The sequence below is a fragment of the Mercenaria mercenaria genome, chromosome 14 (genome assembly GCF_021730395.1).
Source record: "Mercenaria mercenaria strain notata chromosome 14, MADL_Memer_1, whole genome shotgun sequence".
NCBI classification, from domain to species: Eukaryota; Metazoa; Mollusca; class Bivalvia; order Venerida; family Veneridae; genus Mercenaria; species Mercenaria mercenaria.
Window position 1 is genome coordinate 57076891 of NC_069374.1, and position 119143 is coordinate 57196033.

General features: G+C 35.5%; 3 protein-coding genes across 8 annotated transcripts; 2 read left to right on the forward strand and 1 right to left on the reverse strand.

Moving 5' to 3' along the window:
• Positions 1 to 2717: 2717 nt before the first annotated feature.
• Positions 2718 to 25587, reverse strand: LOC123527887 (uncharacterized). Its single transcript, XM_045307604.2, has 4 exons — positions 25045 to 25587; positions 9279 to 9428; positions 8367 to 8419; positions 2718 to 6341 (listed from the first exon to the last, which is right to left on the reverse strand). Exons 1-4 carry the CDS (start codon positions 25132 to 25134, stop codon positions 3035 to 3037), a joined length of 3600 nt encoding a protein of 1199 aa, XP_045163539.2. The 5' UTR covers positions 25135 to 25587; the 3' UTR covers positions 2718 to 3034.
• A 3467-nt stretch (positions 25588 to 29054) lies between these two features.
• Positions 29055 to 87922, forward strand: LOC123527031 (CAD protein-like). Of its 6 annotated transcripts, none has more exons than XM_053523582.1 (44): positions 29056 to 29186; positions 29289 to 29442; positions 33229 to 33498; positions 34711 to 34853; positions 35415 to 35556; positions 36466 to 36637; positions 37096 to 37281; positions 38211 to 38312; positions 40205 to 40355; positions 45304 to 45435; positions 46196 to 46429; positions 47255 to 47476; positions 48746 to 48934; positions 49620 to 49853; positions 50428 to 50565; positions 51428 to 51595; positions 53408 to 53490; positions 55832 to 56078; positions 57135 to 57233; positions 57891 to 57992; positions 59159 to 59281; positions 59747 to 59929; positions 60294 to 60512; positions 62160 to 62327; positions 63106 to 63288; positions 63870 to 63974; positions 64959 to 65201; positions 65593 to 65674; positions 66416 to 66579; positions 68582 to 68749; positions 69960 to 70091; positions 70359 to 70560; positions 71914 to 72029; positions 72630 to 72845; positions 73130 to 73340; positions 77704 to 77754; positions 81825 to 81878; positions 83926 to 84080; positions 84447 to 84524; positions 84960 to 85101; positions 85284 to 85480; positions 86213 to 86470; positions 86691 to 86785; positions 87569 to 87922. In XM_053523582.1, exons 2-44 carry the CDS (start codon positions 29355 to 29357, stop codon positions 87669 to 87671), a joined length of 6750 nt encoding a protein of 2249 aa, XP_053379557.1. In that variant the 5' UTR covers positions 29056 to 29186; positions 29289 to 29354; the 3' UTR covers positions 87672 to 87922. The 6 variants fall into 6 exon arrangements, with proteins under 6 accessions (XP_053379562.1, XP_053379557.1, XP_053379560.1 ...); XM_053523583.1 differs by having other exon boundaries at positions 29104 to 29186; positions 29269 to 29442; XM_053523585.1 differs by lacking the exon at positions 81825 to 81878.
• An 8777-nt stretch (positions 87923 to 96699) lies between these two features.
• LOC123526225 (ganglioside GM2 activator-like) lies at positions 96700 to 99154 on the forward strand. The gene is made up of 4 exons (XM_045305279.2): positions 96700 to 96888; positions 97469 to 97673; positions 98223 to 98430; positions 98879 to 99154. The coding sequence occupies exons 1-4, from the start codon at positions 96813 to 96815 to the stop codon at positions 98996 to 98998; spliced, it is 609 nt and encodes a 202-aa protein (XP_045161214.2). The 5' UTR covers positions 96700 to 96812; the 3' UTR covers positions 98999 to 99154.
• The last annotated feature ends 19989 nt before the right edge of the window (positions 99155 to 119143 follow it).

The window sequence follows — 119143 nt, forward strand, 5'->3', positions numbered from 1 at the left end:
TATCGCTCGGCACCTTATCTCGAGCGGATGACTTCTTATCTCGAGCGACAACATCTTATCTCAAGCACAATCAGTTATAACATCTTATTTCGAATGCTTGATTATAATTATCCCGAGCACCCGACATTCTTATTTCGAGTGCATGATTTCATATTTCGATTGCACTGCAAGTTATTTCGAGCGCACAACTTCTTATCTCGAGCAGATGAGTATTTATTTCGAGAAGCCGATTATTTATAGCGGTCATATTTTCTATGTAGAAATAAAAAAGGACTTGTGCACATTAAATTTAAATTATCTGTAACACAACATAGAACTCCTCTCACTAACAAAAGAGTCTGGATGATAAGCGCGCGTTTAATATGACGTCAAGGAACTTCAGTTCTTCTTTAGCCTACCACTTTGTCCTGCATTATACGCACGTGCTTGTTTAGAATGATAATGTATCATCATATAGGAGGGTTGATTCAAAAGTAATGTCACTAGAGCCATAAAATATGTTTAATGGAAAGAAAAAAAACAACAACAAAAATTCCCTCCCAAGTACCTTGATCTATTTGCAATACTTTTTGAAAATATCATAAAAATCTAGTACCTACTTATCGCGACATCTACATGCATATAAAGCATGATAATGATGATCTCCGCACACATCACTGACGTTGTGACATTAGAAATTGATATTTTGTCACTTAGCAATAACGAGCCTTAGCACTTCATAGTGAACTTTAGCGGCTGAAAGGATGCCAATATAATTGTCATGGTTGATTTTTGAAAGACGTAACTTCACATCATTGTGATATCATACTGACAGGTGCGTTATTTTGACGTTAACTGTCGATAGCTTTGTTAGGTTGCAATTCCCGTTTATGAAAGAAACCCTATTTTCGCACGTGGCGAAATGTCGTCTGGAGTGTACTTTGAAATTCTTTGTTTTTAAAACGACTTAACCCAAGAAAATAGTATTCACCCGTGTAATCATGATTAAAATAACTTTTATCTTGGTATAATTGTTAAAATTAAATGATGATGAGTAAACGCGGACGCAGCGACATTACTTCTGAATCACCCCTCCTACGTTCAATACTTTCTTCCTGATTTGTTTGACAATTTTATTTTGTCAAATAAATTTTAATTTTTCAAAAAAATCTAATTAAATGTTTTAAAATGAAAACACGCACACAGAATTGATTATGCGTTGAAGCTAAAGCTTTATCCCAAATCAACGTAATGGATAACGCGACAGTGACGTCAATGCATGGGTGTCTATGTTAAACACAATAATGTTTTTGCAATATTTCGTATTTTATCTAATAAATGAATACCGATTACACGTGATTAACTAAATAGCCTTACTCGTAACGTAATTATCACTTTGACATTTCTTTTTAGTCTGATATTAAGGGCCGCCAGGGGACGTAACTAAAGTCACAGATTGGGAAATACTACCAAAACAAAGTGATGTAATTGTCTGTAAAGGGAGCAACGACGACCACCTCTAACTCGTTCACTTGACTCCAAGAGTCATCATGTAAAACGTTTTTATCTTTTATTTTTATTTTATGTAATGGCGGCTGATAAACGCATTGAGTCAGAACTACTGGAACAAACTTCAGATACAAGGATGCTACTGAAGAAGTTTGGTGAAGCAATGTTCACATGAGATGAACTCAATAAAAAAGGATTTATTTGAAACCCTGTCAGTCCCTAAGTTCTACCTGCTACCTGTTTACATTTAGCTGTAATATCCCCCAAGTGCAGTCCTGCTGTTCTGTTTGAGAATGGTCTTTATAGTTCTGACAGTCCCTTATCACAGTCAAACAGAACCATTTCCGTAATTTAAGTAAGCCGAACTTCGAAGTACACCCCAGGCCCCAATTTCACGCAAAAACTTAAGTAATTGCTTAGCTAAGTCTGTTTTGTTTTTTTTCAAATGCTTATTTTTACTCTTTATGCGTCTTCTACTAGTATGTTGATTTTTTCATCAATATCAGAACTGTATATGACAACTTCATTGATCAAAACACAACAGTTCAGAATTTTACAGAAAACGAAGTAAAGAAAAAAGAAACACACTAAGTGGTTATATCGTACTTAAATAAAAATGTCATTTTTATGTGACTGAAATAAGTACTGCAGACAAATACTACTAACCATAGTGAAAACACTACCTAAAGTATAAATACATTATTATAGAAAAAAAAATCAACATTAAATAGCAATAACTTGACCAATAGCACGATTTTAGAATAAAAGACTTAACTAAATAACTATTTTTTTCAAGAAATTGGGGGTCTGATGCTTCTTATAAAGTTGATGAAACGGAAGAGAGAAGTCGTTGACAAAGGTTTATTTTTATTTTCAGATTTGGCGGGTCACGCGTTTAGTCAAGCAGAGCCATTTGAAAAGAAACGTGTTGGGAAAGGTTCATTTAAGGAAGTTTCTAACCAAGGTTACTACAATCGACTTCTACCATTTTAGCCAAAGTTTAGGCTATGATGTCCAAATAATGCAGTCAAGCGGAACAATTTAAACAAATTCAGTCATAGAACTTTATTCAAGTAAATTTAATTACTGCTATCAAGTGAATCAAGGGCAGAAATCATTTTCAGGACTGAAAAGAATGCGAACAACGACGAACGCCTTATGTCCCAGCTTAACTATTAGCTCACCATCAACTTGTGGCTCAGGAGAACTTACAGTAAACTAACACAAAATTAAAAACATAGCTTTATTTGAGTCTAATGCTTTTATATTAAATTATGTTTGTATCAAAACATTTACATGGCAGTACATATTTCAATAACTCAAATTTTAAGATTTCCACATTAAATATGAAAATACAAGCGAGATTATTCAAACTTCTTAAAAGTTCTGTCTTTCCTTATTATCATAATATATGTCTGTTTGTTTTTGTTCATGCCTCAGTCAAAAGTTTTCATCCGAAAAAGGAATATTGCAACCTAGAGACATTTAAAAATCCATCTTTTGCATTCCCTTGACTAACTCCGTATTATCTCCCTTTATACATACTTTATTCACTCTCCGACTTGGAGACACTGGGAGATTTAGTCGCTCTTTTGTATTTGTAGGGAACATCCGGGTGTTTGCGCATGTGCCAATTCATGGCACTACGCTGGCGACATCTGTAGTCACAATGGTCGCACTTCATTGGTTTCTCATCACGGTGAATCAAAAGATGGATTTTTAAATGTCTCTGGGCTGCAAACTCCTTCAGGCACCCTGGCCACGGACATTGGAACGCCTTAATATTGTAATGCTTGACCCTAATATGCTCTTGAAGGTGAAAGTTTTTCAGAAATTTCTTGGTACATCCTTCATATACACAATGAAAATATTCCTTCTTTTCTGGATGTTTAGAGTCAAAGTGAAGTTCCATTTCCTTTCTGCTGCGGAATTTCATGTCGCATGCTTTGTCTAAACATGGTACTTTGCGTTCTCTATGGGTCCGCCGATGAAACTGTAGTGCATGATAGTACTGATACACTTTTCCACAAAAATCGCATTCAAAACCCCCCTGAGCAGTTTGGTCATTCTTATGGCCAGTTTTATGCTCATAAAATTCCGGTAACGACTTGAATGTTTCAGGACATTCGTCACATGCAATAGTTGTGTCGTTGCAATCTAAAGAGTTCTCGAGTTTAGTAAGGGTTTCATTACAATTGGGACATTTTGGAAATTCATCTACGCTCAACTGACTTTCATTATATCCTTGTCCACATTTTTGACAATGAAAGTTTTTGTTCATATGTTCCAGACTATGTGCTTCCATGTCGTCCACAGAAATAATTTTGTTACAAACTTTGCAATTAAATAGTTCTTGAAACAAATCGCTTGAGTTTGTGTCATTCCCTTCATTTGCATTAGTCGTTTGGTCATTTCCGTTGATAGCGGCGATGTCAGCGGCGTCATTGACAATTCTGCTTCCATAAAATTTGGCTTTTCTCTTTTGAGATCCTTTTAACATGTATCTTTTGACTGCTGGGTTTTCCGTTTTAACTAAAGTATCTTCGTTTGATGCATTTGTCTCTTGTTTACTATTTTTGTACGCTATTTCTTTCACCTTTTCATAGAGTTCATCTGGATCAATTTCTTGTTTGATCTGAATATTCGCAAAGTCGATGTCACACAATTCACTATTATTGTTTTCCCCAAAATGACTGCTATCATTTTGGGGACGTATCAAGTTTTTTGGATCAGAGAATTCCATTTCATCTTCAACGTACTCTTCCTTAACTCCTTTAGCAGCTAGTCTTTCTTTTTGCGCCTGTGCCTGAGCAACAAGTCGGGGTCGTATTCTGAACGATGTGCATAAGAAATTTTGATCACCAGATTTTGATTTGAGCATTTGAATTGCGGTCTGTCTGCGTCTCTTCTTCACATCGACCAATGATTTTGAGGATAGAATCATTTCTTGGTATATCGCACCAGAGCCAGTGTTTGAAATGCTCGTTGTGCTCATTGTGCTGATCGTGTTCGATCCTTCCAGCTTCATAACATGCGTGGAGGCGCCTTGGCTCATGTTGACGGTGCCCGAGGAATCGCTAACTGTACTGGAATCGGATGTCTGTGGAGTCTCTTCCGTAGCGCTTGGCGTGACGTCATTAACTGTTGCTGGCATTGATACAGGGGGCGGTACAGGAAGCGGAAGTGCGCCTGCTGGAATAAACATAGGTTGGAAAGCATACTGATAATTAACCTGAGGGACTGTATCCGTTTTGGGTGGGCTTTCTGACTGGACTTCTTTTGCATCATTTTTGGAAACATTTTGATCTTGGTCGTCTGCTGCAGGCTGTTGCTGACCTGGACCCTCTGAGGTAGCAGCTGGAACAGTCTGTAAAAGCTGACCCGGAAATGGAAGTGCCTGAGCTGGAAATTGTCCGAGAAACTGAATGGGGCCGCCTGTCAGCTGCGACAAAGGTATTTGTCCTATAAGTTGAGCTTGTGCCATATTTGGCATAACTGGTGTTGGCATCGGTTGCTCGTCTGTGCTAGGGGACGATGTTGGTGCCTGCTGGAGTGGCATACCGCCAAAAGCTGTCATAATCTGACCACCTGCGTTGTAAACGACCATTCCACCATTTGCCTGTACTTGTTGTGTGATCTGCGCTTGCATATCTTCTGACTGTTTTTCTTGTTTACTTTTCTTCCCTCCTTGTTGGTTCTGTAGTAACTTTGCTAACATAGGAAGTTTAGGAGGCCGTCCACGTTTTCTCACAGGTTTTCCATACGCAGATGTTCCACCACTTGGATATACCATCATCACAGATTCGGAACACTCGGGCGTTTTGGCGACAGGATTCTGGTCTGAGCTCGTGTTGCCTGGGGAGACCTGTGATGGATTCCAGTCTGGAATCTGACTTCCGGTTTTACCCTGCTCCAGCATGAACTGGGGTATAAGAGTATCCTCAAGTTTGACCTTGTGTTTTGGCTTTTTAGTCCTTGTTCTTCGGCTCCATGGCAATTTCATAACACTTGTATATACACCGGCCGTCGTGTTTTCAGAAATCACTTTCATTTCTGAGGATTTCTTACACTCTTTCTTGCCACCTTTGCCCGGTGGCGAGGAACCAGTTAAATGTCGAGGTTTTTGACCAGACTGGAAGTGCTGACCTTGATTTTCGGACATTCTGTAACTTATCTCGCCAGGTTCCTGTTTAATATTAGTAGGTTCTTGTTTAATATTCGTGGGCGACAATTTCGGAAGAGGTGAAGCCGGGGAGGTTTGTCTCTGTACAACTGGGGTTGTGAAATCCCTGTAACGGGTTTGTGCGCCTGCGTAGAGGTTATCAGGTATATCAGACGAACTGACAAACTGTGCCCTTGACAATGAATCTGGTGACACGAGTTTTCCGGGTAAAAGCAGTTCAGGAACAGGAGAGATATTTTGAGCTTGGCCATCAGCTTCAATGTCGTCATTTGACATCACACCCGAGGTGGGAGGATAAAGTCCAGGGTAAACGTAAACATAATTGAACTCATTGTTAACACTGGAAATATCTAACTGAGACGAGGACGGACTTTCTCGACTTAAAGAGTCTTTCGTGGTAGGTGTTTTTGTGCAAGAGAGATCTAATGGTTGTTCAAATGGCTCACTGTTCAATGATTTTGTATCAAATAACTGTGAGCTGATTTTTCGCGTTCCCACTGAAAGATCCAAGCCTTGATATTGATCATCGTCTGTATCCACGCGCGCGGTTGCCAAGGAGACGTCTTTTGCAATTGAGGTTGTGGCTGGTAAATTTTGGTTGCCGTGGATATCATTTTCAACATGTTCTTCACTTTGTCCTTGTAGGGGCTTGTCACCAACAGTTGAAATGCTGAAATAAGAAATTAAGTAAAATGTGTGTAACTGTATATCAACAATGTATATGAACAAAATACACTGACACAATTAAACATTTTTTTTCTCACATTAGTGACAGTTTGATCAGAACTTTGAATACAGTCTACATCGATGCTGGGTAACTTTAGTTGTAATTTATCACGTTTTTGCTTTGCACAGATTTTGTTATAGATAATCTTACAAAACATTGGAAACAAATTCATCTTTTGTTAAGGGGAATCCACTGCGTAGATTTTAATTTCAACAGGTTGAGAAGTTATCTCCCATGTCACACAAAAATATTGAAATCGGTAGAATATGAAGAAAAAGTTCCCTAAAAAAGCGAGAGTCTGTAAACTATGAAAAATAGCCCCCGAATGTATGGTTATCCATTTGAGTCATCGCCTCCTCTCTGATAAAGGCCATGCAAAATGCGCGACGTCGCGACAGCAGCCCGCGAGATTACGATCGCGGAGCTGAGATCACAATGATGAACGATGATGAAGTACGAGATCACTATTGGCAAACCGCGAAATTATTTCGCAGCATCATCATCGTGATCTCGTGCTAAGCCATCGTGATAACGTGCTTCGAGTTAAATTCGCGCTTTGTCATCTTTCTCGTGTGTTTAGCATGTCGCCTGTGCATGATAGCGATGTGTGAAATCAGGATTGCGAATCGCGAGATCACTTTAGTTCCACAATTTCACGCTTAACCATCATGGATCTCGCACTTTACCATCGTGATTTCGAGCTTCGCCATCGTGATCTTGGACATTGCGAATCAAGTTCTGATGATGTCGAAATGAAAAGCGCGAAATCACGATGGTGAAGCACGAGATCACGATTGTGGTGCGCAAAATTATTAAAATTTCGCCATTTCGCACTTCGCAATCATGATTTCACACTTTGTCATCGTGATTTCGCATTTCGCATTCGTGATTTTGCGCTTTACGTTTCGTCATCATCCGAGAACGATGTGCGAAGTGCGAAATCATGATGGACAAGCTCGAAAAAAACCGAAAATTTTGCTATTTCGTGCTTCACCATCATGACCTCAACCTCCGCGTATCGCTAAAGTAAGCGATGCACGAAGCGCAAAGCTCTAGATTGCGAAGCTGCAAACTAATTTTGCTCTTCACCGTTGTGATCTCGCGCTTCTTCATCGTAATTTCACACCGCCATCGTGATTTTGTCCTTTGCACACGACTACTTTATGATCCTAACGGAATACCTTACGAAGGTAATAGTCAGAAAATATGAAGAAAAGCTCCCTGTATGCAACAGTCAGTAAAATATGAATGCGATAGGCACACAATCCTAGTAAGTGAAGCCGTTGATAATAGAAGAAATCATACCTAATATCTATGCATTAAAGATCCCACTTAAACATGAGCTAATCGGTGTTCATTGGCATTCATCGTATTTCTGATCTTATCAATTTTATTGTCAATTTGAAGGTAGAAAAAAAAAGGTTAGAAATTGTCACACTTGATTCCCAGGCTGATATTTTAGCTGTATTTTGTATCAACCTCCTAAAAACTATTTTCGGAAGTTGATAAGCGCTGCATTGTTATGACGGCGCTATATAGCGCTCATATGACGTGTGCTCAAATTTAGAAATATTGTACATATATTAAAGCTTTCCTTTCAACAGGTCTGATTTGTGTTGCTAAAGTTTACATTTCTCAATAATATTCAAAATATACTAAACGCATAACTTTTGATGTTTCAGCAGGAAAAGCCATCATGTGATAAAAAGAATATTATATTTGTGACTTTTCACATTGAATTTATAAAACTCGGCAGAGCCTCGCATTTTATTATTTTATTCAACTCGTTTAATACCCGGTAAATTCAATATGAAAAGATACTTATGTAATATCCTCTATCTGGTTTTGTTACTTTAAAGAAGTGGACCCGTAAAGACAATTGGAAATTTCGGTAAGAGTATCAAATGACTGGCTGGATTCGTTTAACGACTGCAGATAACGAAGTAGAACACGGAGATTATGTTTTACCTTTGATAATCCTTGAGAAGACGTCTCATCAAGTTGGTGGCATCAAGTTTAGTCTGCAAATAAAAAAAAATGTATTAAATTTTTGCAAACACACTGTAGCAACGTATGTAAGTGTAACATATATGAGTGCTGGCTGGAGGACTAGGGAAGCTTCATGAACTGGCTTTCGCACTCTCCTCTAAAACCTGCCGGAAGGGTCGCCAATATGGGTTACAGGTAGCGGCTTTCCATAAAGTTAGACACACCTTAACATGGGAGGAGTACCGATTATCAGAAAGTTGAAAGGAAAAGTTTTAAATGAAATACTATATTATGTTATTATTGTCCGACAATCCAACATTCATCGTCGCGGGATAAACCCGTTTACTTAATCATTCCATTTCAATCTACTATTAAAAGATAATAATTGTAAATTCAAGAAAACAAAATCGATTATTAACATTTAGCCTGCTGAATTTCGGATAAGTGGACTGGTCCATCTTCCAATTTTGACAGTTACATTTATAATTTAAAGGGGTGTTTACTGAAAATTAACTGATTGAATAGCGAACAGTGCAGACCATGATCAACATGCATGGATGTGCAGGTTGATCTTGGTCTGCACTGGACGCAAAGGCAAAATTACTTGCCGCCAGCAGTCTAAAGGTTAAAAATATTATATGGGGCGAAGAAAGGTCGCCATATGCAGACCAAAGTATTAAAATACAACTAAGTTCTGATGCTACCTGCTGTTTAGAAACCCGATGACCATCACCTAAGTCAATAACGCATAAAGACTAAAACTTTGACATTGAAAGCAACTATTTAATTTGTTATAACGTTTAACAGCAATTTTTATTGACAATAATTTGTAGTTTTCGGAAGTGGAACGTTCATTAATATACAGGTCCAAATACGGCACATTTTGCTCACCTGGGATCTGATTGCCTCAAAGTCCTTGAACAGATCCGACGGCAGGACAATCTGTTGGCCGTCCTCGTCGTCCGTTTCGACAGTAACAGATGTATTTCCATGGTTACCACTATGGTCACGTGACTGTGTCGAATCGATCAAATCACTGTCCTGAAATACAAACAGATAACGGAATAATTAGAAACAACAGTAATAATTATGATAATAAGCGGAATGATATTATATAGAAACACTCATCAGATGGACTATATGATCCCTGAAAATATAACGAAAATATAACAACAGCTCCATTGCTTGTATAGCATGAAGTTAAATGACAACAGCCGAGGGTTGAAAAGGTCTGTTCACGATAGGTTAAGCGCTGCACCCAGCCCCACCCCACCCCTATCCCCACCCGACACACAACCCTATATTAGCAGTTTAAAAATCGATGGCATGTGAGTAGTTCTATTAAGACTGCACATTTAACAAAAAAAGTCGAACATTTTAACTAGTAAGTAAACACTTCTTTGTACCAAAAGCACATAGAGAGATACATTTTAGTAAGGGGCAGTAAGGCTTACCATGCCCCAAACCCCTTCTCCAAGCACCACGGAATAAATTATTTGGGAGTACCACTTGAAAATAAAATTTATGCTTCCACACAAACAAAAACAAATCTTTTAAACCAATACGATTTTCATGTTTCTGTGGAAACTGTTCATTTATCATACCTTACTCTGTTTTGGTGGTGAAAGAATATTACGGTAACGAAATGGAACTGATGTACTGGCCATTATTTTAAGTAATAAAAGTAATTTGCATACTCATGAATATTAAAGAGAATAAAAAAAACTGTTAGAAATATTATTTTCTATGTTGTAAACCAACTTCCTGGTCTCAAAGTCACCCCCTCCCCGTATTTTTTTCAAATGGTATGTTGTTATTCTGAAGGTAAAAATAATAATAGTTTACTCAAAGTAATGTTTATTTAGCTTATATACATAAAATAAACCAAAGCTACAACCAACATCTCATAAAAGAAAGTATTATCAAAATTACTTTTGAATAAAAGGATAAAATAAATTGTCAGCTATACTCAATTTTCAATACGTGTCTAAATTAATTAGTTATAAAATATGTTTTCTTAGCGTACAGTTATGGCTTAAAGGTCCATTACTAAGGGAAAGTGAGTTGGCAATTTTTTTCATAGCCAGTGCATAGACTTCTGCAAGACACTAAATAATGAAGATTGGCAGGTCAAAATTTACAGAAGGTCTTTGGAACTCAAAGAAATGTATGTGTATTATGTTGAAATTTCAATGAATCGACAGAATGACCCCCCAGGTCTTTTTAACTTTCTTCATACTTCATAGAAAAATAATTGTACATATACTGCGATTTATTTCGAATTTCTACATACCAACTTTCATTTTCCAATAAAATGAAACAGTTTCTCTGCTTTTTAAAAGAAATTAAAACGTTCACTTTCCTTAGTATTGGACCTTTAATCTAAAGATACAGGTAATTTAGCACCAGAATAATATACATTATCTGCATTGGTTTCTTTTTTTTTTCTTTGATTCAGTCAAAGTAGCATGAATATATATCATTAAGTGAATGAATCAAGTAAATGCACCTTCTCTGAAAGGGCAAAGGGACATAAATTCGTATTACAAAATATTAATAGCTATTATAGTTACCTCCCATGTTACAGACGTCCGGAAACAGGTTATTTTATGATACACTGTATAATTATTTGTATAATGTATTGTTTCTGAAGATAATATTAAGATGTGTAATCGTCCAAGTATGAACTAAGTTTCTTTGTTTAATATTGCAGCTTTCCAGTTGCTTTCAGAAGGCTCTATTTCGTTATCCTTCAAGCTGATTATTAATATAAATATAATCCTATTGAAAAAAAAAAGAAAAAAAAAGAAATACGCATATAAAATGAATCAATGATTTTCTTTGCATGTTTGCTATTTAGGCACAGACCTCCAGAATTGGATTAAAATAATATTTCTTTCAAACTGAAGTTTGGTCATATTATGAACATTAGAATAAGAGTTTTTTTTCTAAAATATTTAATAAAATTCCAAATCAAGAAAAAATATGACCGCGTCGGGAATCGAACCCCGGACCGCCATGGCGCTAGACATTTTCTCGTTCGCTATAGAATTAGTGAATTATGACATTTTTAATCGAGACAGCTACCTGGAGTAAAGCATAACAAACGATTTTCGATTTTCATTTTCATTGTAAAAAGTAGTAAAAACAGCAAATTCTCATGTGTTTCCGTAACATATAGTTTGTCGGTTATTAAATTTTAAAGCCTTCGTAAGAAATATAGCATCTATTTCCAGATATCTATATAAAATGTTAACGAAAGATCTGGAGGTCAGGCCCTTTAAAGTTTTTCGTGGTATATACCAAGAAACTTCAACCAGTGAAAATGTAAGAAAATGTTGCTTCATTGTATGACTGATAATTAAGCTACTAGTATTTCTCATTCAGATCCTTGATTTGAACGAAAATTCTCAGCATTGTTTTTTTCTTCTTCAATTTTCTGACATGTAATCATACAGAAATTAGACATTTGCTCATGATTACAGACAACGCAAAATCTGAGTTGATGTTATGATATTATTTCAAAAGAAAACGCTTTTGTTATTAGATAAAAAGGAGTGGTACGTTGTTATTCCAAGAGTAGTCATTTATGCGAATGATGCTTACGTTTCCGAAAACCGTCTAGGATATCCGGATATCACGTTTTCTGAATAATTTAAAAGGAGTAGATGTATCTTATATTGTTACTAACGATTCCCACGAAAGAGAAACTGTTGATGCTTGAGCTCCTTAGTGACGGTCGCAGTCAGTCAAAACTGGAACGATCATCCTTCAATGTTGCTCAAATTTGCGAAAATTGTATATGTCTTATACTATAACTTGCAGGTAATATGAGACACATGTCTCATAATTTGGGTAATCTGGACCATTTTCGGCACCGACACCGATTTTATCTCGGTTTGCATCATATATATAAACGACTGATTTCGTATACTGAAAATGCCATACGATGATGTGTCATGTATATGTATAAGTAATACATTTAATTTACTGAGTAGAACAGCTACTCACTTCTTACCTTTCTGAAACTTGTATTTTTATGAGGCCAAGATATTTGGTTTTCAATGTTTAAAGGTGATGGCAGTGTTTTTTATATAGCAACAGAATAGAATTTCAGGTTAAATGTCAATGTGAAAGATTCAGACTCACACCAGTTGCTGTGGCAGTAGTAGCAATATAAAATTATATTTTTATCAAGAATATATTTCACGTTTTACTGCATATATAATCACATCACTAATCTGACAGTAACTTGAACATTACAGTAGCTGAATTAATCAATACTCATAACTTTCTTATTATATATGAAAACAGCAAAAAAAAATGTAAATTTGTTTTTAGTTTCGGACTACATAAAGAAAAACGTTACAGTCTTAGCATTCTTTTTCTAATACGCGTGAAGTTAGCACTTCTTTTTATGGTAATATAATTACATTTGTTTGGTCTGTATATGCAAAGAAAAAGTGTGCCGCTATCCCGTATTGACTAGTACCATTACTGATTTCATCATTTGATATTTCATATTTTACACCTATAATTTAGATCTATTTTTTTTTTGAGGAGTGGTGGGGAAAAGTGGGGGGGGGGGGGGGGGGTCAATTTACTGCGGAACTATACTACCTTAATGCAAGTAAGAAAATAATAATTATAAACACCATTATCTTCTTCGTAACAAATTCATTATCTTAAAGTTTCTTCAGTGTTTAAAGTAATTTCGCATCTAAAGCAACACGAAAACAAATATTAATACTTTTGCAGCCTTAAGAAATTCCGCTCGCGACGGTTTTCTATACTTCGTTACAGGTAATTCGGCCTTCTTATAAAGCTACCATTTTCTGTTTAACCTGATTTAAGCTGGAAAACACGCGCGCGCGCTGAGAAGTGCATGCAGACGAATTCTTTACTCATGAACCATTTACGTCTTGTTTTATCAAGAAAGTATACACTTTACTTAAAACCGCGTTGCTAGGCAACAGAAATAATTCCCAGATGGTTTACTTGTTTAGGCCGCTACACAGCGTCTTTATACACTAGGTCATATGTAGGGCATGCGATGTTTTTGTAGAAAACGCTTATAAGTAGCGTGATAAGTTTTTCTTTTGTTTCCACATCTTCTGATAAACACGTTTTTTTTCTTAACTGCGTTCTTTAATTATAAAGCCCAACAACATATACTAGCATCCGTACTCTGTAATGATTATTGTCGAAAATAATGTTTATAAATTATTGTAAAATATTCATCTGTATCAAAATAATTTATAATTTATAAAATGCTTCAACAAATTTAAAGCTAACTACTAAACTAAACACTACGTATATTTTCGCAAAGGTAATGATAATGATGATGATGATGATGATGACGTGATGTTTACATTCTGAAATTAAAATGTTGTTGGTATCCGGTCGGGATTTTTTTTTTCAAAATTCCAAACGATATAAATTTACGGCACTGAAATAATCAGCGTTTCATCCATAATTTTGTTCAAAATAGAGTAATAAATGTTTATGCCAATTTTATCAGTCAGACAAAATGGAAAAGAGTCTTTTATATGTTCGATTACTTTGCGGTTTCAAAATTTCAATATTTAGATTCTATAGTTAAAGTTCAACTGATCTGGAATCAAATAAACGTAATCAAATGTAACCATTAACAAGTGAGCAAGCATAATCCTTACTTGCTCACCCGAGTACCAATGCTCTTTGTGACAAGATGAAGGCCTTCTTCTTAAAATTAAACTTAGCGCAGCATGCTAAAAATAACATAGTCAAAAAGAGTGACTGTATCAAAAGTCATCCATTGTAACTTTTTTTCCTAACAAAGTCTGTTTTTCATATATCAAAACTGAATAGAATTATTCCAGACTAGCAGACGACTCAGCTCTGAGCAATTTTAATGTATATAAGATATATGGTACACAGGCAAACATTTTGACAAACGTTCAGGTAGATTTGGTAAAACATGTTACCTCTTGTGTAATGTAACGCTAGGTTCTGTATTTTAATTTGGATATTTCTTTCAGAGATTTAAGATTTTAAAAATCATACAAAACTTTACATTTCATGAATTATAAAAGTCAGACAATATTGTCAAATCTTCAGTAGCTTACGGGCACGAACACGTACACATAAGTGAATTCTTTTCTACATATCCTTATTAGAGGACAGAAAGTTAGATAATGTGTCTGCTGTGTTTTCCCGTATTGTCCAATATAAACTCAAATGTATACTGTGATCAGGAGAGCAGCCCATGTGACGGGCTAGGGAACAGCCCATGTGACGGGCTAGGGACTTGGTCCAGCTCCCAGGAACTGTAACTCAATTAGCATTGTTAAAAGCTAGGCTGAAGTACATTTATGATTAAGAAATTGTGTTTACAGAGTTGTAAACAGAACTGTTTTAAAAGGCTAGCTGAACATTGCTTAAATTATATCTTTGAAATTCCACTGAACATTTGTAAGAAACTGTGCATTTCTCCTCGTAGAAAATAAAAATGTTAGAACTGTCAAAATGGTGTTAGTTTAAACATATTTTATTGCAAACGAATCAATACATGTTTATAACACAATTAAACACATGCGTTATTTTATCATAAATTAATGAGAATTAGAAAAGCATGTTAAGTAAGTTATAGATACATTAAAATCACAAGCAAAAGGGTCTGACCGCAAATTTTCATAACATTAGCGACGACCCTTCCCCACAAAATGGTGTTGTGTTTTAAGAAAGCTTCAGTTGCAGGCCACTATACTACGTTACACTTGAGTGTTGACAAGGTTTTTCTATTATTTGACCTAGTGACCTAGTTTCTTTTTTTATTTCAGACGTCGGGCATTTCCGAGAAAAACATCAAACATCAGATAAAAATGACAGATATTTCGTATCTTCGGCAACATTCAACCAAATGGTAGATTCCATTTTTTTTTAATAAACTTTACTTTATTATTTTCAACCAGAACGAAAGAAATTATCATGGTTTTAATCTAAAACTCAAAAATCTATAGTGATTTATCTTATACAAATTAGACCGTGTGTTTATAATTAATTAAATTGACCGCCTGTCTTAAATATGACCTATTTTCTAATAAACTGTCACACTGCCTTATCATCTACAATATGAGATGACGAAAACTTTCGTTTAAAACGAGTTTTATTTTCTCTGAACAGAAAAAAAAGAAACATAAATATATAAACATTGTTTGATTTTTAGTTTTAGTAACAATTCACAGGCAAACTTGCTCGACTTACTCGCCCATTCTAGGGCGAAACTCTACCAATGTGGGCTTCGAGTTATTTGATTGGTTAACAAACTCACGCAACTTGTTATAATTATGTTTATTTTCCGTTTAAATTGTTCCACGATTTTATACGTAGTACAGAAATTGCTGACCCATATTTGCAATAAAATTTAAACAAAGACAATAGGAAACGTTTCGATCAAAATAAAATAATGAATATTCATGTTGTTAAGTAATAAAACAATCTATAATCATTTTATGTTGAAATGACCTTGGGTGCTGTCGTATTGGCTATCCTCGGCCAAGTCACAAGACGCGTATGAACTCACTAGACCTGAGTGAGGGTCAATAAGCCAATAACAATGACAGTACGGAAACAAGAGCCAAATGGATCAGAGTGCAGTATAACAAGTCTTTTTAGACTCCTCAGTCCATTAAAAATACCATATGACAACATGTACCTAGCCTGGCTCCCTGGCTGCATGGTTATTTTTTTATATAAATACTGCAAGCAAAATAAGAAAATCTTTAGCCTCTAAAATAGCACATTTAATCTGATGGCTGAACCTATGTTCGGAGCCAGGGGCAATAAAAAAAGTCAATGTAGAAACAACCTCGTGGAGTTACTTCCCTCTTAATGAATAAACATATATATGTAGAACAAACATAGGGACGGGAGCCAGTCTAACATGTACCCAGTATTTGTCCTGGGTTAAAAAAAACAAGACTATTATATAAACATAATCTGAAATATACTTTATTATCTAAAAGAATTCTAGACCTTGTCTTTATCAAGTTTTTAAAATACAAACATGTGTTCACGGTGTAAAAGAAAACAAGAGCCAGTCTATATCAAGTTTTTGAAACATCAGCAAATAATATTTTCAGGCGCTACAATAATTCTAGAGCCAGTCTATATCAAGTTTTTGAAACTCAGGAAATACTTTTTTCAGGCGCTACAAAATTCTAGTGCCAGTCTATATCAAGTTTTTGAAACATCAACAACAATAATATTTTCAGGCGCTACAAAAAATTCTAGTGCCAGTCTATATCAAGTTTTTGAAACATCAGGAATAATATTTCAGGCGCTACAAAAATTCTAGTGCCAGTCTATATCAAGTTTTTGAAACATCAGGAAATACTTTTTTCAGGCGCTACAAGAATTCTAGAGCCAGTCTATATCAAGTTTTTGAAACATCAGCAAATAATATTTTCAGGCGCTACAAAAATTCTAGTGCCAGTCTATATCAAGTTTTTGAAACATCAACAAATAATATTTTCAGGCGCTACAAAAATTCTAGAGCCAGTCTATATCAAGTTTTTGAAACATCAGCAAATAATATTTTCAGGCGCTACAAAAATTCTAGAGCCAGTCTATATCAAGTTTTTGAAACATCAACAAATAATAATATTTTCAGGCGCTACAACAATTCTAGTGCCAGTCTATATCAAGTTTTGAAACATCAGAAATAATTTTTCAGGCGTACAATAATTCAGAGCCAGTCTATATCAAGTTTTTGAAACATCAGCAAATAATATTTTCAGGCGCTACAAAAATTCTAGTGCCAGTCTATATCAAGTTTTTGAAACATCAACAAATAATAATATTTTCAGGCGCTACAAAAATTCTAGAGCCAGTCTATATCAAGTTTTTGAAACATCAACAAATAATATTTTCAGGCGCTACAAAAATTCTAGTGCCAGTCTATATCAAGTTTTTGAAACATCAACAAATAATATTTTCAGGCGCTACAAAAATTCTAGTGCCAGTCTATATCAAGTTTTTGAAACATCAGCAAATAATATTTTCAGGCGCTACAAAAATTCTAGTGCCAGTCTATATCAAGTTTTTGAAACATCAGCAAATAATATTTTCAGGCGCTACAATAATTCTAGAGCCAGTCTATATCAAGTTTTTGAAACATCAACAAATAATATTTTCAGGCGCTACAAAAATTCTAGAGCCAGTCTATATCAAGTTTTTGAAACATCAACAAATAATATTTTCAGGCGCTACAATAATTCTAGAGCCAGTCTATATCAAGTTTTTGAAACATCAACAAATAATATTTTCAGGCGCTACAATAATTCTAGAGCCAGTCTATATCAAGTTTTTGAAACATCAGCAAATAATATTTTCAGGCGCTACAAGAATTCTAGAGCCAGTCTATATCAAGTTTTTGAAACATCAGCAAATAATATTTTCAGGCGCTACAAGAATTCTAGTGCCAGTCTATATCAAGTTTTTGAAACATCAGCAAATAATATTTTCAGGCGCTACAAGAATTCTAGAGCCAGTCTATATCAAGTTTTTGAAACATCAGCAAATAATATTTTCAGGCGCTACAAAAATTCTAGGCCAGTCTATATCAAGTTTTTGAAACATCACAAATAATATTTTCAGGCGCTACAAGAATTCTAGTGCCAGTCTATATCAAGTTTTTGAAACATCAACAATAATATTTTCAGGCGCTACAAAAATTCTAGTGCCAGTCTATATCAAGTTTTTGAAACATCAACAAATATATTTTCAGGCGCTACAAGAATTCTAGAGCCAGTCTATATCAAGTTTTTGAAACATCAACAAATAATATTTTCAGGCGCTACAAGAATTCTAGAGCCAGTCTATATCAAGTTTTTGAAACATCAGCAAATAATATTTTCAGGCGCTACAAGAATTCTAGTGCCAGTCTATATCAAGTTTTAGAAACATCAGGAAATAATTTTTTCAGGCGCTACAATAATTCTAGAGCCAGTCTATATCAAGTTTTTGAAACATCAGGAAATACTTTTTTCAGGCGCTACAAGAATTCTAGTGCCAGTCTATATCAAGTTTTTGAAACATCAGCAAATAATATTTTCAGGCGCTACAAGAATTCTAGAGCCAGTCTATATCAAGTTTTTGAAACATCAGCAAATAATATTTTCAGGCGCTACAAGAATTCTAGTGCCAGTCTATATCAAGTTTTAGAAACATCAGAAATAATTTTTCAGGCGCTACAAAATTCTAGATGCCAGTCTATATCAAGTTTTTGAAACATCAGAAATACTTTTTCAGGCGCTACAAGAATTCTAGTGCCAGTCTATATCAAGTTTTTGAAACATCAGCAAATAATATTTTCAGGCGCTACAAGAATTCTAGAGCCAGTCTATATCAAGTTTTTGAAACATCAACAAATAATATTTTCAGGCGCTACAAGAATTCTAGAGCCAGTCTATATCAAGTTTTTGAAACATCAGCAAATAATATTTTCAGGCGCTACAAGAATTCTAGAGCCAGTCTATATCAAGTTTTTGAAACATCACAAATAATATTTTCAGGCGCTACAAAAATTCTAGAGCCAGTCTATATCAAGTTTTAGAAACATAGGAAATAATTTTTTCAGGCGCTACAAAATTCTAGAGCCAGTCTATATCAAGTTTTGAAACATCAACAAATATATTTTCAGGCGCTACAAAATTCTAGAGCCAGTCTATATCAAGTTTTTGAAACATCAGCAAATAATATTTCAGGCGCTACAAAATTCTAGTGCCAGTCTATATCAAGTTTTTGAAACATCACAAATAATATTTTCAGGCGCTACAAAAATTCTAGTGCCAGTCTATATCAAGTTTTTGAAACATCAGGAAATAACTTTTTTCAGGCGCTACAAAAATTCTAGTGCCAGTCTATATCAAGTTTTTGAAACATCAGCAAATAATATTTTCACGCGCTACAAGAATTCTAGTGCCAGTCTATATCAAGTTTTTGAAACATCAACAAATAATATTTTCAGGCGCTACAAAATTCTAGTGCCAGTCTATATCAAGTTTTTGAAACATCAACAAATAATATTTTCACGCGCTACAAGAATTCTATGACCAGTCTATATCAAGTTTTTGAAACATCAACAAATAATATTTTCAGGCGCTACAAAATTCTAGAGCCAGTCTATATCAAGTTTTTGAAACATCACAAATAATATTTTCACGCGCTACAAAATTCTAGTGCCAGTCTATATCAAGTTTTTGAAACATCAAAATAATTTTTTCAGGCGCTACAAAAATTCTAGAGCCAGTCTATATCAAGTTTTTGAAACATCAACAAATAATATTTTCAGGCGCTACAAAAATTCTAGTGCCAGTCTATATCAAGTTTTTGAAACATCAACAAATAATTTTTTCAGGCGCTACAAGAATTCTAGTGCCAGTCTATATCAAGTTTTTGAAACATCAGCAAATAATATTTTCAGGCGCTACAAAAATTCTAGTGCCAGTCTATATCAAGTTTTTGAAACATCAACAAATAATATTTTCAGGCGCTACAAAAATTCTAGAGCCAGTCTATATCAAGTTTTTGAAACATCAGCAAATAATATTTTCAGGCGCTACAATAATTCTAGAGCCAGTCTATATCAAGTTTTTGAAACATCAGGAAATACTTTTTTCAGGCGCTACAAGAATTCTAGTGCCAGTCTATATCAAGTTTTTGAAACATCAACAAATAATATTTTCAGGCGCTACAACAATTCTAGAGCCAGTCTATATCAAGTTTTTGAAACATCAACAATATAATATTTTCAGGCGCTACAAAAATTCTAGAGCCAGTCTATATCAAGTTTTTGAAACATCAGCAAATAATATTTTCAGGCGCTACAAAAATTCTAGAGCCAGTCTATATCAAGTTTTTGAAACATCAGCAAATAATATTTTCAGGCGCTACAAAAATTCTAGTGCCAGTCTATATCAAGTTTTTGAAACATCAACAAATAATATTTTCAGGCGCTACAAAAATTCTAGAGCCAGTCTATATCAAGTTTTTGAAACATCAACAAATATATTTTTCAGGCGCTACAAAAATTCTAGTGCCAGTCTATATCAAGTTTTTGAAACATCAACAAATAATATTTTCAGGCGCTACAAGAATTCTAGAGCCAGTCTATATCAAGTTTTTGAAACATCAACAAATAATATTTTCAGGCGCTACAAAAATTCTAGTGCCAGTCTATATCAAGTTTTTGAAACATCAACAAATAATATTTTCAGGCGCTACAAAAATTCTAGAGCCAGTCTATATCAAGTTTTTGAAACATCAGACAATAATTTTTCAGGCGCTACAAAATTCTAGTGCCAGTCTATATCAAGTTTTTGAAACATCAGGAAATAATATTTTCAGGCGCTACAAAAATTCTAGAGCCAGTCTATATCAAGTTTTTGAAACATCAACAAATAATATTTTCAGGCGCTACAAAAATTCTAGAGCCAGTCTATATCAAGTTTTTGAAACATCAGCAAATAATATTTTCAGGCGCTACAATAATTCTAGAGCCAGTCTATATCAAGTTTTTGAAACATCAGCAAATAATATTTTCAGGCGCTACAAAATTCTAGGCCAGTCTATATCAAGTTTTTGAAACATCACAAATAATATTTTCAGGCGCTACAAAATTCTAGAGCCAGTCTATATCAAGTTTTTGAAACATCAACAAATAATATTTTCAGGCGCTACAAAAATTCTAGAGCCAGTCTATATCAAGTTTTTGAAACATCAACAAATAATATTTTCAGGCGCTACAAGAATTCTAGAGCCAGTCTATATCAAGTTTTTGAAACATCAACAAATAATATTTTCAGGCGCTACAAGAATTCTAGAGCCAGTCTATATCAAGTTTTTGAAACATCAACAAATAATATTTTCAGGCGCTACAAGAATTCTAGGACCAGTCTATATCAAGTTTTTGAAACATCAGAAAATTTTTTCAGGCGCTACAAAATTCTAGAGCCAGTCTATATCAAGTTTTTGAAACATCAGCAAATAATATTTTCAGGCGCTACAAAAATTCTAGTGCCAGTCTATATCAAGTTTTTGAAACATCAACAAATAATATTTTCAGGCGCTACAAAAATTCTAGAGCCAGTCTATATCAAGTTTTTGAAACATCAGCAAATAATATTTTCAGGCGCTACAAAATTCTAGTGCCAGTCTATATCAAGTTTTTGAAACATCAGAAATACATTATTTTCAGGCGCTACAAGAATTCTAGAGCCAGTCTATATCAAGTTTTTGAAACATCAGCAAATAATATTTTCAGGCGCTACAAGAATTCTAGTGCCAGTCTATATCAAGTTTTGAAACATCAAAAAATTTTTTCAGGCGCTACAAAATTCTAGAGCCAGTCTATATCAAGTTTTTGAAACATCAGCAAATAATATTTTCAGGCGCTACAAAATTCTAGTGCCAGTCTATATCAAGTTTTTGAAACATCAAGCAAATAATATTTTCAGGCGCTACACAAATTCTAGAGCCAGTCTATATCAAGTTTTTGAAACATCAACAAATAATATTTTCAGGCGCTACAAGAAATTCTAGTGCCAGTCTATATCAAGTTTTGAAACATCAGAAATATATTTTCAGGCGCTACAAAATTCTAGTGCCAGTCTATATCAAGTTTTTGAAACATCAGCAAATATATTTTTCAGGCGCTACAAAAATTCTAGGCCAGTCTATATCAAGTTTTTGAAACATCAGCAAATAATATTTTCAGGCGCTACAAAAATTCTAGAGCCAGTCTATATCAAGTTTTTGAAACATCAGCAAATAATATTTTCAGGCGCTACAAGAATTCTAGTGCCAGTCTATATCAAGTTTTTGAAACATCACGAAATATTTTTCAGCGCTACAAGAATTCTAGTGCCAGTCTATATCAAGTTTTTGAAACATCAGCAAATAATATTTTCAGGCGCTACAAAATTCTAGAGCCAGTCTATATCAAGTTTTAGAAACATCAACAAATAATATTTTCAGGCGCTACAAAATTCTAGAGCCAGTCTATATCAAGTTTTGAAACATCACAAATAATATTTTCAGGCGCTACAAAAATTCTAGTGCCAGTCTATATCAAGTTTTGAAACATCAGCAAATAATATTTTCAGGCGCTACAAAAATTCTAGAGCCAGTCTATATCAAGTTTTTGAAACATCAACAAATAATATTTTCAGGCGCTACAAAAATTCTAGAGCCAGTCTATATCAAGTTTTTGAAACATCAACAAATAATATTTTCAGGCGCTACAAAAAATTCTAGTAGCAGTCTATATCAAGTTTTTGAAACATCACAAATAATATTTTCAGCGCGCTACAAAAATTCTAGAGCCAGTCTATATCAAGTTTTTGAAACATCAACAAATAATATTTTCAGGCGCTACAAAAATTCTAGAGCCAGTCTATATCAAGTTTTTGAAACATCACAAATAATATTTTCAGGCGCTACAAAAATTCTAGTGCCAGTCTATATCAAGTTTTTGAAACATCAACAAATAATTTTTCAGGCGCTACAAAAATTCTAGTGCCAGTCTATATCAAGTTTTTGAAACATCAGCAAATAATATTTTCAGGCGCTACAAAATTCTAGTGCCAGTCTATATCAAGTTTTTGAAACATCAACAAATAATATTTTCAGGCGCTACAAAAATTCTAGTGCCAGTCTATATCAAGTTTTTGAAACATCAGCAAAAATATTTTCAGCGCTACAAAAATTCTAGAGCCAGTCTATATCAAGTTTTTGAAACATCAGCAAATAATATTTTCAGGCGCTACAAGAATTCTAGAGCCAGTCTATATCAAGTTTTTGAAACATACAAATAATATTTTCAGGCGCTACAAAATTCTAGAGCCAGTCTATATCAAGTTTTTGAAACATCACAAATAATATTTTCAGGCGCTACAAAAATTCTAGAGCCAGTCTATATCAAGTTTTTGAAACATCAGCAAATAATATTTTCAGCGCTACAAAAATTCTAGAGCCAGTCTATATCAAGTTTTTGAAACATCAACAAATAATATTTTCAGGCGCTACAAAAATTCTAGTGCCAGTCTATATCAAGTTTTTGAAACATCAGCAAATAATATTTTCACGCGCTACAAAAATTCTAGAGCCAGTCTATATCAAGTTTTTGAAACATCAGCAAATAATATTTTCAGGCGCTACAAAAATTCTAGTGCCAGTCTATATCAAGTTTTAGAAACATCAGGAAATAATAATATTTTCAGGCGCTACAAAAATTCTAGAGCCAGTCTATATCAAGTTTTTGAAACATCAACAAATAATATTTTCAGGCGCTACAAAAATTCTAGTGCCAGTCTATATCAAGTTTTTGAAACATCAGCAAATAATATTTTCACGCGCTACAAAAATTCTAGAGCCAGTCTATATCAAGTTTTTGAAACATCAGCAAATAATATTTTCACGCGCTACAAGAATTCTAGTGCCAGTCTATATCAAGTTTTTGAGAACATCAGGCAAATATTTTTCAGGCGCTACAATATTCTAGAGCCAGTCTATATCAAGTTTTTGAAACATCAGCAAATAATATTTTCAGGCGCTACAATAATTCTAGAGCCAGTCTATACAAGTTTTGAAACATCAACAAATAATTTTTTCAGGCGCTACAATAATTCTAGAGCCAGTCTATATCAAGTTTTGAAACATCAACAAATAATATTTTCAGGCGCTACAAAAATTCTAGGCCAGTCTATATCAAGTTTTTGAAACATCAGCAAATAATATTTTCAGCGCTACAAAATTCTAGAGCCAGTCTATATCAAGTTTTTGAAACATCAGCAAATAATATTTTCAGCGCTACAAGAATTCTAGTGCCAGTCATATCAAGTTTTAGAAACATCAGGAAATAATTTTTTCAGGCGCTACAATAATTCTAGAGCCAGTCTATATCAAGTTTTTGAAACATCAGCAAATAATATTTTCAGGCGCTACAAAAATTCTAGTGCCAGTCTATATCAAGTTTTTGAAACATCAGCAAATAATATTTTCAGGCGCTACAATAATTCTAGAGCCAGTCTATATCAAGTTTTTGAAACATCAGCAAATAATAATATTTTCACGCTCTACAAGAATTCTAGAGCCAGTCTATAATCAAGATGTCTTCTTTGATTAGCAGCACATGTGCCGCACATGTGTTTATCATGCGTTATCTATGGGTCAGCGCAGCTTCAACACTTTGTTTGGAAACAGTAGCAAATTGCATAACATCATCCTTTTGTGCCCTACAGACATAGTACTGACATCTTGGACAAAGCAAGAAAAATGTAACAAAACGAAAACAACAACAACAACAAGCACTAATAACCTCATATTTAGCGGCTGAATATAAGTATTTTGTTAATGCCTGTGAATTATGAATACATGTATTATATTGCCATGTAGATGCGATATGAAAGTTTGCGCGTATATTCTTACAGTAAACGGTGTGAATGAGAGAAGAACAGATAAATGACAGAATGAAGTACGGACGATTAAGACAGAAAGAAAAACATAAGTCGAAATAATTCATTAAGCTGATAAATAGATAAGATATAACACAAATAAATAAATAAAATAAATAAATATATACTATATAGTGATTTGATAAAAAAGAAATTCTTACATCATCATCGTCGTTCACATCTTGTATGGTTAATTCCAAATTCCTGCGAGTTTTACACACAGGGTGAGAACTTTTCCGCCTATGCGCCATTGTTCAAAAGTTAAAAAATTAACAATCACATTACTTTTTTATGTTTTTGTTTTCTCAGGTTTAACTCAAGGTACCATTATCATTTGATATTTTCAGAAACATTTTCTTTGTAAACTATACACTCGATTAAAAAAAAATTGTAAACTATTTTAGCTTTGTCCATCCGTTCATTTAAATCATTAAAGACACAATTGTTCTAAACTGCTTCTAGTCATAAGCAAACATTGGCATAAAAGTAACAAAAGAAAATCACGAGTTCCTAAAACTCTTTTCATTTTGGTATGTGAACCCCACATCTGGTGAATTTTGCCAAAAACCAGCCTGTGAGTGGCTTATAATGCGCACATGCCATATAGGGAAGGCCTTAATATTTCGGAGGATATCAACTTTCGCGCAGTAGGATACCTCTGCAAGCTTGATTCGCTGCGAGTATTTTACCTCAAAGACGTACAGTACTTTAATGCAGCTTGTGCTGATAAGCCCGCTAGGCTTTTCAATAATTCTCTCATTACCATGTTACTGCGAAATATTTAACGAGTTATAAATAAACCGAGGCTAATATGAATATATCAGTTGCAAAATGAATGACAGTGCATCGGCACATGTGTTTTTGTCTGTTTACGAGGTTTACGAAAAACGTGAAAGTATAAAAAAAAAAGCTGGAAAGGCGTTTTACGGCCTGACGTTTGATTTGTAACATTGCTTTTAAAATGAATTGGTAAAATTTGAGGCACTAAATAGAATATAAATCACTCTTATACTATATTTGAAGAAGGTCGGCAACGGGGTGGGGAAGCGGTAAGGTAAAGCCCCACCCGCTAAGTGACACTAGTCTCACGCCATCATAATTGATCAAATGCAAAATCTGTGAAGTGAGCAGTAGAAATTACACTTTCACTTTTACGACGTAGTGGGATGGGGATCGGGGAGGGGGCAGGGAGGGACAGTGTATGTTTGAGAAAAGCAAATGTACTCGTATGATAAAATTGTATTACTGCATGTGTGCGACGTGATAAGTACATTTGTAGCCGAAATAGACATTTCCGTAATATTGTAATGGGCGTACGGGTGACAAGAAGCGGATATTTTTTATATTAGCCTTAAACAATCCTTTCAAAATGACAGTTCTTACATTTGAATTAAACGCACTGAAGATTGTATTCATGTTACACTTAAAACTCACTTTGATCTTTCAAGAAACATAATATGGGTTTGTAAATAGGATAATTTCATATTATTTCAAGCGTCTCATGAGAATAAAAAAACACACTCATATTTCTTAATCATTTGTGATTTCAAAGCCTAACGGCTTATGAGTCAGCGCGACCGCTTTTTTACGATTTTGGCACAATAAACATATTTATGCCGTCTACACTTCTTAAGTACATTAAAGCTAGCGAGCGCGCGGAAGTTTTGCTTATGATAGTAAAGATAAATAATGTTTAGCATTGCCATGGCATCAGGATCGTGTAAATAGCAAAATTTAGTACTCAGGGGAAGATTGGTTGGTATTATGTATGATCCCCCAAATATGGAATATGTTCCTGGCAGTAAGCCGAACTGGCGTCTCCTCGATTCGCTAGGAACTGAGGCAGAATCGCAAATACTGCTAAAAAGAAATTTGTTTACCTGGTGATTGAATACAAGGCTAGGATTGAAAAACATGATTTAAAAGCGGATGGAATATAAATATCAATTTGAGGAACATATGAAATAATTGTTAGGTTTTCGTGCACTGGTCTTAGGATTTTTGATTAATGAGGACAGAACGATTAAAACGTGTAGCTTGAAAACGGCCACGAGATTTTACGGGGATACAGACAAAATCCTCCCGCCCCATCCCCATTCTCAATTTGCGCCAGGCGCTCCTGCCTTTAATTTTTTTCATTGAAATCCAACTTTTCGCATCATTCCCTTTAGGATCCTAAAAATGTTCATCTTCATTTAATTTTTAAAAATCAAGGAGGCTAGGATGGGCGGGATATTGTCCACCTTGGTCAAATTGAGCAGGGGTGGTGGTGGTAGGGCGGGGATGGAGTGGGGGTGGGGGTCCGGGGGATTTTGTCCTATATTCGATTTATGTCATAGTAAAAATAATATACCTTAAAATTAAAGCATAAAACTTTTTTCAAAAGCTCTGAAAAGAAATATAAATAATTTATCTAGTCAGTTCATTTTGAATAACACAACTGTAATTAAATTTCAGATTCGTACTTGCTGTCTTTTTTTCATTCGCCTTAATTTAAAGTCACAGCCAGTCCACAGACTGAAAATCGAACAATCAAATAATTTCTTTGAACTCTTGTATTATTATTATTATTACGCCACAGAACATCTTGTTCGGTTACCTTACTAAACTCACGTCTTCTCAGGTATTGGTATAAACAGAAAATGTGTGTAATACGTAATAAGTTGTTACACTCACTTTAACTTGTATTTTATATACCTGGAAATACAGCCAAAACTGCCTCGTTTTCAAGACAGATATATTAGAAAAAAATATGAAATCCATTTTTTCTTAATATAATTTCTTAAAAGTTGTTAGTACCTGGGATTATTGTGGTCCGTGGGCACGCTTCCTCGAAAACGAAAATGTCTGAAGTTAAATATTTGACACTATATCATCGCTTAAATGTGTAAAACTTCTCAGAAACATCAGTTTGACCAGAACAATTAAACTTAAATAACTGAATGATGTCTAAGTTTAGGATATAAAATGTATGCTCGTCAAATTTTAGAAGTGGGGGGTTGTGCCACTCCCTTGGACCCACCCTTCAGTGCAATGGTTGCTACTTCAATTTTTGCACGTGTACGCGTAGAAAATCCTTATACGTGTTAAAAAATTTAAAAGACCAGTTTAAATAAAAATGTTTTACCCAGAGGAAATCGGTACCTCTCTAAAATATTTACCACGCGAGCCCTGGCATGTACGAGATATATAGGATGATATTTATTAAAACTATGAAACCATAATTATCAATTTACATACCCACCACTATGTACCTGAGAGTAACTCGACAAACCCCGAGTTTGTTCTTATTTTGCATGTGTGCTGGTTGCGTTCGGCGCTAGTTTGTATGACACCCTGCTGCGTCCAATGATCCGGAAGTATTCTTTTATTACATAATCTTTAGATAAGTTTTGTATCTGGTGCTGCACGTGGTGCACGTGTATATAGCCAGGTCTGTTCTCTTGGTACTTCCATCGAACATTCCATTGGATATTCCAGGACGATTTAAACAAAGAAGTCTGAAAAGGAGCTACGCTACTTTCATGATCTGGGATCCGGTAATGCTCTCCAACTCGCGGCTAGTGAAAGAACTTGCAATGTTTAAAATTTCATTGACTTAAATAATGAAATTATACGTCCCTGTATTGGTATTGTAAAGTTACTTTTCTTATTACCGGTAAGAGCCGAGAGTTCTGGTTACTTTGGAGTATGTGTTCATTAAGTCTATTTGTTTTTTCTTTTACCGTTCCACAAGGAGGATTTTCTTTTATATGCACATGGTGCTATCCCAACTATTTATTATAAGTATCGTTAGTTAGTTTTATTTTACAAGTAATGCTTGCGGCATGATTTTTTTTTATTTCATTCTTATGTAGATCTACAAATTTAACTTTGTCACAGATAAGAGTAGTTTATTCTAAGTTTATTCCTTTTTCGCTACTTTATAATTGTTAGTCAGTTTTATATATATTTTGTCGAAAAATAGCTCATGAGTTTAATAGGCCTATATTGTGTCCGACCAAAGAAGTATGAAATACAGGTCTTCAAAATGATCCGACGTAAAATAAAGCTTCTTGGCAATCTTGTATTGAACATTACACTGTAACAGTACCTTGAGTTTTTTTATTTGTTTGCACGTAGTTATTATGCGTAGCGAAAAAATACTGACTTAATTAAGCCCAACAAAACATTTTCTATGTTGGCCTTGGGACATCTATACCAAGATAAGACCGCACAAGTTGCCCCCCTTTCAGACATGGCGGCGATGCCAAACTGAGAGCATCGTGTCTTGTATAATTCGACGATTTTACTTTGAAAAGAGGTAAACTTTTACTTGAAAAAATCCAAATTAATATTGGTATTTCATTTTTATTGAAATTATATACATATCTTATTAAAATCAGTTTCATATTGTTCTTTTCAGTAAGTTTGATAGACAAATTTTATTCACACGTGAACCGATCCCAGGCCCGGTCAGTTGGTGCAAAAAATGACGAAGACCTCGCTTATTTTAGAAGATGGGACAGTCTATGAGGGCAGCTGCTTTGGAGCTGAAGACAGCGTGCCTGGTGAAGTTGGTAAGAAAAAGATAAAATTTTGAAATGGCCACTGGCACTGCACATGTGAATTTTGTCAACATCGAAAGGTCAAGGTCGATTTACATTTATAGGCTGAACACCACTAAATCCGGCTGTTCCTTATTTCATATAAAATCCGGTTTTCAACATTTTCTAGAATATCAGATTTTCATAGACTTACATTCCTTGAATTATATCACTACTTTAGAAAAACAAAAAGAAATGGGGGTGTTAACTTTTATATAAGACCGGGTTTTTTTTTCCTTATATGAGCGGTACTGATAAACGTTACCGTTCACAATGCCAAAAAGTATCCATTTTTCCCAGTCGTCGGTAAAAAATTCCCAATGACAATCCAAAAACTAAAATTGAAAGTAAATCGGCCATGACGACATGCACCGCATTGTGTTTTTTTACAACTGCGTAAATTTTATAGGTGCCGAATACTCTCCATCTGTGTTCACATTTAGACGTTTCGTAAGTACCGATGTAAATGAATGTGGGATTGAGGACAAAACAGATTATTAGTAGGTTATTGGAGGTACAATTGTTACTTAGGTTATTGGATGTACGATTGTTACTTGCATCAATTCCCGTTTTACTGATAAAGTGTCAAACAACAGCAAATTGCTACCGAAAAAAGATAAAGGAAATGAAGAAAGAAATCGATGAAATGCTTTCAAACTACAGAATGTTCAAGAAGAAGAGGGTGCATCGCCAAGCAATTAAGGGGAAAGAGAGATCTGTCACTGTTGGTCTGGCTAACTGCCATTTCCCACGAGTGAATCTACACATTCATCCTCACAATGTCATGAGATGTTATAGAAAAGACCAAGACTGCTAAAAACAGAGATATTGCTCTGTAAAATGATATTTGAATGACTGTATTAATGATGAAACAGAGTTTAGAGCCTTTCAGTTGTTACATTGAATTAATTACTATAAAATGTGCTTTATGGAAATCTCCCAATTTGACAAAAAGCGACGCGATTTTTCCCAATTGCACGGGTACTGGTACCCTTCCCAAAATACTGAAAAAAGACCCTGTAAGAAAACTACAGGTTGTTAAATACAACCAGCTGAATTTACTCCGTTTCGCTTCTTTCAATTTCTCTTTTTGAGACATTAAATTCTTACGCCGCCTTTTTTTACCTAGCATGCGATAAGAACGTGCTGATTTCGATAGAATACTAGGTGATACCTACTGAACTGCAATAAAGTATAAGAAAACACAATGCTGTTGAGAAAGGGCACTAGGAAACGGCAACGGACGAAAATGTCAAAACATTAGCATACAAAACTCTTGTCCGTCTGCAGTTGGAATATGCATGTACCATCCACGATATCGCGAGAATGTCGCGTAAAAATGACAAATGTCTCACTAAAATTGGTATAGAAGTGACAATTGTTGGGTTACGAAAATTTTGGGGATGAATGCGCGTATGGGACGACCGGAACTGAGTACGAATCATTCATTTCTCTTCCGCACCCAAATAGAAGAGTTTCCTGCAAAAACGTCATTTTGATCAACAACGAAACAATTTTAAGCTACATTTCTTATCTGCAGACAAGATAAACATTCAGTCTAATGCGTCTAATGATTAATGGCCTAGTTCTTCATGTGACCTCTTAAAAAGTCCCTTAGACCAAACAAACCACGATGTTGTCAACCGTTCTCCACTCACTGTCTCGGCATGTGAAATTGAAAGTGAGTCTGTTGCTAACGGCGTTGGCTGCTCAAAATCTGTTGACCATTGTGCACTGAATTGTCTTCAAAACTGAAAATGCATCACAAAATCAGACCACAGAGGGTGCAGAAAATTAATATTAAGAGAAATGTGACTCCAAATTCCATGAGAGTTTATTAGAGGGTGTCAGTGGTTGGACTACAAAAAGACTTCAATTGTAGTAATGTTACTGATTCATAAATTTCAATGACATATGGTCAAAATTTGTTGTCACCAAGATTTTGAAAAAAATCCCCACATTTTTCATACCAAGGGGACATTTGTCCCCACCATTTTTTATCCTCGGCAGAACACTGACCATCTGGCACCCATACACACAAGCATTGAACACACACAAAATAGAAATGGTTCAGCGTCATGCACTTCGATGGGTCACAGGTGATTTCTCACCTCTCTCCAGTGTTACAGAAATGCAAGGAAGACTGGGTTGGTGCTCTCTTGAACATAGAAGATTGGATTCCTGCCTTGTAATGTTTTATAAAATCTACCATCATCTTGTTGCCATCAATCTCCCGAGTTACATTCAAATACCATCTGGCTTTTCTAGAGAGATGCACCCGTATAGTTTCAGATAAGTACAGGTCACCTCTGATTACCAAATTTTCATTCTTTCCGCACTCAGTAAGTCTGTTGTATTGTGGAATAATCTCCCTAGCCATATAGTTACCATCCCTGACCTTGATGCTTTCGAGGTGGCTGTGGTAACCACCCAGTACTAGACCAGAGAGCAATGTTTTTATCTTTTAATGCTTGTTCTTGCTAATCACACCAATCGAGCTGTATTGGTTTCTGAAATAAATGAGCCGCACCATGAGAAAACCAACATAGTGCATTTGCGAAAAGCATGGATCCAGACAAGCCTGCGCGGATCCATGCTGTTCGCTTTCAAAGCCTATTGCAATTACAGAAACTGTTAGCGAACAGCATGGATCCTGACCAGACTGCGTGGATGCGCAGGCTGGTCTGGCTCCATGCTGGTCGCAAATGCAATATGTTAGTTTTCTCATGGCATGGCTCAAATATGCTTCTATCAGGCTAAGTAGGCATCCAAGAAAGGGAAAGGTAGAATTTATTTACCATTGCTTTTTGAAACAACAAATATAAGCTCTTTAGAGCTACCCAATTTTAAGAACAGTTAAAACCAATTATATCTTACCCAAGTGCTTACCCATTTACAGCTGGGTTGACTTATGATCAGGCAATCAAAGTAAAATTTGTTACCCAAGGACATACATGATTGGAGTGGCCAGAAATCAATCTAACCTGGGGCCTTTACCTACATAGGAAAGCATCTTAGCCCTCTTAACCAATGTGGCCACAGTCCACAGGAAGTTAAGAAACATGTGCAGTCAGGATTTAAGTTATACCTATATAGATGAATTTTAATTCACAATACACTGTTGGCAGTGTTGTTGTTTTCTCATCTAACACAGTTATCTAAATTAGCATGCCAGTTACTTACAAGTACTTGTAACAAACGTACATTCAGGTTCATATATATATATATATATGAAACAAGTAACAATTTCTAAGAATTTTGACTTTCATGACTGATACAAATCATCCAATGATTTTAAGTATTGCTGCAATGCAAAAACACATAGATGAGTAAATATTGCCAAACAAGCTGTGATTTTGTGTCAATTTTCTCTCGCCAGCCAGTTATATTATAGCTATTTTGATAGAAAAATTCATATAATTTTCACAAAGCAACGAAAGTAAAGAATTCAGCTTAAATTGGCATCCAAAGTGCACTGCATTATCAGTTACAGAAAATACAAAATAATGCTAATACCCATGCAAGGTTGCAGAATCTGTTCAGAATGTCATGCAAAAAGAAATCTAAAGAGGCCCTGAAGGGGTACTTGTGATAATCGTAATGCAGACACTGGCATTGCTAGTACTTTCTGTCTTGATTTTGTGAATGAAAAATTTAATTTACTTCACCATCAGACTAGCTTAATTATTACTAACAAGGTTACAGTATGACTTTTTACAGGAGAATATATTGTATTGGAGATACTTCTTTCCATTTCAGTATTTCAGACAGGCATGGTTGGTTATGCAGAGTCACTTACAGATCCATCATACAGAAAACAAATTCTCGTGCTTACATATCCACTGATAGGGAATTATGGGATACCAGAGGAAGAGGTTGATGATTTTGGTCTCATTAAATGGTTTGAATCAGATCAGATACATGTGGCAGCACTGGTTGTTGGTGATGTTACAGAGGAATACAGTCACTGGAGTGCTGCAAAGTCTTTGTCTAAATGGTTGGAAGATCACAATATCCCTGGCATTTATGGTAAGGCCTAAAAAAAAAAAATTTGTTTCCGGTAACATGCTCCAAAAAATTGGGGTAGGTAGGTCGGAAAAAAATTTTTTTTGGATTTTTTTTTATTAAGGGAGACTTTTCGGAAATTATTTTTGTGTCAAAAAATGAATACAAATAAGGGGGTTATGCCTTTAGAGCATCAGTAAGTTGATTTCTAACATCACAGGCCATGTTTAAAGCATAAAAAGTGCAGTTTTGCCACTTTTTGTTAAAAAGTTGAAAAAATATTCTCCAAGGCCAGAAAAACATTTAGGGTCGGGCCAAAAATTTAGGGTAGGTTGGGATACCGGAAACAAACAATTTTTTTTTTACGCCTAAGACAATATAAAAAAAAACAACTTGCCATTACTGAGTGACACAAGGTTTTCAAAGATCCTTACTGTTTCTACAGGCATGTTTATTCTGATAACCATCACCCTGCTAAATTGCTAAAAACTTGTACGTCTGTCATTTTGGACAGTACCATTAAGTGTTAAAAGGGGTGCTTAAGTCTACTTTATTCTCAAGAAGAGACTTATCGGCCATCTTAATACAAATCAAATTGACTAGGTTTATCCAGATTTGCCATTTACCATTAAAGTCCCTTAATTCTTCAAATATTCTGTTGAAAACAGATAAAACAGGTGGCTCAGTAGAGAATAAATGCATAATAGTATGGTTAGAAAAGCTTTAAATAATTTGCGCGTATGAGTCATAAAGGTAGGTAATCAAAAATGATGGATTTGATAATACTTCCTAACATTAACCATATACTGAAACCTTTGACAAATATATTTGGTAACAGTTACAGAAAGTAAGATTCAACAAAAAATAAATTTAGTTTGGGTGTGGCAGCCATTAGTCATTATCACTCTAATTGTCGCTCTATAAAACAGAGTTGAAGAAATTCTGTTGCAATAATAGACTCTTTGTTTACTATAAATTACTTTTAGGAAAAGTTGTTGTGAACTGTAGTCGGCAAATTAGATTCATACAGATAGTACAAACTAAACTGGCCAATACGGTTCTAAATACAATATGAAGTGTAGAAACTTATTGTAGGTGTATTGATAGCTTTGTATTTATTCACGGAACTATTTATCATTCAATATGTAAATTTTTATGTTGCCTTCCTATTTTAGATGTTACTTTGTTAAGTCAGTTGTATGTGAAACACATATTTCATGTTGTTTAATTTTACAGGAGTAGATACTCGAAGTTTAACAAAGAAGATTCGACAGACTGGTACAATGCTTGGTAAACTAATTGTTAAAGGGACAGATCCAGATTCTGTTCCGTTTATGGACCCGAATGATCTTCACCTTGTGAAAGAAGTCTCCATAAAGGTATACTGTAGCTTAGTTTATTTGTTAGATAATTTTAATAGGCATTTACTTTCATAATAGGATTTTGGGCCTATGTGGTTAAATGGTTAAGGTAACTACTTTGAATCACTTACCCCTTACCACTGTGAATGCATACTCTGTTTGAGACATCGTGAAGAAGCCATGTATTTATATAGATTATACAAGTGAAATAAAGCCCAGACGGGAACCTGGGGTTGTCTTCCATAATAAGCTGGTAATGTCACCAAATCTTAACGGTGTGACTTAACCTTTACCCTGCTAAATTTCTATAATGAATTTGTCCATCTTCCAATTTGGAAAGTACCATTCACTGTTAAAAGGGGTGCTTACCAAAAAGATGCTGGCTGAATAGGGATCAGTGTAGATCATGATCAGACTGCATTGATATGCAGGCTGATCATGATCTGTACAGGCTGTAAAGGCAGAACCAATCATGTCCAGCATGGTAAGGGTTAAAACTTAGGCATGATAAAATACAAAATGTAAGTATTTTCTACACATATACTAGTACATACACTGGCAAACTCTGAAACATTTCAGGAGCCAATATCATACAACAGTGGAGGAGATGTGAAGATAGTTGCTCTAGATTGTGGTATAAAGTACAACCAGATAAGATGTTTGTGTGAGCGTGGGGCCAGTGTTACTGTCGTGCCTTGGGATAACCCACTCAACTTGAAAGGTTATTTGTGTTTACATTTGACCAATTTACTAACAGTATACTGTAGCTTTCATAGTACTCGTGTTGTATGATTTGAGAAATTTAATAACAGTTAAGGTGTTAAAGATATAACAATAAATCAAACCATCTATATTGATGTTCCCATAATAATCATTGGAATAATTAACACAACTCCCTTGTTTTTTGAGCCCGCTTGTGGTGAGCTTGATATAGTCGCCACTTTTGGTGTATGTGCGTGGGTGCGTCCGTCCGTGTGTGCGTCGTCCGTCTGATTTTGTCCGGACCGTAACTTTGACATGCATGGACCAATCTTGTTTATATTTGGCATGAAAGTTTATCTCAATGAGAAGGCGTGTCCTGTGCAAACCCTATGTTCCTATCTCCAAGGTCAAGGTCTCGGTTGGAGGTCAAAGGTCAAATTGAAGTTTTTCCGGAGCATTTCTTCTTCATGCATGGTGGGATTTTGATGTAACTTGGCATGAATGTTCACCATTATGAGACAGAGTGTCATGCGCAAGAACCATGGGCATACTTGTTTTTACAAGGTTATAGCTCACACAAAATGCACCTTTTGATTTGCAAGACATGCTTAACAATAACTATCGGACACTAAGTTTTTAAAGTCCAAACCAGTCTTTGGAATCATTAAGTGACTTTACAGAACCAGGTTCCATAGGGCTGACTAATATTTTATAAGTTAAAAACACCTAAAGTGGGATTTGAAACACCCAGTACTGAAGTACAAATGATTTTGAAATTTGGGACCTGTACCACTCTGTGACAGAAGCACCTAGAAACCATAAATAAAGATCAGAAGCAGATGTATTAGATTGTTTCTTATTTTAGTTTTACTACTTAAGTACTTTAGAATAACTGTAAATATTTTACTAAGTTTGTCGTACATTTTAGATTTTGATGGTCTGTTTTTGAGCAATGGTCCAGGCAATCCAGAAATGTGCGAGTTGGCCATAGGAAACATTAGAGAGGTTGTGAACTCTGAGAACATGAAGCCTGTGTTTGGTATCTGTCTGGGCCATCAGTTACTGTCGCTAGCCATAGGAGCATCTACACATAAAATGAAGTAAGTTTTTGGAGCATCTAAGTTACCTATGGAAAGATTACAGACAAGTTCAGTGGTTCACTAGTCTAAGATATATATATATATATAAACTTCTATTATTTTATTTTAAAGACAGTTCTATCAAGATTAATGGCAGTAGTTTCGAAATTTAGGAAGTAACCACCATTTATAAGTAGTTGCAAAGAGATTCATTAGCCTGAAACCAGTATCTGTGTATAAAAAACATTTGTATAGTCTACAAAATATGTAGAAAGGCTTTCGTCTTTGTAAGTCATGCAGTGAGAATTTGATGTAAAATAAAACAAATTTAGCTTTACTTGAAATCAGACTAACAAAATAACAGCTGATATAATATCAGTTGAATTTTTCTTAATATTCTAAGAATTTTGATACTGTGATATGTGTCTGCCCCTTTAAATAGGATAGTTGAAGTTGAATTTTTTCTGTCTGATTTACAGATATGGGAACAGAGGACACAACCAACCCTGCACTTATTGTGGATCCATCCGTTGTTACATTACTACACAGAATCATGGCTTTGCAGTGGATGCTTCCACTTTACCTGAGGGGTGGTCAGCATTGTTCACAAATGCCAATGATAAAACAAACGAGGGTGTGGTACACGATAGCAAACCTGTATTCAGGTATGAGACTTGACATGCAGATTTCAAATGACCATGACTTTCATGAATGGCAGGGAAGGCCCTGCTTTCTGACTTTGGGGAATGAAGTTCTTACAGTTATAGGAAAAATATTTGTGCTTTAGAGTCGCTGTAAAAAGAAACTATACTGTAGGTTTAATTTTTCAGCATGTTTGGTTAACTGTTTAAGCCTAACTCCTCCAAATTGTTCAAAGACATGTCTGTGAAAACGGTTACATTTCGACAGTACATGTTTTCAAATTAACTGACAATAGCAGCTTCTCAAATTTACTCATACCAGTACTGTATATGATATAATCTTTAACTGAATTACTTCTTTCAAGACATTAATCTACAGTCGAGCTTCGTTCGCTCGAACTTGATGGGACCGACAAACTTTATTCGAGTTACCGTCAGTTCAGGACATTGAACGATACGCATTATTATGACTATATAGAGGTTTTCCTGGGACCTGATGATGAGTTCTGGGAAAGGGTGATGTTTGAATAATCTGAGTTCAAGCAATCAAAGTTTGACAGTATCGCTGTTTTGATCGGTGACCCTTGAATTATTTGAAGAGAAAAATGTCTGAGATATACCCTAATATCTGATATTTTCTTATGACCAAATTCTTCACAAAATTTAGAAGCTGTCTGATTATGCATTGTGTTATTTTCATGTTAGCATAAAATTTTCGCATTAAAGGTACCGTACCACAAGTGAAATTAAAGTTTTCGCAAGGTTTTTCTTCTTAATGAACTGCTTAATTAGCCTTAATAAATCTCGCTTTAATATTTTTGATTTACAGCAATTGTTTGATTCTATCTTTTATGTAAGCCTTTAGTGTAATTGAAATCTGACCAATTTTTGTGAAACAACCAAAAATACTTAATTATTGAAAATTAATCCCTCTTGAATTTTGTGTTTGAAAGTGTGCAGTTTCATCCAGAACATATGGCAGGGCCTCGTGACTTGGAACATTTGTTTGATGTATTCCTAGATCAAGTGAGGGCTTTTAAACAAATGAGATACAGGTAGGAAGGTCTACTCTTCTTTGTTTAGTATTTGCAGGCCTACTTAGTGAGTGAAGTTTGAAAAAGAATCACTTGACTCTCACTTCAGGGGATTAGAACCCTGCTCTCCTCCATTTAAGAAGCCATCCAGCTGGTTTGCAGAAGGTCTGTGGTTCTACCAAGGTGTGTCTACCTGAAGTAATGACAGTGGGGACACCTGGTTTCTCCATCCACCATTGAAGCTGTTAAGTTGCAATTTAACTGGAAAAGTGTTGGGTATGCTTTAGATATCAACTAACTGCAGTTTCTATTATACGCCCAAAGGGACATACGCTATGGCGCCGGTGTCCGTCTATCCGTCTGTCCGTTAGCAATGCTAAATTTCGTGTCTGCTCTGTAACTTGAACCCCTTGAAGGATTTCAACTTGACACAAATACTAACCACATCGAGATGACATGCAGAGCGCGTGTTTTGGATGGCTCGCTTTAAGGTCAAGGACCACAAAGACCACCTCAGAACAAAGACCACCTCAGAACAAAGACCACCTCAGAACAAAGGCCATCTCAGAACAAAGGCCACTTCAGAATAAAAACCACCTCAGAACAAAGACCACCTCAGAACAAAGGCCATCTCAGAACAAAGGCCATCTCAGAACAAAGGCATCTCAGAACAAAGGCCATCTCAGAACAAAGACCACATCAGAATAAAGATCACATCTATAAAAGCTGCCAGGGTTCGAATTTAGCCTGATTTTCTACTTGCATTTTTTCGCAAGGTGTATTTTTTTAACTTGCTAAATGAAAAACAACTTGCATTTTCCCAGTCTGGGGTGTAACTGTTTAAAGTTATCGCAGTTTATAACCCATTTGAGTTATTGCTTATACTTTCATAACTTGTTTCAGTTATCATAAAATATTATAAAGCCCTCCTGTGCCAATTCCATATTTTGAATGTGACTAATGCTATTATTACCTGAATCCTTGGCGTTTTATCTTTCCAGCTCTGCAGTAAAAAATTTTACGCAAGGCTGATAAAGTTTTATGCAAGAGTTTTAAAGCTATAAAACTCTTAACATCCCATTATGCTTATCAGGTCATGATCAGACTAAAAGAGAATTTGATTAACCACAGTTTGCTACTAATTTTACTATAAAGTTCACTTTGTGAGAAGAGCAAAAAGACTTTTATTGAGTAACTTACCCGAGTTAACAATATTTTATAACTAATACAGGTTATAAAATGCTTGAAAAAGTAACTGAAATAGGTTACATAACTTAAAACAGTTACACCCCTGACTGTTTCCGCGTCATGTTACTTTATTAGAACATTAACACAAACATCCGCGTGACAAGTCCAGCCAATCGTATTTGCGCTATATAAATAGTAACTTATTAATAGATTACCAAAAAACCCACCGGATGTGGTAAACGTCATCAAAATTGGCGCAGGTACTTGTCAGCAGTTGAAAAGACATGCGCACGGGACATGTATCGAGTGTAAATGTCCTTTTATGACGAAAGGTGAAAGAGTGCTCCGAAAGAAAGAACAGTGTAAGATCAAGACGACCATTAGAAATGCACATTATTCGGCCAAAAATTTTCACTCGTAAAAAAATGCTAGTGTCTGAAATCTCACCTTGCAGTTTGAAATTTGCACTCGCATTTCGCGAGTATGCAAGCTTAAATTCGAACCCTGGCTGCAAGTAAAGGCCGCTGTTTTCTTTCTCCATTTAATTATAAACAGGGTTAATTTACCTGTGTTAAGAAACTACCTGTAAGCAAAGATCACTTTTTTCTATTTTCTAAGGGTGGTCTTTACTGACAGGTTTGACAGTATATGTACATATACTGGTATGTAGAACATTCGTTTTAAAAAAGATACATAATTATAATTTGTGTTATTCATTGTTGCAGTCCTACCATCAAGGAAAGGTTACATGGTGTGTTGAGAAGCCCAGTTCCAGTCTCGGAGATTATAACGGAAAGACCGAGAAAAGTTCTCTTGTTGGGCTCTGGTGGACTGTCCATTGGACAGGCAGGAGAATTTGATTACAGTGGGTCACAGGTATGCTGTATTTTAAATGGCAGTTACCGTATTGTTGTAGTCATGCTGTACACATAAATGCAAAGTTTTCAGTTTAGTTTTGCATAAGCATTTCTCACCTATATGTATGAGCCAGTATATTTCTAACAAAATACTGGTATCGGATAACCTTGTTGTTTGTCTCACATCAATTACAGATTTCTTCAATTTATAATGTCTATAGACTGTGTTATCGATGCCATATTTATGGTGATGATCACTAAAGCTGTATCTACACATTGTGGGATATTCATGGTATTTAGAATAGTCTACTGTTTACACTTGATGACATTTTTGATACATGACATCACTGTCAATTCTGGAATATGTTTCCAGTAATGTGTGATTATTGACCCTTAGCCTGCTGGCGGCGATTGGTTTTGCCTTTGTGACCAGTGCAGACCAAGATCAGCCTGCACATCCGTGCAGGCTGATCATGGTCTGCACTGATTGCTATTCAGTTAGTAAATTTTCAGTGAACACCCCTTCGAATAATAAATGGTATTGCCCAAACTGAATGATGGAAAAGTCCATTTTAGAAATTTAGCAGGCTAAGGGTTAAGGAAGTAGTGAGAAATTAAATCTTGCACACCAGTTAAGTTGTTGTAATAAAGAAGTCCTATCCATGGTTTGAGGTATGTCCAAAAACTGTTAAATATATTCACTCCATTAGCATGTCTGTTACATATTGTGGTGAGTTTTCAGATAGATTTTTAGGATTGAGATTGTTCAGGAATGTCTATAGCAAAAAGCTTGTTGTACCCCCCGACAACAAAGTTGTAAGGGGGGGTATACTGGTTTCAGGTTGTCTGTCCGTCTGTCCGTAGACGCAATCTTGTGTGCACCATCTCTCCTTATCCCTTTGACAGAATTTAATGAAACTTCACACAAGTGATCAGTACCAACAGTAGTTGTGCATGGGGCATGTTAGGTTCTTTTAGAATTTTTTTTTTGCAGAGTTACGGGACTTTGTTTTTTTGTTACTATACTATATACATAGACACAATCTTGTGCGCACCATCTCTCCTCATCCCCTTGACACAATTTAATGAAACTTCACACAAGTGATCAGTAACAACAGCAGTTGTGCATGGGGCATGTTAGGTTCTTTCAGAAAAAAAAATTGCAGAGTTATGGGACTTTGTTTTTTTGTTACTATACTATATACATAGACACAATCTTGTGTGCACCATCTCTCCTCATCCCCTTGACACAATTTAATGAAACTTCACACAAGTGATCAGTAACAACAGTAGTTGTGCATGGGGCATGTTAGGTTCTTTCAGAAAAAAAATTTGCAGGGTTATGGGACTTTGTTTTTTTGTTACTATACTATATACATAGACACAATCTTGTGCCCACCATCTCTCCTCATCCCCTTGACACAATTTAATGAAACTTCACACAAGTGATCAGTAACAACAGTAGTTGTGCATGAGGCATGTTAGGTTCTTTCAGTAACAAAAATTGCAGAGTTATGGGACTTTGTTTCTTGTTAACATACTATGTACATACAGTCTGCATATGCAATCTTGTGCGTGCCTAATCTACCAAACCCTTGCACACAATTTAATGAAACTTCACACAAGTGATCAGTACCAACCCTAGTTGTGCATTTTGCATGTTACATTCTTTTAGATAAATATTCTGCATAGTTATGGGACTTTGTTTTTTGTTACTATACTGTATACGTACAGTCTATATACATGCAGTCCACATAATTATGCAATCTTGTGTGCGTCAGATTGCAATGTACTGTGTCAGTGCATGCAGGGGGTACATTCATCACCTTTAGTGATAGCTCTAGTTTACTTAAGGGGTGGGGGTGGAAGGGGTCTTTGTGACCGAGTGGTTAACTTAAAGGTGACTGACTTTGAATCACTTGCCCTTCACCGCTGTGTGTTTGAGCCTCACTTTGGGCATTGAATTCTTCATGTGAGGAAGCCATCCAGCTGCCTTACGGAAGGTCAGTGGTTCTACCCAGGTGCCTGCCCTTGATGAAATAATGCATGGAGGGACACCTGGGGTCTTCCTCCACCATCAAAGCTGGGATGTCGCCATATGACTTATAATGTGTCAGTGCAACGTTAAACCCAACAAAAATAAAAAACCATAATATCGGTGTGCGATTTTGGCGTTCTCCAGTTTTTAGCCCGACTATTCGAAGAATAAGTAGAGTTATCCTACTCACCATGGCGTGCAAGACTTATCCAAATCCACAAATACAGGTACATTGTTTGTCTTATCTATTTTTCTCCCTTGTCAAATCTGTGATTTTTGACTCCTACGTTCCGCATCTGTTCCGTCGATAGTGTGCGTGCTGTCAACAGACAGCTTGTTAGCGAAACATAGAGCATTATTTTTCAATAATTTGAAATTGGTTTAATGGGAAAATACCTGATGAAATTAGCCAGTTTTATGAAAACTTTAATCTACGGTGTCAAAACTAGCTTCACTGTCAATTAAAGAAAAACCTTGTTATTGCTATAGTCGCTGTAGGTTGTTCATTTACATTCTTCATGAATATTGGTCAGAAATAAACCTTGATGAAATCTCCGATTCGATGGTAAACTACCAAAAAAAACTAGGTCACATGAGTTAATCAAAGTAAAACTTGTGTATGGATAAGACTTGGATTTTTCAAATTAAATCAATGAATATTGGTATAGATAAATTTTGATGAATTCAGCCCGATTTAAAAATTAGTCTCTTGGTCAAAAACTATTAGTCACTAGTGCTAAATCAACCAGAAAAAATCCTTAATGTATGTAGGGACTGTTTTTTCCATTGACCTACCCCTGATATTGGTTGAAAATTGCCATTGATCCAAACAGGTCGATTCAAAATGGTAGCCCTTTCTGGCCAAATACAGTCACAGGTAAATTAAGAGAAAAAAACGTTGTGTAGTGCATAAGTATATATATTTCTTTGATCTTTCAGGAGATTTAAGAGAGAAGGTCCAGACATACTGATCAAATCCCAACCATTCAAAAGGTGCATCTACAGGTGGCAAAAACTAGTTTCACCTAACGTCAAATTAAGGAAAAAGTTGTGTATGTCAAATGCTTTATTTTTCATTGAATGCTGTCCATGTAAAGTCCATCAGAAAGAATTTCCCTGAATGAAATCTAGCCGGTTCGAAAATTCATAACTAGTCCAAAAAACGTTATGTCATAGTCAAAATGAAGTCAAAGGAAAAACCTGTGTAGTGAAAGATAAGAGCTAAGTTTAGTCAGATAATCTCATGAGAATTGGTCGAGAAATGGGTAATTGAGTGAAATAGGCAAGTTGTGAAAATGGCATCGGGTTATGAAAAGTCACTAGGTCATAATAAGGAAAAACTTTGTATGAAGAGCGTATTTCTTTTCAACTTGTGACCATTCATGAAATTTACAAGATGATTATCTTGAAAACAACTAGCCGGTTTGTATATGGTTATCATTCCAAAAATGGATGTCAACTAGGACATTATATAAAAAACTTTTGAGTGGAATATGCCATAGATGATGTAGTTTCATGATACTTAAACACATGAAATGATCCAGAGTGATTTGCCTTGATGAATCTAGGTCGAGTTTGAATATGGTTATCTGAGGTCAAAAACTAGGTCACATAGGTTCAAATAAAGAAAAATCTTGTGTATGCGATAGAGACTGTTTTTTTCAATTGATTTTTATGAAATTTGGTCAGGATGATTGCCTTAATGAAATCTTGGTTGAATTTGAATATGGGTCATCCGAGGTCAAAAGCTAGGTCACTTGGTCAAATCAAAGAAAAAACTTGCGTATGTGATAGAGGCTGTATTTTTCAATTGATCTTCATGAATTTTGGTCAGAATGATTGCCTTGATAAAATCTAGGTCGAGTTTGAACATGGGTCATCTAGGGTCAAAAACTAGGTCATATCTAAGAAAATGCTTGTTTTATCGCAAGAGACCAATTTTTTGGTCCAATCTTAATGAAAATTGGTCAGAATATTTGTTTCCATGATCACTAGGTCAAACATGTTTTACACTGTTACGGTGTATTTCTTAGGTGAGCGACCTAGGGCCATCTTGGCCCTCTTGTTCTTCTTTTGTCTGAAAATCTGTGGTAATATTTTGACCCCATACTTCCATCAATTCTTCGAATAGTGGAGCGTGCTGTCAACAGACAGCTCTTGTTACGGAAATCATGATGAGCTACATTTATGGCTAAAGAAGGTTGAAATGGTTAATGGGAACACATACTCGCATGGAAATTGCCAAGTGTCATTATGAATGAACTATCTTAAATCTTACTACCAGAATGTTAGGTCAACCTACCTCTGTTGCTTCAGTGCTTAAAGACATACAACTCCCTACTTTATTTGCCTATAGTCTCTTTAGGTCTGTTACTTTACATTGCTTGCATGTTACAGTTACGGGCTGAAATACCATTTTGTGTGTAGAATACTTCCGTGTGAGGAAACTACCATAAAACCATTTAATTTCTTAGGCACATGATTTAAGTCAAAGTAGCTAATTTGTGGGGATTAGAATTTGTGGATTTCAACTTTCAAATATAAAATGAATGGGAATTTTACTTGTTTGTTAGGATTAAATTTTGTGGATTGACTTCACCACGAAATTCATAAAAATTAGTCTCTTGTGAATAATACTGATTTTGTAGTATCTAGTTGGCTTATGGAAGGTCAGTGGTTTTACCCAGACACCAGTAAATACCTAAAATAATGTATGTAGGGGCACTCAGGTTTTTCCCTTAGACCTACCCATTAATTTGTGTTGGAAAATTGCCATATGATCCAAACAGGTACGATCAAATTTTAGGTACTGGATTAGCCTTTTCTGAGCCATTAGCAGTCAGAAGAATTGTATATTTAACTGGTTAATGGGAAAAAGAAGTTGGTTGTGTCAGGTGATATATATATATATATCTTTGGTATTTTTCAGGCAATTAAAGCATTAAGAGAGGAAGGTGTCCAGACAGTACTGATCAATCCAAACATTGCCACAGTGCAGACATCTAAAGGGATGGCAGAGAAAACATATTTTCTACCTTTAACACTTGAATATGTATCACAGGTAGGTTTCTGAAAAGTTTGTGTATTGTTCAAATGTCTTTTATCTTTTATAGTGGAAATTGTAAGTCCCACCTATTGTAAAGTACACACATTCATGAAGGCAGGTTAATTTTTCCCTGACATGGGTAATGTAATTGTGTTTCTCAAAATTCATAAACATATTCCAAATGAAAGACTGTTTATTTGCAAGTTAGTGAGGAAGATAGTGAGGAAGTTAGTAAGGAAGATAGTAAGGAAGTTAGTGAGGAAGATAATGAGTAAGTTAGTGAGGAAGATAGTGAGGAAGATAGTGAGGAAGTTAGTGAGGAAGATAGTGAGTAAGTTAGTGAGGAAGATAGGAAGTTAGTGAGGAAGATAGTGAGGAAGTTAGTGAGGAAGTATTGGCTTCGATGAAATAATGTGGATAGCATTTGTATGAAAGAGCGACATTTCTCTTTCAGTCCCTTTGTGAGGCACAGTGTACAAAATTGAAGTATTTTTACAAGCACTGATATGATTCTTGGGAAAATGTGGCAACAGCTGGTGTTTTTGTTTTTGTTTTTACCATTCCAGATAAAATGGATGTTTCTAAATATGGGACATTTTTTATATTAAACAACTTTTTGAGGCTGAGCGGAATGATGCCATATGACTTGAATTGTGTTGCTGTAACTTAAAAAACCACCACTAAAGAGTCCAGGTGTATTTTTGTACTGTTCGAATGTCTCATTACTGTTAATCATGACCTGCCTTTATAATGTAGAAATGTGTATCTTTGATAGGTTATCAGAAATGAGAGACCTGATGGTATACTGCTAACATTTGGTGGTCAGACGGCACTGAATTGTGGAGTCCAGCTGACAAATGCCGGGATACTGGACAAGTATAATGTCCGAGTCTTGGGTACGCAAGTCAAGTCTATTGAGTGGACAGAGGACCGGAAGGTGTTTGCGGAAAAAATGGCTGAGATTAATGAGCATGTGGCACCGAGTGAGGCGGCATTCAGTGTTGATCAGGTAAGCTGTTTCTTTGATTTATTTTTTGGTGCAGCCCACCTGGCTAATTATGTCTCCCACCACACAGTGTTGTGGGAGACATATTGATTTACTCCTGTCTGTGTCTCTGTGTGTGTCTGTCACAAATCTTGTCCGCACTCTTAAGTCGAACATTTCTCATCCGATCTTCACCAAACTTGAACAAAATGTGTTTGCCAATAAGTCCTCGTACAAGTTTGATAACTAGCCAGATCGGCCCAGGCACTTCAGAATTATGGCCCTTGAAACTTGTTTTTGATAATCAAAGCACTGAAAGTCTGATAAGGCAGTTGAGGTCTTGGTGCATGGCTGACTCAAATACTACTATTCAGATGATTAGGCAGTTGTGGGAGACATGCGCTTTTCTCAAAAACAGCTCTAGTTCAAGTCAGATAGTTTTGAACTTCCAATGCAGAGGTTGCTTGTTGGAGTTGGATTCCCAGTTGTGGCATATGGGCTTTTAGAAGATTTGAGTGAACTTGCTACATCCAAAGTCATTTGTCTTGCAAATAAATAAAATACATGAACTGTTAGACTCACTGAATGCTATTGTGTAAATGTTCTGTGAACAAATTTTCATGAAAGACCGTTTAAATTCCCAACTTAAATGAAAAAGTAAAAAATGTTTGCTTTAAAACTGATACTAAAAAATATACTAGTCAAGATATAAAGAAGTAGTAGTTAAGGTGAATTTAATCAGCAAAAGTACTCCAGAAGACTTTTGTTCGTTAATATTCCGGTCATCCTTCTCATCCATTTAATAATTTGTCTCTTCGTTGTGTAGCGTGAATAAATTTACTATTACAGGCTGTGAAAGCTGCTGGTAGAATTGGTTACCCTGTGTTGGTGCGGGCAGCATTTGCCCTGGGTGGGCTTGGATCAGGGTTTGCAGAGAACGAGGAAGAACTGATGAACCTTGTGACTGCAGCATTTGCTCACACAAGTCAGGTGTTGATAGATAAATCACTGAAAGGCTGGAAAGAAGTGGAATATGAAGTGATACGAGATGCATATGACAATTGTATTACGGTATTGTATTTTGAACTTACACCAAGGAACTAATTTAGACTAGTATGACTGTTTCAAAGAGTATTGTAGTCTAAGTCCCAAGTCTTCCCTATGGAGAACCATTCAAATGCCAGAATTCCTCTCAACAGAACTCTCTGTGGTCCAGGGATTATTTATTTGTGTGAGTTTCGGGGCCTTCGTGGTTGAGTGGTTAATGTTTTTGACTTAGAATCACTTGCTCCGCACAGCGGCGTTTCGAAACCTCATTAATTTTATGGTGTAGAAATCTTCCATGTGAGAATGCCATGTAGGTGGCTTATGGAAGGTCAGTGGTTCTACCCAGGTACCAGCTGGTGCTTGAAATAATGGTCGGAGAGGCACCTGGGGTCTTCCTCCACCCTGAAAAGCTGGAAAGTTGCCATTTGGCATATAATTGTGTCATCCTGGCACTGATTGCAATAAAAAAAATCAGTGAGTTTCACTGGATTGTGCAAAAAAAATAATACTCATTATTTCAGTTACAGGTATTGAGATGAGACTGTTAAGTTAAAATCTAGAGTTTGGAGACCAGTCTCAGAATGCAGCTTTGTCATTGGTTACTTTGAAGTTAGAGCTCAAAACAACCAGTCAGATGCTGGATTCCCAGACTGGTCTCCAAACTCTGTACAAGGTGCTATTATTTCCATGGTGGATGTATACATGACACATTGTGAGTGAATTTGATGAAGGCTGACAGTCAATTTTGTTTGAGGCAAATTTGATGGAAATTGATCCAAACACTACATAAGACTTGCAGTAAATGCTGACCTTACAATTGATGCCCATGATAATAGATTGACACTAGAAATAACATTTTTATGCCCTCCGAAGGGAGGCATATTAGTTTTCAGCTGTCCGTTCCTTCATTTGTTCGTTCGTCACAACGTTAACTTTTTGCATGAAGGCACTTGACTCGCGAACCACTGCACCCAGGACCTTCAGACTTCACATGCTGATAGTACTTATTGAGTACATGACCCCTACTGACTTTGGGGTTACCAGGTCATAGGTCAAGGTCACCAGGTCAAAGGTCAAGGTGCTGCGGGGGCATTTGTCACCATTAGTGACAGCTCTTGTTCTTAAATTTTATGATTTAGTTTACATGAGGCTGTATTTTAAATGATATAGTTTACATGAGGCTGTAATTTAAATGATATAGTTTACATGAGGCTGTATTTTAAATGATATAGTTTACATGAGGCTGTATTTTAAATGATTTAGTTTACATTATCAAGCTGTATATTTGTGTAGGTATGTAACATGGAGAACGTTGATCCTCTGGGTATCCACACTGGAGAGTCTATTGTTGTGGCCCCTAGTCAGACTCTTACAAACGTAGAGTACAACATCCTCCGGTCCACGGCCATCAAGGTGATCAGGCATCTGAGGATTGTGGGAGAATGTAACATACAGTATGCCCTTAACCCAGAATCTCAGGAGGTGGGTACAGTCATTATTCAACATCTTTAAAATGAGTGTCGGCAGTCAATACATGGTATTTCTTGGTTATTTTCTTACTTTATCATTGTAAAAGTTTTGATTTGATACAGATGGTGTTCTGCAAGTGGGATTTCCATTTACTTTCAGAATTTCAGTGCTTTGGAGAAGGAATTATATTGCATTTGTATCAGATGTTTGTAACTTTACAAGAATGGATGAAACAAAATTTTATACTTGAAAAAACGAAATGCCGTGGGACATACTTGTATCTCAGCTCTGATATTATGATGTTTTTTTATGTTTTAAATATTTTTGTTGTTTGATTCCTGAACTTGAAAATTTCATCAAAATTGAGATTTTCACACAGACTCCCTTTATTAAAATTTTATTGAGGTTATCATTTTTTAGATCAGTCTAGCAAAAAATCAGTCATACAACCCTGTTGTTTTTTATGGATGAAATGTTGTATTTGTTTTAAGTTCTCTGAAAAAAACATAATCAAATTCTATATTGTAGATTTTTTAAATAAACATGCAAAACTATCTTAGTTCAGAGTTTCAAAAACTTAAAGAATTTTGATACACTTAAGCTTTCATTGTGTTTTGGTCTATACACTATTTTCATTAATGTTGAAGTAAAGTGAAAAATGTATAGGTTAAACTTATTCTTTCCATGTTTATTTCAGTATTTCATCATTGAAGTAAATGCCCGTCTATCAAGAAGTTCCGCTCTAGCCAGTAAAGCTACAGGATACCCTCTGGCGTATGTAGCGGCAAAACTGTCACTCAACATTCCTCTGTCAGAATTGAAGAACTCAGTTACAAATTCTACAACTGCTTGCTTTGAACCAAGTCTGGATTATTGTGTAGTAAAAATTCCTAGATGGGATTTGAGGAAGTTTTCCCGGGTTTCATGTAGAGTAAGTAAAAATATTACAAAGCGTCAAAGTCTTAGTATAGCATTCTGTTTAATGTTTCATTGTCACTATATCTAAGTGCAGTCTGGCAGATAGGCAAGAAATATTAAAGAACTGAAAAAGGTTAAATTATCATCATGCATAAATGAAAATAAAAATATAAAGCTTGTCAGTATTCTTTCCTTCATGGCAGGTAGAAATGCCTGTAAAACCTTTTCAAGAAGTCCTAGCTTTTTAACTGTCAAAGTTTTACAGTAGGGAATCTGGTGTTGATGTTTATTTTGATAAAAGGGGAGTATTTTCTGACTGGGTGAATTTATTAACACCGAGATGCTGAGCTTCATAAATGCAAATCATTCTGTGTGAATTGGTCTGGAGATGGCGTCTTTGTGCAGACATTCATGATTTTCAGCTCATTTTACATGTTCGTATTGTTCCGAACTTCCCATAGATCTTTTAATTTTAACTATTAAGTCATTATTACAAATTCGCACAAACAGTGTTTCTCTTTATAGTTGCGTTGAAAGTTAAAATAGTGCTTAACAGAAAGTGAGATAGACTTTTGACTGTTTTTCAGATTGGCAGTTCTATGAAGAGTGTAGGAGAGGTGATGGCTATAGGTCGGAGGTTTGAGGAGGCATTCCAGAAAGCTCTGAGGATGATGGATGAATCACTGCTCGGGTTTGATCCACACAGTATGGAGGCGTCTGACTCCGTAAGTATGGAAATATAACTGGACAAACTACTTTTAGCGGCTTTTTCTCATGGAGATTTAAGAGAATTGCAAGTTTATTGTTACAAATCATTTACAGAGAGATCTTTTGTCTTGTTTATCCTAAGGATGTTTTTTCTCCTTGTTAACTTTGATAATATGCAGCTGACTGTAAATACAGTGAAATCATTTACCAGTAATTTTGTGGGTTTTGTCAAAATAAATTCTTGGTAGGGATATAAATCGGTTGTTTTCAGTGTTGGAAGACTATATGAATTGGAAATTTATTTGCTTCTTGGGGGTAAATTTTATGGATTGAGGCAACCACGAAATCCGCGAAAACGAGTCCCCCATGAATATTAACCCTTACTTTGCTAAATTTCTATAATGATCTTGTCCATCTTTCAATATGGACTGTACCATTAACTGTAAAAAGGGGTGCTTACCAAAAAGATACTGACCAAATGGTGAACAGTGCAGATCATGATCAGACTACACGGACGTGCAGGTTGATCATGATCTACTCTGGTCGCAAAGACAGAATCAATCTTGTCCAGCATGATAAGGGTTAATAGTTTCACAGCATTCTGCTTTCTTTTACACCTTACAGAAAAGCTGTTATACTGTTATATATATGACAGTGTTAGCTGATTGAATATGATGTGAAAACTTTATTTCATTAAATCCTGTTTGAAACAAAAACACTTAATATACTCATTTTGAGAGACATCAATTTTGATTTTGCCAATATTGTGTGTCATTCCTTAAGGAATTATGGCAGAATGTATACTGATTTGACCCTTAGACATTGTAAATTTTAGAATAGATTGCTCTTGTTTAACTGAGAATGGTTTCTTTTGCACAGGAATTGAACGAGCCTACAGATAAAAGGATCTTAGTTCTGGCAGCGGCCCTTCAGGCAGGTTACAGTATCGACAGATTATATGAGCTGACCAAAATAGACAGATGGTTCCTGCACAAGTTTAAAAACATCACAAATATATACAGTAGTCTGCAAGAATACAAAGGAAAGGTAAATACTATATGAGCCGCCCCATGAGAAAACCAATATAGTGGCTCTGTGACCAGCATGGATCCAGACCAGCCTGCGCAGTTGGTCAGGATCCATGCTGTTCGCAAACGGTTTCTCTAATTGCAATAGGCTTTGAAAGCGAACAGCATGGATCCTGACCAGACTGCGCGGATGCGCTGGCTGGTTTGGATCTATGCTGGTCACAAAGCCACTATGTTGGTTTTCTCATGGCGCGGCTCATATACATATTGGTTGAAATTAATAGGAGTAGCGTTAAAGTTATTTGTACTTGACTGAGAAACAAAGATTTTGTAAATCAGTTTTTGGTCTTTGAAAATATGTCAACATGGAAGAAATAAGCAGACAGTGTTGTTTAACTTTTGCTAATGGCACCTCCAAACTACAAACACCCTTCCAAAAAGTCACACGATCTTTTACTATATATCAAAAGCTATTAGTAAATTAACCTCTCGAGAGTGAAAATCTTGATTTATTTGGAAGCTTGTTTATAGTTACCACAGGAAACCCATATGGTCAACTCCTCCAGGAGACTGTTAGTATAATAGTTCAAGGATAGTGCAAGATACAGAAGAGACCAGTGCAATAGCAAAAACTTCTCTGGTTCTTTAGTATGCCAGGTGTGAAGCACTCGTACAAGGGACTGCCATCCCTGAAGTTACTGGGGGAGTGGGGGCTGGAGACGCAGGACCACTTGTTTCATAGTCAGACAGTGTCGCCATTGGACCACTGTGTTCTTTCTTTATTTTCATTGATGATCTCTGTTCAACAAACACTCTTGTGGTCCCAACAGTAGTTGTTTCAGAGAGGTTGAATATTGAGTAAAAATAAAGAGGCCAAAAGATTGAAACTGTACCACTTTTTGATAAATTCTGAAACATGAAAGTAAATTGAAGACCCACAACAAAATAATTGCATTCTTAAGTAAGTATACTCAATTTGGATAAAAAAATGACACATACATGTATCTTCTCTAGTTTTTACAGTTGCAAATTGGCAGTGGTAGGCTGTCATTGAAAAAATATTTGTTTTCCCCTCTGTGATTAAATGCCAAAAAAAATTCCCTACCTACCTACCCACAAAAAAACCCCTTAGGGTTGCGTTACCATAAATTTTTATTTACGACCTGACAGTTAAGAAGCCCAGATGTTGGTATTTTATGTCTAAAGATTTTATTGAAATGATGTAGCAGTATATGAGCCGTGCAATGGGAAAACCAACATAGTGGTTATGCGACCAGCATGGATCTAGACCATCCTGCGCATCCGCGCAGTCTGGTCAGGATCCGTGCTGTTTGCTAACAGTTTCTCTAATTCCAATAGGCTTTAAAAGCGAACAGCATGGAGCCTGACCAGACTGCGCGGATACGCAGGCTGGTCTGGATCCATGCTGGTCGCACACCCACTATGTTGGTTTTCCCATGGCACGGCTCATATTGATTATACACAGTACCTGGTGTTTAGACCATACTTTAATTTCACATGCTGCCCATGCCTGAAACAATGCCAGGAGTGACACTAGGGGTCTTCTTCAGACATCAGATCCTGGAAAAGTTGCGTATGACAAATTTCATTGATTTGACTTTTAACCCAACAAAAAGGAACAAATCTGCTTCAGTGGTTTTCCCCTGTTTAAACAGCAAAGACAGCATGTAAAATAAAGTCATAGGGCTGTTACATAACTGAAATATTACTTACAAATGCTGCTGATCACAAAAGAAACAAAATAAAGTTGTATTAGTGTGACTTATGACAGCCAAATCCTTTGCTATGGATCTTTATGGTTATATTTCAGGCTAACCAGATACCATATGAGATGATGAAAAGTGCCAAACAACTTGGCTTCTGTGATGAACAGATTGCGCGTTCCATTGAAAGGTAGGTAATACCAGACACGTTTCATGTAAATATCACAGAAAAAAGGCAATGATGCTGTATAATAGTAAGATATCAGTGTTTTTTTTGTAACTGAATTTGAGAATGGGGTTGGGGCCTTTACTGTTGGGAAAAATGCCTTGTAAATCTTACCCAGTAATTGGGAATTGTTAAAAAAGTGATATTTCTTGGCCTCTAATTTGCCTGAAAAGAAAACACTATGCAAACTTAAAGCCTTGAAAGATGTTTTCTTAACGTGCACCTTAATGAAGACGTGAAAGTTTTCAAGGAAGGGAAGGTAGCTTAATGAAGGTGAAATTTTACAAGGAAGGGAAAGTAGGTGTTTCACATTGCTCAGGTGAGTTTTTCTGATCGCTCGATGTCCGTCGTCTGTCTGTCGTCTGTCGTCCGTCAACATTTAGCTTGTGTATGCGATAGAGGCTGTATTTTTTAACTGATCTTCATGAAATTTGGTCAGAATGATAACCTTGATGAAATCTAGGCCGAGTTCGAAAATGGGTCATCTTGGGTCAAAAACTAGGTCACTAGGTCAAATCAAGAAAAAACCTTGTGTATGCGATAGGGGCTGTATTTTTCAATTGATCTTCATGAATTATGGTCAGAATGATTACCTTGATGAAATCTAGGCCGAGTTCGAAAATGGGTCATCTCGGGTCAAAAACTGGGTCACTAGGTCAAATCAAGGAAAAACCTTGTGTATGCGATAGGGGCTGTATTTTTCAACTGATCTTCATGAAATTTGATCAGAATGATAACCTTAATGAAATCTAGGACGAGTTCAAAAATGGGTCATCTGGAGTCAAAAACTGGGTCACTAGGTCAAATCAAGGAAAAACCTTGAGTATGCGATAGGGGCTGTATTTTTCAATTAATCTTCATGGATTTTGGTCAGAATGATTACCTTGATGAAATCTAGGCCGAGTTTGAAAATGGGTCATCTGGGATCAAAAACTAGGTCACTATGTCAAATCAAGGAAAAACCTTGTGTATGCGATACAGGCTGTATTTTTCAATTGATCTTCATGAAATTTGGTCAGAATGATAACCTTGATAAAATATAGGCCGAATTTGAAAATGGGTCATCTGGGGTCAAAAACTAGGTCACTAGGTCAAATCAAAGAAAAACCTTGTGTATGCAATAGAGGCTGTATTTTTCAACTGATCTTCATGAAATTTAGCCAGAATGATTACCTTGATAAAATCTAGGCCGAGTTTGAAAATTGGTCATCTGGGGTCAAAAACTAGGTCACAAATCAAAGAAAAACATTGTGTATGCAATAGAGGCTGTATTTTTCAATTGATCTTCATGAAATTTGGTCGGAGTGATTGCCTTGATGAAATCTATGTCGAGTTTGAATATGGGTTATCTGAGGTCAGAAACTATGTCACTAGGTCAAATTAAAGAAAAAACTTGTGTATGCCATAGAGACTGTATTTTTCAATTGATTTTTATTAAATTTGGTCAGAATGATATCCTTGATAAAATCTAGGTCGAGTTTGAACATGGGTTATCTAGGGTCAAAAACTAGGTCACTAGGTCAAATTAAAGAAAAATCTTGTGTATGCGATAGAGACTGTATTTTTCAATTGATTTTTATGAAATTTGGTCAGGATGATTGCCTTAATGAAATCTAGGTCGAGTTTGAATATGGGTCATCTGAGGTCAAAAACTAGGTCACATGGTCAAATCAAAGAAAAAACTTGTGTATGTGAAAGAGGCTGTATTTTTCCATTGATCTTCATGAATTTTGGTCAGAATGATTGCCTTGATAAAATCTAGGCCAAGTTTGAACATGGGTCATCTAGGGTCAAAAACTAGATCACTAGGTCATATCTAAGAAAATGCTTGTTTAATCTCAAGAGACCAATTTTTTGGTCCAATCTTAATGAAAATTGGTCAGAATATTTGTTTCCATGAAATCACTAGGTCAAACATGTTTTACACTGTTATGGTGTGTTTCATAGGTGAGCGACCTAGGGCCATCTTGGCCCTCTTGTTAATATTGTGGTCGGCATTTTGACTTTTTCTAGAATTTCGAATGACAAATTGAGATCTGTGTTTAAAATTCAGCCTGCTTCCGGCAAGTGATTCTGCCTTTGCGACCAGTGCAGACCTAGAGCTGATCATGGTTTCCACTGTTCACTATTCAGACAGTAAATTTTCAGTGAATGCCCCTTTGAATAATAAATGGTACTGCACAAATTGAATGATAGACCCGTCCATTTTAGAAATTTAGCAGGGTAAAGGTTAAACATCTGTTTGCATTATACACAGTTATTTACAGATTATTTAACATTTATGAAAATGTTACTTTTTTTTCAGCACAAACTTTTTAGTGAGACAGATTCGGCGACAAAACGGAATCACGCCATATGTTAAACAGATAGACACAGTAGCTGCGGAGTGGCCTGCCCAGACCAATTATCTCTACCTTACATATAATGCCTCTGACCATGATCTAAGCTTTAATGGTGGGCACATTATGGTGTTGGGAAGTGGTGTGTATAGAATTGGAAGTAGCGTAGAATTTGATTGGTGCGCTGTGAACTGTATCATGGAACTTAGAAAGGTACGAGACTTTTGTGTGATGATTACTCAGGTTAAAGTTTGTTATTAAGAAGGCAGTATTTCAGATCAGCTGTGTTATTCTCAGTAAATATATGAATATGCAAATGAAGTTTTAATCTTGCATGCAAGTTGAGTTCTTGCTTCATGATTTATAAAAAAAAGGAGTACTTTCAGTGTCTGAAATACTGAGTTTCACTTCTGGACACCATTTAGCAGCTACTTTAACTGTTTATATGCAAAAAATATTAATAAAAGTAGTTCTTGCATGTAAAAAGTCTAGAACAATCTGGGATGTAATTCCTTGCTGCAGAGACACTTAGAAAATATTGTAAGTGCAGTTTGTATTAAATGCCAAACAACTGTGTTTTCATTCCATTGAAGAAAAATTTAATTTGTAAACAGCAATGGATAGACACTTTAATCCTGTCTCAAGTTTCTGCTATTAAGTTGGACCTGATTAATAATTTTTTTCAGGAATGAACAAATTCATTTGTAAGTTTCAAAAGTTAGAACTATACTGATATTACAGATAGGGATGAAACTTTAAGTCTGAAGTATACCATTTGTGAAACAAACAAGACTGAAAAATATAGGCAGATGAAGATACTGTAATAATTCAGAAACATAACTAAACAATTATTATTTTCTTTCATCCTGAAATCTTGTTTACCCCCCCCCCCCCCCCAACTTTCCAAGACCATATTTCTCAGTTTACCATCATGCTTCTAAAACTATAGGTAATTACCCCCATATGCAAAAAAGGGGAGCATACCAGTACTATACATACTAATATGCACTTACTGAATGGTTTCCTGGTCAATAGTTAAAACAAGGGCAGAAGTTTTGACTATTGACTGGCAAGCCATTCAATAAGTCACAAGTGTTTTATTACATGACATCAGAAATATATTTTCATAATTTGTTTCGTCATGTTTTGGCATTAGCCATACAAAATTTAGTGTTGAACTATAGACCAGTCAAAAGCACAAACTATAGTCCAGTGATTTATATAGAGAGTCTTGTATTAATTCAGTTCATTGTCTACGTTTGTTAATAGATGGGGTACAAGACAATAATGGTTAACTACAACCCAGAGACAGTGAGTACAGACTATGACATGTGTGATAGACTCTACTTTGATGAAATCTCCTTTGAGGTAAGGTTTAGTTTTATGATTTCCGATTTTATACAATGTTTTATTGCATTTTAAAAGGATTGAATGGCAATTTCACGAAAGAAAAACTAGAGTAAGTTTGTTTGACCAATTGAAAAAAAGTTTTGAGGGGTTCCTACTTCAGATAGGTTCTTCGCAATAGAAGGAACCACTAAAGTTTCAAGTGGGTTCCTCTTTGACCTGGTTTATGTGGCTGCGTGGTTAAGGTCGCTGTCTTCGAATCACTTGTCCCTCACTGCTGTGGGTTTGAGGTCTAGCTTGGGGTGTAGAATTCTGTCTTGTGAGGAAGCCATCCAGCTGGCATAGGGAAGATCTGTGGTTTCCCCCAGGTGCTAGCTCGTGATGAAATAATGCTTTCTCCTCCATAAAAGGCTGGAAAATTGCTATATCACCAATAATTGTGTCCTGTGATATTAAAGCTAAGATAACATAAAATCAGTCTGTATGTAAAATGTTTGGGGGGCCACTCAACCAGCTTTAGATTGTCTGGTACTCAGATGCCAATCTGCGCAAGATGGCAAGTTGTCAAACAAAATTTACGATAGTGTCTGATTTTCATGTGAAAGTTTTGCCAATTTCTAGCTGCCAGTATTTTTACTTGCTATGACTTAAAGTGGTTGTATTATTTTCTATTTTTAGACTGTAATGGACATTTACATGCTTGAGAACCCGGAGGGAATCATTCTCTCTGTCGGTGGACAATTACCCAATAATATAGCAATGCCTTTACAGAGAAATAAGGTAGGTTGTCATACTTTATTGTTTAAATGCATTTTCAAAAGGGAAAGAATACTTAAAAATATGAAAAATACTCCATAATGATCTTACCCATCATCAAACCTGAGCTAAAGCCACATATGAACAAAGACTTCCTGGCTCTAAAGACCACTATTTTGCGTTTCTGATTTAACCCTTACCCTGCTAAATTTCTATAATGAACTTGTCCATCTTTCAGTTTGGACAGTACCATTAACTGTTAAAAGGGGTGCTTACCAAAAGATACTGACTGAATGGCGAACAGTGCAGATGTTGATCAGACTGCATGGACGTGCAGGCTGATCATGATCTACACTGGTCGCAAAGGCAGAATCAATTGTGTCCAAAATGATAAGGGTTAATATTTAGATTTTTAATCTGTGAAAGTAGACTGCTTGTTGGCTCTCCCCAGTGGTATTAATGTACAGGTTTGACTACCTTAGGTCTGTTTAATGTAGTAAAGTAGTAACTATCCTCCTAATGGTCAAACACATGTGATCTTTCTGCGCTGAATGGGTCTGACTTTATAAGCTGTCCTGTAGGAAAATTTGTTCATGTGACCATTTCTTATTATATATGAAAATGCTCAGTAATTCTTTAAATATTGAAAATATAGATTTTCTACTTTTGAACTAATATATTAATACCTTTTTTAAAGTGAACAATGTGTTTTATCTATGAACGCTTTTTCAAAATTACTGAGTTGATTATTTATCCAGCAGATAGTTTTTAGCCACTTAGTCTATAGGTTAATGTGTTGTTTCTGTTTACAAAGAGCGCTTTATGTTATGATCTTTCTGTACTGATGAATAAAAATAGTTACAATTCATGGCATAGATTTTAAGGTTGATACTTCAAACAATTTAGCTGTCACTGTTTTAGGTTGGAAACCCTACTAGGGATTTAAAACGTTTTCATGTGTGCAAGCCATCCAAGTGTTTACAGACGGTTGGTGGTTCCACCCAGGTGCTTGTTTGTGCCTGAAGTGATGCCTGAGCAGATGCATAGGGTCTTCTTACACCATTTAAATTCAGAAAGTTGACATATGATTGAGGATTTTCTTTAGGAGAAAATTTAATACATATTACCCATCCTTTAAAAAAAAATTCAGACTCAGGATGATAAAAATAAAATAAATGATTTCTGATCAGGCTAGAATTCTTGGTACAACACCGGAAATGATTGACAATGCTGAAAACAGATTCAAATTTTCACGTATGTTGGACAACATGGGTATAAGCCAACCAAGATGGAAAGAACTCTCTACAATAGAGGTAAGTTAAACAGAGTCTTTTTGCTGAAGGTAGATAGTGTATAAATACCTTTTTAAATGTGCAATGGAATGAAATGGTATTTATTTTTTTTGTTAAAGACTTTTTGAATATGGGATGGACTTGCAGTTTTCAGGTCATTGCAAAGAATTGATTTTTGTACTTAGGAATGGTATTAAAGCTTTATATACAGCAACTTTTCTCTGTTTTTATTTAATGTCTTTACTGTTGTATCATTATTATTCATAAGGGACTAACTATTTGCGGACTTTATAGTGTTGCGTTGAATTGTGAAATCAGATGTCATTTAAGACATGAAATTAGGAGTAATTTTCCATTCATTCGATATTAAAATCAACCTTATAAAGGTCTTTTTTGTTGAAAGCACAAACATTTAGTCAGTTGAATTTAATTGATCTCCAAATACTATTCATTTTGAGAATTCATTTTCACATTCCCTTATTAAAGAGTGCAAAACAGTTCAGTGATGAGGTTGGATTCCCTTGCCTGGTCCGACCCTCCTATGTGCTGAGTGGAGCTGCCATGAATGTAGCGCATAATCACGCTGACCTGGAGAACTACCTGTCACAAGCCAGCGCTGTCTCTAAGGAACACCCCGTCGTCATCTCCAAGTTTATCCTTGAAGCCAAGGTAACCACTTTACTGAATTATGTAGATGTTATTTGAAGTATTAAAGGAAAAAAATGTATAAAAGAAATTACTGCAGAAAATACTCCTTTCATAGATAGAATCTTGAGAGAACAGACTATAAAACTAAATTTAGACACCAGACTGGAAATTCAGCTGTACTATTGGTCAGTTGTAAAAAGTCTGCTTAAGATTTGAGACTGGTCCGGCAGCTCAAGTTATAAGCACAATTGTTAAACTTTTGACAGGTTAAATGAAAATATTAGAATTCAGTAGACAGAAAAAGAAGAAAAAAATGTGGAAAAGAAAATCTTGAAAAAAAAAAAAGACAATACGATTAACAGTATAAGCATGTTCCTATAAACAGGAGATAGACGTGGATGCTGTAGCGAGTGACGGAGAAGTTGTGTGTATGGCTGTCTCGGAACATGTGGAGAATGCTGGAGTACATTCAGGGGACGCAACTCTTGTCACACCACCACAAGATCTTAACGAGGAAACTCTTGCCAAGATAAGGTTGATTTGTTGTGCTATAGGTCGTGCTCTAGAAGTAACAGGACCATTCAATATACAGCTTATTGCTAAGGTAAATGTGGCTGGGTTTGCAAAGACCTTGGAAAAGTTGTGAATGTAAAAGAAACACAAGAAATTAGTGGAGTAGAGAGATAGATTCTCATATACATATCATCTTGACAATGTTTTGTATAGATTTCTTTATTTGAGTGTCATGAGTATTTCAGCATCATATTGCTTTTATGGACATGTTGGGAAAGTATGGACTTAATAGTTTTTGATATTTGAGTTTGTGGTTTAATGAATTTGTTTTAGTTGTGAATCTCATTTTAGTCCAATTAAGGAATTTTATGACATTGTAAATGTAATGTCAGAATTTTCATAAAAACCTCTGAATTGTCTGGTTTGTTCGATTGTAAATGTAAATATAGTAAAAAAATAGATTTAGTTTGATAACTTTGATGACCAAATTTATTTATGTACTTTTAATATAGTTTGCTGAAGGTTCATTTTTAGCTTGACTATTCGAAGAATAGTCTAGCTATTCTACTCACCCTGGCGTCGGCGTCGGCGTCACACCTTGGTTAAGTTTTTGCATGCAAGTACATACAGCCATCAATTAAAGGCATATAGCTATGAAACTTATTTTTTCTTTTTCTAGGTCAGTTTCCAACCTCTCTGGGTCAAGTCCCATAACTCTGACATGTATTTTGAGCAAATTATGCCCCCTTTTGGACTTAGAAAATTTTGGTTAAAGTTTTACATGCAAGTTACTATCTCCAAAACTAATGCAGATATTGATTTGAAACTTCACATGTGTCTTCGGGGTTATAAAACTAGTTGATAGCAGCAAGTCCCATAACTCTGACTTTCATTTTGGCCAAATTATGCCCCCTTTTGGACTTAGAAAATTCTGGTTAAAGTTTTGCGTGCAAGTACATACAGCTATTTCTAAAAGGCATATAGATTTGAAACTTACTTTTTCTTTTTCTAGATCAATTACCAACCTCACTGGGTCAAGATCCATAACTCTGACATGATTTTTGAGCAAATTATGCCCCCTTTTAGACTTAGAAAATTTTGGTTAAAGTTTTACATGCAAGTTACTATTTCCAAAACTAATGCAGATATTGATTTGAAACTTCACATGTGTCTTCGGGGTTATAAAACTAGTTGATAGCAGCAAGTCCCATAACTCTGACTTTCATTTTGGCCAAATTATGCCCCCTTTTGGACTTAGCAAATTCTGGTTAAAGTTTTGCGTGCAAGTACATACAGCTATTCCTAAAAGGCATATAGATTTGAAACTTATTTTTTCTTTTTCTAGATCAATTACTAACCTCACTGGATCAAGTCCCATAACTCTGGCATGTATTTTGGGCAAATTATGCCCCCTTTTGGACTTTGAAAACTCTGGTTAAAGTTTTACATGCAAGTTTCTATCTCCAAAACTAATGCAGATATTGAATTGAAACTTCACATGTGCCTTCGGGGTTATAAAACTAGTTGATAGCAGCAAGTCCCATAACTGATATGCATTTTGGTCAAATTATTCCCCCTTTTGAACTTAAAACTCTTTTGATATTTAACCTTTTTGGGTAATATTTTCCTGCTTCTGGGACAATATTTCGAATAGTCGAGCTTGGCTGTCTTATGGACAGCTCTTGTTCTATGAACGAGTCTCCTATTGGTTTAAATGTTTCTGTTTTCTTTTCAATAGGATAATCAGCTGAAGGTCATTGAGTGCAATGTAAGAGTGTCAAGGTCATTTCCTTTTGTATCAAAGGCACTTGACCATGATTTCATTGCCATGGCAACCAGGGTGATAATGGGAGAGGTTGTAGATCCTATCAACGTACTTCATGGTGTTGGACGGGTTGCCTGCAAGGTTTGTAGAATTTACAGAGAAATACAGAGTAGATTCGGATGAGCATAAAAGAGGTCATTATTTGCTGGTCGAGGGTTGAGAGCATAACAGTTCTAAGAGCATTTAGAGAAAGAAACCCTTAGAACTGTTTGGTTCTCATACATCCGGGTGATCTTTGTTCACAGGTTAAAGAAGAAAGAAATATTTATTTGTAAATAAAGCAAGGGGATGAGTTAGTTAAAGTAAAATTTCATTGCAGCTATTTATGCTCAGATAAAATGATTTTGGAGAGAGAAAAAAATACAGATCAATTTTCTGCAGAAAAAATTAGCCAAAATAAATAGAAGAAAGAAAAAAATACTGCTGAAAATTTTTAGTCATTTATTAGACTTTTAGAAGGAGGAGGGTTTAACCCAAGTGTCTGCGTATGCTTTGTTCTCTTTATTCACTGGATAAGATTGTCAGTTACCTTATCTGTCAGTGTGACCAACTGTAAAAGGAGGGCTTCTGCTAGCCAAATCGATAGAGCAAACGCTTCAAATCAGAAGGTCAGAGGTTTGAATCCTGGACAAGGCATAATGAAGACACTACATGTAAAGTCATTCTTCCTCCATATCTGATTGATTAGGGGAAGTTGTCTGTTACTTGTGAAGAACATGTAAACAGTGGTAAAGAATTGAGGAACACTAGTTATGTCAAGTGACCGAGGTATTATCTGCAATCAAACCCGACAAAATGGTTATAAATAATTCTAAGTACATATTTAATTGTTCAAGCAGCATATTATGTCTCCCTATAGGTGCCTGTATTTTCATTCTCACGTCTCCAAGGAGCTGATGTATTGCTGGGTGTGGAGATGGCCAGCACTGGGGAGGTGGCATGTTTTGGCGAGAACAGATATGAGGCGTACCTTAAAGCACAGTTAGCAACAGGATTTAAGATTCCAAAACAAAATATTTTGGTGTCCATAGGGAGCTACAAGGTATGTATTATCAACTGAAGTCTTTCTGCTGGAATATTTAGCTCAGTGGTTAGAGCACAAGACTGTTTGCAAGAAGGTAGTAGGTTTGATTCCCCAGCAAGGTTGAATTTCTCCTAGGTACCATTGACTGAAGGGGGCCTCCTTCACAGAGTGGTTAAAATCATTGACATGGAATCCCACACTGATGTGGGTTCAAAACCTGGCTTTAGATTTGGAATTCTTCATGTGAGGAAGTTATCCAGCTGACTTATGAAAAGTAAGTGGTTCTACCCAGGTGCCCTTCCATGACAGAAACACTGGAGGAGCACATGTAAAACCAGAAATTATGTTGACTCATACTTGTAAATTTAGACTTGAAAACAATTCTAGACAATGTTGCATTAGACTCTGTCCCTGTAAAAGTATAGAATTTAAACATTTTAAATTTTTATTAATGGTGTATTTGCGAAAAATGCTGCTAACTTTATGAATAAAAAAATGCTAAAATACGTTTGAAGATTGTAATGCAAATTTAATGTTCCTGATTTTATCTTTGTTATTTTTTTTATTTCGGCACAATCTTTGTTATTTTTCTATTTCAGCACAAAAGTGAGCTTATTCCAACAATGAGGACCTTAGTTGACCTAGGTTATACACTGTATGCCAGTATGGGAACTGCAGACTTCTATAATGAACATGGATTTAAGGTATGTTGTATTCTTCTTGGCTGTTTTATAGTGAGAAGTTTGCAATGATAGCATGATTGTGCTTATAAAGTTGATGACCCCTATTGTTTTGGGGGTTATTAGGTCAAAGGTCAAGGTCATAGTGATTACAGGAAAATGGGATAATCCATCAACGGAGGCATGTTTTAGAAATGTCTCTTGTTACTTTGATATTGTCAAAAACCATTATTAAAAACATCAAAGTGAGTTTCACACCTAGCATGATACATAACTAAAAGGCTTATGTTAACACCATGCTGGACATGATTGATTCTGCCTTTGTAACCAGGGTAGATCATAAACAGCCTGCACATCCGTGTAGTCTGATCATGATTTGCACTGTTGGCCATTCACTCAGTATCTTTCTGGTAAGCACCCCTTTTAACAGTTAATGGTACTGTCCAAATTGAAAGATGGATAAGTTCAGTATAGAAATTTAACAGGGTAAGGGTCAGTGAAAACATGAATAATGATTGCTGTTATACCTCAAACAGTACAAAATTATCGTAAGCAGACATATATGCAGTGGAACCTCCCAAGAGCAGATAACACAGGGTAGACTGAAGTTCTGTTGGTGTGTATCTTACAATATTCTTACCCATGAGAGGCTTACAAAGAAAAGAGCCTCAAATCACTTGCCATTCACTAACGTGCATTCGAAGTCCAGCTTCCGGTATAGAATTCTGCCATCTGCCATTTGCCATCCAGCTGGCTTATGGGATGTCTTTGATTCTACCCAGGCGCCCATTCATACCTGAAATAATGCCCGAAAGTGCACCTAGGATCTCCAGCCACCATGAAAAGCTGGAATGTCACCATATGACCGTTATTTGTGTAAATGTGATGTTCAGTCCATCAATAAAAACCAAAAAATATTAACTAAGAACCTTTTCCAATGGGGAAAGAGAACTTTAGCTATTGCAGGGAGGTAAGCAGTTGACATTATACTGTAGTCTTAATTTCTAGGTGAAGCCTGTTGACTGGCCCTATGACGACTTCAATGCTGATGACAAAATGAACGGGAACCAGCTTACTATTGCAGACTACCTGGCCGAGAACAAGTTTGATCTTGTGATTAATCTCCCTTTACGAAGTGGCAGCCAGAGGGCGTCGTCTTTTGTTACCCAGGGTTACAAGACAAGAAGAATGGCAGTAGATTATTCAGTCCCACTGATCACAGATGTGAAGTGTACTAAACTGATAGTGGAGGTAAATTATAACATTTTTAAACCTGAATACTGGCCATCCCTAGTCATTCAATAAAATATACAAAATGTATGTAATGTTATAACATTGGTACATGCACCAAAGGTTTTATTTATGATGCCAAAATGGTTACCAAGTGTATATTGCTTAATGTCTGCAAGGGATGAAACAGTAGTTTACCTAGGCAAAGGCATGACTTTATAGAAATGGTTTTCAATTTGAAACCATTCATCTACCGTATATTTTTTTCAGGGAAGTACAAAATTTAAATTATTAAACAGAAAAATTTATTGTAAGTCATGTACATGTATGTTTGAACATTAGTGTTTTACTTTTCAACAAATATGTTTTAGTGGTAGTTGCTTCATTCTGTTGGCTGTCATCTATTTAACAGGCTCTGAGAAGGTTGAAGACAGCCCCGCCAATGAAGACTCACATTGATTGCATAGCTTCACAGAGAGTTGTAAAACTGCCAGGTACTGTATTTTTTTCTTATTTCTGTACAACTTCTTGTATCATTTTGGGGGCATCTGTGGCTAAATGGTTCATGTTACTAACTTTGAATCATTTTGCACCACATTGATACCGGTTGGAAATCTCACTAGGGGTGTAGAATTCTTTCATATGAGGAAGCCATCCAGCTGAATGTCTATGATTCTACTCCGGTGTCCGTCTGTGCCTGATATAATGGCTCTTCCTCCACCATAAAAACTGGAAAGTCATCATAGATATGATCTAAATTATTTCAATGTAATGTTAAACCCAACAAAAACAAACATAAAGCCTTTACTCTTTATTGCGGAATTCTTTGATGACTGACTGATTATTTGATAAGATTGATTGCTATTTTTTTCAGAACTATTAACATGATTATGATTATATATTTGAGTTTAGTTAACATACCCAGTGTTGTTGGATTCTGTGTCAGAACTAACTTGTTATCCGCAAGTAGCACACAACTTCCCCACATGTGTCACAGTTAAAAGTCCAGTGATTAAATTTTACAAACAGTGTGCTGCTTGTCAGCTATTGAAATGTTTAAAAATGGAAAATTTACTACTTCAGTAATATATTGTAAATGACTTCGAATTTAAAAAAAGAAAGAAAAGAAAACCCTTTTTCTAGCTGAATTTGATAAATGTTGAAATAAGGTAAATGACTGATTTTAGGAAGTAAAATATGTCTTAAACATAACTGATTCATTTATATTTCTGTAGGACTGATTGATGTGCATGTACATGTTCGGGAACCAGGTGCAACCCATAAGGAAGACTGGAGCTCTTGCACGGCTGCTGCGCTGGCAGGTGGAGTTACCATGATACTTGCCATGCCAAATACCAACCCACCAACAGTTGATGAGGCTGCCTTTGCTTTGACACAGGTAGTTAAGATGTAACATTTATAGTTATGTCTCCCACCACACAGTGGTATGGGAGACATATCGATTTACTCCAGTCTGTGTGTGTGTGTGTCTGTCTGTCACAAAGCTTGTCCGCACTCTAAGTCGAATATTTCTCATCCGATCTTCACCAAACTTGAACAAAATGTGTTTGACCATAAGACCACAGCCAAGTTCGATAACTAGCTAAATCGGCCAAGACACTTCGGAATTATGGCCCTTGTCAATAATTTAAGAATCACCTATATGCATAAAAATGCTGAAGTCTTCATTCTCAAACATGCACCAAAAACATTCATCTTGTCCACACTCTAAGTCGAATATTTCTCATCCGATCTTCACCACACTTGAACAAAATGTGTTTGACCATAAGACCTCAGCCAAGTTCGATAACTAGCTAAATCGGCCAAGACACTTCGGAATTATGGCCCTTGACAATAATTTATGAATCACCTAGATGCATAAAAATGCTGAAGTCTTCATTCTCAGACATGCACCAAAAACCATTCATCTTGTCTGCACTCTTAAGTCAAACATTTCGTGTCCGATCTTCACCAAACTCGAACAAAATGTGTTTGCAAATAAGACCTTGGCCAAGTTCGATAACTAGCCAAATCGGTTAAGACACTTCGGAATTATGGCCCTTGACAATAACTAATGAATCACCTAGACTCATAAAAATGCTGAAGTCTTCATTCTCAGATATGCACCAAAAACCATTCATCTTGTCCGCACTCCAAGTCAAACATTTTTTTATCCGATCTTCACCAAACTTGAACAAAATGTGTTAGCCAATAAGACCTTGGCCAAGTTTGATAACTAGCCAAATCGGCCCAGGGTCTTAGGAATTATGACCCTTAAAATAATAAATGAATCACCTAGACTCATAAAAATGCTGAAGTCTTCATTCTCAAACATGCACCAAAAACCATTCATCTTGTCCGCACTCTAAGTCAAACATTTCACATGCGATCTCCACCAAATTTGAACAAAATGTGTCTCGGCCAAGTTCGATAACTAGCCAAATCGACTCAGGCACTTAGGAATTATGGCCCTTGAATTACCAAAAATCAGCCTTTTTACCTTTGTCTGCACTCTAACTCGAATATTTCTCATCCGATCTTCACGAAACTTAAACAAAATGTGTATGACCATAATTCCTCTCCCAGGTTCGATAACTAGCAAAATTGGCATAGGCACTTCAGAATTATGGCCCTTGAATTACTGAAAATCAGCCATTTTACTCTTCAAAGGTATATTTGTTGTGACTAAACAGTATAATAACACTGACTTAGTGTTTAGATGATTAGGCAGTTGTGGGAGACATGCGCTTTTCTCAAAAGTAGCTCTAGTTTACCATGATTGAGATGAATGTGATCCAGCATACTGTATGTAACAAAACAGAACGATATTGGTTTTTCAAGTGCTGAAATATGTGCTGTCTTTTCTTCATAGATAGAAAAATCTCCAAAGATGTTCTAACTATCAGTTGCGAAAAACCAAGAATTGGTTTAAAAGTAATTTTTGTGAAGTATTTCTTTATGGAAAGGGGAATTTAAGCTACATATTAGAAAAGAATGTTTGTGTTGCGAGTCTCTCTTTAATGTGTGGAAAACTATTTAATTTCCATTTCTGTACCTAATTTTCTCTGTGATTACTCTTCATATAAAAAAAGAGTGCAGTTTTCTGTATGTGTGGGATGAATCTAGCAATAGTTAGTGGACAAAATGTTCAGGTTGCTGACTTTAAATTGTGTCTTTCATTGCTTTGAGTTTGTGAACCTGCTAGACACAGGTGTAGAATTTGTTCATGTGGGGGCGCGGGGCTATCTGGCTAGTTTGCGGAAGGCAATTTCTACCCAGTTTCTTTAATTGCTTAGGTTGTGTATGAAAACCCAACAAAAACAAAAGTTACGAGTGGAGTTGGGGTAAAATGTTTTCATTGTATCAACATCTTTAAGCATTTGTAGCATGTCTGGTTTCAGAAACTGGCAAGATCCGGAGCACGTTGTGACTTTGGTGTGTTCGTAGGCGCAAGTAGAGACAACTATACCAGTCTACCATCTATAGGAAACATGGCCGCTGCCCTAAAGATGTACCTGAACGAAACTTTTACAACACTGAAGCTGGACGATATATCAGTCTGGATGAAGGTATGTGTAATTTTAATAAAATACATGCAAATGTTATGTAGAATAATTATAAATAGGAAATTCCATTCTGCCAATGAAACACTGCAGCTGTGATGATGTACCTGAATTCTAACTTTACAATAACAAATTTTAAAGTAGAAGATACACCAGTCTGAAAAACTGTATATGTAGTGATAATAAAATGGTCAGTTTTAAACACACCGAGTGTGGTCAGATTAATGTCACTTTTTTTAAATTAAAGGAATTTTGATAAAGAATTGCATTTCAGACATAATTGCTCTAACCTTTATCCACTGGTTAAAGTGTCTGCTGGTTAAAATTAAAAAGACTTTCCCAATTCAAGTGGAAGTTGCGCATTTTTTCAAGTAAAGATCCAGCTGAAATAGATGTGTGTATAAAAAGGTGGAGGGAATTATAGCTTTTAACCCAATATAATAAACTATTCCTGTTATTAGTACGAAATAACTTTTCAAATATGACTTTTCTTATTTTGACTGGGACAGTCTTAACTGCACGCAAGAGTTGCTTTCCTTCAGCTTAGAAATCTCTACCTATAGGTTAGGGAGATCACTACGTAAAAGATTGAAAAAAAAGAACTATTATTTTCTTAGTCCGATTTCTTTATTTTTATCGTTAATTTAGAATGCACAGCTACTGAAAATTGCTTTTAAAACACATTCACCAAAAACACACTACATGTATGTTCAGTAATGCCACTTTAAAAAAGATGATTAAAGGTCCAATACTAAGGAAAGTGAACATTTTCATTTCTTTTAAAAAGCACAGAAACTATTTCATTTTATTGGAAAATGAAAGTTGGTATGTAGAAATTCGAAATAAATCGCAGTATATGTACAATTATGTTTCTATGAAGTATGAAGAAAGTTAAAAAGACCTGGGGGGTCATTCTGTTGATTCATTGAAATTTCAACATAATACACACATTTGTTTGAGTTCCAAAGACCTTCTGTAAATTTTGACCTGCCAATCTTCATTATTTAGTGTCTTGCAGAAGTCTTTGCACTGGCTATGAAAAAAATTGCCAACTCACTTTCCCTTAGTAATGGACCTTTAAACAGTATTAGAACTTCTTAATTTCAGGTTTTACAATTTTTGCATTTTTAAGTCTCTAGACATTTCTCATTGCATCACATCGTGTATTTGACCGGAATTTACGGAGTTACTGTAATATTTATATTCTACATTGCAGCATTTTGAACATTGGCCCAAAAATTTGCCTCTTTGCACACATGCTGAGGGGACCCACACGGCAGCTGTTATACTGTTAGCGGAGCTGTACAAGAGACCCGTACACATCTGCCATGTGGCACGCAGGGATGAGGTTTGTTTCTGTTATTGTTTCACAAATCAAAAATAGATCCAAGACCATTTTCATTTTTATTCCAAGGGAGAAATAGCTCTTCATTTTAGCAAAGGGGAATAAAATTCTGATGTAAAATTAAAATATTTCCTGAGAGGAATGCACCTATTAACTTTACATACTATGAAAGGAAGAGAAAGTTTGGGTCCATATCCACATTTGTTTTTGCTAAACTTTAATAATATTATGTCCATGTTGTAAACTTAAAACTTTTATTCCATTTGACAGATATTAGTGATAAGAGCAGCAAAGGAGAGAGGAATACAGGTGACATGTGAGGTGGCTCCACATCATCTCTTCTTGACCTCAGATGACCTTGATAATATAGGTCAGGGTCAGGGACAGGTCAAACCACCACTGGTTACTAAGGAAGATCAGGAGGCATTGTGGGAAAATATGGCAATTATTGATTGTTTTGCTACAGATCATGGTAAGATATATGTCGAGAAGTGTAAAATTTTGTATATATTTTTAAGCTCGACTATTCATAGAATAGTAGAGCTATTGGACTCACCCATGCGTCGGCGTCCGCGTCGGCGTCCGCGTCCGCGTCCCGATTTTGGTTAAGGTTTTGTATGTAAGCTGGTATCTCAGTAACCACTTGTGGGAATGGATTGAAACTTCACACACTTATTCACTGTGACAAACTGACTTACATTGCACAGGTTCCATAACTCTTTTTTGCTTTTTTACAAAATTATGCCCCTTTTTCGACTTAGAAATTTTTGGTTAAGGTTTTGTATGTAAGCTAGTAACTCAGTAACCACTTGTGGGAATAGATTGAAACTTCACACACTTATTCACTGTGATGAACTGACTACATTGACAGGTTCCATAACTTTTGCTTTTTACAAAATTAGCCCCTTCTTTGACTTAGAATTTTTGGTTAAGGTTTTTATGTAAGCTAGTATTCAAGTACTTATAATGGGAATGTGATGAAAAATTCCTAGATGATACACTGTAATGATACATACATGAAAAGAGAAGTTGGGTCCATATCCACATTTTTTTTCTAATTTAATTATGACTTATGTCTGTTGTAACTTAACTTTTCATTTAAATTTTAGTGTAAGATCACCAAAGGAGAGTGGAATAAGTGAATGTGTTTGGGCTCACATCTCTTTCTGTCATGATTGATAATATGGTCAGGTGAAGGTCCAAACCACTGGCATTCTTAAAAATCAGAGCCACTTGGAAATATGCAGTTTTGGTTAGTTTTTGTACGATATGTAAGATGGTATTCAGAATCAAAATTGGTATAAGGGATGAAATTCACACATTGTTTCACAGCATGATAGACATCCCATACCGAGCGGTCAATCCTCTGTTGCATTTTCCAAAATCATAGCCTTTTGACAAACTTTGTATTCAATCGGATGGCAATGGCTGTTGAATAGGTCGAAAGCCTTGTTTTTCTCTGCAGGCTCTTGTTTTTTTTTGCGTTAAACTTAGCTTTATTTGATGATTTTAAATCACATGTTGAATTGTGTTTATAAGAATATGAAACTTGTATATAAATGGTTATAATGTAATGTATAAGGCTAGCATGAACAATTGTTTCATATTTGTTTGTATTATATAGTAATTATGCCTTTTACCTTAAATATAGCTGAAACAAGAATCAAATTAGTTTAGTTTATACATTCACCTTCAAGTCAAACTGTCTAAATTTTTCATATCTTGGTGCCTAACGCAAACATTTCCTTTTAAAAGTATGAACTAGTATATTTACTCTAAATAATTGTTATCCCACCTGTAAACGTTTGGAAACTTTATACAACAGCTCCACATACAAGTGAGGAGAAGAACAGCTCTAAACCGCCACCAGGATTTCCAGGTCTCGAGACAATGTTACCCTTGCTTCTAACAGCTGTCAATGAAGGCAGACTCACAATGGAGGTAACTTCTACCACTTGAATAATAGATGTTAGTTTGGCTAGTTGTGAATTTGTAAATTTTGTTAAATTGAAATGGGGAGACACTATATTTCAGATCTATTGATTAGATTGCAGTAAAGCTGATAGATGTTACAAGGAACTGACAATTTTTTTTTAGTACCTAACGAGGATTGACCAAGAAGTTATGTCACTGCATCCATTGTGCATTTAGTCATCCTTATATCATCAAAGAAATTATATGAGCCGTGCCATGAAAAAACCAACATAGTGGCTTTGCAACCAGCATGGATCAAGACCAGCCTGCGCATCCGCGCAGTCTGGTCAGGATCCATGCTGTTCGCTTTCAGAGCCTATTGGAATTAAAGATACTGTTAGCGAACAGCATGGATCCTGACCAGACTGTGTGGATGCGCAGGCTTGTCTGGATCCATGCTGGTCGCAAAGCCACTATGTTGGTTTTCTCATGGCAAGATAAAAGCAAATTCAGTTATGATTACAGGGGTAAAAATTATTTTCTGTGGTTGTTTCATTTTGATTACATAGAACTTCACAGGTCAAACCCTGACACATAAAATACACATTACACATTTTCTGACCATAGGACTTGATTGAAAGATTGTACACAAATCCGAAGAAGATATTCAACTTACCTGACCAGCCCGATACATATATTGAAGTGGATCTCGATACAACATGGATCATTCCAAAGGCCATGAAGTTCAGTAAGGCACAGTGGACTCCGTTTGCAGGTCGAGGTGTGACAGGAATGGTCCGCAGAGTTGTCCTGCGAGGGGAGGTGGCCTATATTGATGGAGAGGTATAATTGATTTATGTTCTTTTTCTCGCATGCTAAGAAGTTGTGAAGCGGTACTGTAAAAGCAGATTGCTGTGCTTCTTACTATCATAAATTCAAATTTAAAAATTAGAAAAGTTAATGGTCCCATTTAAAAATAAAGGGCTGGTAATAATCATATATGCATAATACTTTGAATCTCCATGTCAAGAACCCCATTCCTGTTTATTTGATATTGTAGACACTTTCTTGTAAATTGTGGGGGAAGAAAAACACGATTTTATGTTACAGCTTTTCTTTTCTTACAGGTGTTAGCCAAGCCAGGCTTTGGTCAGGATGTTCGATGTATGCCAATGAAGCCCACGGCTCCTGTTCAAGACCAGTTGTCCATTGCTATACCAGTTGTGTCACGTCCTCCATCTGAGCCCCCAAGTCCAGTACGAAGACTTTTACCAGACAGATACACTTTCCCATCTGTTCCTAAACCCACCAGGGTGGTGGATATGCACAATTTATATGGTAGGTACTTATTGTAGGTTCAGTGGGACAATTTGAGAAAATCACTGCATCTGCTGTTGTCCACTTTGGAAAACATACTTTGATACATGTGTGTCACTTATTTCTGTGAGTCAGGCTTTTAAGTGGCCCTAAACTTTCTTAAATTTTCTACTTTTGAAAGTTTTTGCTATCTGAAATGGTAATAAGTTATACCTGTTATGTCTGTAGATTTGCTTTTGAAATACTTAAAAATAAGCCCGCCCGCTTAGCTCAATAGGTAAGAGCGTTGGTCTGCGGATCTCGGGGTCGCGAGTTCGATCCTCGGGTGGGGCGTATGTTCTCAGTGACTATTTGATAAACGACATTGTGTCTGATATCATTAGTCCTCCACCTCTCATTCATGTGGGGAAGTTGGCAGTTACTTGTGGAGAACAGGTTTGTACTGGTACAGAATCCAGGAACACTGGTTAGGTTAACTGCCCGCCGTTACATGACTGAAATACTGTTGAAAAACGGCGTTAAACCCAAATCAAACAAACAAAAAAATACTTCACATGTTTTGCTAACAAAATTTTTCCTCTATTATATTTGGGACTTTCACAGGGCAAAAAACTTTTCAAAAAATATTTGATTGACTTTAACACTATCTCTTGGATCCAGCCTTGGGTGAACAAGGCAGATTCGATCCTCTTTCTGTTTTGTAACCACTAAATTTTTCACAAAACATTTTATATGTTGACTGTAAATTCTGTTGTATTTAGCCATAAAAAGAAAATTAGCTGTTACTATTTGGTAGGGACTGCTTGAAAGCCTCTACTCATTGACTGTAGTTGATTTTCAGTTGTTTAGAGCTCATTTAGATTTTCTTTATTGAATTACCTCCCTTTATGTCTCTGACTAGAACAGAAACTGACTTAAACCCGTGCAGCAAAATTTTAGCCTGGTACAATAAGGGGATAATATTGCTCTGACCAGAGCAGGCTTTTTTACCTGTGCACTTTAAATTTTTAAAATGTCATGATAACAATCAAACTTATTATTGAAGACCACTCACTGGTATAATTGGAAGAAAAGGGTGTTTTTTAAATAGGTGGTACTCATTATGATTAAACAATAACTTTAGCCTGCTACCGGCAAGTGATTCTGTCTTTGCGACCAGTGCAGACCATGATTAGAGTGCACATCCGTGCAATCTAATCATGGTCTACCCTGTTCGCTATTCAGTCAGTAAATTTTCATTGAACACCCCTTTGAATGATAAATGGTATTGCCTAAATTGAATGATGGACTAGTGCATTTTAGAAATTTAGCAGTGTAAAGGTTAACATGATGCTATGTCTGTTTTAAAGGTCCATATTAATTTTTTTTTAACTTAAAAACAGATGAAACAGCTTTCCAGATAGATATTTTCTGTACTTATGGTCACATTGGTGAGATAAGCACTATTTTCAGTATTGCACATGAGCTGTTATACATATAGTTAGAGACATAAAGGGAGGTAATTGAAAACAGTAGATTCAGAATCAATAGAACATTGTAGTATATTCAGCAATATTCAAACCTTTGACAGATGTTAATGAAAGTAATTAACAGAAATAGGATTGAACAAGAAATTAATGTATATTATGTTCATAACAACAAAATGTGGTAGCCACATTTTAAACACAACAGCATTATGAGCCTTTAAGCAGCTTCTAGTGATCTTTATTCCGAGATAGTCTTAAGCGTACATTTAACTTTATAGATTTGATTTCATGAAAAAGGCCATGTAGAAAATGTGACTTTCCATATTCTGATGTGAGCTGTTTTAACCTTTAGCCTGCTGACGGCAAGTCATTCTGCCTTTGCGACCAGAGCAGACCAAGATGTGCAGGCTGGTCATGGTCTGCACTGTTGGTCATTCAGTCAGTAAAATTTCAGTGAACACCCCTTTGAATTATAAATGTTTTTTTTCCCAAATTGAAATACGGACCAGTCCATTTTAGAAATTTAGCAGGGTAAAGGTTATATCCAGATGAAACATGCTTCTTTTGATTCTATTGAGTATATTACATGTATATAGAACTTGTGGGATTATCTTGATACTTTCATCCTTGGTCAACATTATTTTTAGGCAGGTTAATAGAAATACATGTTGACTGGCAGGTTAACAGAAATACATGTTGACCACAACAGAAATCTTTACTTGTACACTTGATTCACTGTTTTAATATTTTTCATCCATATTGATACCTTTAATACTAATTTTTGTTGAACGGTTGTATCTGCAATATACAAGGCCATGCAAAAGCAATATAAAAATCAAATTGGTAAAGCTGTGAATTTTTTATTAACTTCCCAGAATTTAGAGAGTTTTACTTTGATTTTTCTTGTGAACTTATAATTCCTGATCATTCTTTTGTTGAGTTTGTACTTACTTAACAAGGTTTTCAACGAAAACCTGAGTTATTAGATTGAGGTATGTCGTTGGTCAGGCGGGCGGGCGGATGGGCGGGGGCGTCAAACTGGTGTTTCCAGTCAATAACTTTTGTTTCGGTAAAGATATTTGAATAAAACTTGGTATGTATGTAGCTTATATCAAGACAAAGGCTGGGATTGATTTTGGGGTTTCTGGGGTCAAGGTCAAGGTCACTGTTACTTAAAATAGAAAAAGGGTTTCCGGTCAATAACTTAACTTAGGAATGAGCTATCATGATGAAACTTGGTGTATAGAAAACTTATATAAAGTTGTAGCTTGGGATTGATTTTGGGGTTTCTGGGATCAAGGTCAAGGTCATTGTTACTAAAAATAGGGTTAGGGTTAGGGTTGGGGTTGTGCTTTAAAGTGGTGCACTGTGATTCAGTATACATTTTTATTCTTACGAAAAGTGTTGAAAACCTGGTTTCGTGGCATTGCCGTGTTTCTTGTTGTTACTGTATTGTAATACTCGAACACTTCAGAAAGAGTGGATGTTTTCTATGATACAGGCATGCATGATTTGCCTGTAGGTAAGATTGTTTTTGTAGGTATAAACCAAGTCTGGTGTGCATGAAATTTGTCAATGGGAAAATAGTGAGAGGAAACTCCCGTGAATGGAAAAGCTGTTTTTGGGATAACATAGAAACTTGGTTTATTGAAAAAATGGGGGAAATGTAATTTTGGAAAAATTGAGAGAAGTAATGTTTGAAACGTTATAAAGAAACTTGGTTTATGGGATTATTGTGCATAACACGTCCAATGATTGGAAAATAAGGGAAGTACTGTTTTAGGGATTATTATAGAGAAACTTGGTTGATGGAAATAATGGGGGGAATACCAGTGATTAGGAAACATTTATGGGATAATTGAGAAACTTGGTTTATGGAAATAATGGGGGATATACCAGTGATTGGAAAATGTTATGGGATAATTGAGAAACTTGGTTTATGGAAATAATGGGGGATATACCAGTGGTTGGAAAATGTTTTTGGGATAATTGAGAAACTTGGTTTATTGGATTAATTTTGGGAAATACCAGTGACGGGAAAATGTTTATTGGATAATTGAGAAACTTGATTTATGGAAATAATGGGGGATATACCAGTGGTTGGAAAATGTTTATGGGATAATTGAGAAACTTGGTTTATGGGATTAATTTGGGGAAATACCAGTGATGGGAAAATGTTTATGGGATAATTGAAAAACTTGGTTTATGGACACAGTGGGGGAAATACCAATGACTAGATCAAAATTAGGGAGGTGTTGTTGATTGGATAATAGAAAAACTTTGTTTAGGGACATACCAGGTATTTTGGGAAATATCAGTGATTAGAAAAATTGAAGGAAGTGCTGTTTATGGGATAACACAGAAAATTGGTTTATAGAAATAGTTTAGGAAATACCAGTGACTGGAAAAAATGAGGGAAGTACTGTTTATGGGGTGATATAGAAATTGTTTTATATGGAGATAGTGGGAGAAACACAAATGATAAGAAATAAGGGCAGTACTGTTTAAATAAAAAGTTTTGGAAGTAGCAATAATTAGAAAATATTGAGGGATGAACTGGTTCTGGGATAATGAAGAATCTGTGGTTCTGGAAAAAAGTTAGCGGAACTCCAGTGATGGAATTTCTGTTAAATAAATGATGATATAATAGAGAAACTCTGTTGATGAAACATCATTGAGTTAAAAAAATCTTGTGGAATGTCATTCTTTGCAGTTACAGGAATAACGATCATTTATTAATGTAAACAAAACTTTAATATGCATATCAAATACAAGTTTGTAGAGTAATAAATTGTAAGTTGAACGACATAGAGCACAACTTTTGAGCTTTTTGTCTTGTTTATTTAACTTTGAAAACTTAAAAGTAAAATCTCCATTAATTATTCTATATTTTGCTCTATTACTCTCTCATGTCGTAGAGAGATCAGATGGGCAACATATTCATGGTACAAGTATGCATGATGTAACAGGTAAGCAGTAGTAGATATAAGGGGTACAAGATGTGAGTGTCACTGTACAAAAAAAACCAGCATTAGGGCTGTTCAGTCAGCAAGGACACAGTCAGTGCACTACCATACTGTTTATTAAACCCACACCCATACGGTTCATCTATCAGTTTAGCATTCAAGTCCATTTTAGCACTTGTATGCAACTGCATGGATGTGCAGACTAACCTGGACCCATACAGGTGGCAAAGCCCTAATGTTGGTTTTCACACAGTGCTGCTCAGTTATGTACAGTATAGCATGACTATTTTGGTGTCATGTAAACGGTATTCATAAGCTTGTAGATATGTGGAATATGGGATTATTTTCATTCAAGTAGTATGTCATGGTCTCATCATTAATGCATGTTTGTATACACTTTTTACTTCAGTGTATGATCACTTTAGGTTGTATTGTATAAGACTTCTATTGAGAAATAGGAATAAATTCTGTAGGAGCACATTACTACTTACACATCTATATTTCTCAATAGAATATTTAATATTTTTGTTACATATGCATTTTTATGATATACCAATAATTTTTTTGTCAGAAATACGGCATGCATTTCACAAATGTATACAAAATCCTGTATTCAACTTGTGTCGATTATGTGAAAATATTCTATGGTTGGACTATTTGCTTTCATTGTGACATCATATTATTATGATGTAATGATTAATGGTTTCTCCACATTTCATGCATCAAAAAGTTTACCGCTACAAACAAGTTTTTAATCTTATTTTTTTAAAAATCATAGTAAGTTTATTTTGGCTGATATAACTCTAGAAATAGTTATATGCATAATAAAAGGGTCATTAAAGCAGTACCTAGATCAGCCATGATGCAAGCAGCTGTTTAGGAATTTCCTATACTGGATCACACTAGGTGCAAGAGGCTACTGTTATATTTAAAGGAGTATGCCTCCAGATTTTTGGCAGCCGATTTGAAAACTAAGAAGTATTTTCATTTGTTAATACAGTAAAACACCGCTCGCTCGAGGTTGCAAGAGGATGAGCAAAATGCTCGAGTTATCCATGGTTTCGAGTGACCCAAACATTGACCAACATACGAAGAAAATTCAGTTTTTTTACCAATTGTCATCGGGAGCATTTGCAGAGTAAACGGTGATTCGTAATAATAACATACTTGTGACATTAAAAAACCAAACGTACATGTATTACAAACACGTTTTTAATCCCCCGCCATGGCGGAGGGATTATAGGAATGGTCTGCGTCCGTCTGTCCTTCTGTCCGTCTTTCCGTCCTTCCGTCCGTCCTTCCATCCTTCCGTCCGTAACAAAATCGGTCCGGTCCATATCTCCTAAACCCCTTGAAGGATTTTCATGAAACTTGGGTCAAATGATCACCTCATCAAGACGATGTGCAGAACTCATGAGTCAGCCTTGTCGGTTCAAGGTCAAGGTCACAACTCAAGGTCAAAGGTTTGAGCCTGCCATTTTGTGTCCGCTCTATATCTCCTAAATCCCTTGAAGGAATTTTATAAAACTTGGGTCAAATGATCACCTCATCAAGACGATGTGCAGAACCCATGAGTCAGCCATGCCGGCTCAAGGTCAAGGTCACAACTCTAGGTCAAAGGTTTGAGCCTTCCATTTTGTGTCCGCTCTATATCTCTTAAACCCCTTGAAGGAATTTCATGAAACTTGGGTCAAATGATCACCTCATCAAGACGATGTGCAGAACTCATGAGTCAGCCTTGTCGGTTCAAGGTCAAGGTCACAACTGAAGGTCAAAGGTTTGAGCCTTCCATTTTGTGTCCGCTCTATATCTCCTAAATCCCTTGAAGGAATTTGATAAAACTTGGGTCAAATGATCACCTCATCAAGACGATGTGCAGAACCCATGAGTCAGCCATGCCGGCTCAAGGTCAAGGTCACAACTCTAGGTCAAAGGTTTGAGCCTTCTATTTTGTGTCCGCTCTATATTTCTTAAACCCCTTGAAGGAATTTCATGAAACTTGGGTCAAATGATCACCTCATCAAGACGATGTGCAGAACTCATGAGTCAGCCTTGTCGGTTCAAGGTCAAGGTCACAACTCAAGGTCAAAGGTTTGAGCCTGCCATTTTGTGTCCGCTCTATATCTCTTAAACGCCTTGAAGGAATTTTATAAAACTTGGGTCAAATGATCACCTCATCAAGACGATGTGCAGAACCCATGAGTCAGTCATGCCGGCTCAAGGTCAAGATCACAACTTAGGGTCAAAGGTTTGAGCCTTCCATTTTGTGTCTGCTCTATATCTCCTAAACCCCTTGAAGGATTTTCATCAAACTTGGGTCAAACGATCACCTCATCAAGGCGATGTGCAGAACTTATGAGTCAGCCATGTCGGCTCAAGGTCAAGGTCACAACTGAAGGTCAAAGGTTTGAGCCTTCCATTTCGTGTCCGCTCTATATCTCCTAAACCCCTTGAAGGAATTTTATAAAACTTGGCTCAAATGATTACCTCATCAGAACGATGTGCAGAAATTATGAGTCAACCATGCCAGCTCAAGGTCAAGGTCACAGCTAAGGGTCGAAGGTTTGAGCCTTCCATTTGGTATCCACTCTGTAGATCTCCTAAACCCCTTGAAGGATTTTCATCAAACTTGGGTCAACTGATCACCACATCAAGAACTCATGAGTCAGCCATGTCAACTCAAGGTCAAGGTCACAACTGAAGGTCAAAGGTTTCAGCTCTGTATCTCCTAAGCCCCTTGAAGGATTTTCATGAAACTTGGGTCAAATGATCACCTCATCAAGACGTTGTGCAGAATTCATGAGTCAGCCATGTCAGTTCAAGGTCAAGGTCACAGCTAAAATGAAAGGTTTACCCTTTCACTATCCATAGCAGTGGCGGGGGATTTAGCTGTCTTTCAGACTGCCTTGTAATATGTAATTTGTAAATGGGACATGTGAAAAAACAACTAAGAATTTTTTTTTAATTTTATTTATCAACAAGTGCATATCAGAATTATCGTCTCAGTTTTATGAAAGACATTATTATTTCCTTCATTTGCATGCAAACAACTGCTGATTAAAATGCTACGATCTCATAACTATCTTCTCGATCCCGAAGAAAAAAATGTTTTAAGCGATCAGTAATTGATCGAAATTTGATCAATAAAACTTTTCTTCGGCCTTTTATCAATAATTAATCTCTTTATAAGATGAAATATACCGACAAACAAACATCTAAGATAGTTAGGGAGTAGACTGCGCAATTCTCACTGTGTGTGAAAATTTTTAACCGGTACATTCTGACCGCCGAAGGTGTGAAAAATTTTGACACCTCTGCTCGAGTTTGCCAAAAGAAATGAAGAATAAATTAATACACAGGGACCAGGTGTCATGCTCGAGTGATCGAGTTATCGATGCTCGACCCAGCCATGGTAATTTCACATAGAAAATAGAAGGAAATCGGCTGGGACCACATGAATTGCTCGAGCGAGCCCGGGTGCTCGAGTCATTGATGCTCGAGCGAGTGGTGTTTCACTGTAGTTACAAATACAAATGTATACAGTAAAAAGGCATGTGGCAGTAAAATTAATGTGTTTATATACAAATAAATGATATAAATTGAGAAGAAGTACAAACAAACTTGATGCCATACCTAATATAAAATAACAACTATACTACCTTGATTTAAGATCTTTGCTTTAAGAATTTTGGTATTGTGATACACTAGCATGTATAAAAAGCTTGGAATTTAGTTTTGTGTCATCTGTGTCAGAACACTTGCCAAATAAAATGTCTGGTTCCATGGTTATGAAACTAAAGTTTGAAGGCGCGTTTCAAATGCTCTCAAAATGCTCTCTTTGGCATTGTTTCAGAATAGACCAATCAGATGATATAGTTTTTAGATCATTCAGCATATACCACATTCGGTTTTATTACCCTGGGCCTTGGTGGAGCTTTAAGGCGTATATTTCACTCATAATTATTGTGAATTGAAACCTAATTCAAAAGAAAGAAAGAATTTTTAGACAGGTTATCAACTTATAAATCTAGGTTTAAGTATTATTTTATTTGAATATTGCTTGCTTTTTGTAGCACCATTACGTCATGGATCAGAATGTTCTGTTTCACCGTCTAAGGACCTGAGAGGTGTTGTATTGTGCATGAACTGTTCCGTATGAAGTTTATTTAAAGTCGTGGACCTGTAATGACACTCGACAATATCTGTGTAAAGTACGATATGCAATTCTGCATTTTTCAGGCGTAAATATAGCTGAACATGCACAAAATTTGCTGTAAAAAAATGGAGAATGCCAAAATTGCATATGGACAACCGATGAAATGTCGAATGTCATTATGGATCTTCTACATAAAATGATCCTAACAGTAAAATTCAACACTAACGCTTGTATATGAAATTAATATCTTTTTATGAAAACATCCTAATTGAAATACCCTTCTTGTAAAATATTGAAATTTTGATGCTTGAAAATGGACATATCTTTATCCTAATCTTCCCCCCACCCACACCCACACCTTGTTCTTGGACTAATGTGGTTTTATCAAGTCTGTGGAACACTGCATGCTGTTTGAAGTAATGGATTTTTTGGAAATACCAAATGATACGATATTTTTTTTTGTACAAAGAAGTATATATATGACTTGGGGGGAAAATGTCACAGAAAGGGTTAAACAACTACAAGATATTACATTACGAACATACGAACATAAAGGGACCTTACGATAAAAAAGTGGTCATAGTGAACCTTATATCCCCTCACCTTCCTAAAATAGGAAAAAAACATACATTTGTACACATGTAATATAAACATATTTATTTTTCTTGACGTCTGAATGTTGAAAAATTGAAATTTAGAGCAGAAAGGGTTGAAAATTAGGTTTTAATGCACATGTTATATATTTTGAGCTATTTTCATTAGATAATGCCATACCAGGGGTATGCCTGTGGTACTTCATCAGAATGATTAAGGGGTATACAAAGTGGGTTTTCTCTGCTGCCTTAACAATTCCAAGATTTAAAAATACTTTCAGGCAATTATTATGTCTCCCACCACACAGTGGTGTGGGAGACATATTGATTTACTCCAGTCTGTGTGTTCCTGTGTCTGTCTGTCTGGCACAAAGCTTGTCCACACTCTTAATCGAACATTTTTCATCCGATTTTCACCAAACTTGAACAAAATGTGTTTGACCATAAGACCCCGGCCAAGTTCGATAACTAGTCAAATTGGTCCAGGCATATTGGAGTTATGGCCCTTGAATTACCAAAAATCGGGCTTTTTACTCTTGTCTGCACTCTAAGTTGAACATTTCTCATCCAATCTTCACCAAACTTGAACAAAATGTGTTTGACTATAAGACCTCGGCAAAGTTGGATAACTAGCCAAATCGGTCCAGGCGTTTTGGAGTTACGGCCCTTGAATTACCGAAAAAATCAGCCTTTTTACTCTTGTCCGCACTCTAAGTCGAACATTCCTCATCCGATCTTCACCAAACTTGAACAAAATGTGTTTCACCATAAGACCTCAGACAAATTCAATAATGAGCCAAATCGGTGCAGGCATTTTGGAGTTCTGGCCCTTGAATTGTAGTGAGTAAACAGTATATAAAGACTGACTTGCTATTTAGATGATTAGGCAGTTGCGGGAGACATTCCCTTCTCTCAAAAGCAGCTCTAGTATTCATTTTTATTTTGTCAGAATTTTGGCAAAAGCTATATGTTCCCCTTTTCATAACATACTGTCACTTTAAAGCAAAAAGTGGTAATAAGTGTTTCCCTAAGTCAGTGCAGTTGACCTCTTTGAGCTCTAGGATGATGATATTACCCTCTGTCATGATAACTGTTCATGTTTGGTTGTAGTAATGCATGCTTTGCATGTTCAGTTCTGTTATGAATACTAACATCTCCTGTTTAATGTTCATACTGATTAAAAATTGCTTTTGCCTTTAAAATTTGTCTTTTGTTCTCTTTTTTTTCTATTCTTTTATAATTATATTTGCAAGAATTTTTTCCACATACAAAAATGTTTTCAGCTGTTTCTTTTTATGAAAACATGCAGATGAGTCACAATCACATTATATTATAAATTCACTAATGTTCTGAATTAGAATTTGTTGTTTAACATTGCCTTGTTTATTTTCTGGTTAATATATGCTTTTGAATTTTATGGAACAGATTCTGCACGTGGGGATGTCGGGGATGGAGCTCGCCGAGACCTGGGTTTCTCACCACAGCATATACCACAGGTGCAGTCAGTAGCTATGCCACATATCACCCCAGGGCTGACAGGCCACCATGTTCTCTCAGTAACTGCATTTAACAGAGATCAGGTAATATTTTGTGAATACATCTAGGTGGTAAATGTTGAATGAGGATTGCTTTTTTGAACCTAAATATATTAGCTTTAAAGACTTCATGTAGAAAACTGGCAGATACAGCTAGGAGTTTATACTTGTTTATCTAGAGAGCACTGTTTAAGTTACATTCAAGTACTGTTAGGTTGGGTTATAGTTTTCCTGAAGGTAACTTGGGCTCAGTAGACTGATTGCCTGTGGTCAGTAGATTTTTGTTTGCAGATGGAGGGATGTGTGTTAAACAGTAGGTCAAAGATCAAGGTCATTGTAATCTGGAGACTGAACATCCTTGATTTCAATTGATGCTATCAGTATTTCACATGCAGGTGTATTATATTTCAGTTACATCAGCTGTTCAACCTGGCTCATCATTTCCGTGCTGCAGTACAGAGAGACAGACCACTAGACTATATCCTTAAGGTATAGTATAAAACTTAATTTTACTGTTCAGTCAATTATCAAAGTCACATGACTTTTTTATTTGTTAAATATAGGAAGAAACTATATGTACATGTGTAGAAATCACAGTCACTCAAATATTTTGTAGGGGCCTCCATGAACCACTTTGCCATCACTGATATGGGTTCAAGCCTCACTCAGGGCATTGTACTCTTCATGTAAAGAAGCCATCCAGCCATATTACCAATAAATGTATCTGTGCGATGTTAAAGTCAGCAAAAACAAAAACAAATATTGAAAGTTAATTTTAATAAAAGAAAGAGAAGTACTGACTTCATTTAAAAAGATGAGTGTCGTTTTATAGTGAACCTAGTTTGTATGGCCACTTTTGAAAAATATGTGTCTGATTTTTAAAGAAAAGTTAGTTTAACACGATAGTGTATACATATATTGTAGGGTCGAGTGATGGCCTCCATGTTCTTTGAAGTAAGTACGAGAACAAGTTGTTCATTCTCAGCTGCCATGCACAGACTCGGAGGCTCTGTCATACATTTTGATGAAGCTTCTTCATCAGTGAAGAAAGGAGAGTCACTGGATGGTATGTGAATGTTTTAATAATTTTTTTAGACTGTTTTCAAAATTGTTCAAATAGCTTTACTATTCTCAGTAAGATTTTCAGGTACAAGTCCTCAGAATTCTCAGTTTAAAAGCCATGATCATAACCTGAAGTATTTGATCCAGCCAGGATCTGATTTTGTGACAGCATTTCTATTATTTCAGACACTGTTCAGACAATGTGTGGATACAGTGACGTACTTGTCATCCGCCACCCAGTACCAGATGCTGTACAGAGCTCCGCCAATAACTGTCTCAAACCCGTCATTAATGCAGGTGATGGTACTGGGGAGCACCCAACCCAGGCATTGCTGGATGTGTTCACGATCAGAGAGGAGATTGGAACTGTCAATGGTTTAACTGTAAGTGATTTTCTTGCCCTTCTCATAAATTATGTGGGTTTGAGCCCAGCTCAGGTCTTTTAGTGAGGAAGCCATCCAACTAGCTAGCAGAAGGTCAGTGGTTCTAAGATGCCTGTTTGTGTACGAAAATTATGCCCAGAGAGGCACCTTGGGTCATATCGCCACCATCAAGTTGCTGTATGACGGTGTGATATATGTCCCAACAACAACAAAAAAAAAACAATTCATGTCTATAACAGCTTAAATTTTGTACAATCACTTAATTTCCATTTGATTAAAATTTTGGGTTTCAGTCAAAATAATAAATACCAGTACGTTATTGGGAATGAATCGATGGTTTCAAGTTTTCACTTTGATACGAATGGAAATTTAAACAGTTCATCAGGTTTTCATAATATGGATTGATGTAGTTTAAAAATGATTTAGTATTACCCCTCAAATTCATATACTAATGATTTTACAATAAAAATATCATGATTGGTAAGATATATTTATATATCTTCCAGAGTTTTGACCCTTGAATAGGTCAAAATTGCCAAAATTGAAAGTTTGCTGTTCAATGATGCAGTATAAAAGGGATTTTTGTGATAGTTTTGCACTCTTGTTTTAATACATATATTTTGAATTTAACAATTATTTAAGCTGTTTGGTATGCAGTTACTGCATTAAGATATGCAGTTCATAATATCTCACCTTTAGACTTAATTGATGAAACTGTTGACCTTATTGTAGATAACGATGGTTGGAGATCTGAAGAATGGACGTACAGTTCACTCCTTGGCTCGACTATTAACCAACTACCGTGTCAACATTCGATATGTCTCACCACCAAGTTTGAAGATGCCTACGGAAGTAGTTAATTATGTCTCCAGCAAAGGTACCCACCAGGAGGAGATGGTTTCTTTGGAAGATGCTCTACTCGATACAGACGTTCTGTACATGACCCGCATACAAAAGGAACGGTTTAAGTCTGAGGAAGAGTACGAAAAGGTATGCAGAATTACTTTTGTCCTTTTGTGGAGTTTTGACACCAGTATCAAAGCCTATTGCAGGTGGTCATCATATACTCCTAATGATAGATATCTGAGACATGGTGGTATGTTTTTGTCATAAATTAACTATTACAGGTTTGCAGGAAGTGCACTGCTAGCAGTTACAAGCAATATTTATGATGTGTGGGTAGTTTATAGTAAATCCATTAAATTTTCAGGTGTGCGGGCAGTTTATTGTAACACCAGAATTGATGACAAAGGCAAAGAAACGTATGGTTGTAATGCATCCATTGCCGAGGAACTTTGAAATCAGGTACATGCAGTTTACATTCTTTAGCAAATACTATTTTACTTCAGTGGTGCAGCCACTTAATATTTTATTTTATGATTTTCAAAGGTTTAAACCAAATTATACCCATTGTACCTGTGTACAAATGTAGTGTCGTGATATCACAGTGTCGTGACATCACAAAACCTTTGTTGAAAAAATGTCAAAAAGTTCTATTGAAATTCCAGATTTATTTTATATTTTATTATGATGGAGCAGATATCTGTAATTTGTGTAGATATTTATATACGGTCAAACTTCATTCGCTCAAATTCTGCCAGAATGGAAAAATTTGTTTTGAGTTATCAGTAGTTTGAGCCATCAAACAATATACATGTTCTCCGTGATTTGATAAAAGACATTGTGTCTGAAATCATTCGTCCTTCACCTAATTGATGTGGGAAAGTTGGCAGTTTTTACTGGTACAGAATCCAGGCAGACTGGTTAGGTTAACTGCCCGCCTTTACATGACTGAAATACTATTGAAAAATGGTGTTAAACCCAAAACAAACAAACAAACGAACATTATACAGGGACTTTGCAAGGACCTGGCGATGAGTTTGAGCAAATGGCGGTGCACGAAATAGAGTTTCTGTGAACAAAGTTTGACTGTACTTCTATATCTTTATTGTGCAAAGAATTTCTGATTATTTATTCTAATAAACAGTGTTTTGGAAGTGTTGAAATTTTGTTGATATCTGTTGTTCTGCCAAATTAAAATGAAATCTATCTATCATGACTTGGTAGTGTTTTATTTCTTTTTTTCAGCCCTACGTTCGATACTGACCCAAGGGCAGCATACTTCAGGCAGGCAGAGAATGGCATGTATGTGAGAATGGCTCTGCTAGCATTGGTCCTTGGGAAGTGCTGAAATGTTGAAAGTATGGATACAAGGTTGTAAAACTCAGTTTGAGGACCAGTCTCAAAATTCAGCTTTGTTATTGGTCATTTTCAAATTGAGCTGAGAATTAACCTATCAAAGGCTTGAAATTTTAGACTGGTTTTAAAACCTTGGTCCCTGAGGTCTTTAAAACAGGAAGTGATCTCAACATGTGGTTAGAGGTCTTACCAAAGACATCTGTTTGTACAAAAAAAGATACATTTCTTTGGAACTGAATATTATGTGTTTATGTGTTATGAAATCCTATTATCCTTGATTCAAGTACTGATTGTAAATATGTTGTTTCAATTTGTTGAACTGTTTCTATACAGCAACAGATGAATTTAAACAAATTCTTAGATGAGAAAGTAACTCATAGATCTGATAAGAATGTGTTCATTTTTCTAGATGTTTACATTTTTTTCTGTCTTGAAAATAAAATGCATTTTTCCTCTTAAAGTATAGAAAAGAGAAAATATATGCCCTACTTTCTAGATTTTATTGTGAATTTCTGGATGCTGAGCCAGAGTTTGACAATTTTAGGTAGAAATGATGGGAACATTGTATAAGTATCATTGACTCATGTTTTATTGCACAAATTAAAGGATTTTCCTGGTACATAATTTTATTCTCTTGCCTAAAGAAACTATATATACTTATTAGTTCAAATTTGTAATTAAATTGCATAATGATAATTGATCAGTATACATAATTAATATTAATGTGTTTATAAAGAAGTATTGTTGATGAAAGAATAATGTATTTTGTATTTAGAAATAATTTTCTATACCATGATTCCTTTTACGAGCAATTTATTATCCTTAAAACTTTGTCAGTTGAAGTAAGATTTGAAGTGTGAAGTGCTGTATGGATGGCTATATTCATTGAATGTTGCATTTCTGTTGGACTTTGAAATGTTACAGAGTATATGTAAGAAAAAATAATTTGACAAAGGTATGGAATTGTTTTAAGATTAGACTGCTCATATAAAAAGAGCAGCTGCTGCACCAGTACTTAATGAAGGGTATTTTCATGTAAAAAAAATGTTGGAAACAAGTCTAGAGGCTCTGATTGGTTGTTCGTGAACACCCTCTTGAAAAAGATCAAGGTTGTAGTTTAAACTGGTTTACAAAACCCAATTTTGACATCTGGAGTCAGGTACCCTGAATGTCAGAACATACATGAGTAGAAATATAAAAATAAGAATTTTGATCAGTCCATGAGCTCTCTGCAAAATATTGTAGCAATTAAAGAGGAAACTTTTCAAATATAGCAGTATCATAATGGTAAATGAAGCTGAATGATCTTTGTAACATGTCAGGGTATATGAAATACTAAATGTTATGAAAAATGTTGTCTTTTGAATCTGTAAACTGGTCCAATTTGATATACATGTACTTTTTTTATTTGAGATTGGAAAATTTATTATAGTGTTCATTTGTGATAAAAACAAGTTTTAATTCAACAGTACCACAAATTTGTTCATTGTACTACATGTAGGTGTTCAAAAATGTACGGGTCATGTTTATATGCTAATGTTTTCAATTTTTGAAGTAAAATAAAGTGATGTTTTATGAAATGCTTTGCATACATATACATGTATTGAAAAGTTTTTATGCATTATCAAGACCTGGTAGGATTTTGTCCAGGAAATGGACTGTTAAGTTGTTTTTTTTGGGTGCCCAAAAATCTGCATGCAACTGAAAGCACAATGGTTTGATTCTACAAGGATTTCAATAGACTTTATTTTCATATATGCATCTTATTTGGATGCTCATAGGTATGTGACCTTATTTCACTGACATTATAAATACAAGTGTTGTTTCTTCATGTATATAATAGATAAAATTGTGAATCAAAGAAAATAATTGTTTGGTTGTATTGATATGAATTACGGAGTTCAGATAAAATAGTTTTCCTGTTTTCAGTGAACTTATTATTTTGCATAAAAGAAAAAAAATCTATATACTGAAATTGAAATTGAATGAACTGGTTGTTTAAATAATGGAGGAATCTCATGTATTTTACATTTCTGTTGTTTATTCATTTCAGTGATTTATTTTTCATTCCCAGTTTATTCATTGTCAAATATATTGTATTAAATTAAAAAGAACAGTATTGACTTTTATGTAATGTTTAACGTGTTCATTGATTTTCTTTGGATTTACAAAGTTTATTGATGAGATTTAATGTGTTCAGTGATTTTCTCTGGATTTACAAAGTTTATTGATGAGATTTAATGTGTTCAGGGATTTTCTCTGGATGTACAAAGTTTATTGATGAAATTTAATGTGTTAAGAGCTAACAAGTGCTATTTTTTCTGATTAGTTGTGTGAAATTTTATTATGTTGGGACCACATTATGTTAGAATCTCAATTGAAAAATCTGTTGCAATAAAATTTCTTTTTTGCTTAATTTAGTTATATTATTATTTATGTACATCTGTCAACAGTCCGACCTTTCTTCCAAGTCACAATTGATTGATTACCTTTTTAACTTGCATGAGCTACCGCCTCGGTAACCTAGTGAAAGAGCGTCCACCGCTCAAGTATGGGAGGTCGTGGGTTCGGTCCCTGGCTGCGTCATACCAAAGACGTAAAAAATGGTGCTAGTAGCGTTCAGCATTAAGAGATAGTGCTACGACTGGTCAGCCCGGTGTCAGTATAATGTGACTGGGTGGGGTATCATGCCACGTGTCTACGGCGTGATATTCCAGTGAGGCAGCACTATAAAGTTGGGCATTGTATTCACTGCTACAAGTAGACACCGTCGTTTATATGACTGAAAAATTGTTGAAACAGATGTTAAACCCTAACACATGCACACACAACACACACACACAACACACACACAACTTGCATGAACAGAAAATGATTTTTTTTTGGTGAGTAGGATTATTGAATAACTGTTATGCTTCTGCTCCTTCAGAATTACTTTGCCCATCTCGTACAACAGAGTCAGTATCAACTAAATTTCACAAGAATGTGTTTTAGGTGCAGTTTTAGATTCCTTTAAGTCCAGGTCATCCATGCTGGCAGAATTCTGCAACCAAACTGAAAAACTTACTTAAAGTATCACAGAAACTACAGGCCGAGTTCCAAAAATAATTATAAAGGAATGTTCTTTGTGTGACCCTCTACCAATTTCCTTCAAATAATTTTAACAGTCTGGGTCATGTCTGAGTGTTTGGCAGTTTTTCCTTATATAACAGTGGAAACTCTGAAATTACTTATAATTACAGAGAAATGTTCTAACAAATTCACATCATTCTGCTATGTTAAAAAGCGTGTCTTGCTAAACGCTGCTAAGACATGCAAAGACATTAATTTGAAAATGTACTGGTATATTAATGTTTAGATAGTGATTTTAAAGTATGTTTATTAAAGAAAAATAATGATAATAAAAACTGAAAAAAATGTACTGAATTTATAATTATTATTACTAAATACAGTTCAGAAACACATCATATTTATATTCAGACAATAGATAAGAAAATTATTTGTTGACTAAAATTACTGTATTTTATGTCTTTCTGTCAAGTAGAGCCCTGATAAAGAAGAAAAATTAACACATTAAGCCTGTCAAAGTTGTCCTCCAACAAATCTTTCAAGAACCTCGGCCTAAGAGTGAAAGACAACAGAAATGTCGGAAAATATCAATCCCGGATCTGCGACATACTTAAAAAAGTTGTGGTTGTCGCAGTCATATTTTTCTTGACAACTGGCGAGCGCTTTCTTGAGTTTGGAAATGTTTCTGCTACACCCATATCTTTATTCATCGCCATGTAAGAATGTAGGATAACGCATGTTCTTCTGTTATAACATTTGCAGAATTTATTTGTGCCTATGCTTGGCAGGGCGAGGGTACCGACGTGTCCCGAGGGATTCTGCTGATGTTAGAACGTGAAACAAACATGAGCTAATGCTATTCTAGCGTATGTGACGTCTAATGTGGCTCTGTTTGATTGCCAGGTATATAAGAAAAGTTTAAGCTCTGTATATTTTGCGATAAACAACGGTTGACATGCGAACCGGTAAGAGAACATTATGACGTCAATTACGACGCCAAAGTGCCGCATGACGCCCAGTTCATTAATGACTACTCAAATGAATGAGACCAATACAAGTTTTATCATGATATTAAACAGATAGTAGAGACAGAAGCTTGCATTGTATTATTTTATTCAACTCGTTTAATAAATTCAGTATTTAAGGGCGCTGTCATATCCAATATAAATTAAAAATGGCGGACTGTACCTTTAATGCATGTATGGCATACGCTAACAACAAGAAAATAAACCAAGGAATGTTATAAAAGCAATAAGGTTAATTTCGATGAAGATCCACCGTTCGGCTTCGTCCGACTACTAACAGCCAATGTAGAACTGGTATGCACCAGGGGAATCCGACTGCCTAATTTAAAAAATAAAAACAAAAACAAAAAAAACAAAAACATTGCTATAGCTGTCACCTGGTATTGACGCAATGCGATTTCTGCCCAGTGCTCTGAATGTCGAAGTAAAGAAATAGGTAGCCAAATGCCTCGTCATCTAATTTCTCAATTTACATATAGAAACTATGAAACGAGAAGTGTGAAATGTAAAATTCACATACCTCACTTCGCATTTCTCAACATTGGTATAGAAATCGTGAAATGGGAAATGTGAAATTCCCATTTCTCACTTCACACTTCTTGATTTTGTTATCGAAATCTCACATTTCACGCTTCTCATTTCACGATTTCGATACCAAAGTTGAGAAGTGTGAAGTCAGAAATGTGAATCACACATTTCAAGATTTGAAGTACGAAGTGAGGAATGTGAATTTCACATTTCACATTTCTCATTTAATAGTTTCTATGTGTTTTATCGTGTAAATTGAGAAATGAGAAATAGGAAATGGGAATACTGAAATATGAAGTCACCATCGGGCTTTCGTAGAAAGTTAAAGTTCTTAGAACAGCACTGGCATTTTCCAAGGACTCATTGAGAAACAGACGGATATTCACAAGCACGCACTAGCAATTGTAACTTTTACCATTTAGAAAGCCTATCGTATTATATGAAAAGAATATATGTATTGTTATAAATGTCATAAGTTTTCGTATTCGTATTTTTAATAAGTTTTAATGTACATAGGCGATGATATTACATGAATGCATTTTCGCAATGAATTTACCAAACGAGTTGAATAAAATAATAAAATGTGCTGCCAAATTTTTCTTTTTCAATTTTATCCAACGAGTTTTAATAAAATCAATGTGAGGAGATACAAGTGTGATATTCTTTTTTATCGCATTTTACCCTTATTTTTTCAAAGAATGTCTTCTGTCTTTGTTAGCGCAGACTAAGTCTGTTCGGCCAAAGCTATGGAATGATTTAATTTCACCGCAACGTCAGAATATTAACCGTCATGAAAACTAATACCAAAGTAGAACTCGCTGTTGTACTAGCACAGAATGCTGCATGTTATATATAGTTGCCATTGATAACCTAATTTTGGCTCTAGTTTTTCGTTTGCTTATAAATGGCAAATTTATATGGCGCATTAAACCACTTATTCACTTACCTTGAATGTATATTAAATATTATAGTATTTTTTTCTTTACACATTCTGTGTCAGTATAATTGCCAACATGAGATTTTAACTAATAAGGTAAAATGTTTGCCAGTGATCAATAATACAAGGTTTCTCTTAAAGTAAAATACAAGTATTGCGGCAATCTTTTAAGTTCCGGCCATATTTGATTTTTGAGTGGGTCTAATGCATTGTTTTTTTTTTCTTAAGTAGTTTGTGTTTACCTATTTTCTGAAGTATTAGGCCTAAAAAAATCTTTGTTTCAGGTAACATGCTAAAAACTAGGGTAGGTAAGTCGGATTTTTATTTTTCATTTTTAGCTCACCTGAGCACGAAGTGCTCAAGGTGAGCTTTTGTGATCGCCCTGTGTCCGTCGTCCGTCCGTCCGTCCGTCCGTCATCAACAATTTGACTTTTAACACTAGAGGTCACAATTTTGACCTAGTCTTAATGAAACTTGGTCAGAATAATACCCTCAATAAAATCTTGAACGAGTTAAATATTGGGTTATCTGGGATCAAAAACTAGGTCACCAGGTCAAATCAAAGGAAAAGCTTGTTAACACTCTAGAGGTCACAATTTTGGCCCAATCTTAATGAAACTTGGTCAGAATGTAACCTTCAATAAAATCTTGTACGAGTTTGATATTGGGTTATCTGGGGTAAAAAACTAGGTCACCAGGTCAAATCAAAGGAAAAGCTTGTTTACACTGTAGATGTCACATTTATGGCTATATCTTCATGAATCTTAGTCAGAATGTTAATCTTGATGATTTCAAGGTCCAGTTTGAATCTGGGTCTTATAGAGTCAAAAACTAGGTCACTAGGTCAAATCAAAGGAAAAGCTAGTTAACACTCTAGAGGCCATATTTATGACCATATCGTAATGAAACTTGGTCAGGATGTTAATCTTGATGATTCATAGGTAAAGTTCAAATCTGGGTTCGGTGGGATCAAATACTAGGTTACCCTTAATAAAATCTTGGACGAGTTTGATATTGGGTTATCTGGGGTCAAAAACTAGGTCACCAGGTCAAATCAAAGGAAAAGCTTGTTAACACTGTAGTGGCCACATTTATGACCATATCTTAATGAAATTTGGTCAAAATGTCAATCTTGATGATCTATAGGTAAAGTTTAAATCTGGGTCAGGTGGGGGTCAAAAATGAGGCCACTAGGTCAAATCAAAGGAAAAGCTTGTTAACACTCTAGAGGCCACATTTATGACTGTATCTTCATGACTCTTTAGGTCAAGTTTGAATCTGGGCCGTGTTAGGTCAGAAACTAGGTCATGGGTTCCAATCAAAGGAAATGCTAGTTAACACTTTAGATGCTACATTTATGACCATATCTTAATGAAACTTGGTCAGAATGTTGATCTTGATGATCTTTAGGTCAATAGGTCAGGTGAGCGATACAGGGCTTCTTGGCCCTCTTGTTGTATTATTATTATTATTATTATTATTTTTTTTTTTTTTGGATTTAACGTCGCACCGACACATGATAGGTCATATGGCGACTTTCCAGCTTTAATGGTGGAGGAAGACACCAGGTGCCCCTCCGTACATTATTTCATCACGAGCGGGCACCTGGGTAGAACCACCGACCTTCCGTAAGCCAGCTGGATGGCTTCCTCACATGAAGAATTCAACGCCCCGAGTGAGGTTCGAACCCACATCGATGAGGGGCAAGTGATTTGAAGTCAGCGACCTTAACCACTCGGTCACGAAGGCCCCCTCCTGTTGTATTAAGTGTGACTTTTCGGAAATTATTTTTGTGTCAAAAATGAATACAAATAAGGGGGTTAAGCCTTTAGAGCATTAGTAAGTTGATTTCTAACATCACTGACCATGTTTAAAGCATAAAATGTGCAGCTTTGCAACATTTTGTTTAAAAGTTAAAAAAAAATACTATCCAAGGCCATAAAAACATTTAGGGTCTGGCGAAAAATTTAGGGTAAGTCGGGATACCGGAAACAAACATTTTTACGCCATTACTCACGAATTTACTGGACTAAACAGGATTAAACTTTTTTTCGCAGATGACGTGCAAAAGATTTTTTTTAGATTGTACCGTGTACCCGAAATCTTCTGTCACCATGCATGCTTTCTAGATATTTTGAGAATAATTAGCCCTGACGAAAGACTCAATGTAAATTAAGGTCGACGTTAGATAACTATCAAAAAGGTAAGTAGCCAAATGTTAAGATAGTGTTTACATACTCGTCCTCACGTTGTTACGTCAGTCATGTAAACAAACCCAAGCATTGATTATTTTTCAAAGCTGATTTTTTTTACTGCATTTACAGTATTTTTATTATACACTTTGACAAAATTTACTACATATTATGTGCATTGATAAAAAGTTTTATCAAACGAATTTCTCCCGCCATGCCAACAATGCAAAGATGGTAGAACTGAGATAATTCTTGAAAAAAATGTGTTTCGATTTATAGAAGGCCGTACACGCCATAATGTTACAATGGGAGTCTATGGGAAACAATTGGTATTCTCTAACCTTTAAGGTAGTTCCGCACGTTTGATTAACCGGAAGTAATGGCGTAGCGTCATTCATGTATCCGGAAAACGCAGATCGGCGGATAAACTTGAAATGCTCGGATCCCTTTAATCATTGGGAAATATCTCAAAAACATACACATGAACCTATACATTTTATTTCACCATATCATAGGCCATATGTTTATTTACTACTTGTCATTAAAACCTTATGTGTAGAAAAAATCTGTTCGCGAAAATGTTATCAAAATTGTGATGTCCCCATAGACTCGCATTGTGAATATTTGTTTAAGGACAACATTTTTTCGAATCAGTCTAGCAAAAATTGAGCTCATGATTATATCTTCTTTATTTGCCGAATTTTCTAAGAACATTCTGAAGTTTTGAAAAATCAGGGTTAAATCAAATTACACTTATAAGAAATTTTTTATCCGAAAGTGCAGAACTACCTTGAGAATTCAAATTGGCCGAAAAGGTGTATTTAAACGTCTGGAATGTATATAATAAGTTAAACACATGTGCAGTAGCAGGCTCGTGCTGAAAAAATATCAGAAGGCTCGCTAAAGCTCGTCTTTCAGTTGTTGCTTTTTTGTAACACTCACCCACTAAGAAATATAACTAGCTACTATACATGGCTGCATTTCTTACGTGTTGTGTTAGATTGTTAAATATACCGATATGTTTCTCCAAAAGAAATACTTATGAATTAATTTACAGTGTTTCAAAACCTATAAATGCAATATGATAAAACACATGATCTCTTATACTCTTAGATTGTTTATTGTTGTAAATGAATCCCATTAAATACAAGTATTATGGTAATGTTATGTTCAGTATATTCACCTTTTTATACACAAGATATGATAATAAAAAAATAGTTCAGTGGAGCATATACTCTGACATAGCACTAGATCTCCTCTCGTTTATTGTTTACGCATTTTTCAGTTACCAAATGTGCTCTTTTGCAGATATTTCCCTCTCGATGTTAGGTCACATTATAAAACAAATTGTTATCGCTAGTCTATAAGAACAGAACGACTAAATGTTTTTTAAAATACAGATATTTATAGTGGCATTGTCTTTTACATCGCCGTCTGCCCTCCAGTTCAGAGACTGTGGTAAGACTTCTTTATTATCGAATTTTATTTTATATCTTTTTCTTTCGTGTTTATTTATCTCCATGTGCGTTTACGGTCTATTTTATAAGTCATCTATTGTTTTAATGTTACAAATTCTGTTGTTAAATACAGACACGCGCCTTCAATTAGCCTGTTATATGTTCAGTCGGTTCAGTTGCAATAATGTTCAGTTACTGTTACCCGGTTGGTTAAAAAATGGTTTGAACTAAACAGCGGAGAGTATTTTCTTTATCTTATTTAAGAAAGCGATTTAAAACAAACATCCCAACAAAATAACGTCGTTGCCTAGTTTTATCGAAAATAACGTTTTCACATTTGCCATTTATTTAAATGAACTGATATTTTTGAACTTTTGACATGAAATTAACAACATACTGTTCTACTTCTTTGTAAAATATCGTAAGTTTTAAGACATTGGCAGATGAACTGCTTCAAAGTTTAATAATTATATGATTAGAGGATCTTCATGTGTAAAGTAGGCTAATGGGGTTTTACTCATAAGTATTTGTCTATGTCATATTGTTTCTAAAAACTATTTTATGAGTATTATGACATTTAGCCACCGACAATAGTACAGCAGCCTTTACTGTTCACCAAATGGTCATTTTTCCGCCGCCATTGTTGTTTCCTGGAGAACTTCGTGCAGCTATCAGTATAACAATTAACCGACAGATCAGTAACCTGTGGCTCGACTTTGTAAAGGAGAAGAACATTCTTGGAATGTGGAACAAATTACCTTGTATTGAAAATACATGGGGATCCTGGTAAGTCTTTCTTACCAGGAGGACAGTGGCGTCTGTTGGTAGTATATCGTTAGGACGTTTCTAGTTGTTTTTCTTTCCAGGTATTAGGAGGAAGTTTACGGTGCCATTTCACAGAAGACGCTAGCGTCTTTTCTCATCTAGTGCCATGAAAGAGCAACCAGATTAAGACTTTCTTCTTTTCAAAGCTGATTCAACTGAGTTTGGAGAATAGCATTGAAATTTTGTTAAATGATTTGAAATTGACAAATTGCAAGGCTACATTCTGAAACTCGGTATACTTGTTTTTAAATGAAACATAGCTCACACTGGCATGAAACGGTTCAACCTTTTATTGTTATCTTGTTCAACTTCGATAGGTGAAAATGAATTTGACTGAAAAAGTGTAGAATACACCTTCCAGTCGCTGAATTTAGGGAGAGAGGAATTAAAAAGTTAATATTACAACCTTTTAGATAAAGTTTCGAAAGAGTCTAAATCTATTATATTGTTTCAATTTGCTTAAAGTAAGAATGAAATACTTCAGTTAAATTATTGTTTGATTATTTGCAGTACAAACATCGATTATTGTGCGGTGCTGGATAAATTTCGAAACAGTCAGTCAGTAAACTCCGGGGATTTCGAGTACCTAATTGAGGAGATAATCTTTACCACTCTGGGATATGACGCACACTGCCCAATCGATCCAAAAACAATCTATGAGAATCATATAAAAATAAGGCTTCAAGGAATTCAAGGTTCTATCTCACAGTTTATGACAGTGAGTGTTCAGTGTTGTTCTTTGTCAACATGTCAGTCTTTCCATTTTAGAATAAAATTACCAACTTTCACGGAATGGCATGTTTTACATAATAGGCCCTTTAAACGTTATTCCGTTGCACATCTAGAACTAGCAACTCCGACAATACCGACACATAAATATGAAAATGGTTCTTTTTATGAATACATTTATCTATTTTCTTATCTGAATTTACTGATAATGTATAATTATTTTTAAACTTGCCTGAACAGAATACTGTTAAAATATTTTTCTAAGACGTGCGGCCAGCCTTGTCCTGATTATGTACATTGTGTTAATAGGTTTATAGTCTGGGAGAATAAAAGAAACAAACACAAGGATTTCGAAATCTTTCACTTAAATATTAAATTCTAGTGGGACTTAGTCACCATATATCTGCTCCTGCTTACACATTTTCTCTATATTAAAGGGCCGCTTCAGAATCCGGATATCATTGAAAGACGATCCGACCAGTCCAGACAACATTGGCTGTGTACAGTTCGAGGTGGAGATTGGTAATAATTACTCAGGAGTTTCAGTGGTCGGCTAATCGGTTTTGACAGTCATTATGTTAAATTGAATGACTATTCCTTTCTACCTGGTGATTGTATAGTGTGGAAATATAAAGAGGAATCCGTATACAAATTTTGTTTTTCCTTGTCAGATGAAATATCCAGATTGATTTAATTAAATTAATTAACTATTGCTTTTTGTTGTACTCTAATCCTCTTTTTTTTAGTAATAAAAATATCATACATTATTTCTATTGCATTTATTACATATGTTCCTCTACGTGGTAGAATAGCTATACATGTATACTGAATTTGGCCAAACTATTCAGCCATGCGAAGATTTATTTGGAACTTGTTTGAGAGCAAATAATCTAAAACCAGCCTAAGATATGAATGTGTACATATGAATAATTGAACAGCATCATTGCCACTACAACTGTAAAACAAAATGGCGACTGAGTAAACCGACGAACGCGCACACCCCCACACCCACAAACACCTACAGCAAACACATGAAAACAAAACAAATGAAGCATAGGAACACAGTGCGGCACTGTCACGGAACGGTCAGTGATAAAAACACTGCTGGGGATCTTAAATTCATTTACAATTCATTTAAACTCATTCTTACCATCCCCATCTCCCATCCCACCATGTTCCAAAATATAGGTCAGAACAACAGGAGTCGGCTGAAGAATTTAGTCAGCTTATATGTATACTGTTTTCAGATAAACTACTAAAATTGGATATGACCTATTGTTTAAATATTGTTTTTTTTTTATGTTGTACTCCACTTCCCCGAAATGGAATTGCTTTAGACACACGCTTTTATGATAAAAAATACTGCATTATACATTTGTTGACTTTAACGTCGTACCAACAGAATCGCAAGTCATATGGCAACGATGGAGGAAGACCCCAGGTGCCTCTCCGTACATTATTTCATCACGAGCGGGCACCAAGGTAGAACCACCGACCTTCCGTATGCCAGCTGGATGGCTTCCTCACGGATGAGGCTCGAACCAACATTGAGGGGCAAGTGATTCGAAGCAGCGACCTTAGCAACTCGGCCCCGGAGGCCCCACTGCATTATATATAGGAAGTATAATAGGGCTATCATAATAGCAGCTAGATCCGGGATGTTGTATCCGGCTCGAACGGATTTTGCCAGGTCGGATCTCACGAGGCGAGCAAGCGCCGAGTGTGATCCGCCCTAAAGGCTTGAAAAATCAACGAGAGCCGAATACGATATCCAATATCTAGCTACTGTTGTAATGACGAATTTGTTATATTAATCCACCTTTTTGTTTTTTGTTTTGTTCTGGAACGAAACCTTAATTAAATGCTTGTCATTAATAGAAACGATTGAAGTTTTTGTGCACGCTATTTATAGAACTATGTCAGATCATGCATATTAATTAAATGAAAGTAGTCCGGCTACATACAATACAAAAGGTACAATACGGTTATCCATGTTCTATGTATTTTTGACAGAATTTATATCCTAAATATATAGTAGGAAAATAATACAGATTTTGGTCATATTCTTAGTCGGAGATTATATTTGATACGCTCTAGGAGTTTGTCTGAGATAATATTATCTATAAACAGGGAATATTTTAAAGCAGTGCAAGAACATACTTTACCAAGTATACTTCTTTTCAATGCGCATCGACAATAAACTTAGTTTTATTAATATGAAACATATATAAAGGAAGTCCTGTATTTATAGACTACAGAAATAGAAGCTATGAATTTCAAGGCTTTGCTTGCTGTTTCATCCATCTTTTACACAAGATATGTCCTTGATTTTTTCATAACTATAAGACAAAACCATTCATTATATACATTTTATACATCAGACTTTAGAACGCAGTGATTAAATACTACAGTCCGGACACCTTCCGGATCATTGCAAACAAAGGCCGGAATTTTTAGCAGAAAAGCGAAAGCAATATAAAAATTTAAAACATAAAAAGAAACGTATTTTTGTAGCGTAGTGTACCTGAAGTTTGTCTTGAAACACAACACGATTATGCCGGTTCCAACATTTATTTTCTACGAAGTGCAATGCACAGTTAATTATAAAATGTTCAGTCTAATTTCACAGATATAATCAAAATTCAATGAGACTTTTAAAACAGTTCTGTTAACAACTCTATAGACATAAGGTCTTAATTATAAGTGTACTTCAGCCTAGCTCTTAACAAAGCTTATTAAGTTTCAGCTCATGAGAGCGGGAACAAGTCCCTTAGCCCGCACCTGGGCACCTCTCTTGTTCACAGAGTAAACTGAGTTTATAAAGGATTATACCGGAAAACACAGCAGAGACATTACCTAATTTCCCGATCACTTAATGATACGTAGAATGTGTACAAGTTCAACAAGCCTTAAGCTACTGAAGATTGTCAAATCTTGTCTGACTTATAATTTATGAAATGTACAGCTTTTTATCTTAAATCTCTGAAAGAAATATTAAAATAGAAAATTATAAACCTAGGTATTACATTACATTTTTCACAAAAAGAAAATGAAAGCTACAGAAGATCTCAAAAGAAAGAAACTATTTTAATGAAAGTTGCCGCTAAGGCATGTTGAGAGATATATTATAATAATATATTGAAACTCAGGAATATTGCATGCCCACTTTAATATCTGGCTCTTGAACCCGTAAATAATTTCAATGTTTCTATACATACAAGTAACAAGTCAAATGGTTTATCGCGGCCAGAAATTTGTACAAACCGGACAGAAGTTGCGAAATTGTCATTTGTGCAGGAATGAAGCGTTTACCATAATGTCCAGTACTGGACAGGTATAGTGACCATGCCCGGACACAGCCAATTTTCTCAGAGGGGGTCCGATCCCCCACCCCCCACCCGCCCTGGAAATTTTGCAATTTGGCACTTCATTTTTTGCATTCTGGGACAGTTTTATGGACTAACCTGTTAAATTTGCGAAAATGATAAAATCAAGCTTTCTTGAAGGTAAAATTCTTAGTTTCTTTTAGATAAATAATATGAATTATGTCGGGGTCGTATGTAGCAGCAGCCGCATATACATTACATGCAGTCCTAATGTTGCCTTTTTCGAAAAACATTTTCTTTCCTTCTTGTCTTCTTTCCTTTTTTAAAGATTTTCCAGAGGGGGTCCGGACCCCCGGTCCCCACCCCCCCATCTGGATCCTTGCATGGTGACATATCATGCTTTCTGTTTATGCAGGTAAACTTGTATTTGGTTAAATTTCAACAGAGCACAATTGTCTGAACAGTGTACAAACTCATTACTGTTTTTTCAGGCAAGGGTGGAAAAAAAGCGGTAGACAATGAAAGCAGTAACATTTTTATTAAAAAAAAATAAACAATGAGACAAACATTTCCAACATCTTTGGACGGTTCAAAAATCCCATGTTAAACATACGATAAAGCCCGAAACGCGTGAAAATGTTCCGAATGTAAATCGGGTGAAGTAAGCGCTCTATGTAGAATATGCGTCTAGATTGATTAAACTGGGCGAGTCTACTTACTTATTACTTGAGGATGAAAAAAAACGTGTTTTTTAAATGTTGCTCTTAAACAAGGGTGGCGGTTGAACTACTAAAAGTACAACAACAGTTGATTCACAACAAATCGTACGGTATGTTTTATAATCAGTAGAAGCTAGTCGTATTTACGCTTATGAGACCTGTTTCACCCATAAGTAAAGAATTGACAGGTCCATCATGAAATATTTTCCCCATCGTGCAAATACTTGTCCTATTCAATATGATCGCGATCAATGATATGAAATATCTCATTGACGAACATCATCCTGTCATTAACTATCACGTGGGTTCTAATGATGTTGAACACTACTTTTGGGTCCACCTTTTCTGTACTTGGGCGTTTCCTTAACTGTTAAAATGTAAGATACCGTTTGTACTAAACATTATCCTAGAAAACATTAAGGAAATGCTAAGACTATCGTTATTTAGTAGGAGTATATCATTTAAAGCGATTTTGATAGAGTATTGTAAATTGTGAATTTCAGCCATTTAAAACAAACAATTTTTCTTGGTTTAGAACTATTAAACGTTAAGATTCTTAGCTAGTACAAAAATATGTTCCTCTAAATATAATGTTTCCTATATTCTCCATACTTTTTACATTTCCCTGTAAAAAAAACTTACAATCTTAAAACGATCCTATTACCCCTCGAAACCTTTAGAATGAAGTATAACATGCAAAATAAATGCCGAATTTCAAGAAATCCCCTGGTTTTCTTGTGAAGCATAAATTTAAAGTATAGTTATTTTCTTAATCAGTTTCAGTTTAATTCTTCACTCTTGATTTAAATACATTGTCAATAGTCAGTTACATTTTGATGAGCATATTACTTTATTTTTATATACTATCAACCCCCTGCACCAGGAAGTTTTCTTTAATTAGTACACTTGTACTGTTTTCATTCGCCGCTTATAACATTTATATGTAGCACTCATAAGGAATGGCTTAGTTACATAAAAATTTCAACTTTATTCAGTTGGTTGGAATTAAACTAAGGCAGTAAAAAGATGTTTGAAGAGAAAAATTCATGTTACATAATGTGACTATAAACCGTAAGTTTTAACTTAATGCGTTTTATTTTGTTTTCAAATGTTATTATCTACTGCTTTGATAAAGGTCTTAGCTGACTACTTGTATGTGCATGTATTACATGATGAAGTAAACAAAAATTCTTCTGACAAGAGGGGTTTGTTTGTCTCCAAAACGCATATTTTTCTGCAGTTTATTTGCAACTTAAGAAATTTAGAGTTGATTTTAGATGCTTTGGTCAAATTATTTATCAGTTAATGTCATGAAAGTAACGTTTCTGGCTTTGTCTAGATCTATCAAACTCTAAAGGTGGTCTTAATTCCGGAGATATATTGATGCGGGGTTCCACAGTATCTAAAAATATCCATGCATTTACTTTGCAAAGCATTAATTCGCTACATGTATATATGGGCCGTTCCGTGAGAAAACCTGTATTAGTGACATGATGTATTTTTTTTTGCATACTAAATACTGTACAATACTAAAAAATCATTGTTTTTTACGTTCATGTAAAGGCCAAATACTAGTATATTGTAATTCAGTTATCTAAGGCAAATGAAATTCTACAACATTTTACAAATAAATGTAATTTGTGTTGTAATGACAACCGAAATTCCAAAGCTCCCATGAACCATGAAAATATAGAAGTGTATGAAAAAGAAGGCCTTGATGAAGCCATAATACACGGTTAATTTTGTTTTCAGTCAAGTCATTTTAAACTGTTTCTAAATATTCAAATGAATGATTTTAAGTTAGTGATATGCATAATTTGTTGCATAAATGACATGAAAAGTACACGTCATGCACGACGACTTCAAACTGCTTTCATGACGTCTCTAAATGCTTTCGATGACTTACTTAAAAAGCATTGTAAGTCTTGAAATAGTGAAGATAATTTGAAAGGTTAAAGAAAGTTCTTCATAAATATTTTGTTATCTCAATTTTTATGTTTGTCACTAATTCAGGTTTTGTTATGTTTTGTTATGTGTGGACGTGTGTGTTTCAGCGGGTGTGAAAGGGTCAAGTTTAATTTCTTGAAATGAAAATGCAAAATGTGACTAATGTGTATTGTCATGTAATTTTGCACATTAGATAATCTACTTGTGTTGAAAGAACACAATAAATTCTTGTGACCTGGAGAAAATAACTGCTGTTTAACCCTAACCCTGCTAAATATCTAAAATGGACTAGTCCATCTTTCAATTTGGACCATACCACTTATTATTCAAAGGGGTGTTCACTGAAAAATTACTGACTGAATAGCGAACAGTGCAGACCATGATCAGACTGCACGGATGTGCAGGCTGATCTTGGTCTACACTGGTCGCAAAGGCAGAATCATCTGCCGCCAGCAGGCTAAGGGTTAAGTAAGTGTCTCTGCACTTTTAGTACAGTAAAATGGTGTAAAAATACTTCAGAAAATGGGAAAAGCATGAAACTTGGTACATAACTACTTTAGGGCAAAATACTAAAAATGAGCATGAGACCCACTCCGAAAAATCCAATATGGCCGAAAAATCCAAGATGGCCGCCATATATATATATTTTTTCAAAAATACATAATATTATATATAAAATTTCTATTGACACTTACAGTCATCAGTATAATAAGTTAAAACCACCTGCCTGAATAAATCCAAACATATTATATTAACAAAAATACCGCTCTTCCAACAAAAATGAAAAAAGTTGTCTCCCTTGGACAAAATGTGCTATTAAGTAGAAGAAAAGTCATAATGCATTTATATGAATCAAAATTAAGTATATAATGGTAACTGGCATATCAAGAATGTTTAAAATGGCAACAGTCCTGTGCAGAACTTTACAACAATTGTAAATTTAATATGAATTAAGGCACCGCCTAGCATTGGGGATTTATCTTTTATATATCCGCTTAGAAAGAAATATTCAAATCTCAAGAAAGTGAAACTTTGCTCTAAACTGTAGTTTACATTTAGTGTCATCATACCTCTTGCAGCGAATATCATACTTTGCAAAATTTACGGAAGCCATGCCGGTGACGTCATTCAGCGTTCTCGCACTAGCTTTTAGAATTTTGTTTTGTTTGTTTGCACTCCACGCAGAAACTTGGCGGTCTTTACACTTCCTTACTGTTTTAAAAGTGTTTTTCAGTTGCATGTACAGTTTTCATTACGAAAAAGAAGTAAAATAATCATGTTAGCGCGGTTTACGAGTTTCTATGACTGATTCGGGGTGCTCGGATGTTCATAAAGACAACCAGTCAGCGGATTTTCCATAAACCGGAACCGGAAAACATCGAAAAAATTGCCTCAGTATATGCAAACAGCAAAGACGAATATCTATATACGGACGTTACCGTCTCGGGGATTTTCATCCCCGGCGCTTCGCGCCGGTGATAAATCCCCTATTAATTATAAATACATTCGAACTTCGGTAACTGGAACCCATCAGGACCGACTAAATTTATTCGAATTATCGGTAGTATGAGTGATCGAAAAATATATTATAAAGGAATTTGTTTGGGACCTGACGATAGATTAATTGAAGAATGGTGTTCGAATTATCAGAGTTTGAGCAAACGAAGTTTTAGTCTGTCATGTGTATTAGTGAATAAATGACATGTGTTTCACTTTGTCATTAGTTTTCGTGACTCAGAATTTGTAAGTGTTGCTGTATTCATTTCAATTTATTTACACTAAGAGAACTAATGACACTTAATAAAACTATATAATTCATTAATTATGTTAGTGTGATAGACCATGTGAACATCCCTGGCCTGTCAGATCATCATGATTTCTTTGGGGAAAAAGTCATTGCCGGTTGATCAGCGTAATCAAATTTACATTTTCATGTCCCTGTAATATTCTGTTTTTGTCAAATTGTAGCACATTGTGCCATAACAATGGTTTATAGTTTAATGTCATAAGCATATAATGTACAGTCACTAATGCCCTGATCACTCTCAGGCAAAGACCATGAAGATCATACTGCTTTCTGAAAATTTCGACGCGGTGGGGACGGGGATCAAACTCGAAAAATGTGCAGTTCTAAAGTTCATACTGCGCGCTTTTAACATCCTTGCCAGGTTCTCACGGCGTCTAACACGTTCACACTAATTTTTTTACCACGCGCTTATTCACGTCCAGTGTGTTCTTACTACATTCTTAGTACGATCAGTCAGATTGCACCTCTCGCTTACCATGTTTTAACCATATGCTTATCACCTTTTCACTGCATTCGTCGGCTACTTATAAATACTAGGCCATGCGCCTCTTTTTTTCCATTCCTTCTGCAAGTTATATTGACATAATTGTGTCCGCATCTACACTCAACAACCATAAATTACAATAAACGACGACCCCCCCACCCCACCCCACCGCCCCAATTTAAGAAAAAAGAGTAGTCTTATAGAGAGATGCGGTGGAATAAGCAAAAGCAGTGTGAAGGATATACGGAGGTCCAAAAGTCCACTACAAGCTGCCAGTGCTGTTGAGTCCATGATTATGTGGCAATTCTGATGATGTTCGATACCCATTGCTGATTGAAAAACGAAGTGATTGGGAATTGGATCCAGTATTCATACTTAATTTTCAGAATCTGAACCAATCATGGCGAGAACCTGCTGCAAACGTGACATAGATGTGTTAAGAATCGAAAGAACATATTAATAACCTTATGCGGTATACTACAATGTGGCATGCACGTAGCATGGTCATAGCACACAAGCGTAGATAAGTTGTAGTAAGAACTCCACTGATGTAGCAAGAACGCAGTGATAACCTAATGACAGCGCAGTGAGCACACCATGCAGCCTTTCCCGTCCGCACCACGCTTGTACTATGTCCTACTAGGTTTTAGTTAATCATTACTACGTCCTTCCTGCTTCCTGATTAGACCGCGTTCTCACTACATTTGTTTTGAACATGTCCAAAATTCGACCGCGTTCTCTACACTCATGGAGACCATAATTATTAATTATCATGTTCTTATCGGAGTCTACTATATTTCTTCTACATTGTACAAGTTCTTACTGCGTCCTGCTAGTTTTTACGACGTAGTGGGAACGTGGCTGAGTGTAACGGGGTTATAAATTAAGAGCAGAATCTATCATTTCTACAAGAAAAATGTGTTCTGATATCTATTTCTGGACATTTTACTGAAATTAAAATTAAATTAAATGTAAGTACCTGAGGATTTTTCTAATGAGCACAGGTACATTCGAAACACAATTTTAATACCGATTTAAATTACTAGTTTTAAGACGACAAATATTATCTATTTACTATTTGTACTTCCAGTTAAGCAGTCCAATGTAAGAATAACACTGTCTTGTCAAACAAAACTAACCAGTACATCTTGCGCTTACCGATGAATCAAACTTTTAAATGCATTTTCTACATCTTCCTACAAGCAAACTGTTCGTATTATATTTCTGGGGTATAAATGGAGGCTTTCGATACTCTTCTTTACAGCAAAACATGTCAAGTAGCTTGATCAACCATCTGTTCACATATAGATTAGGGCTATAATGTGCATTCCTGCATCGTCTGCTACACCTCTTGAACATACTAAAAAAGGTTGCCCATTAGGTCGGGCACATATGGGTGTCGGGTGTTCTATCACTTTCCTAAAATTCCTAGTCAAGATAAATAAGGCTGACCAGAGAGATCTTTGATATATTGGAACCTTTCCAATAGTTTTTGTCTCAAGTACCCGAGTCTCGTACCAATAGCTCCTCAAGTGCATTTGCAACCTCGATAAAGTCTGTCGAGGAAGACGTAATTTGTCAAACGTGCTGAAATGCTCTGCACTGCCTTATGCAAGTTAACTAAAGTTGTCGACAATTTCGTGCTTGTGTGTACTGACAAGAGTATCTGACATGTACCTTATTTCAGATTTCAGCTCACTGTTCAGAGTAATATATTTCACAGAATAGTTACTAAGTGTTGTCCATGAAAGCAACTTTATATTTTCAGCCTTACTCTTCTTTGTTACACAGTTAGCAATTTATTACGCAGACATTGTGACTGCGGGTGCATAATAAGGAAATTGTTTCATTTGATCCTACTACCCGTCGTTATAATCTATTCTTGCTTTCGAAGTCCCAAACTGAAAGGGGTAGTTGTCGTACTTGGTGTCAAAGAAACTACAATTTTATATAGCAACTAAGTTAATTGACCTTCACATTCTCCATATTACTTACCATCTATAACAAGGTTTCATAAAGAAGTCTTTAGAATTTGCAATTTGAAGTTATTGAAGAATCCGCCATTTGCAAATGATGGACCGACATACAGACGGACAAAATGATGTACAAGAGGAGAAAATAAGATAACAAGCATGTTCTCAATTTGTCCCTCTGTCTATGTAAAATTTCTCAAGAAACAATCTCTCCTTGTTTTAAGAAATGCAGGATGACACTTTGTGTCATATTCGTGCACTATTTGTTGCCATAGCAACAACATTTGTTGCCATAGGAACAAATTTAAATGACACTGGCATTCTCTGCATTGCCATCTGTCTATGTACCACGTATCATGAAACATTCTGCTTAGTTTCAAAGTTATTGCAGTATCCCACTCTGCATGGCTGACGTATTGACATGCATACAGGGCAACCCATAAGCCCCCTCTGGCTAAATACTGGTAAGGGAATAACAACAATGTTTCAAAATGCTGCTGTGGAGGGAATTCAAGTGAAATAATATAAATTACATATATTAAAACAAAATATTCTTTAAAATATGAAAACTACACAATGATAATATTAAACTAAGTTTTAAAGTTTTTTTTGCCGTTACCATGGAAACAGAAAGAAACTAACATCATTTGAATTGTTTTTTTTTTGCATTTGATGCAAATTAGGATTTATTTTATTATATACATTTATATTTAGTGCATTTTGGGGGTGAATGTAAATATAATGACCTTTCATTAGAATCTTCTAAGGTAAATATTGAGTTTTGTCGGCCCATTTTGGAAAATGCCGCCATATCGGCCATCTTGACAGATATCAAATGGGTCCCATGAAAAAAATGTTTTTAATGCTTTAATAAATAGCTGTGCCAATTTTGGTGCTTTTCCCATTTTCTGAAGTATTTTGGCATTTTCTGTTTCGAATTGATCGCACTATTTATTAAGACTTTATCATTACATACTAAAATTACAAGGTGCAAAATAATAGAAACATTAAAAGGGATTGGGGTTGGGCTGTTACGAAGGGGTGGGGGTGTATGATGTTTAGACTACCATGTATGATGGACCTTTTAGTGCTTATTGTATCTTCTGTAGTTTAGGAACCCCCTGCACTCGAACCTTAGCCGTGGCATTATCATCGGTTATCGTTAATGACAAGTTTACTTGAATTAGTGCCGGTTATTATTAACTGTAGTTCCGAGAGACATTATATCTGAGCTTATCTTAAACATCTAGTTCACTTGTTTCATTGTCGAAAAATATATAACTCAGTGTATCGTTATTATCTAGTTCGCTTAAATCATTGGCAAGAAATTATAGTATTGATAACCTTTATTTCACGTGAATTATTGCCGAGATTTTTTCAAAATATTTTGATTAAAAGTCATCATTGCTGTTTCTATTTGCAAAACGTGTCATTCTTATTCTATGTTATGTGATTGTATTTGTATAGCGTCGCTGTGCTATTTATATCGCTGGAAATCGCACATACAATAAGAATATCAAGCTTACAAAAACAATAATGAATATACAACAACAATAACGTCTTTTACAATAAGAATATCGAACATACAATAAGAATAACGACATATAGAATAACAATGGTAACACTTAGAATATGAATGACACGACATTGAATAACAATATCAAAGATACAATAAGAATAACGAAATATAGAATAACAAAAATTACTTTTACCATAAGAATATCGAACATACAATAAGAATAACGACATATACAATAACAATGGTAAGACTTAGAATATGAATGACACGACATTGAATAACAATATCAAAGATACAATAACAATAACGAAACATAGAATAACATTAATGACTTTTACCATAAGAATATCGAACATAACATAAGAATAACGACATATACAATAACAATAGCAAATTTTAGAATATGAATGACACGACATTGAATAACAATAACAAACATACAATTATAATAACATACATATATAATTTAGCAACGTTTGACATAAGAATAACGACATATAGAATAACAATGGTAAGACTTAGAATATGAATGACACGACATTGAATAACAATACCAAAGATACAATAAGAATAACGAAATATAGAATAAAAATAATGACTTTTAGAATATGAATGACAAGACATTCTAACATGATACGATTCATTTTCCTATTAAACAAGGAAGGCAGTAAACTGTGAATTATTATACAACAAATCACTGTTTTGACGTCACAATTATTACGTCATGGCGTCAAACGGCATAGCGGCACGCTGGAAAAGAAACCGATTGAAAACGGGCAAATATTTAATGAATGTCGTCAAGTATGTACTTAAAAATCCTTGGTAACGTATTAGAATCGAAATAATATATCTCATTTAGTGATTTGCTCTTGAATAAATCATTGTTTGTCGTTCAGATGCGTATTATTATATCACTCGGGCTGCGCCCTCGTGATATAATTCCTTCGTATCTGAACTCCAAACAATGATTTATTCAACGACAAATCACTGGATGAGATATATTATTTCTTAATTGAATAACAATAACAAACATACAATAATAATAACATACATATATAATTCAGCAACGTTTGACATGCCATACTTTATCACAGATTTGAATGTATTTGATCTGTATCTTACAAATACGTTCTCAAATTTATTTTAATAATTGACATTATACATTCTCAAGGAGGCAAGTGGTAAAGCAATTATTCAAACAATAGGTCTCGGAAGTTTATCCTTTGGATTCATCCTAAAGCCATTCACTGGTACTCACGGCATTCCTTTCCGGGTAAGTGATTTGATGAAATAAATATCTTGAAGAAAAATTAAACTGAATACATTTGATAAAAATTTCCGTAAGTTCCGATACTTCCCTTCAGACAGTGTTTTTAAACAACAGGAAACGTAACAGGTAAGTATTTACATATAAAATGGGTTTCACTTATGCAGGAGAATATTCAAAATTGGGTAGGAGAATGGTTACTCGTTCACCATAGTGTGTACATAATTTTAATGAAGCAAATTATCCTCTGCAAGTACTTAGTAAATTTTTCCTGCCGTCTTGACCAATACACCACAGAGAATAACGTAATTAACGGTCGTTAAATATAAAGTGTTATAATTAAGGCGGTTAACCTACGGTGCCCCGTTACAATTGTTTTTCAATTTTGAATAAAAAAACTAATTCTATTGTGTTTCCATAACTTAGAACCTGTCAGAAAATTTCAAGACCTTCTTAAGAAATATAGCCATAATTTCTGATATCTTTAGAAATATTCTGTGTTTTGTTGTCGTACGAACTGGAGGAAAGCTAAAAATAGAACACTCTTTCAACAACTTCTTAAATCCCATGAACCACTTGGTTAGTAACGACCTTGTATGGGCCTCTGTCATTTTGTATAAATGGTTACGCTTTACCATTTGCGTGGCCACCAGATCTAAAACAAGCTTTTTACCAACTTCTTCTCACAAACTACTTGATTAATCTGCACTCAACTTCATCTGCAGCATTCTTTCCCAAATGTCCTCAAACGGAAACTTTAATGCAACCTTGAAAGATGTCCATTCAAGGTTACTGACAGAGTTTGGTGAGAATACGTGAAACTATTCGACATGTAAAGACGTCTTTAGGATTATTCTCTATTTTTAGTAATGTTGTACAAATATTTTTAGGAGCTTAAAATGATAAAAGAAGCTTTTTAAAATCCATCTAAATTTTTAAGACAATTTAAGGGTTATTCAAACTCTTGAGCCGTAGATAGACAGTTCCTGCAACTGACCTCTACTTGCAATCATTTGTTTTCTATACATGTTGCATCTATACATTTTATACTCGACTCCTTTTTAATTTTTCCTCCAAATCAAATGGAAATTGGTTGGCATTGTCAACCTGAATCATATCAATGGTACTTTCATGTCAGATATGATCCAGTTATACGTTCATTTAAGACTTCATTATACTATTCTATGTCAAATTAGTTTATATACTAAACTCTTCCTCCGATTTCAATCAAATTTAAATAAAACTATATAACTGGGCCGCGCCATGAGAAAACCAACATAGTGGCTTTGCGACCAGTATCCGCGCAGTCTGGTCAGGATCCATGCTGTTCGCTTCAAAGCCTATTGCAATTAGAGAAACCAGTAGCGAACAGCATGGATCTTGACCAGACTGTGCGGATGCACAGGCTGGTCTGGATCCATGCTGGTCGCAAAGCCACTATGTAGGTTTTCCCATGGCACGGCTCATATATTTATGCAGCATCAAGTACACCTGCCAATGTTGAGTTGATTTCCGTCATTTTGTTGAGTCCTTCTTGTACTTAATAATAATAATACATACATACATACATACATACTCATACATACATAAATACTCTAGCAAGCATTTGCAGAGGATATGTGAACATAACTTTTCTTCAGCTGTCCCGACTTACATACATTTTTCTTATTTTCAGTTTAATTGTATGTTTAAAAGTACGTACAATGTTTGTAAAAATGGCTAAACCATATTAATGTACTCAAAACATCTTAAGAGTTAGATTATCATGAGTATTTTCACTAATTCTAATGACAGTCAAATGGCTATGGCCTTATTTATATTACGGCTTCCACGTGTTTTTCTTCTGAATATTATGAATGTTTTTTTCCCTATTTGCGGTAGTTCGGGTATTTCGTACGTATGTTTTTAGCTTTGAATACTTCAGTAACATAGGAGCAATATTACAAGACCCATTCTTATTGCCGGTGTAATGAAGTATTTCGACCCCCATAGAATAATGACCCCCCGGTCAATATTCTATAGAAAAAGTGACCCCCCGGTCATAGTATTATGACCTCCAGATCATAGTACTATGACTCCCCCACGTGAAGTAAACTGAACCTCACGAAGAATATTGACTCCCATAATAAAAACGACCCCCGGTCATTTGGTCATATTTAGTGATAACTCATGTATCTAAGGCCTAATTGCTGCATTTTATGCCCCCACTCGGGGGAGGTGGGGGGGGGGGGCATATAGATTTGCCCTTGTCCGTCCGTCCGTCCTTCCGTTTGACCATTAGCCCCAGATACCATCATTTGACCCAGAAATCAGAGCATTCCGCAACTGGAAAAGGGATTCTATTTCTAGACTCTGTATCTTGGTGTATACATTTTTTTCAGGAAAATAACAATTCACAATACGTTCACAAAACACACCAGTGTCAATAATCCCTGCAAACTTCAGTATGAAGTAATTCTTCAGAAGAAAACTGCACAAGAAACTGCTAGAATAGAACTTAATATTAATAGAAGTTGCAATACTTAGCAGTGGCAGTAAAGTACGGTAGCGGCAACAATAGAAAGTAGTAGTAGTAGTAGTAGTGGCAGTGGTAGTGGCAGTTGCAGTAGCAGCAGCAGCAGCAGCAGCAGCAGCAGCAGCAGAGGAATAAGTGACAGCAACAACAGCAGCAGGTGAAGAAGAGGTAGATGTACAAGACGTATTAGTGGAAGCAGGTATAGTAAATATCAGTAGTAGCAGTTGTAGTAGTAGTAGTAGAAGTAGTAGTAGTAGTAGTAGAAGAAGAAGAAGTACACGTAGTAATAGCAATAGAAGTAGCGGCACCAGTAGTAGTAGTACAGTCAAAATGTTAACTATTGGCAATGAAGGGTATTAGAGTTGTAGATCTAGTAAAATTGTCTGTTAGGGTTGGTGGGGATCAGTTTTTAATAGATATTATCGTCGAAAGTCTTTTTTAGGAGCCGGTGTTTTACACGGAAAGAGTAACTTTTTTAAATAGAATAATGTCCGGGAATCGATATTGTATGAGAGTTCGAATGTAGTAATTTCGGCAGTGAGTATTTTACATGGAAGGAGTCACTTTTTCTATAGTCATCTTTAGGGAGTCAGTATTTTACTTGGAGGGGTCAGTTTTTCTATAGAATAATGACCGGGGGGTCGTTATTCTATAGAGTTTTCAAAGGGAGTCAGGTTTTTATAAGGGGAGTCAATATTTTACAGGAAAGGAGTCACATTTTCTATAGAATAATGACCGGGGGTCGTTATTCTATGGGGGTCGAAATACTTCATTACACCGGTCTTTATTGCTCTACAGTATAAGTTTATGTGCAACATTGAAAGTAACAAAATAATTATTCACATTCTCAACTTGGACAGTTGCTTAATCTGAATCTGATTTAAGCCATATGGAATGTTAAGCGTACGTCCATGTGGGGATTCAGACATAAAAGTTTGCAAAGTACATGTGAGCACGGATTGTAAATAAATGATATCACATTTTTAGCCTATCGGTCGATTTATAACTGTGTTGAAAGGAAAATGGTAAATACCGGAAAATGTTCATCTTCCAAAAGTGTGCTTACAAAGTTAGAGGTTGATACAAACCTAATCTGCCACATTTGTCTTCAGTTTGTGCGTGACATACGTACTTCTACTTTAAGTATTTTACACTTAACTGATCTCCTTGATGAAATGCGGTATTGTATAGAAACCTGTTAAAATGGTGGTCCATTGTTTCGAAAAATATGAAACTGAAACCTTAAACAATTAGCTGAAAGTGTGATACATGTAAACAGCAACAAAAACAACAACAACAACAACAACAAAAAACCCCAAAAAAACCAACAACACAAAAAGCAAACAATAGCAACAAAGAAAGAAAACCCAAAAAACCCCCCAAAACACACAATATAACAAACAAACAACAACAACAACAAAAAATATATATCCATATATGCTGTGTATAATTCAGTTTGATACTAACATCCTCTGTTTCAGTGATAATTCTGTAATCGTGATCTATTACAACAGAAGGTTTATTGCTAGGGTTACTTTATGCACTTTAGCTCATTAAGATATTACATGTACAAGATATTGATAAAGGGAGTGAGTTGTTGTGTCTGGAATATGTACACTGAGATTCCTCAGCCAAATATGCTACAAGTGCATAATAACACATTATGACCAAATTTGATTATAGAAAAATGATTGTATATTTATCAAGCATGGACACCGACTATGTTTCTTCATGCATGTGCATCTGTGTGAGGAAACACGGACATTGATATTCCTCCACTGTCTTCTTTAGCATCTTAAAGCCCTGCTCCGCGGCCATTCAAATTCTATTGTGTATATGCAACCCATGATTACAATTGGTAACAGTTAACGGCCACGCGCCACAATTTAGCACGCAAAACCACATGTATTTTATGATAGAATTTTTATATAAAATGGACTCTTTTTTTGACAGGCGTCACAGGTTAATAGGTAGGACTAGAGCAGGTCTTTAAGTAAATGAAGATGAAACTAGGGAAAGTACCGTAACAAATTTTCAAACTTCCTTTTAACAAGAAGTGTGTATTGTTTAGATAGATGCTACTTAAAAATATAACAAAGCCTCCTTAACTACACAGAGTTAACTACTTAGGATAATTACATTTAAGTGACCAATACCACACAGGCTAATGTGTTTCAAACAGAAAACAATCATTGGTTCTAAGTATTCCGGAATGAACTTTATTTTCTATTGTATTGTGTTATATGTTTATGTACTAGTATATACATATCTTTTGATTAAGGTTCAGGCCGAGCTATAGGTATAAGAGGATGGCCTGGCGTCAGTCGTTCATAGCCCATTTTCAAGCGTCAAAATATTTACTAGAACATTTGCATGATTACATAACAATTACCCTTCAGTATTCTCGCACGCACATCTTATCATTTTGTTCAAATTGTTCCAGTAGTCTCTAGAGCTAAAAATGTAAAATATTTAAACGACTTTTCATGAAATTATAGATGGACTTTCACAAAGTTTGGCATATAGCATCCTTTATCGACATTTGTCATTTTTGTTTATATGGTTTTGATTGGCACCTTTTATGGACTATAAGAGTTAAAACAGAAAAAAAGATATTTAAAGAATTTGCTCTATTCAACCCCTGGATATAGCGTCACCAAACTTGGTACAGGCCGCCAGAGCTTAAAAAACACAAATATTTAAAGACCTTTTTCTAATGACCATAAACATCTTCACCCACTTAGTTTGTAGCCTACTTTTAAAGAACATCTGTTAATGAACAACTGAATATAGCGTCACCAAACATGGTATATAGCATGGTCTAAGAACATTTAAGCAAAAATTTTCTCAGTGAAATTGAAAGTGTTTAAAACTATGCAATATAATATATAAAATATAACGATAAATGCTGCTAAAATGCAAAGTGTCCAGTCTAGAAACTTGTGTCGCAAATGGAAATGAAGTAATTCTCAAGTAGGCGAAAGGAGCTTTTAAAGTTTCCTGTTATCTTTAAGTGTCATTTGGAACTCATTTCGTTATTATAGTGGTCGTCTTTGAAAGTAGGAAGTTTTATAGAGTGTGGCCCTAACAAACACATAAACTTCCCTTTAATAAGTAGAGACTATTGTTTCAGTACAAATTACTTACCAGTTAAATGAAACAGGGTGAGCTTATTAAGATGGTTTTATAGCTAATACCACCAAAGCGTTAACGACGCATGCGTTTGAAATTTATAATACAATTTGTGAAAATAACGAATAACGTATAATGTATATATTTAAGATTTAACTCATGAGGCCTTCAAAATAAACAGTTTTAACTGGACATACTACCTATCATTTTTGCCGTACCAAAGTGAGATCAAGAACGTGGACATACTCACTAACCTACAGCGTGAAGGTGACTTTTTGTTGTTATTATTGCTGCATGCATCACATTCTGTTGGGTCAGACGACACTAAACTGAAACTCTCGCAAAACACATTTATACAAGTGCGAGAAAGGTCGTTAAAATATATAGTTTTGAGAAATGTAAGGGAAGAGTAGGGCAAATATATTACACATACATGGCACTTCACTGTATGTCATCTTCATTCTATTCATTTAGTCGTTTATACGATAAAAATGAGTAAAATACCGATTTCATAACATTTAATTTTGGGACAAAATGGTCCAACTCCCTTACTATTGAATGCCGAAGCTATGTATACACTCACGAGAATAAAAATGCAAAAGCTTCCTTCTTTTTCATTAAGTGTGATGAAATTTAAAGTCTTGTCTTTTTTGATACTCAAAACTTGAATTTTGCTATTTGTGCAATTTTTACATGTGGAGCTCGAGTTGTAATTGATGTTAATACAAAATCCATAGCATGTCAAAATTCAAAAGTTTATGAATGTAAAGGTCAATTACAGTCTAATGAACCAACATCGGTGTCAACGTCTTTTGCATCAAACATTGGTTAAAAGTGTACGTTCAAGTTTATATCTCAATTACTATTGTATGTGTTGGATAAAAACTTCACACAATGCTTCCTAGTCACCAAACCCAACTAAATAACCACGTTAGATCAATCCTTAATGAGTGTAATACAAAATAGATATGAGCCGCGCCATGGGAAAACCAACATAGTGGGTTTGCGACCAGCATGGATCCAGACCAGCCTGCGCATCCGTGCAGTCTGGTCAGGATCCACGCTGTTCGCTTTCAAAGCCTATTGTAATTAGAGAAACTGTTAGCGAACAGCATGGATCCTGACCAGACTGCGCGGATGCGCAGGCTGGTCTGGATCCATGCTGGTCGCAAAGCCACTATGTTGGTTTTCTCATGGCACGGCTCATATTGTTTTCATTCTATTGCTATATCATATTTGTGTGTAGTCCTGATTTCATAGCTATATGTTTTTGCAAACCTAAAGTAGAACTATCGATACTAGATGTCTGGGTCTTACAATTGTTTGTAATATATTGCGCAGGGAAATATGAAACGGTTGTTAAATTATCAAAACACACAATAGATTTTATAAAGAATGATTAAATAACGTCTCTAAAATGCACTTTAATATGTTGAGCACATCTAGGAAAATAAAATTTCTCCAAAAATGATTTTATTCCTTCTTTTAAAGGTGGTTCATCAAATATAAGCAATATCTGATGACAATTTTCACTTTCGCAGATAATTTGTTAGAGGTTTCATCAAAGAAACCAAGATCATTTACATAGTGTTATATCCGTATTACAAATGTATGTTTCTATTCATTCTTATAAAAAAATGTAATTTCCCTAATTCACAGAACAACGTTTATACATTCGTATTACAATTATTGCTCTAAAATGATTATCTCTGACATATTTTACAAATAAACAAGGTCATCCCATTTAACAACAACCAGGTATTGAGTTTTCTCGTCGTAAAAAGCTAAATGAGCCGCGCCATGAGAAAACCAACTTAGTGCGTTCGCGACCAGCATGGATGCAGACCAGCCTGCGCATCTGCGCAGTCTGGTCAGGATCAATGTTGTTTGCTTTCAAAGCCTATTGCAATCAGAGAAACTGTTAGCGAACAGCAGGGATTCTGACCAGCTTGCGCGGATGCGCCGGCTGGTCTAGATCAATGCTGGTCGCAAACGCACTATGTTGGTTTTCTC

Coding starts and splice junctions, on each gene's coding strand:
- LOC123527031 (XM_053523582.1), top strand. CDS start 29,355: ATGACGAAGACCTCGCTTATTTTAGAAGATGGGACAGTCTATGAGGGC. Junction 48,935..49,619: donor TTAACCCAGAATCTCAGGAG/GTGGGTACAGTC, acceptor TGTTTATTTCAG/TATTTCATCATTGAAGTAAA. Junction 73,341..77,703: donor GGATATGCACAATTTATATG/GTAGGTACTTAT, acceptor CTCATGTCGTAG/AGAGATCAGATGGGCAACAT.
- LOC123527887 (XM_045307604.2), bottom strand. CDS start 25,134: ATGGCGCATAGGCGGAAAAGTTCTCACCCTGTGTGTAAAACTCGCAGG. Junction 9,429..25,044: donor ATGTGAACGACGATGATGAT/GTAAGAATTTCT, acceptor TTTGTATTTCAG/GACAGTGATTTGATCGATTC. Junction 6,342..8,366: donor CTTCTCAAGGATTATCAAAG/GTAAAACATAAT, acceptor TTCTTATTTCAG/CATTTCAACTGTTGGTGACA.
- LOC123526225 (XM_045305279.2), top strand. CDS start 96,813: ATGTTTTTTAAAATACAGATATTTATAGTGGCATTGTCTTTTACATCG. Junction 97,674..98,222: donor GAAAATACATGGGGATCCTG/GTAAGTCTTTCT, acceptor GATTATTTGCAG/TACAAACATCGATTATTGTG. Junction 98,431..98,878: donor CTATCTCACAGTTTATGACA/GTGAGTGTTCAG, acceptor TCTATATTAAAG/GGCCGCTTCAGAATCCGGAT.